The sequence below is a fragment of the Chenopodium quinoa genome, unplaced genomic scaffold, assembly GCF_001683475.1.
Source record: "Chenopodium quinoa cultivar QQ74 unplaced genomic scaffold, ASM168347v1, whole genome shotgun sequence".
In the NCBI taxonomy this organism is placed as follows: domain Eukaryota; kingdom Viridiplantae; phylum Streptophyta; class Magnoliopsida; order Caryophyllales; family Amaranthaceae; genus Chenopodium; species Chenopodium quinoa.
The window spans coordinates 3,326,564-3,470,742 of NW_018743331.1; the positions used below are offsets into that span (position 1 = coordinate 3,326,564).

The 144,179-nt window shown below is 36.9% G+C and overlaps 7 protein-coding genes, 1 long non-coding RNA gene and 1 pseudogene across 31 annotated transcripts; 4 read left to right on the plus strand and 5 right to left on the minus strand.

The window, feature by feature from the left end:
- Positions 1-19,155: 19,155 nt before the first annotated feature.
- On the plus strand, positions 19,156-30,229 carry LOC110737766. Of its 21 annotated transcripts, XR_002514464.1 has the most exons (13): positions 19,159-20,941; positions 21,017-21,125; positions 21,841-21,984; positions 22,152-23,309; positions 23,496-23,731; positions 24,253-24,335; positions 24,633-24,746; positions 24,871-24,975; positions 25,057-27,350; positions 27,744-27,809; positions 28,268-28,298; positions 29,546-29,614; positions 29,776-30,229. It is a non-coding gene; the product is annotated as an uncharacterized LOC110737766 (long non-coding RNA). The 21 variants fall into 21 exon arrangements; XR_002514467.1 differs by lacking the exon at positions 27,744-27,809 and having other exon boundaries at positions 19,160-20,941; XR_002514456.1 differs by having other exon boundaries at positions 19,161-20,941; positions 25,057-27,809.
- A 4,666-nt stretch (positions 30,230-34,895) lies between these two features.
- LOC110737502 (riboflavin synthase-like) lies at positions 34,896-37,223 on the minus strand. Of its 2 annotated transcripts, none has more exons than XM_021917856.1 (3): positions 37,055-37,223; positions 36,034-36,588; positions 34,896-35,409 (listed from the first exon to the last, which is right to left on the minus strand). In XM_021917856.1, the coding sequence occupies exons 2-3, from the start codon at positions 36,550-36,552 to the stop codon at positions 35,089-35,091; spliced, it is 840 nt and encodes a 279-aa protein (XP_021773548.1). In that variant the 5' UTR covers positions 36,553-36,588; positions 37,055-37,223; the 3' UTR covers positions 34,896-35,088. The 2 variants fall into 2 exon arrangements, with proteins under 2 accessions (XP_021773548.1, XP_021773549.1); XM_021917857.1 differs by having other exon boundaries at positions 37,043-37,223.
- Positions 37,224-53,458: 16,235 nt separating this feature from the next.
- LOC110737768 lies at positions 53,459-59,950 on the plus strand (annotated as a pseudogene).
- On the minus strand, positions 57,722-58,447 carry LOC110737545 (uncharacterized mitochondrial protein AtMg00810-like). The gene has a single exon (XM_021917889.1). It carries the CDS (start codon positions 58,445-58,447, stop codon positions 57,722-57,724), a length of 726 nt encoding a protein of 241 aa, XP_021773581.1.
- A 12,816-nt stretch (positions 59,951-72,766) lies between the features above and the next one.
- On the minus strand, positions 72,767-75,634 carry LOC110737769 (40S ribosomal protein S8). The gene is made up of 5 exons (XM_021918115.1): positions 75,517-75,634; positions 75,308-75,380; positions 74,113-74,446; positions 73,433-73,599; positions 72,767-73,057 (listed from the first exon to the last, which is right to left on the minus strand). The coding sequence occupies exons 1-5, from the start codon at positions 75,518-75,520 to the stop codon at positions 72,982-72,984; spliced, it is 654 nt and encodes a 217-aa protein (XP_021773807.1). The 5' UTR covers positions 75,521-75,634; the 3' UTR covers positions 72,767-72,981.
- Positions 75,635-82,436: 6,802 nt separating this feature from the next.
- Positions 82,437-83,688, plus strand: LOC110737503. Of its 2 annotated transcripts, XM_021917858.1 has the most exons (5): positions 82,437-82,617; positions 82,976-83,026; positions 83,116-83,151; positions 83,228-83,281; positions 83,366-83,688. In XM_021917858.1, exons 1-5 carry the CDS (start codon positions 82,564-82,566, stop codon positions 83,510-83,512), a joined length of 342 nt encoding a protein of 113 aa, XP_021773550.1. In that variant the 5' UTR covers positions 82,437-82,563; the 3' UTR covers positions 83,513-83,688. The 2 variants fall into 2 exon arrangements, with proteins under 2 accessions (XP_021773550.1, XP_021773551.1); XM_021917859.1 differs by lacking the exon at positions 82,976-83,026.
- A 15,822-nt stretch (positions 83,689-99,510) lies between these two features.
- LOC110737546 lies at positions 99,511-99,894 on the minus strand. The gene has a single exon (XM_021917890.1). The coding sequence runs from the start codon at positions 99,892-99,894 to the stop codon at positions 99,511-99,513; it is 384 nt and encodes a 127-aa protein (XP_021773582.1).
- A 7,771-nt stretch (positions 99,895-107,665) lies between these two features.
- On the plus strand, positions 107,666-110,741 carry LOC110737504. The gene is made up of 3 exons (XM_021917860.1): positions 107,666-108,512; positions 109,301-109,707; positions 110,087-110,741. The coding sequence occupies exons 1-3, from the start codon at positions 108,065-108,067 to the stop codon at positions 110,090-110,092; spliced, it is 861 nt and encodes a 286-aa protein (XP_021773552.1). The 5' UTR covers positions 107,666-108,064; the 3' UTR covers positions 110,093-110,741.
- Positions 110,742-120,847: 10,106 nt separating this feature from the next.
- On the minus strand, positions 120,848-129,550 carry LOC110737770 (transcription activator GLK1-like). Of its 2 annotated transcripts, none has more exons than XM_021918116.1 (5): positions 128,403-129,550; positions 127,988-128,128; positions 126,456-126,824; positions 122,013-122,135; positions 120,848-121,348 (listed from the first exon to the last, which is right to left on the minus strand). In XM_021918116.1, the coding sequence occupies exons 1-5, from the start codon at positions 128,991-128,993 to the stop codon at positions 121,166-121,168; spliced, it is 1,407 nt and encodes a 468-aa protein (XP_021773808.1). In that variant the 5' UTR covers positions 128,994-129,550; the 3' UTR covers positions 120,848-121,165. The 2 variants fall into 2 exon arrangements, with proteins under 2 accessions (XP_021773808.1, XP_021773809.1); XM_021918117.1 differs by having other exon boundaries at positions 126,456-126,806; positions 128,403-129,543.
- Between the last annotated feature and the right edge of the window lie 14,629 nt (positions 129,551-144,179).

Sequence of the window (144,179 nt, forward strand, 5' to 3'; positions counted from 1 at the left end):
AAGTTGGGGATAACTAAATGAAGGGGGTATATCTTGGGATTTCATTCTTTTAGACATAGCTTGTCGAAGATCGAGTTGTGACATGTCCCGATTAAATTGGAAAAAATAAACTAATTAATCAATTATTCAATTACCATAACTATTAAACTACAATTATTCAACCAAGTAATCAAATTGATAGTTCATGAACTCATTTATCATTCCGACCCATTCAAGAGTCAAGAGTCATACACAATAAACTTTAAATATCAAGATTTTTCACGAAAGAACTAAACAATAGAACAAGACAACTTAATAAGATAAACAATCAAACAAATATAATGACCAAAAAATTCTGATTTTAATAAAGTTAGGGACTTAAAGTTAGAGCTTACTTTGAAATTGGAGATTTAGGGAAAGTGAAGGAAGGACTTAGAAGTTAGAATCGCCGCTCGCTGGCTCGTAGCAGTTGTCGGAGGTCTGGTCGTGTTCAATTTAGGTGGTTGTCGCTCGACGAAGGATGGAAAGTGGGGTATGGGCTTTAGGGGACAAGCGGCCGACAACTTTCTACCTCTCACAGCCTCACTCACGGGTTTAATTGCTTTTGGTTGTTGAGGAAATATGAAATATTTTCTCATGGGTTTTTCTTTAACGTTACTTTTTTTTTTTATGAAGCTGAATTTTTTTTCGAATTGGGGGGACAATTGTCCCCCTATGTTCTATCGTGACTCCGCCACTGTCATCATTGGGTTGGTAATGGCCCTTTGTATACTCTTATGGATGAACATGGGCCTAACTCGAAAAGCCATAAGAATGTAGCTAATATTATTAGGAATGGAAAATGGTATTTGAATGATGTTGTAGATTTTTATTCCTTCTAAAATTATAAAGCTAATTTGTCCATCCCTCTCGCTAAGTATATTGATATGGAGGATTTCACAATTTGGGATCTTTCTAATCATGATAATTTCACAATTATTTCAGCATACCATTTCTTGATTAGCTAGGAAGCCCTATTCTTTTTTTAGCAAACTATCTTCTTGGAAATCTTTGTGAAAACTTCATGATCCTTTCAAGTATAAATTTTGTATGTGGAATTATTCTTTCCACTCGGTTTTCGAACCCTTATCTTTTCTTATGCCTCTTATTTCACCAATTTGTACTAGATGTAGCCTATATGATGAATCTCATATCCATATTTTTAGAGATTGTTCTTCTTCTTCCATTTTATGGAATGGTATCTTTGCCAAACTCCCTTTCCCAAAAGGATTTGATTTTGTCAAGTTCAAAAATTCCACTTGGTTGAGTTGGATCAATTATAACTTGAGTTTGAATTCTAATTGGAAGGTTATCTTTGTTACGGCAATGTGCGTGGCATATTTGGAATCATAGGAAATTTAATATTTTTGAAAATAAATGATATGTCGTGTATTTTACGTGTTTTTATATTCCTATTAGTTAGTTTTTGAGTCTAGATTAGTTAATTATAGTTCATTTTGGCTTGATTTGGTTTATTTGTGATAATATGGTGCGTTTATGGGTAGTTTCGTTGTTTTTGATGTATTTTAGGATTAATAAGGCATGGACGAACCTTGTTACGGCAGTGTGGCAATATGCACGAACCTTCACAAAGCTCAACCATTGAAGCTTATGTCATTTGTAGCAATCTTCGAGCCAAGCACGTCCATTTAACGCAAGGCATGGACATGCCAAATCGAGAAAAGGAGTTCAAAAGCTAAGGAAAAAAGGAAATTTCCCAAGCAGCATTCGTGCCCAAGCGAGCGTGTCAATGCCTTGTGCGGACATGGGTGTACCGAAGCGAGTGATGCACAAATATGGACTGGCATGTCCGTGCCCTATATATGAAAAAAATTGGAAAAATTTCTGCTTAAATTTCCTGAAGACACGTGTCTGTGCTTTGCCAGACACGTTCGTGTGTGAGCGGAGCCTAGATTGGCACATCTGTGTTAGGGGATGTGCATGTCCGTGCCTATGCGAAAGAAGGCTTAGTTCCTGCGGGTAGGTACGTCCGTGCATGGGCGCATGTTTTGGGCGGTTTACCTAAACTATATCCTTTTTTTAGTTTAGCCTCTTATTTAATTATAAATACTTATTTAGTTTATGTATATTATTTCATGAACTTTAATTTCAGACCAAGTTCTCTCTCTAGCACTTATTTTCATTGTATTTCAAGATTTATGCACTCGTTTAATATATTCTCGTAATTCAAGATTCGATATTTTCTTATTCTCTTTAATTCCTTAAATTGTTTAATATGTTTTCTTTAATTCTTTTTAATGTTTTTTATTGTGTGAGCAGGTTTCTTATTCTAAGATCTAGCAGAACCCGAAAATGATAAATGAATGAATTAATTCTTCGAAAAATTGCCAAGAATGGAATGACCTTTCAGCGGTCTTCCAAAATGGAACGACCTTTGGATTATTTCAAAATGGAACGACCTTTGACACAAATCTGCTAAGAATGGAATGTGACCTGTTGGTAATCTGTTTAAAAGGTTCCTCACACGTGTCACAATGTCATTAGTCAATTTTTTATTACAATTTTGTTTTTAAAAAACCTTAAAATTAAAAAGAAAAAGAAAAAGAAAAAAAGAAATCCCCCCTAACCAAGCCCCCCCGGAAACCACCGCTAAACAACCCCCCCCCCACCAGACTACCTCCCCCACCAGATTCCACCCCCTCCCCAGCCCCCATCCCTGTTTCCAACCCCCACTCCCCTCCTCGTCCCCGTTTCCGGCCCCCCTCCCCTTCTTGTCCCCGATTCCAACCGCCCTCCCTTCCCCATCTTAGATTCCGGCACCCCCTCCCTTTCACGCAAGATGAGTTTCGTTTTCTGGCATATGGGGGTTTGGTTTCGGGTTTGGGTTTGGATGCTTTGGGTGTGGGTTTTAGGTATGTGGGGCGCCGGATCGCAATGGAAAAAGGGGTGGGTGGGTCGTTTTCGGGAAGGGGAAGGGGAAGGGAGTCGTTCAAGGGTGGTGGGTAGGTGTTAGGGTGGCGGAAGGGAAGGGTGGGGGTACAAGATGGGCTAGGTGGGCAGGGTGGGTTGGCCGGCGTGAGGGAGGGGCATGGGGCGGCGGCAGGGGGTGGTGGCTGGGTTGGGTAGTCGGAGTGGGGAGGGCTGGCAGGGTGGCTGGGTAGGGGAGAGGATTTTCTTTAAAAATTAAGATTTTTCTTTAAATCATTATTATTAAAGAAAAATGTTAAAATTAAAAAATAATCTTAACCGATCACAATGTGATATGTGTCCAATGTAACCTACAAAATAGGTTACCGATTTTTGTTCCATTCTTGACAAATTTGTGTCAAAGGTCGTTCCATTTTGAAATAAGGAATTGTCAAAAATAAAATGACCTTTAGGCGGTCTTCCAAAATAAAGCGACATTTTAATTATTCCAAAATAAAACGACTTTTGATAGACAGCTGCTCAAAATAGAACGTAACCGGTTGGTAACCTGTTAAATAGGTTATAGTGACACGTGTCACGATGCGATTGGTAGCTTTTTAAAAAATTTACATTTGTCTTTTTTATAAAAATGAAATAAACAGAAAACAAAAAGCCCCCAACCACCAGGCCCCCACCCCTACTGTCGCCGCCGGAGCCAACTTAATCCCCACCGTTGTCCATGTCGGCAAACCCCTATTCCACCCTTCACCTTCACCTTGCCGCCGTATTATTTCCCCTCGTTGTCCGAAATCCACCTAGAAACTCAATCCTTTAATCTATGTCCCGTAAACCGCCTAAAGCCAAACTAAAAACCCTTGAAACCCCTCAAAATCACGGCCACCCCACCCTTTTTCGCGAGGGGTTCAACGATTTGTGGTTTATGGGCTTGGTTAAAGGGGTTATTTCAAGGTGTGTAGGGGTAGGTGAGAGGAGTTTTGAGGTTGTTTCAGGATGTATGGTATGGATGAGGGGGGTTTGTGGTGGTTTCAAGGGGTTGGATTTCGTGGTGGCGGGTGGTCGAGGGGTGGCTGGGGGAAAGACATTTTTGTGATGGGGTCGACGTTATGGTGGTTGCGGTGGGTTACGGGAGGAAGATGACTGACAGTGAGAGGGAGGGGAGGAGGGAGAAAGAATTTGTTTTTTTTTAAAATTAAAAATCAGTTTTTTAAAAAAAGAAAAATGTAAAAATAATCCTAACCTATCACAGTATGACACGTGTCCAGATGTACCTTTAAAACAGGTTACCGGTTTTTTATTCCATTTTGGGAAGATGTCTATCAAAAGTCATTTTATTTTGGAATAATCAAGAGGTCGTTTTATTTTTGGAAGACCGCCCAAAGGTCGTTTTATTTTTGACAAATTTTTGGAAGACCGCTAAAGGTCGTTCCATTCTTGGAAAATTTTCCTTAATTCATTAAATACTCTAATAGTAATTGCAATTGACATGCTGAATTGACTGTGCTTATGTTGATATTAGATTAAAGATAATTAGTATTGTTATTAATCCATTATTTCAATCACAATGAGTGTTGGGTTTTAATGGATTTGGATAGATTAATTAAGGGTTTGAACTTCATCATAAGAGTAGTTGAATGAATAATTAGGAAGCCAAGTAACGTGCGTAATATCTCTAATTTGCTTGATTTCACAAGAGTAGGCTTGATTGTGATCAGGGAAGCCATTGATAATTCGAGAGAGACCTTTGGTATTATCTAGGGATTACTTTTCCTCTTGTATATTGAATTATATGTTAGAGGTAGAACAACTCTTGCATTGATTATATTTGTGGTGATGCTTGATTTTCGATGTCTTTTAGTATTGAATTTTCTTAATATTTAGTTTAATTGCATTAATTAGTTTAGACTTCCCATTAATTGAATTGGTTACTTGCCTAGTAATTACTTGAGTCTAATAATTGGTTCTACTATAATCTCTTGAGATCTGACCCTTACTTGCTTGTCTACATAGCAAGTGGTTTAGTTAGGTTTATTTTTTTATAGGTATGCAACTCATATCCTTGTCCCTGATTGTGTTAAGACTCATTTCCTGGTCCCTGATTGTGTTAAGGACCTCTATGAAGTTGAATTGGTTGTTGTTGCTGCTTCTTTTAAAGCTTAGTTATTGCGTGCTTCCTGCGTGTAAATGAACATGCAGTGCTTGGAATTACTTATGCTGTAATATAAGTTCTGGAAGGTTTTCCTCTTAGTTGTTTATTTTAGGGGAACCACTACTTCAAAGTGGATTGTATTATATTTGGTTGGTTGCTGATCTTATGTACTTGGCTCTGATCTTTTGATATTTTAATCTAATCTTCGCAGTTGTGTTAAAAAACATATCATCACCATCCAATGTATATCATTAATCCTTTCATTATCTAGATCGATAAACAATCTTGTTCGTCCAACTATGGAAAGATACAGACTGTCAAATCAAAAAAAGATGTAAAGTATAGATTTTTACAACTTTTAGTCTTAAGATAACCGTAGTAGATATAACTTCGTTATGTCTTACCATTATTATCTTTAATTGTCAAAAGGGACACAACCAAAACATGATCTTAGTTCAGTTCATCAGCTAATAAAATACCTTGATCAGTGGCAAAGCTATCCCGTAAAGTTAGTTTGGTTGTTTGCATCCTGCATGATAGAGTAGGAGGTTTAAATAAAAATATGTGTACTTAATGATTTTCTATTTTGAATGAATTAGAAAAAGTAAAAGATATCTATTATTAATGTAAAGCTAATATTTTAAGCTTGTGTTGCACAGTAATAGATTTCTCATAAGTACTTACTACTTTATAATTTACTTCTTCTATTTTTTTTTACTTGCAATAGTTTGAGTTTTACACTATTCATATGTTCCACTTTGACTAATTTGGTGATTTACACGTAAGCAAAAATATTCTTTTGTGGGATCTTGTAAGATACATCTCTAGTTATACTTTTATAATATCAAATAATGTTTACAATTTTCACATATTGGTAATTAAAGATATTATTGATTAAAATAATGCATCGGCAAGCATGAAAAGAGAATTATTGTAAGTAAAAAAAATAGAGGAAGTATTAAAGTAGTAAGAATAATGTCTGGATGTAGTATTAACTTTTACCTAGTTGCTGAATCCGCTAGTGTGTGAACTGCGAAGACAGGAAGTTCTGATTCAAAGACAATGGAAGTTTGTGTGCGATTATTACAGTAATTTTCTTGTTAAGCTACTAAATTTTGGAGATTGTAATTTTGCATTCTACATTTTTGTTAATTTTTCAAGATATTATTTTGTTGATTTTATTGGCTATTTGTAGTATAAAAAGCTTTGGTTAATTATTTGCCTAATTTATGTTGAATTTTTTAATTTCATTTTAATTTTTAATTTTTTTCAATATAGTTAGCTTAATATTGAAATCATTGAATGATGATTAACTATTTGCGTGATTACAGTGTGATTGTGATAGAAATATATTATTAAAAACAATACATGTGAATCGGGTTTCCGTCCAAACCAAAAAGATCCAGTTTTTAGACTTTTTACTCTAAACGAAACGAAAACCTAAAATCTCTTATTTTTCAAGGACCGAGGACCGGAAATGAATTTATTGGTCTGGTTTCAGGTCTGGTATGATTTAGTACATCCCTAACTATCACAATTTTTCAAAACTAAGAAAATAAGATAAATATTGCAAAATGAGGATGAAAAATGGATTAATATTAGAGGAATTAGGTGGTTTATATTATATGCCAAAATACCACTTATTAGTGTGAGAAGCAAGGGAAACTTTGAGGGCTTTTTAATGGGGTTTTCTATTGGTTTAAATGTTAAAAATTTAAGGTGAGGTTAGCAATTTAATTATTGTATGATTGAAAATATATTTATTCTTGAATTATTTATAGATAATTGAGGGTTCAAATCAAATCAACAAAAGCTTGGATTGATTGATAATGGAGATATATAAATGCGAAGATTGAGTAGATATGGAGGTGCAAATTTGTGGTAACACCAATCGTCAGCATAATTCAGTCCAACACATGAAAAGATAGAGAAATTTGAATCAATTGCCTAAGTAAATTCGCCAAAATTAATTGTGAAAATGCATGGTCGTGTTCAGTTAGATTATGAATTAATCACTTGTAATTAACAGTTGTACTCAGAGATTTAAGATACAATTCTGAACATAATGAGGAGGACGATGAATTTTACTTTATGTTCTAAAAGAGACATTTTGAGTGACGCATATGGAGGGGAAACACACATGCACTTGTCAAAATGACAAGAAGGAGATTGAAGGAATAGTGTCCTTTCAGCCAAGTGGTTCAAATATATATGGAGTTAGTTTCTATTTAATAGATCAAGTGATTGGAATGCCTAACTAGAGGCAGCTTGCGATCAGTAAAAATAATATTTAATAAATACCCTTAACTTAACCTATTAGGTCACACCCTAATTAAGCACGAAATAAAATCAATAGAAGGATTGGGCCAAAGGACGAAACACGTCGAATAAATATAATTTGAATCAAAGCATTCGATGTTTGGCTTAGACACGCCAAGGTTAAAAGTGTGTCGTTAAAGGAGTAAAAAGATCGCTAAGTGTGATGACTCAAATCAAGTGAGAACGAGCGAGGGCCCAAGGCTAGGCATGGTCGCAAGGCCCATCTGAGGCTAACATGCCAAGGCTAGGCATAAGGGCCCAATAGAGCCTATGCGTGTGCTCAAGATGTTGGTTGTGAGGCCCTCGAGCCTTATGGCTAGAGACCACACACGGTGAATAGAAGTGGCTAACAGTGACATGACCCATAGCGTGGGCATGTCTGTTGGCCGACAATGCATTATAGTTGAGGGGCAAGTCATGTCCTATTTATCGACTTTTCTTATTCTATTAGATTTATAATGGAGGTGTATTTATTATGAATACCCCTTGTCAATTAGATTGACACATATAAGAATTAATAGTCATCAGCCTCTATTAAAATATGAACCTAAGATTTAAACACACAATTAACCTTTAGCTCGAGGGATATTTTCCTGTATTTTAAGTTAATATATTCAATAGCTAGAGGAATTGCGATTGCAATTTTGATTCTTGGCTCCATTTACACTTTAGAAGTATAATCTTTTATCATCCACATAGGGTTTTTTATTGCACACTCTAACTAGATTAGTGTAAAACTAAGCAAGTAATTATTGGTATTATAAATAATGTTATAACCTAGATTATTTACAATACATTATATATTCATAATACCAACTTTTTATGTAGTTTTACTAATACATAAGAAAAGGTATTAATGGTTAAAGATGCTCATTGGCATGTATATTTGTATATATATTTGAAAAATATCAATGGCGTGGTTATATATGATCCACTTATTTAAGATGAAAGGAGTAGGATGTTCATAAAAAAATCTTGGGAGATATATATTTGTATATATCAATGGCATGATTGTAATTTAGTGTGAACTTTCCATTTTTTTTATAAGGTCAAAAAAAGGAGACTAGCTCCCAACCGACACCAGATTATAGTTAACACAAGGAGATAGTTTAACTCTCTTACCCATATTAACACAAGACCAAAACTGGGGTTTGGGGATACAACATTCATGACCTGCTAGGCAATAAAAATAAGGTGATTGACAAATTCCATCGCGGACACTAGCCCTAAGATGCTCTGAGCTTGTTCATTTACGCTTCTTAGACCTGCAAAATGATACCTGGAATACATTTTACCTTTTTTGTTCTTTAACCTAGACGTGTGCGGCTTTCCATGCTTCCTTGTCGTGGCATACATGAAGGTAAAGGGTGAGGGAAAAGATTGCACCTGGCCGGGTTCAAAAACCACGGGGTCATATTCATTAGAACCTATGGATTCAACTTCAGCAATATTAGTGGTAGGATAGTCTCTCATAGGAACTTCACTCCCCTCCTCGCTGCTTGAACCTTTGTCACTATTATCAGTAAGAGCAATCACAACAATGAGGAAATAAATGCTCATGAGAAAAATTGATGAGCAAAAATAAGAAAAAGCCTCCTACAACAATGAGGAAATTAAAATGTGCTCATGAGCATAATAAAAAATGCTCATAGGATGAGTCGAAATTTCGGATGAACAGTGCAACGTGGGCCCCACCTATCAAGCTAAAGCAATTTTTTTTTTTGCTTTCCCCATCCCCAAAACGATGCGTTTTGGGAAGCTGGAAGAAGACGCAGCCATCAAAGCGTGTCGTTTTGATGGTGGGTGAGCAAAAAAAATTAAATCCCACTTGCTGACAGGGGCGCGTCAGGTCAGCCATTAGGGCGCTGACACGCGTCCCTGTCAGCTGAACTAGCCAATCAGAAAATTTTTACCGTTTTACAACGGTTATAGTTTTAAACGACTCTTATTTTTCAAAAAAAAGTTACCAACGATTATAAAAAAAATTTCTCTACAAAATAGAGATCCATTTTGACATATTTTGGTGTACTTTCAAAAATCACAAAAATTCTATATATTTATTTTTCTCCCAATTCTACTAACATCTAAATGTTTATTTATAATATAAAGTTCAAAAAACTTATTTTTTGAGTTAAGAGAATAATTTTTTTTATTACTCTAATATTTTTTTTCTACGTTATCATTATTTTAATTATAATTTCGGAGCATTTTTTTTTATTAAGTAATTATTATTGTTGTTATTTTATTATACAATCTAATGGATCCCAACAACCCTAATTACTATTAACTTTCTCAACATTTTTCTGATTTAGGTGAAGAAGCTGTTGCGGAGACACCTCAATACCCTCCACCACCTCCTAGAAATCCGATCAACCAACCACTCGGTAAAGCGAGTCGCATTTGGTCAGCTGCTTAGGATGAAGCTCTAATTAAGTGAAGATGCGCTTGTTGGTACGAACCAAAAAGCATCTGAGCTTTGGCGAAAAGTATATAGAGCTTATAATATAGTTCAAGCAGAGAAGCCGCATATACTATCGCCAAGACCTATGAAGAGTTTGGAGACACATTGGAGAAGAATGGCAGCTGATTTGCTACAGTGGACTAGTTGCTATGAGGAAGCGGGTAAACTTCCAGAAAGTTGAAGTGGTTACAACGAAGCTGATCGAATTAAAAATGCATCCAAGTTGTTTTATATCTCCACTAATCCACAACATAATTTTGCTTTTCCCCACACAGCGAAAATGGTTAAGCAAGACCCGAAGTGCAGGACAAAGTTTAGATGGGGTATGTCGAAGGAGGAAAGAAAGGCTTGTGGTGGTGATGACGAGGAAGTTAGTAGTGGAAGTGCGAAGAGGTCTAGGGCTGAGGGGTGAGAGCGACATCCCAACTGATGGATTTTCGTCCGGATGTCTATGATGACCATATGGTGTTAAAAAAGCGAAGGCTAAGCGTAAGGGCAAAGCAGTGGCTTCTGAGAGTGCATTTTTTAGCATTGGTGAACATATGAAGGCGTGTACTGAGGTTAGAGAAAGGGAGGCAAATCTACGACAACAAAGGTTGGAACTTGATAGGGAAAAGGAAAAGAGGAAGCAAAAACAAGTTGAATTAGCAGAGAAGAAGATGAATTTTGATATGCTGCAATCTCTTTTAGGAAAGACAACACCACTCAATCCTGCTGAAGAGGCCCACAAGGAGAAGTTACTTCAACTAGTCTATGGTCGAAGATGATTGTTAGTTTTTAAGTATTGTGATTGTATTTTAAATTAAGTATTATCTAAAGCTCAAGTTGTATTTTATTGGTGTGTGAAGTTTAGTTTTAATTTGTTGCATTGTTAGGTTAGAGTTTTAATTTGTATTTTAGTAATGAGCAAAATATGTAATCAAATTTAGTAATGAGCAAAATATGTAATCAAGTTGATTTGTTGTAAGCAACGACTAGTCATAATTAGGGGTGGTTATTGGGTGGGTCAGTGTGGGTCGGTGCGGGTCATTAGCAGGGCGGGTCGGTTGCGAGTCATGATGAATATTTAGTAGGTTAGGGTCGGGTCAGGGTTAATGCGGGTCAGGGTCGGGTCAGGGTCGAGGTAAAAGTGAAATGGGCCATTAACAGGCCAATATGAAAGTCTGAGGTGATGATCGCATAAAATTAACTCACAATAACAAGCAATAAAATTAAACATTTAATTAACACAACATATAAATTAAAAAAAATTAATTCGATTGGAACTATGCCGACAATAAATATCAAGGATATATGAAAATCATATTGCAACGAAAATCGCAGCAAACATAAAAATAATTACAGAAATTTCACCTAGCTAACCCACAAAAATTAAATTAAAAATCCCTCTTGTTTTCCAGATCTGTTGAAAAATAAAACTAATAAATACCTTATAAACTTGAAGGTAAATTGCAGAAGAAAATGAAGATTAATGAACCAAAAAGTCAACGAACTAACACAAACGATTGAAAAGTAAAATGACAAACTTCAGCTCAATCAAAGAACTCTAGATCCATATATATGATATTGATTAAGAGTAATGAAATCGAGTAAGAAAAGAATAAAAGTGAAGATGATTACGCAGATCCTTCGTTGTAGATATCGATGGAAACAAGAACGCGTTCGGCACCATATTTGAGGCGCTTGAGAGTGGCCTTTTTGTGAGCGACGATGAAGGGAGCATCAGAGGAGGCGACGGCAGAGGATACAGCGAGGAGGAGGAGGAGAGAGAAAGAGACGAAGAGTGAATCGTAGAGAACTCGGTTCGTCATTGATGAAGCCCATTATTGACCCTTTAATTTTTCTTTGATATTAATCGGTTGTCAATAAAAGCCCATTATTAACCCTATATATTAAAACCCTTTAGTGACCCTGTCCACTAAAATATGAAAGGGTCAAGACCCTTTAAATTTTGGCCCGACCCTATTATCAATGGACAGCCCTGTCCATTAACCACCCCTAGTCATAATCACTGGCTTGTATTATATGCACTAAATAGTCATGTCCCATTTCTGTAATACTTGGAAAAGTGGTCATGTCTCATTTATGTCACTGATCTTACTGTATTTTGAGTAGTCATGTTTCATTTGTGTCACTTGTCTTATTGTATTTTGAGTAGTCATGTCTGATTTCTGTCAAAATGTTTGTTTAATCACTCAACGAATTGTCATTCATTTTTCCGAACTCTACATTGAGTTCATGCTTATAAATACTATTGAAACCGTCTATACACAACCACACCAACATAATCCAAATACTCAAAATATCAAAATTATCATACAAACACAATGTTTTCCATTAGCTCAACCTCGAGCTCATCTGATTCTGATCAATATAAGGAATTTGATCAATTAGTTGATGAATTTATTATAACCCACCTACCAACTATGTTGCTTAGCCAAACACAAGCCCAATCCGTATCTGAAATTGATTGTGTTCCAGAGCCTAGAGGGGATACAGATAGGAGAGATAGGGAAAGGGGCATGTGCAGTTGTTTAATGATTACTTTGCGCATAATCCAGTTTATAGCAACAAACAATTTCGGCGTAGATTTCGAATGCAACGACCTTTGTTTTGTAGGATTAGGAACAAGGTGGTTGAGGGGGATCAATTCTTCCAGCAGCGTAGGAATGCAGCTGGAAATCTTGGGTTATCACCGTTGCAAAAATGCAGCGCTGAAATTAGAATGTTGGCATATGGTACCTCTCCGGATGCCGTGGATGAATATCTACGCATTGGTCAAACAACCTCTCGGACGACATTGCAAAATTTTTGTCAAGGGGTTATTACACATTTTGAAGCTAACTACCTCAGAAGTCCCACGGACGAAGATTTAAGGAGAATCTTGCATCAAAATAAAATGTGTGGTTTCCCCGATAAGATAAGTAGCATTGACTGCATGCATTGGGAGTGGAAGAATTGTCCTATGGCTTAGAAAGCGCAATATGCATGCCGATGTAAAAATGCAACCCTCATTCTGGAAGCCGTTGCAGATCAAGATTTATGGATTTGGCATGCATTCTTTGGAATCCCTGGAGCTTGTAATTATCTTAATGTCCTTTACCGTTCTCCGGTATTTGATGATGTTCCGCATGGCCGGGCACCTCAAATTAATTTTTCAGTGAACGACCATGAATACAACTTAGGTTATTACTTAGCAGACGACATTTACCCAAAATGGGCTACTTTTATTCAAGGTATAACACTTCCTCAACTTCAGAAGGATAAATTATTAGTTGATAAACAAGCTGCGGCTCGGAAGGACGTTGAACGAGATTTTGGGGTTTTACAGGCTAGGTTTGCCATACTACGACAACCCTCGCTTGCGTTTAACGAAGACATTTTGTGTGACATAATGAAAGCTTGTATCATTATGCGTGCACAACATGATTGCCGAAGATGAATGACAAAACTATACTCGGGCCGAAGTTTTGAGAGGGTACTACAAAGAAGATCGCCCACAATTTACAACACCAACTTCAAGTGCTATATAGTGTTGGGTTTCGTGATGTTCGACATCACGCAGAACAAAACCCATCCCAAGACCCGCACACAAATTAAAGTAACTAACATACATCACATGCTTGATTAATACAAAGAGAGAGAGAAAGGGAGAGAAAACATTCATGCCCTCGACGCGTGAATTTCACTAGCACGAACACGGACTCAAGAACGGCAAAAGGGCCCCAAGCGTGACCCCTCCAATGAAGTCCACCCGCGCGCCCAAACTTGGCTAATATTACCGGCTAGGGTAATATTAACACTACTAACAAGATGATCTCTTTATAAGGTTTTCTCAATGGAGATGCCTTTTATAGAGTTTAACTCTTGCAAAGAATTCCCAAGGGAGGTCTTGGGTATTTATAGGAGAAGCATCTCTATCCCCTTGATTTCCAATCAATGTGGGACTTTTGCAAAGTTGAGAAAAGCTAGTATTTAATTTAATTCTAAAATAAATTAAATAGCAAGAACAAATAGTCAAGCAACAAGTGGCAATCACATGGGAGTGGTTAGGTGAGGACCACAAGGAAGAGCCACATGGCCTCCTTGTTCCCCTAGCCACCAAACCCACCAATTATAATAGCCTATGACCGGTCAACACCCTTGGGTACCAAGGTATGGCCGGTCAAGGCCATTTTGACTTGGCTTGGGCTTGCTAGCCATATCGCAAGCCCACACAAGAGGCATGGCTGCTTACAATGCTCGGCTTGGGCCTGCTAGCACGCACCGCAAGCCCACGCGAGCTGCTGGGATGTTGTGCGTTACTCGGCTGCCAAGTCGGGCTTGCTAGCATGCCTAAAAGCCATGCTTGCTGAGCGCGGCACTTGCTAGCGAGGCCTAGCACGCTGCGCTAGCTGCTAGCCTTGCTAGCTTGTGCCAGCGATGCCCGCACTCGGCAAGCACGCCTAGCTCGCCCATGCTTGCGGCTTGTTGGGCTTGCGGCTAGTGCTTGCAAGCTGCGCACACTCGATCAGCAGGCCTAGCTAGTGCATGCACGCACCAAGCTAGGCTTGCAGCCAGCGCATGCTTGCGGTTGCTAGTGCTAGCCTAGCCCTCGCGTGGATAAGCCATTTTCCGAGGCTAAGACTATGCACTTTGACTTTCTTATTTTTCGTTTGACTTATTTGTACGTCTCGTTAATTCCTCGAATTTAACTTGACGTCCAACGTTCGGCTACGATGCTCTAAGCTCAGAATCCAACGTCGAAGTACGTATTGACGTATTAATGCCTTCGACTTAATTCGTCACCTTAGTTTGGTTGCACGCTTTGGTGTGACCCGAAGGGTTCAGTTAGGTAAAGCTGTGAGATTAATATAATCTTACTGATCATAGATGGCCTCTAGCCCGACTTTTTGATCACTTGACTTCACTGAATAATTAACTCCGTAATTGATTCCAAACCCTCTATCGGAATAATACACTTATTCGAAGGACAACAATCCTTTCATAGTGAACAACTACGAGCCTTTTGAATTTAATGTTGGTTGACCGCCTAACGTTGATTTTGACATGTATGTTCAGAGAAGAATGTTTGTACGTGATAGAGACACTTATGTTAATTTAAAAGCGGATTTAGTGGAACACATCGAGCAAAAATATGGTTCTACTGATGAGTAAACAATTCAAGTGTCGTACGATAACTATTTATTATATTCTAATATAGTCGTACGATAATAATTTCATGTCATTAATTATTTTGGTTTGTAGAATAATTAAATGTAATCGTACGCTAAAAATTTAATGCAGTCGTACGATAATAATTTTGTCGGCTATTCATTTTTTTATGTAATATTACTAATTAATAATTAATAATGTTATTAATATAATTAGATTTTAAAAAACCAAAAACCGTAATTTGTAGAACTATAACTTCATTAAACATAATATAACTAATAATAATATGGTGATGTGTAAGAGAGAGAAATATTGGCAGGGTATTGAAAAAAGCAGTAGAGAGAATGGTGAGGAAATTTTTTTTATCAGTGGTGGGATAAAATACGCTCACCAAAAATACTCATCAAAATGCTCATGAGCAAAATTAGGTAGGAGGAGAGAGAAAGTTGGTAGAGAGAAAATGAGCAAAAGGTTTTTTGCTCATTATTGGCAATGCTTTTATAGGCTCATCTTTCTTCTCAACAGCAGTAGTGTTGGAATTACCAAACTCAATAATATGGTTGATCACTTCAGAATTAGGAGAGATCTTCACCTTTTTCTTTCGGTTCTTTTTGTCACATCTCCTCTCATCCGGACTCACCATCTTATTAGGCATGGATAAGGCCTTTGTGGAATACCCCGTATTTTTTAGGAATATTTTCTAACTAATTAATTATTAATTATTTTCTAGAAAGGGTATTTTAGTAATTTAATTGTTTATTTGAATTTTGGAGCCAAAATGATATTTGAATTTTGGTGCCAAAATTATTTTAAACTAAGTTCTTATTATGTATTTTGGATAAGATTAACCATCCATTTAATTATTTTAATAAAAACCGAAATATAAATGTTTTTTGGATATTTTAATTATTTTAGAAAAAATACATTTCCTATTATATTTATATGGTCCAAAATTAATAAGCTAGTTAGCCTAATGATTTTCGAATTTTCTAGCATTAGAATATCTGATTTTTGTTAAGCTAATTAGGTTAGAATAATTAAGATTTTCCTATTTTAATAAAAACTAAAAATTAATTAAGCGATTTTTGGATTTTTCTAAAGCTAAAGAATATCTGATTAATTAGCTAAATGGTCTGTAAATTATTAGGCAGTATTGTTCGAAGATTTTCGGCCAATTAGAAATAATTAAATAGATTATTGTTTAGATTTTAGTAGACAAATATTTCTTAAATCTTCATATTTTCCTATATTTCCGACTTAAATCTAAACTATATTTGATCATGGATATTTTGATCTCAAATCTCTTAAACTTATTCCCCAAGTATTGCATTCTTACCTTACTTTATTTCATCAACTTAAATTTTCATACTTTCCATAAATCGAATTATTTACTTGCTCATCAAATAATTAATTTCCATAATTTCTTATACTCTTCTCCAAGTAATTTCTTATTCCATAAATTTCGTTGCTCTTCCCTAAATTTATTTTCCATAATTCTTACACTTCTAAACCTATAAATACCCCCTCATTCTAATGCAAAAATTCACACAAGAATTCACAAATTCTATTTCTTTTTCTCTTATTTTCTCACGGTTTTTTCTCCTCTCATCCTCTCGGTTTCTTGCTCCGACCACCGTCAGCACCACCTTGCACCTGCGCCGACACCAGCCCCGGCCAGCAGCCACGCCAGCTAGAGCTGTTGCCACCGCCATACCTCCTCCACTTCTTCTTCTTTCTTTCGGCTTTCTTTCTTTTCTTTTATTCTTAAATTATTTTAATTATTAATATTAATATTCTAATTTTATAAATAATTATTCTTAATGATTTAATCAAGTAAAAACAGAAAATTAATTTTAAAATTTTGAAAAGAATTTAATTAGTTCATGTACATAGCGTTGGGATTTTTATTTAGTATTGTTGTGATTATGTGATGATCTTATTTAATTAATTTCATATTTAATTGTAGGGTGTTCTTGGTGAAAGTCCTTGAGTTCTTTTGTGTTGAGTTTGCTAAACAAGGAGGCAAGGTACGTTTAGGTGGCTAGATACTTTATTAAAGTGTTTTTTCGATGATCAACATGTTTTATGTGAATTGAATTTGATATTTGAATTAAATTGAATACTATGTTTTATGAATTTAATATGTTTGAAGGACTAATTATCATGTTTGAATGTTTTTGCAATATGTTTAAAAGAATTAATTTCAAAAAGTATGTTGAATTAAATAAAGGATTTTGAGTTGGAATTTTCATTATATATTGGAATTGGATTTTAAATAATTAAAAGATTGAATTAGAATTTCTTAAAGGTTGATTTCATGAGGTATTATTGAATTATTCATTAAAGCTTTACAAGCATGATTAAGTAATCCCACTATGCGGATTTGGTTGATAAGACTATGGACTTTGTATAACCTAGTCTTTCCTCAAGGATAGCCTTTATACATAAAGATACTAACTTGAGGGGTGTGCACACTTAGGAGAGGAATTATATTAAAAGAAATTGATTTTATGGAATATAATTGGTTTGAATTGAGTATTTGATGAGAATTGAGAATTAGTTTGAAATTATGAGGATTGAATTATTGGAATTTTTATTGAGTTTTCATGATTGAGTTTAAAAAGCATGTTTACGAACAATTGAATTTACATATCTTGCACTTAAGTGTATTTAGCATATTTTGCTAATCTGTGCTTTCTATTTTGTTTTGGTTTGCCTTGTTTACCGTAATGGTAAGAAGTTGTGAATTTTTAGGTGGAGTCAACGTGCACATTGGGAATCCCGGGAATGATTTCACCTAGATTAGGGTTTAAACGTTTTTGCATTTAATTTTGAATACTCTGGTTTGGTTATTTTGAAGTATTAATAAAGTTAAAGGTTTTCCGTTGCAAGTTTAGTGAGTTAATAATTTCGAAAATAGCCTTGCGTAATCACGCGGCGGTAATACGCCTAAGTCTACCTCTACTGTATAAATATACATATTATACTAGTATTCTCGTAGAGGGAGATTTGGGGGTCTTACACTTTGGACCTTTAGAGCCCATCGCCTTGTAAATATTAGAATGCTTACCGGTGTAGTCCTTTCTTTCATTCGTTCTATCATCCATGGATCAGCAGAACGGTTGAAGAAACTAAAAGTCTTCCCTTGCATGCATGTGTTTCGAGGAAGACAATTCGAAAATCTTTAGGGACTGGTTTCTTTTCATTCCATCAGAGAAAACATGGGTTTTTCGTTGTCCGTTATCCTAAACAAGTCTTGATAATTGTTTAAAGAATTTTTTTATCCTTCTTCCTCATTTTCCAAATAAGCATAAGCATTGTGAGTAGGGATAATGCTCTTTACTACCATATCTCTAGCATAATCCGTGACGGGCAAGCTCGTAAAACCACTATGATCGTGGCTACAAGACAATCAGTTACACATTAGGCTAATTGATGACTAAATGGTTTTCCCCTTTTCATTGTAGTTGGAGTAAGTCAGGACGGAATCCTCAATACCCTTCTTACCATTAAGCTTACTTCCCTTGCAACTTAGGCCCTTCACTTTCTCTAGCTCAAGAAGAATGTATTAATTATTAGGCTCAACCTTGGCTGCCTTGCTAAGGTCCTCATAAGCCTCTTCTAGTTGGTGAAGCTTGATTTCAGCTAAGGCCCTTCTGTAAAGAGCTTTGACATTGCTACTATCAATCATGATGACTAAGTAGTTTGTTCATAATCACGGACCTTTAGAGCACTAGCTGCAAGATTTAACTCCAGTGCAATAGCAAGATTCCATAGCATTACACTATCATCCTTATTCCTTGGGAAAACCAAAACAAAGAAATTTCATCCCTCTATCATACTTAGCCCCAACACAAACAAAATCACCTTCTTTAAACCAGGTATTACCCTCCTCTTTTAAGATTTTAGCTTGATTATAGATGTTCAGGGGGCAATTGTTAGTACAACCTCAATATCTTTGATCCACAACTCATCATTTCCTTCAAATATTTTGCACACAGCAAAAGTACAAAGGAATTCCTTAGCGATATTTATGGATGTAATGAACCGTACCGTGTGTTTCACTCTTTCTTGGATAAGTATGTGGTTGTGTTTATTGATGATATTGCATTAATGTATAATTACCACATTAAATTATATTCACCTTTAAGTAAAATGTATTATGTGTCATTGTTAATGTAGTCACTTTAATACATATTATGTGTCACTTTTATGCAATATTATCACATTAATCATACTATATTTACTATAATGTTAATATAAGCTTGGTTAATGTTAATATAAGTTTGATTGTGGTGATATTTGTGAGTGAGAGGTAAAATAGGATTAACATTGACTATATTAGCATAATACATTACTTAAAAGTATTATATTAATACAGCACCTGTTCTCATTGGGTCGAAGAAGTTGTCCGTAAGAATATCAAAGCCTGAAAAACTTATCAACATTACTCACACTTCTGTTGGCCTTAATGGTATCCATCTTTCTTTCTCTTAGGTCACATGATCTAGTTCTTTGTTCTTATTTATGATGTGGGTTATTGCTTATTTTGCTGGAATTGGTTCTCATGTAAAAATCCCATTTTGACTATTTTTCCAATGATTTTTGCTTTGTCTGTGAAGCGAGTAACAGGGGAAGATGGAAAACTTGAATGGGAACTGAAGTGGAAACTGGAAAGGTTAACGTCCAGCGAAAGAGCAGCATTAAGTGAGTTTCACAATTCTCCAAGGCCTTCAGTTTTCGGTATCCTTTAATTCTTTGGCTGGTATCTTTCTTTGTTTATTTATGTTTAGTCCATTTCTCATGTTTATTTTTTTAGGTGTTTATTATGGTGCATTTGAATTTTGGGATTTGGGTTTTGTTTATTTATGCAATTAGACTGAAATTGTGTTGATGGGTATTGTTGGATTTCCGTTTAGAGGGGAAAAAAATGGAATTTATTTGTGCACTTTGATCCAAAAGTGGTCACTATACTCAGATAGTTGAATCTGGTTCCCTGTTGGATTTCTTGATTATCCATGTTTAATATAGTGCAATTATGATGTATGAGAGGTTAAGGTGAATGAATATTCTTTGTGCCCTATCTCTCAATCTCTCGTCCATTGAAGCATACTCTGAATTCTTTTTTGAAATGGCTTGTGACTTTGTGAGCTTTCTCTCCTCTATTAAAGGAGCTTTTGAGGCGAAATTTCTTTCTTAATCAGCAAATTAGTTTCATAATCTAGGGTTTATTGTTGGTTAATACCAAGAATGAGGCAGGGAGAGGTCATGTGAGTTTCTCGAGGATTGTTTTTCCCCTCTCCTTAGATGACCATTGGTTATGGTGGTTTGTCCAGACACTATTAAAATGGTCCTCAAACCATCGGATGCCAGAACCTTTGCTCCTTAGCTGCTTTATCTGTCTCTGTGAGCTGTGACTGTAACTTTGCTGACTGCATGCTCCTTGATCTTCTAACGACAAAATCACCAGCCGTTAAAAGATGTGATGAGTGTACACCATTCAAAGCAGTCAAATTTAATCTGGGTTTGGAGAATTTTTTGAGGTTTTGGGTAATTTTTTCCATTTGGCTTGGCAGAAAGATCAACTTTTGTTTTCTTTTATACAAAGTATTATTTTTATTTTGTGATTTGGTTCGGTTGGAATTTGGAAATTATTTGGCCTATTTTGATTGATTGCTGCCATGGTTGATTTTACCACCTCGAAATTCTCCACCAGATTGTTTGATGAAATGTGGATCTAAGCCTATTGTTAAAAAAAAAAAAAAAGGAAGTTGCATTGTTGAATTTTAGTCTAATATATATAGGAATAATTTCTACATTTTTTTAAATGTGTGTTCGTTTAGAAGGTTCCTGGAACTTGGCGTTGGCTGCTTGGAGTATCAAGAGTCCCTGTTGTCTTGCAGTTTCTCTTTATGCTTCTTTTTCCAGAATCCCCCTGCTGGCTATATATGAAGGTCAGAAGCCTATACAAATCTCCTATAATTATCTTACACCTTATCTTTGCTCTGCTTTAATTTGTCGAATTTCAGGGCGAAAGAGGAAGAAACCGAGAAGAATAAATGAAGGGTTGTGACTTGTGAGCAAGCTCAACTCCGTCGATTCAAGGAGGAGACTAAACGTTGTGCTTTGATTCATAAGGTTTTGCTTTCTCCTCTTTCTAATTTTTCCTAGCTGAAATTTTATAGTATATAGAATTTGTGATTGATCCTTTTAATAAACAAAATGAAAGCAGAAATTCTTTATTTTGGATTTAATTTCTATGTTCATTATGTCTGATTGTATAGTAAAAGGATGGGAATTTCTGTTTAAACTCACTGAAATCTAATAGCATTGAGAATTTGTGAATGAGGGGTTTATTTTCATTTACACCTCCACCATTGGAAAGTTTTTGGAGGCTTCTCAATCTATCCTCTGTCTTAGGCTATTCATCTTTGTTTAAGTTTAAGTTTAGGGCTATTCAAATTGATATACTAGGAATTTGTCTGGTCTTGTAGAGCAGCAAGTACTAGCATAATTTTTATTTGTGTCTCTTTATAAGATTTGTTACTGTTTTCTTAATTTCTATATTCCGTGGGGTATGTAGCCTCTAATATATTATGTGATTATTTCGGTTTATTTATGAGGAAAATTCATTCATTTGTTTTTTTATTCATTCCTAAGTGTGTTCATATTGATACATGATATTAACATGCAAGTAGGAAAGACGAGTTTATAATCTATAATTTCTCGGTTGATTTTTTCTTATTTTCTGAAATTCGTTTTTTTTTTTTCAATTTGATTGTTGGAATTGTTTTTCACTTTTTTGTTATTGGTTTTCTTGTCATTAGCAAGTGAATTTTCTTATGCACGTTAGGGTTTCCGCAGTCCAATTCTGGAATTTCGGATTTCGAGGGTGGAATTTCCTACTCTGAGTTCTCCATTGAAGCAATTGATTAGCGAAAAAAATGGGTCAGATCCAGTACTATGAGAAACACTTTGATGATACTTTTGATATCAGGTATGAATATATGATGATACTTATGAATCCATAGTTTTCAGCTTACATGTATTCACCATACAAATTTTACCCACTTCCTGAAAACCCTATTTGAAAGCTCTATTTCCTTAATTGCCCAGATTATTGCGCATAAACCCTTTTTTTTGTTTTATTTTATGGGTTTTAAGATTTGAGTTACAAGGATGATGGACAAGAAATCATCGAAATTGCCATCAGCATCAGAATGGTCACTCTTCTCCTTTTAAATTGGCAAGTTGTTTGATCCTGATGTTTCTTGGGATAAGGTTAACTTTCTTGTCTTTGAGATTATTTCTCCTTTTAAATTTCTTTTATCCTTAGAAAAAATATTATTGAATTCATATTGATGCTCTACAACTGGGTTTGTTAGTTAAGTTTGAGATCAATATGATTGATTTAGGATTATGTAGAAGATTGTAGTCCATCTTTATTAGTGGGATTATTGAAGTTTTCGCCAATTTTCCACATTAATGAGATTTATTGCAAGGTATAATTGATTTTAACTGGTGAGGGAATGACTTCAACTAGAGGGGGTGAACTAATGTTAGGGTGAAAGGGCAAGATAGAGGATAACATGTAGAGAGGAGGGAGAAAATATGTAGAGTACTTCAAAAGACCATTATAGTGTGAGGTAAAGATATGCACTTTCACCGGTCCATAGGCTCCATACTTATGTTGGAAGCTTGGAATGTCGAGTGTTACATGGATACTCAAGTAGGGGTGAAAGTTCGGTTTGCGGTTTGTATTATGGCCAAAACCGAATCCAATTCGAATTAATTCGGTTTTGGATTTCTCTAACCGAATCTAAACCAAATTAAGATTTGGTCCAATCCAAACCGAACCTAACCAAATTAATTCGGTTTTTATAATTAGATTCCAATCCAAACCGAAATTTGTTCCCTCCTTTTGCAACATTCGATCTCGAAACCCGAACTTCACCCAGAAAATTCCTGCAATTATTTAACTTTTTCTCGTTGAGTACATTTGTATGACTCCATTTCCCATTTCCACCACCACTCAATCTTTCATCAACCTTCCTTTATCTCTCATCAATGGCAATTGATCTGATCACAACATGTTTCTCTCTCCTAAATTTGGGTTTCTTTTCATTTTTGCTTGGTTTGAAATCAACAATTCGATGTCTACATGTATTTTCTCTTTGGCTATCTTTTGATTATTTCTTGGTTAATAATCTTTAATTTCTGGGTTGGATTTTTCTTATTTTCTGGAATTTTAATTAGATTAACGAAGAAAATGTGTCAGATCCAGTACTCTGAGAAGCACTTTGATGATACTTATGAATTCAGGTATGAATATATGATTTTGAATTTAAATTAATATGGGGATTTTTCTGCAACTTTTTAGGTGAATTTTTGTTGTTTGATATCGATGGATTAAGCTTCGTGTTGTTTATAGTGTATACTTGCTGTTGCTTGCTTTCCATGACCCTCTTTTTGTTGATCCTTATTTTCCTTTTGCTTGTCACATAACAGCCATTGTTCCCCGGTGAGAATGCATTTGGATCAACTTGCGGTGATTATCAAGGCCAGAATCTAGCATTCATGTTGAAATTGCCACAAACTCAAGTTATGCAATGATTACAAAATTAATTGATTATGTCCATATATTTTCAGGTTCTTGGTACTCCTACTAGAGAGGAAATTCGATGATGAATCCAAACTATACTGATTTTAGGTTTCCACAGATTAAAGCTCACCCTTGGCACAAGGTATTATGGCTGTTTCCCCCCCTCTACTTTTTCACTCGATTTTTTTTAAGTGTATCATAGCATCATACTATAATGTGTATCACTTGGGCCAATTTCTTCATATGATGAATTTATGAAAGGGGATGAGTACTGCTGCAATGTTGATTACATTGTTCATTTAATAAGATTGAGGTGAGGTGGTCAAGTGGCCTGTACTTTGAGAGAATTGAGCCATTGAAGTGTTAAGCATTAGTACCTAAACCCTTGTGGCCTTGTGAAACTTATATGGCATCTCATATGGCCGTCTCTGTGTGATTTTTTTTTTTTTTGAGAGAATTGAGAGAATATTTTTTTTTTTTTTTTTTCTTGGGAACAAGATGGTGTGTTGTTGGAAGTCCTTACATGCATCTGATTCCCTAAACATTTTTGTGTAAATCTGCAATGTCGTATACAAGTATCTATAGATCTATGTAATTTTCAATCAATGAACAATTTGATGCTTGAAAGAATTTGTATACTGATAATGATGTTCGCTGATGCAGGTTATTCCTAAATGAATGCCTCCTGAAGCCATCAATCTTGCTTCAGGACACTTCAGTATTCACCCAATCTTTGTTGCACTGCAGTAAGTAACCATCCTCACCCATCACCCTTTTCTCCCCACATTTTTGCACAATCTCTTTCGGCACAATCTCATTCTTATTTTCTTATTTGACCTTGCCTTCATGTAAAAGCCTCCCTCCCCTTCCAAGGAAAAAAAGTTACAGGAAATGATGGAATGGGTTGCATTCAAGGAAACATGAGAACATCTAGATTTATATTTCCTATAAATAATCTTGTTAAATTATATTGTACGGTATTACCTGTTCGTAACTTTTTGCAAGTTTTAGAATCTGAACTTATCTCTTTGCCTTACTATTAGCTTGCAGTTGGAGGCATGTGTTCATCCTTTTTTTGATGAGCTTCTTGATCCCAATACTTGCCTTCCAAACGGTCGCCCACTGCCACCTCTTTTCAATTTCAAGCAAGAAGTAAGGTAGGTAATCAGTAAAGCAAATTTATGATCTTTCTGATCTGTGAAATTACTGAGCTATTTTCTATGGTTTTATGTTCTACCTTTTCCTAGCTATAAACAAGTTACTTTGTTCTTTTCCTAACAGATGTATATACTAAGGAGGGTTTCAATGGTAGCTATCAGGGCCGCTTTGAAGCTCCAACATGGCGGTGTCAAGGTCTATTAGTGGGACCTTGACAATGAATGAAAGGTTTATGAGCTACATGGCCCTGATAATTATATTTTCTATTCATTTGCATCTTCGTCTGCTAACTTATATCCTAACAACCAGAAGCATGGGAACTACGGGTAACTGACGAGGTGCAAGGTTGTGGAATGACTTCTGAGGCATTGAAGTATGAATGATCTCTTAGGTTCTTACACTCCTTGATTATTCTATGTATTTGGATGGCCGATTGGATGCGTTGGAAGGAACTCATTAAATCATCTTTGCAGAATTTGGTGCTGTCGCTCTCTATGATGTTCTTTAGAAAAGGGCAGGGATTGGCAAGTAGTACAAGGAAAAATATATTTTTGAAAGCCTTACAAAGAAGAGTGGGTTGAAGAAAGAAAGAAGGGGGGAAGTAACAAGAGGGGGATGAATGAAAGATGGGATAGTGGTAGAGACCAATTTTAACACCTTTAGGATACTTTTAACATTCGCAAAGCCTGAAAAGACGAGTTTGAGGATGATGGAGGAAGAAGAGGGCGAGCATATAAGGTCACCGTTTTTAAAGTGTAGTCGAGGAAGAGATAGGGAGCATTTTTAGAGAGAGAGAGAGTGAAAGGGAGGGGAGTAAGTACAACCTATAATTTTCAAAGCCATTTAAAGGAGGGAACATGGAGAAGAAGGATTTGGCATTTTATTGGGTAACATGGTACAAATCAAAGTTGGGTTGAGTATAATTCGTGTTGAGATCAATTAGAATTTTCAGAAATTAGTTTAGATCGATGAAGTCGATTGGAACAACCAAATTTACTTTAAATTGCTAAAGATTAGTTATGATCAATTGAATTTAGTTTTACAGTTTGGTACGAATCAGAGTTGGCTTGAGTAAAAGTATGTAGAAGAGAACAAGACCTATTGTGTGAAGCTGATGCTGCCCCGTTGCTTCTGTTTTGATTTAATTCTGCATATTATGCATGCCCCATCAAGTCAGCCAACTTCATTTTAATAATCACGTTAACAACAGTAACCTGTTAGGGTTACCTTTGGGCTCTTGTAATTTGTCCTTGTTAGTTTGGTCTAGGGCGGTGTTGTGGGTTGGTGTTTTGGGTAAACAGCCGCATAAGAACAGGGATTCAGTGGGCTAAATGTAAGATCTTTGAGAAGTCTCAAACAAATAATTATGAAACTACCCATTTTGCTTTTAAATTTGCGATTTATACTGGTTGGATTATAAATGCACTCTTTTTACCAAAAAAAAAAAAAAAAAAAAACTTCATACTCTTTGTGATGCTGAAATTGGCCTTATTGTCTTTTCGTCTACTGGGAAGCTCTTTGAATAATCCAATTCAAGGTCCCTCTTTCTTTCTGTCTTCTTATTTAAACATTATTCTTGGTTTTTTTGCTCCTTTAGGTCTTGATCTTATGAATAGTGACTAAGATTGAGTGATTACCTTGTGATTTTTTATACTATATCTTAGAATTAAGTATTTTGAAGTTATTTTTCTGATAGATCCAATCTTTGGTTAGTAAATTTGTTGGTGTTTGCTAATTGATTTCAGAGATCTTGCTTGCTACACCTGCAATTAGGCCTAAAAAAATATAGCTTATGAAACAGTTGTGTCTGAACCACCAAGATAATAATCATAAATTATTAGAGGGGGGAAGCTTTTTCAGCTTATTGATATTCTTCTGAGAAGTTAAATTGGCGGATATGATCAACATGGAGCAGTGTATGTATTTGTTTAATAATTAGAAGAGTTGACCTTTAAAGTGGTTGTTAGCTCTTTGTTTACCTTTCCAGTGTGATTCCTTTTACCGGTCCTTGGATTTGCTCTTGATTTGCATTTGCTTGCCATGTTATTCAAAATTCCTGTAGCTGCATTTGCTGTCAGTTTAGCTTGCAAATGTTTGTTGAAGCCGAATGTTCAACTAATGCCTGTATGTTAGCTGATTGAAATTATATATACCTGCATGACCTATGAAGATTAATTGATAAATTCTATATTAATTATGGGCTAAATATCTGTGCAATTTTGAGGTCATTAAGGAACTTCAATGATGTTAACATCGATTCGTTGTGGAAGTTGATTTTCCGCTCTGTACATCTTCATTCTGTAGTACTTTTATTTCAGTTTTAATATAAAGATACCATGTCATGTTACATTGATATGCTTTCCTTGTGATACTTTCATCAAGTGGGATTGTGGGTTTTCGGAGGAGCTTTGCAAATTGATGCAGTCACTGCTGCAATTCTTGGATTATGTTTGCAGCTCATTACTGGTGTTGTCACCTAGAAAGAATGCTTATTTGAGTCAGTTGCTTGGGATACCCTTACATAGTTTGCTGCACTTATTGCCATGGCTGGTTATCTCAACAAGTATGGGCTCATTTCCTGGTTCAGGGAAACCATGGTCAAGGTCTGTGTTCTTTCCTCTTCCCCTGAATATTTTTCCTCTTTTTCCTTTTGATGGTAAAAAATATGTAAGTAATAACCATCCTTAATTAGCAGAATTTAAAGTGTCTACATTCCTAGTAAGTTCATCATTATTTACCAACTGGATTTTGTGATATGTATTGCACATGAGTTTGGAATCATTGTCTTTAACTTTACTAAGTTCAGAAAAATATATGCTTGGTAAGTTAATCATTCTTTATATGATTCTGCCAATCCTTTTACTAAGTTCAGCAAAATATATGTTGATTAGCATTAACTTAACTAAGCCATTTGGAAATGACATTTGTCTGCAATATGTTTTTACAACTGACTGCCTTCCTTTAAGCCCGTTTTTGTTTCCTTTCTGTTTGGGAAGTTACTAGGAATGGATTCAATTGGAGGAGAGGCGGTAGCAGTAGGTCCTGGATTAACTAGTAGAAAGGTGGGTGATCTTGTTGCTTATGCTGGTAGCCCGATGGGTTCTATGCAGAGGAGCAAATCTAAATCTGGACTCAGTATTTATGTCAGAAAATTAAAGCTAATTTAAACAGATATTTTGAATTAATTTTAACTGTTATAATTAGTTCCTGAATTTCCCTGATGCAATTTGAGTATGTTGGTTTTGCTCAATTCTCATCTCTCTTCCTTTTTTTTTTCCTGTTTGGATTTGTAAGTGCAGCGGAGCAGATTGAATATCTTTGGCTCTTAGTTTACCACTTAGAATCAATGATCTCGCTTCAACTTTAGATCATCACTTGTGTCTTTTTTTCTTTCTTCTTTTTTTTTTTTTTTTTTTTTTTTTTTTTTTTTTTTTTTTTTTTTTTGTGCCTGAAGTCAATTAGTATCATAATTTTCTTCATACACATAGTGATTTCATTTCTGCCATTCTCCCTGTTTCAGATGTGCATATCCAGAGCTCAGCCATATATTGGTATGTAATATCAAAATTTTCTGTCAGTAATACTTGTATTCTTTTACCTATAAATTTTGGCCAACTTGGGGGACCACATGTATACTCTTAGGCTGAAGCCAATGTTCTTAGATGATGTGCGGATAGCCGGTTCCAATTATATTTGTTGCAGACTGAAATGCTATAAAAATTGTCAGAACGTTTAAAGATCGGCATGTAAAACTCAAAAGTAAATTTGAAACCATAAAAAAAAAAAAAAAAAAAAAAAAAAAGTGATTGGCAATGAAGACTAATTAAGGGTGAGGGAGCCAGTAATATAAGACTTATTATTAATTTTAAAATCCATAAAACAAGTGTGAGTTGGAGTGAAGAATAAGTATCCAAAGGAGGGAAGGAAGAGGATGAGGGACAGATTGTTTATTTAATTTGCTATAAATTGTACATTTGTAATGTATAAGTGAAGAAAGACATAGCAAGGGGGAGGAAGAAAGAAGGTGAGGTTGAAGATGAGAAAGAAAGAGAGATACAAGACAAAAATGAGAAAGAATCAAGAACTTTTAAAAGACGGTTTTCAAAATGTATTTTGTTTAATAATAAGACATAAATATAATAAGTTAGGAATAGACTTTAAATTTCACATAAATATATGGAAAATGGAAGGGTAGGAGAAGGAGGAAGTAGCAGATGGGACTACGGTTACTATATTTTATAACCAGATTAAAAGAGGAATCTGGAACAAGAGTAAGAAGTTGGAAGATGAGATGATAAAGAAAAAGACAGGATGAAGCCAAAGAAGAGGGAGCAAAGATACAGCATTTCTAAAAGACTATTATAGATTATAATTGTCTAATACTACTACTACAACAAAGTCTCGGTTGACGGTTGGTATTTTCTTTATCCAAAAAATACTCAAAGAATGAAACCACATATTCGAAAATCAAACAATAAGCCAAAATAAAGGGGCAAACAAACAGTCCCAGGAAAAAAAATACCTAACAATAAGTAAATGCTATGATCTTGATTCTTTTTATAGCTTCTTTATGTGTATTTTTGGAAAATGGCAATGAACCTAAAAACTCTTTTTTATAATCCTTTTGGAAATTAGGTTTTATCTTAACTTTCAAATAAACCTTTTGGGAGTTGAGTAATATTCCATATCCACTCTTTCCAAGCTGTCCAAGCATATCCTTTTGGAAATTAGTTGTTTCAATTACTTGTTGACAAGTCGTGTAAATTGAGTAATGTAAACTATTTATCTATCCAATCAGAACTTATATTTACTCCAGTAGAAAGTGCAAAGGACAAAGGGCAAAGATCAAGTCCAAGATCAGTAAAAGGTTTGATAATAAATCTCTGTTGAAACTTGTGATCTAGAAAGTGCAGATAAATTTTTATTGCAATGTGGTAACTAGAGTAGCTATTGGATATTGGTTTCATTTAGTTTATGTACTCATCCTTGTATTTCTTGTTTCAAAAGTGATTTTGTATCGTGATGCAGATTACAACAGAACGAATGAAGGAAGTATAAGTATTGCTTGACAACGGAAATGTTTTCTTGAAATGCGGAAGCAAATAGTTCTTCAGAAGGCTAATACTTTTCTTTATCTTAAAATCAGAAAATTTGTATTAACTTTGAATTCTACTTGTAAAGGCCCTCTTAGTTACATTAAATGTAACAAGCAAGATAAATCTTACAGGCATAGGTTGGGTTCAATTTTATAAATTTTGGGTCGGGTTAATTTTGGCTTAAACTTATGTCGAGTCAGGTTTTGAGCAGGTGTATGACGGGTTGGGTTCGGGTTATTTTTGGGTTATATTTGATTAATATCAGGTTAGATAAAGTTGGACCTAAATAATTACGCTTTTCATAATATGGCCAAACATCATTAAGAATACCTTCTACCTGTAAACTTATACTCTGTATGAATTTATTCTCTTGCCTTCTACCTTCATCATCAATTTTGGAATGGTTGTAAATAAAGTATGAACTTATTTAATGCTTGTGTATGATTTTAACAAAGAAAGATCACAAAAGAAGAGTATGTCTAAGGAATACCAAGACGAGCCATGAGATCTAATTATAAAAAAAATATCACTTATCCATGTCCACAAGATGAAGATAAAATATCTAAGACGGGAAAGCAAGAGGAATATTGGCAACTTGCTCTACCGGTGAGCTCAGAAAAAGAAAGTAAAAAAGAGGGGGGATCCAGCTATTGTGTTTCTGCTTTATTTGATTTCAGCGTACAACTATCGTGTCACACTGAAATGAAGAAGAAACCAGACGTACAACTATCGTGTCTCTATTGGATTTTAAAAGAAACTAGACGTACAAGTTCATACCTACAATCACTACTCGTGAAGAGCTAGCTATTAAACTGGCACAACAAGATATGGTGTGCCCGTTCACGAACCATAGTGGCGAAGGAACGCTTGTAGCAAATTCTTTTGCCAAAAAATAAAAACAAAGAGTAAGAGAGCTCAATTAAGGGAGATTGATGGCATAACACATAACCACATTCTTGTCACCACGTGAATGGTAAAATTTAAAAAAATAAAAAAAAAATGATAGAAAAAAATATTGATTTTTTTTTTTTTAAAAAAAAAAAAACATGGCCACCCTCTCCGGCAGACCCACCATATTAACCACCTCCCCTACCCAGCCCACCTACCGAAACCACCTCGTCATTTGTTGATAAAATGAGCAAATGACCCCGTGGTGTACATAACAAATTCTATTGTTTGGGGGGTAAGGGGTACTTTTTTTTATTATTATTATATTAATTGTTTTTTTTTTTTTTTTTTGACAACAGCTTAACAGACTTAAAATAAAAATTACAAACTATGGAGAATGGACGGAAGAGCATAGAACACACAACTGTTGGTTGTTAACAATAATACGAGCTCAAAAGGACGTTAATAGTCATTTACATTAGGCAACAAGGGTAGGAACAACAGACGACCCTGGCTTGACAACACACTTAGAGTCACTTGAAAAATGACTCGGTACCCTTAACTGTGGGTACCTTTGGCCTCTTCTCTAAGGAAAAAGACCATTTTCATAATAAAATCCTGCAAAAAAAAAAAAACTTAAGGGAGCCCTCATATTGGAGAGCAAGGCTAAGATAAAGTTTTTTCAAAGCAATGAATTGAAAATTCATTGCTAAGCTGAAATAAAGGTTACCAAGGGATAACCTTCGAATACTCTCTTGACAGTAGAGATCAAGAGAGCTAACAACATACAAACAACAAGCCAAGACCAATCCTAAGAACCTAAATACCACAATAAAGGGCAGTCCCCACAATTACCCGTACCCGAGCTAACACATCCCCCTAGCTCCCCTAAAACCATGTTACACCACAAGATAAAATGCAACCAGCCCCAAAGAGTACAACGACAAGAGCATCGAAGAACATCTCACTTATCAAACTTTCAACAAAGAACCAAAAGAGCAAGAAAACCACAACCCGTACTAAAACACGAACCTAACTCCACCAAACTGAAAATAAACAAACTAGACACAAAGGAGATTAACATGAAGAAAGCTTGTAAAGAAGAAATACTAAAATTCCAAACAGGAAACCCTAACTAAGTCTTTACCTTTACCATATACTTCGGTTGATCCGAAACCACACACGACGGCGACAGAGTTAGCTTTGAAATTAAAGCCCCAAAACTGTGACAACCAAATCCTAATTCAAATAAGAAACCCTAACCTAACCTTTACCTTTACCGGTGAAGTTATCAACGGCGGCGGTTGGGAAAGCTTTGAAAGAGGACCCACTAAGGTGATGAAACCCACGAACCTCCTTTGCAACGAAGAACACCGGCGAGAAAGCGGCTGACAAGTGCCACGTTTAAAACTCATCATTGCTGGGAAGAACCAAAAACCTTCTGGTTGCGATCTCTAGGCCTTGGATCTGATGATAATCCTCAATTAGAAGAAATAGAAAATCGCCCCCAAATTAAAACCCTAAACCAAGCTTTACTCTGTAACTGAAGCGTTCGAGATAGCTTTGGGAGACCAGACCTTCACACTTGCGAACTTTAAGGATGCTCGCCGGTGACCTTAGATGAGCAGCGTTGCTCTGGCCGCCGGCAACAGGGGAAAACAGAGGATGAAGGAGTTGTTTGTAGAGAGAAGGAGGAGGTTATTATTTTTTTTTATTATTATTATATTAATTGGAGGAGAGAGAATCTACTAGTTTAGAGAAATAAATTAAAAACTGTAAAAACTTTTCAAATAAGAAAATAGAGTAAGTAATTAAATACAGTCGAAAATGTAAAGTGGAATAAGCAATTAAATTCGGAGGGAGTAATAAAATGTTTGCTAATGCATACTTCTAAATGTAATATCTTTAATTATATATATTAGCAAAAATTAGAAAAAAATGTCATTTGAAAAGTAGACGTTGAGACGAATCTAATAAAACCCCGTATAACTAAGTTTTTTCTCAACACTAATTCAGAATTCACAAAAAGAAGTTAAAATAAGTTATGTAAATAGTGCACAAAGTCAAAACGTGTCAACATAAAAGAATTAAAGGAAGTATATATTGATATTAACAATGTAATTGTTGTCCTTCCTTGCATAGGACATGACTCTTCTAACACCCAACTCACACAATACAACCTTTTACCAACCCAAAAAAATAAATAAAGTTCCTTACAATTTTAGGAAAATCCCAAAGATCTAAGAAGCAAAGCAGAAGAAGCCACAATGAGAGCAGAGAACAAAGTGGGAATGAAAACATCTAACGTAGACCTCTTCAACATGTGGGCAGGCAAGCATACTCTTTCACCTGGCATGTCTAGTGGAATCCTCACATATCCGTCGCTGTCACACGACTGCGTATAGGGGGAGGAACGCGTTATTGCCGCCATGAAGGCTAGTTCCGGGGAGAATGATGCCACCACCACCGTTAAAATCAACATTGTTGTCCATACTCCAGCGTAATAGAGTGTTGGCCGTAGAGTTGCAAGTTGGCGATATGCTGATATGAAGACTAGTGCTAGAGACATTGTTTGATAGTTACTAATATGTACTGTGGAGACTAGTGTAAACTCTGTAAAGGTAGAAGTGTTAAAAATCGATCGATGTAGGATTGGTGACCTACAAGGAAAATAAAGATTTAGTCTCAAGGGTGAGGTTAAAAATATAATAGTTCGAGGTAAACTCCTTCGATGACTAAGTTAGTTAAAATTTAATTGTGAATAAGAGAGAACTATAAAACTATGAGTGATTGAGTGAATGTGTTTGTTGGCTATGTAGGACAGTAGGACATACATACTTCATGTCAATTTCCATATATGTGTGGTACATTATTACTAGTTTAATGACATACAATGTAGTATCAATGTTTTTTGATGCAACAATGTAGTATCAATGTGAATGACTAGCGTGTAAAAGTTCGTATCTATGTCATAATCTAGCTTGGTTTCTCAATAGTTGCATCTTAACACTAACTTAAATCATGTTTATAGACCAAAGTCCTGTTAACTTCACCTTAAAACAATAACATTTAATAAAAATAATTTCAGTTTAGTAAAAATAATTCCTATTCAACATAAATAAGCTCAATTCAACAAGAATAGTTGAATTAAAAAAATATCTACCTTTTTTTATAGGAAAAATTGCAAATAATAATACAATCTTTGGCTAGTTCTTTTTTAATAATACAATCTTTCGATTATTCATTAATATTACAACCTTTGGGGGGTGTTGAATTTAAACAGGCAAAAATCGGTTGGTAACCTGTTTTTACAGTTTACCATGCCGCGTGTCGTTGTTTTATTGGTTTTGTCAATTTAATTTGATTTTTAAAATTTATTTAAAATTTTTAATTTTTAAAATATACAAAATAATAAAATACTTTTATTATTAATATTATAAATAAATAAATAAAAAAAAACCCCACCACCTTCACCACCATTCCCTGTCCCCCTCGCCTTCACGCACGCAGCTCCCCTCTCCCACAGCCCAAAAATCCATTTAACCCAAAAAACCCGAAATCCTAGGAAACGGGTTTTCTGGGTTAAACCCGAAACCCCAAAAAGGGGCTGCAGTGGTGGCGTTAATTACTGCCTGGTGGTGCGTGTGGGAGCAGCGAAAGGAGCAGGATGCGTGGTGCTGGCTGTTGTGGTGGTGCATCTAGGAGCAGCGAAGGTTGATGCGGGGGTGGTCAGTGCTGCTCTTGTTGGTTAGGCGGTGATGGCAGGGGAGTGAAGAAAACAGGGGAGGGGGAAAGGTGGTGGTGGCAGGGTGGTGGGTGGATTTTTTTTTTAATTAAAATTATTTTATTAAAAAAATTAAAAGTTAATTAAACATTAAAAATCTCTGTTTTTTAATTTTAAACTAATTACATGATAGCACGTGTCATGGTAACTTGTTAACAGGTTACAAGATTTTTAGCCTGTTTAAATTTAAAACCCCCAAAGATTATAATATTAATAAATAATCGAAAGGTTGTATTATTAAAAAAGAACCGCCCAAATATTGTATTATTATTTGCAATTTTACGTTTTTTTACAGGAAAAAAATATATATGTACCTCCATTAAGACCATAAATTTTGATTATCAATTGTTGAAAATAAGGTCGCTATTTTGTTAATAACCACTGAGATATAAACAAGTATATCCGTACAATTCTTCTCATTAATATAACTATGAACTTATAATTATTCAAGTTGATCACAAAACAACAAAATACAAAACATAGCATTTAGTAAGTATAATTGTATGTAATACACCGGTTACATACAAGATCTTGCCAATGATAAATAAGCTAATAATCATAATCGTAATCATATTATGATTTGGTAGGATCAAGAAATCCACTGCTTAGGAGTCTTTCCACATATTTTCCTAATATATCAACTTCTAAATTAACTTTTTGACCAACTTTTTTGAGTGGTATCACTACATTTTGTTGAGTGTAGGCAACTAACATGATGTTAAAGCATGCTTCTTTGTCTAACACATCCACCACTGTTAAACTTGTGCCATCGATTGCAATGAACCCTTTTGGTACGATGTACCTTAGTATCTCTGGGCTTGTTTTTATCTTCACCCATAAAGAATCACCTTCTTGATCAAGTGATACAATTTCTCCTGTCCCATCAACATGCCCCTAAATTAAATTGAAAATTTGGAGTTAATACAATATATTTATTAATAATTGAAATTTGAAAGCAAATCACACAATTATGTTTACCAAATCATATATTGTCTAGGCGAGTACCAGTTCGTATTATATATTCATAATCCTTACTTCGTATAAGCTATGTATCATGAAACGAGTTTTAAAAACAAAATGTTTCAATTCAAAATTGGGAGAACTTAGCTTAAGTCCTATTGAATTTAAACTTTTATACTGTATTTCATTGAGGTTATTGGGAAACGCAGTAGTCTCAAATCCCAAAAAAATCCTGCCTCCTAATTTCTCCGTTCGTCAAATACTGAATCATAGAGAGTTTTGCCCTTCTCAACATATAACTTTGATTATTAAGAAGTAATATGTTTAATCCGATCCTCAATAAGTATATATTATAAATACTTGATATCTTAAAAGCAAAAATCGAGACAAATTTGACAGAAATCACATATGACTATTTTTCTTCACATATAAAATCAATAAATAGTCAAAGAGAATTTGTGAAATAGTATAAAAGTCAATATGATGCGATATTGATAAAATGGAGGAAGTATACAGCAAGGATAAAAATAAAAGCTTTTACTGAAAAAAAAAACTGACCTGAACAAAATGACCACCCATCCTTGTAGAAGGCAGAAGGGCTCTTTCCAAATTAACAATCGACCCGGGTTCGAGCTCCATCAACGTCGTCTTCCTAAGCGTCTCAGGCGCCAACCCAAGTGTAAATTCCGAAGCATTAGTATCAAATTCAGTCACAGTTAGACATGTACCATTAACGGCAATACTGTCACCAAGATTAACATCTTGTAGGACAATGTTTCCTTCAACTTTAAGGTGAAATCCACCATCTTCATCATATCCCATATGCTTAACATGGCCAAGCTCTTCAACAATGCCTGTGAACATGGAGTTTATTTGATTCCTTACGTATCGAAATCGTAAGAATTGGGGTTTTTGGATGGTGTTAAAGAGTTTAGAGACTGAGGTTTTGAGATTTGGGTTGAATTTAATGTGCCCATTTGAAGGGCTGTGGTGGTGGTTTTTGAGGGTGTAAAATATAAGATTTTGTTTAGTGACTTTTGGAGATATTAATAATGAAAAAGATGTTGTAATTGCCATGTTTGGTTAACTTTTTGCTACAAATGTTGTTATGAGCTGCAGAGTTTTACAAATTAAACAAATAAATCAGTATATTGTTGCTATTAGATATGAGTACAAACATATATAAATAAATCATGAGTATGTCAGTTACTACTCGTATATACGTATATCAAGCAAGGTTTGACTCATTTGAAAAGACTACTCTTACCTCAGATTTATTTTGAGGTCTCAAACAAAATTAAGGGTTGAGAGTTTTAATCATTTTTTTTACATGACTTGAGCATTTACATGACTTGAGCATAAATTTGATCCAAACAAAGTTTCAAAACCATAATTTATCAATCAAAGTCATCACATGCTGCTTATTTGCGTAAATGAGAGAATTGGGATATTGAAAACATATGTGGCAACAAATTCAACCAAGATGAACATCGATGGCAAATAAGAGAAATGAATATTAAAGAATAAAGACAATACTTTTATGAATAAAAATAAGGAACGAACGTACAAAGATTCAAACCTTAGGTTGTTGAGAAAAGTGCGTTGGACTGTTGGAGTGGGACAGATTGAGAAGGGTAGAGTCACGAAAATGAAGATTAAGAAAGGTGACAATTATGCGAATCTTATACTTAGTACTTCATGTTTTTAGGAGAGTGGCATGATTTGTAACGCTCTCAATAAACGACTGTAAAAGCATGTTTCATACTTTCATGCCTTGATTTCATATTTATTTTAAGGAAATTTTGGATAAAACCACTTTTTTAAAACTTGTTTTTGTAAAAAACCACCTTTTAAAAAAAATGTTGTGAAAGACCACCTTGTTTAAAAATTTTGTTGCAAAATAACACCACTTGCCGGAAAGTTGCCGTTGACCATTAAATTCCGGCGTTGACCCTTACCCAATTTTATTTTTTTTTTCATTTAAAATAAAAAAAAAATTGGGTATAAAAAAAAAAAAAATTGGGTATTTATTTATTTATTTTTATTTATTTTATTTATTTTATTTTATTTTATTTTATTTATTTATTTTTTTATTTTATTATTTAAAAAAAATAAATAAAAAAAAATTGGGTATTTAAAATAAAATAAAAAAAAATTGGGTAAAAAAAAAATAAAAAAAAAAATTGGGTAATTAAAAGTCAAGTGCGAAGCACGTGACTGGGTCAACGCCGGAATTTAATGGTCAACGGCAACTTTCCGGCAAGTGGTGTTATTTTGCAACAAAATTTTTAAACAAGGTGGTCTTTCACAACATTTTTTTTAAAAAAGGTGGTTTTTTACAAAAACAAGTTTTAAAAAGGTGGTTTTATACAAAATTTCCTTATTTTAATTGCGAAAGAAAACAATACAAAATACGAAATATAAAATAATAAAAAATTTCGAAAGTTAGTGGGATAATTTTTGGTAGGAATTTTTTTTTTTTTTTTAATTTTTTAAATGAAATGCATAGAATTTGAATATTGAGATTTTGAAAGATTGTGGTTAAGTTTTGTCAAAATTAATTATTTTGTGAAAAGAGTTATTATGTTGATTTGATGATTTTTTATACTGGTTGTTTGAATGTGACTACTGTAGCCATCTAAAAATGTCTTCTCAAAATCAAATCCGATGATGAACAACCTTTCACCGCCATTATTGGTCGGGTCGAGTATTTAATCTCGGAAGTGCTTAAAATTCTTTTTCCACTACAAGAAATAGGCCTATTTCCGACGGACATCTTCCAACGGACAAGATATTCCGTCGGAAATCCTGTATATTCCGACGGATTTATATTCCGTCGGAATTTTCCAACGGATTTTCTACGGAATTAAAATCCGTTGGAATTTATGGGCTTTCCGACGGAATATTCCGTCAGAATATTCATTTTCCGGCGGAAATAAAATCCGTCGGAAATTTTCGACGGAATTAAAATCTGTCGGAAATTCCGACGGAATGTTCTGTCGGAAATTCCGACGGAATGTTCCGTCGGAAAATTAATATTCCGACGGAATATTCCGTCGGAAAGTAATTAAATAAAATTAAAAAAAAAAACCCTAAAAAACCCGGATACCCCCTCCCCTTTTATTTCTCATTTCTCTTTCCTCTCCTCTTCTCTGCGCCTCTCTGCTCCTTCTTTCTCCTCTCTTCTCCTTCTTCTTTTCCGTTTCTCTTTCCTTTCTCCATCTCCTTTCTCCTTCTTTTCTTTACTTTCTCTTTCCTTTCTCCTTCTTCTCTTTCCTTTCTCCTTCATCTCTTTCCTCTTTATTTCGGTTGTCTGTTTCTTCTTGGTTTTTTTTTTCCAGAAATTTTCGAGAACAATTACTATGGGGTTTCGGGTTTTCGTCAACAAGCAAATAATTATGGTGTTTATGATCAAATTCGATCATGAAAACTCTAGATCTAGAGGTTTCATGATCGAATTTGGCCGTATTAAACCAAATTCGATCAGAAATTAACATCCAATTTCGGTGTTAAGGTATGTTTTCTTGATTTTAATTTTCTCTCTCTTTTTTTTTTTTTGCTTTTTTATGGTAATTGTTGGGTTGTAATTGTGGTTTTCGTAGTAGTGGTGGTTGTGGATGTGGTTGTGATTTTTTTTTTTTTTGTTAATTTTCGGCGATAGTGGTGGTTGTGGTTTCGCTATTTGTTTTTTTTTTTTTTTTTTTGGTTAATTTCCAGCAATAGTGGTGGTTGTGGTTTGGGGGTGTTTGGGTGGTAGATCTAGATTTAGGTTGGTTAGGGTTAAGTGGGGGGGTTAAGGTGGTGGGTGTGGTTCGGTTAGGCTGGGTGGTTGGCTGGTTCGGTTAGGGTGGAGGTACTGGTTTGTGGTGGTGGGTTAAGTGAGGTAGGTTAAGGTGGGGGTATTGGGTGGGTACGGTGTTAGGTGGGGTGGTGGTAGGTGGGTACGGTTGGTGGGTGGAGATGGGGTTTGTTGTGGTGGTGGGTGGGTACGGTTGGTAGGGTTTGGGTGGGGTGGTCTAGCTGGGTGGGTTGGTCTGGGTGGGTTTGAGGTGGCTAGGGCTAGTGGTGGGTTCAGGTAATGTGGGTGGGTGGGTTCAGGCTAGGGCTGGTAGTGTGGGCTGGTGGTGGGGGTAGTGGGTGGGGCTGTTTTTTTTTTTATTATTAAAAATTCCGACGGAATATTCCGTCGGAAGAGGTAAATGTCGACGGAAGATTCCGTCGGAAGAGGTATTGCGACGGACTGCCGATTAAAGTCAAAAACAGCACCGACAGAAATGATTCCGTCGGAATTTCCGTCGGAAACTAGCCTTCCGACAGAAATTTCGTCGGAAATGGTCGAATTTCCGACAAAGTGTTTTACGACAGACTCATTCCGACGGAATTCTGTCAGAAGGCTAGTTTTCGACGAAATTTCCGATGATTCCGACGGATTTTTTCCGTCGGAATCAAGCTGTTTTCTTGTAGTGTTCAAGCAAACACAGTTTACAAATCAGTCCATATTTCAGTCCAAGTATTTAGTCGAGCCTTGTCCAATTCTCATTTTAACCCAAACCATTACTAATCCATTTTAGTTATTTAATAATTGAGCCCGATTGTCACATGCTTATAAGGAAAATAAGATAAAATTGGATTTTAAAGAAGTTTCCAGATAAACCATCTACCGTGGCACATCAATGTCTACCGTGGCACGCAGTTTTTCTTTACCCGGTTTTATCTTTTCACGCGTCTTTGACTTTTAAACTGATAGAATTAGGTCCCATTCACCGTGTCACGACAATTTATCGTGCCACGGTGCATTATTCTTTTGCAGCGCCTCATTTCTAGGTTCCCGGAGTGTATCCCTCGCATTTCCTCTATAAATATATGAGGCTGATTTCACAGTCACAGGGCACCAATTAATTCCCTCTTTCTCTCTTATGCTCTAGCCTAAATAATTGTCTTCCCTATTCTCACAATTCACCCCTTAAGCACTCCCCGGAGTCCGTACGTCACCCAAAGTTTTGTACTTAAGCCAAGGCGTGAAAGGTAGAACTGTTTGGGGGTTTGGTCCCAAATCAACTTTACTTTAATTTGATTTATTTTTCGTTTATTTATATATTTTAATTTCCTTGAAGTTACTAATGTGTTTATTATTTTATAGTTGCAAGCAAGCACAATCAAAGTAAGGAATCATGTTCCTTTTGTTCCTATTATAAATCTAACGGTTTTTGTTATGTTTGTCATATATTAATCGTTGTTATTATGGTTAATTGCTTCCAATGTTAATGTTCATTCAATTTATTGTTGATCACCATATTGCATGTTTAAAGGGAATATGTAATTGAATGTAACGCTTAATAAGATAATTTGGACGATCGGTTTAGGTTCCTTTTTAATCTTATTGTTTAATCAAGTGGTCACAATACAAATATTTTAGAATTATGTGTTGCATTAATATTCAACCAATTTAGCCTAATCTAGTTTGGAGCAAATAAATTAAATCTTTGTTTATATGTCTTTGAGATCGCAGGAAATACTTTTCACAATAAGAATCGAGTAGATGTCAATACGGGCGAATGTGACTCCATGAATCACTTCGTACCATCATCCCCAATCCTCCATAAATTCGTGGTTCTGAACCATATGAAGTTAGTAATCTAATGGATTATGAATGGGGTATAATCTGATCTTCATGGGTCAATCGTTGTTGCCTATAGTTGTCCCTTTATCGTGGTTGTCTTATAATGATCCATGAACGGTTTATAAGTTCCTTCAAAACTTGTTGGCGGCTCCCTACTTTCCTTGTCCCTAATCGTGTAATGTCAATTCTTGCTTCCTATGATTGTCAAGCATATTCACAACATGCTTAGGCATGCTTCAATCGCCGCCGCCTACAACTACCATAGTATTTTAATGATAATATAATATGATCAATTCATTTTGCACATTATAATAGTCTTTTAAATATCTATAATCAATATAATTTTTGAAAATTTTAACCCAAAAAAAATATTTTTCGAAAAATTATAAATAAATATAAAAATTACATAAATGAAACTAAAAAATTGGATAAATATAAAAGTGATGATGATATTATTATAAAAAATAAAGAAATATACTTTATTACTTGAAGAAAAATAAGTCAATCATGAATTATATTTGGTATATAATATTTCAATTGACCACTATAAAACCTTTATTTATTATATAGTGTTCATCTGTTTCAAAATGTCATGTACAGTCACTTTGGTTATGGAGAGTTATACTCCCCCCCCCCCCCCCGCCGCCCATTCTTGAATAATTGACATAGTCAAACTTGACACACATGCCAAGGCACTAGTTTGACATTTGATATATATGATTAAATATTAGTAAAAAATATTAAAAACTTGATTTTTGAAACTTTACATCAATTCATATTTAACAATATATTTCATAATTAATTTTTTGTAAGAAAAATTACAAAAAAACGATGGACAAAGTTAATATATGAAAAGTGAAAAAAAAAAAAAATCAATTGTGTCAATTATTTAGAAATGAAGGGAATAAATTATAAGAATGTCAGTAGTAAGGGTGACTAAAAGATCAGGATATCTTGAATTGGAATCAGAATCTGTTCGGAACCGTATGCCGAACAAGAGGTCTAGGTAGTAAAATTGAAAATCTGTATAGGTTCTGGTTCTCAATATTTCTCAATATTTTAAAACCACTAGTAATCGGAAGGTGTCTATGGCACTCCTACATTGGAAGTTGAGGAGAACGAAACCTTTCTTATATGGGGTTGATACCTCAACCTAATAAAGGCTTTTTGGGTAGGATTTATTATCCTGCACCAAAGCAAATCCTTGCGGAGTAAGACCCAGTGAGGATAATGTCTTCTAGTGGGCTTCCATTGACATGGGGTGTTACAATTTATTCATCAACCCATTTGAAAAATTTGCATTCCCTTCTACTAGATACAACATCAAGAATTTACAAGTTAAAAACTTTATGCATGGGTAACTGGGTTTGTTGTATTCCATGATGTCTTTAGTTTTATGGAATGCCACAATTACATTTGCTTGGAAATTGCAGCATATTGGTAGGTGAATTAAACATTTTACAATACAAATAAATATGAACAAAATTAGCCTAAAAACAAATTAAATTAAAAATTGAATTGAAACCCTAATTCCCCAAAAATGCAAAACCCCTAATTCAAATGAAACCCTAAACCCAAGATTTAAATCCCCTATTGAACTGAAGACATAAACCCTAAATTGATCTCTATTTATGATAATTGAAGTAAATTAAAACCCCTAAACAATTAAATTTCCCACAAATTACAACAACAACTTAAAACCTTACATGATTTGGTGTGTAATTGTCTTCAATTGCTCAAATTTTTTTGTTATAAGATTTTTGGTTGTGTTTGGGGGGAAAAGAACAATAGTACAAGTTAAAATAGATGAGAGAGGGAAACGTAATTGTGGGCCCCACAAATAGCTAAATTGGACAAAAACTATTACCTATAGTGTTGGACAAAAAAGTTTTAACATCTTATGGATAGTTGTTTACCAAAAAAAATAAAATAACATATATTTATTCATAAAATTGGTCAACATTTATAGGGTAATTCCTTAGTAATTAATAAAGTTCTTGTTTACAATAATTAATTAATCACTGATTCAGAACAACATAAGTAATCATTAAAGATGACATTGGAGCTGAACCCGCCCGACCCCTCACAGGAAAAGCACAACATGGACAAATTGTTTTTTAAATGTTGTATGGTTAACTAAAAAAGTCCAAAATGGAGGAAATAGAAATTTCTAGGAATTTCAATTTCTCACATAATGTGGGAATTCATCTACCCACCTCCCCCTAGGTCATTCAAATTTAGGAATTGTAATTTTCCATAATGCCAACCAAATAAACTAAAGCTCCTTAAATAAAAAAATAAAAAATAATAAAAAAAACCAAATAAACTAAAGGAATTTCCTAGAAATTTGATGAGGGAAATAAATTACCATGAATTGTAAATTACTATTGGAAGTTAATTCGAATTGCAACCAAACTAGTCCTATGTTTCCAAAGGTATCATAAGTCCTTTCTAAACCTCTTCCAATATATATATATATATATATAATGTGTGACAAGTAAAAAGGAGTAAGTGCCTTTCAAAAAAAAAAAAGTAAAAAGGAGTAAGTTGTATAAAAGTAGATAAATTATTTTGTATGACCTTTTATCAACCATGACACCCGACCGATCAACTTGACCCAAAAGCTTTTGTGCTTTGTGTATGTGATAGGAATTGACATTCACAGTGTATTTGGCTAAATAATGGGGAAGGAAATGAAGGGGACTGAGGAGAATGAACAATGATGACTTTTTTTTTTCAAATCTGTCAATAATTAGAGGGTTCAATTTTTTATAATTAAATCTCTCTATTTTTCTCATCTTTAATTCCTTTTCTTCCTCAATTTTTATTTAAATAAAGATAGTGTATTTATCTATATCCATGTCCTTCTTTCATTTTAAACCGAGTGTTAAGCTAAGAAAACTTTATTTTAAAACTATATGAATAATCCGAGCACAAAACTAGTAAAAAACAGTTTGTTTGTGTCTTTTTTTTTTTTTTTTTTTGTCATAAACTATCTAATAAAAAATAAATTTTGTGAGAAGCTACTTAATTAAAAAAATGTTGTAAGAAACTACCTAATAAATGATAAAATGTTGTCAGGTACTACCTTTGGTCGAATTTCCACTGTTAACCTAATTTTATGGCGTTGACTCACCTCAAAACACCCCCGAAACCACCACGGGGGATGGTTTTCAAGGTGATAAGGTAATTTGGGAGTTGTTAAAAATCGCCCACAAATCTCTACATAAAACCCACAATTATTTTTACTTTTACGCTTTTGCCCTTTTTCTAATTTTTACCCAAAACGTAATTCTCTCTCACGAAAAATGTGGAGCAGCATTGGATCACCGAGGGACACCGGAGAGCCGTCATCGTCGCCGGAGAACGAGGTATTTTGCGTTAAAATTTTTCGAAATGCTGGCCAGCGTCCCGCCTGACCGCCGACACCATGGTGACGGCGTCTTTCCGGGACACCGCTACCGTGGCTATGGCATCTAGCCAGGAAGCCGCCACTATGGTAGTGGCGTCTGGATGGGGCACCATATCCATGTCAGCGGCGTCCTGGCCAGACGCCACCGCTTTTTTTTTTTTTTTTAATTTAAAGTTTTTTTTTTGATAAATTTGAAATTAAATATGTATTAATAATTTTAAAAAAAATGTGTTAACAATTTGAAATTATGTCCTAAATATGTGATAATAAAATAATGTTTAAATTTTGTATGTGTAAATTAAATATGTTATAATAATTTAAAAAAAAACCTTATGTTTTAATTTTGTATGTGTATAAATACTTTTATACATAATATGTGTTAATTTTGTGTTAATTATGTGTAAATTTAGAAATTAAATGTAAATGAAATTTACAAATAAAAAAAATTAGAAATTATTTATGTATTAATTTTGTGTTAAAGGTATTAATTTAATCTTTATATAATTATATGTATTTAAAAATAATACTAGTATGTCATTGTTGCAGGATTATGGTGGAGACGGAAATTATTATGGTGGGGTTTTTGTGCATGATGGTCCTTTCGAAGATGCTCAACAAGTGATTGATTGGGCAAAACAGGTTGCAATTAGATCTGGTTTTTGTTTAGTAGTAACAACTCATAAATCTCAACGGGATGGTAGAATGGATCGCATTTTGAGATGTGACCGTTATCGCAAAAGGGAGGAACGAGATTTCAGTACAGGGATTCGGTTTGATACAAAGCGGAAAGGTTGTGGGTGTGAGTTCAGAGTAAAGGTTCGACAATACCAAAGTCGTGACGGTTGGGAAGTGAAGGGTTACTCTAAATGGGGGTATCACAACCATGAGATGATAGTATATGAAGTGGGTCATCGACAGTTAAGCGGCCTAAGTCCTGCTGCAAAACTAGTTGTGAAAGAAATGAGTGATGCTCAAGTGAAGCCTGCTAAGATATTAGCATCTGTGTTAGAGAAATTTCCTGAAGACCAGCCAAACCAAAGACACATCTACAATGTCAGCCAGAAACTGAGATTTGAACGGTGAGAGGGAAGGAACCCCATACAACAGCTTCTACACCAGGCACAAGCACGTGGTTACCTATTCTGGTTTGATTCTGATGAAGAGACATTAGAGGTGACTTGTTTATTTCTTGTGCATCCTGATTGTGCTGATATGATCCAGTCTTGGCCATTTGTGATTTTGATCGATTCAACATACAAGACAAACAAGTACAAGTTCCCACTTGTTGAGATGATTGGGATGACTCCAATGAACCAGAACTTTCTGATTGGTTATGCAGTCATGAAGGATGAGACGGCTACAAGTTATTATTGGGTGTTGGAGAAGTTGAGAAACTACATCGGCCCTAATGTTCAGCCATCAGCCATCGTCAGTGACTGTGAGGGAGGTCTCTTTGCCCCTATAGCGGAGCTGTTTCCAGAATCGAAGCATTTACTGTGCACATGGCACATCAACAACTGTGTAAAAGTCAAAGCCTACAACCTTTTCAACAAGAATTTAGGCAGAGAGATTGGTAAATGGTAAGTGGCGGAAGATCTTGCAAGCTACCACAGAGGCGGAGTACGATCGAGCCTTGGATAACTTCAAGGATGCGTACCAATGGTGTCCGGCAATGGTAAACTATGTGATGCAGCAGTGGATACCTCACAGGGAAAAGTTTGTCAAATATTGGACAAACCAAGTTCTTCATTTTGGAAACACTACAACATGTAGAGTTGAGAGCGCTCATAGAGCTTTGAAGGACTGGATTGATTCTTCCACCTCTGCTCTGGATACACTGTTCGAGAGAATAAACAAGGCTATTGATACTCAGAAGAACAACATCAAGAACTCTCTCGAGGACTCTAGACGGCGACATGGTATGATGTACTGCCACTTCATATTTAAGATTCTCCATGGTCGTGTGTCACACTACTGCTTGGGGTTGATTCTGAGCGAGCACAACAGGATGAAGGAGTTGGGTGATGAAGTGGCTATTCGGTGCGGATGTGCTATATAAGTGGCTCATGGACCACCTTGTGCATGCACCATTCACCGCGTAATTACCCAAGATAGGGCGTCGTTACATGTTGATCAGGTTCATCCATTCTGGCGGACGCTCGTTATTGGAGAGCATGCTGCTCCACAGACAGTCAACCGTGAACAGGAGGAGTTGGAGCAGTTTCGTTCGATGTTTGACCGAGTGTCCTCAAGTCACCCTTCAATCATTCGTGATGCTACCCACGTACATCATGACATGTTCAACACGTCATGCTTGGATCACGAGGAACCTGAAGGGGTCGAGCGACCTAGAGGTCGAAAACCACGGCGGAACAGGAGTGCGTTTGAGTACATTCGTGGTCGCGGTCGTAGGCGTGGTGGTTCATCGTCATCCATTCTTAGCCAATCTTCTTCGTCGGTGAATATGCCTAGAACTGGTACAATACTTTACTTTAATTTATTTTTTAGAATATTTGTTTAGTTTACTGCTGACTTGTTAATTGTGTTTATTGATATGTGTAACAGAATAATGGATATTGATCAGTTTCCATATAAGAACAGGATCCCTAACATCATCATGGAATACTTGGACGGGTGGAATGATGTGGTTGCAGATGGTAATCGCGGATTTTGGGTCGTGGCTGATGTGTTTCAGATGGGTGAAGACAACTACGCTTTAGTGCGTCAGTTGATGTACAGTGAAATTGACTCAAACCGAGATGTTAATCGTCATGTGTAAGTCGAAGACTTGGATAGTTCTCTGTGGCGTATCCGGTGGGGAGGAGGACCTCGGTCAAAATCATTGGTTCGACGCACCACTTGATCTCTTTGCCGTTGCAAACGTCTACAAGTGTGTAGTCATGCATTTCGGGCTTGGTTTGCATAGTCGAGCTTATTATCCATGTACCATGGTTCTCCCTTGGCATTCGCATGCGACCGTCACCAGACCGCTAAGAGAGTTAGCTATTGCATTTCTGGGGTCGTCATTCAAACATTTCATCCGGTTGGACCTGTCATCCGATTTTCCGGTGCCACCGATCATACCTCGGTGGTACACCATTTGCAGACCAAGCGTAGAGGGTTGGGATGTGCTGTATCATGACCGGATGCGTCATTGGAACAACCTAGCTGCCTTTTAGGTTTTCATGCGTATACCTTTTCTATGTAACCTTGTATTTGTATTGCTATTTTTATACAGACATTTATTTTTTGTATTCTAATTTTGACTAAATTTATATCTTGCATGCAAACTAATTAGTATTTGCGCGTTACAAACTACAAAGATGATGTCAAAATTTAAAAACTTAAAATGATAATGTCAAATGTTACAAACTTAAACGATAATGTCAAATTTTACAAACTACTATGATAATGTACAAAATGTTGTATACATAAACTGTCAACAGATCAGTAATCCTTCTTTGACGCCCACTGCCACTGCGCAAGGGCCCGTTCCAAATCATTAATAGCAGCTCTACCTGATGCAATCGTCATGTTGTCCCTCTCCTGAGAGAGTCTTTGTCCCACCAGCATCATCTTTCCCATCCACTCCACAAAAAAAAAAAAAAAAAAAAAAAAAAAAAAAAAAAAAAACCATGAATGTTTATGAGACATACCGCATCCACGGCAGTGGGCGGTGGCACATCATGATCATCACCGTCGTCGCCATGGTCAAGATCTCTGATCAACCTCGGGTGCGAATACCGGCTGTACCATTCCATGTAGTGCTGGTCACACATGAAAGTACCCCAGTTGGCGGCGTCTGCAGCTCCGTAGTCCATAGGCGGGCAACCATCGGAAACTGCTCCCACGTGGCAATCATGCTTTCCGGCCATTGGACGACGTACTCCTTCGACGACGCAGATCGGACCGCCTTACTAAGCCACGCTGGTGGAGGACAGAGGGACAACTTGGACAAATCCAAGCTGGCGAAGACAGCGCTGGGGCATGTACGCCTCTACGATCTCACGGTACTGAATCAGTCCCGTGTAGAGGGTCCTGGGTACCCTATTACTAGGGTTCTGGCCGAAAGGCATCCAGTTCACCTGCACATTTTTTCAAATTAGTAAGATTCATATAATAAATGCATCACAATATAAAATTCAAAATAATTTATGCACTTTACCTCTAGGGGGACATCCTGTCAAGCAATAACCGTATCGATCTGAGGCGGTCAACGGACTTCTTCTCGAACCGCGATCTCCACGCATAGGCACGTGGCATCCCTTTCCCAATAGGAACCAGGTCGCGGTGTGGTCGAAATGCAGGAAAATACTCGTATATCCAGGTCTATAATAAAGTCAGACATCCAGTGATACCTGCCGCGTCAGCCCGACTCGAGAATCCTAATTGGCGATACAGATACGCCAACGTAGGCGACCCCCAAGAAAACTAGCCTACTCTGTCGGGCTCACACGCGTCAACTATGTCGCGTGGCTTGAGCTTGTTTCCGCTCTTATCCGGAAACAAGGTACACCCGAGGAGAAGAAAAACATATGCAGCCAGTTGTGTGTCAAGCGTCCTACGTGCAGTGGGGTGCAAACAACGCTGCAAAATGGATGCGATCTTCACACCACCGTGATCCCAAACACCAAGCGCCCCGGTGTACAACGCAGCCCTGTCCACCGCCAACAGCTCCGCTAGTAAATCTGTTTGATCCTCATCAGTCACAATAGAAAGTCGTTTTCCCTCTACGCGAATCCCAAGGATGGCCTCGACGTCATGCAACATGATCGTCATCTCACTGAACGGAAGGTGGAAAGAGTTCGTATCCGGCTGCCATCGCTCAACGAAAGCCGTGATCAGCGTTGAATCAATCTTATCGTGCATGGTGGCAGGAAGGTGACTCACTCTAGTGCCCTGCAATCGGCCGAACATGTCGCTCTCCTCCGGCCAAGCCTCAGCCCATCTACACAAAAAGTTACAAGTCTTTTCCCGGGTTTGACATTTCAAAATGCCCGTCTCCAAAGCCCTCTCTTGGTCCTCCCAGATACGGGTATCTATGTGTCCTAGAAAGCTAAGAATCACACTCCCGTCTACAGGTCCCCCAGCCACCTCACCCCTCACCACCCAAGAATCATTAACGGTCCTCGACCGTTTTCTGCTTACCGCAGACACAGTGGACGCAGATGATGTGCCATATCTACTAACAAATCTACCATCTATACCCTTACGCACATCTACCCTATGGGTCTCATACATATCATCAAGTCTCTAGATGAATGGACCATAATCATCATATAGTCCACTCTGATCGTCCATCCCAAGCACCACATCGTCATCTGTGTCCTCCTCCTCTTCCTCATCACCATCATCATCTTCATCCTCCTCATGATAGTCAACCCGTTTTCTGAGAGCCGAGGCTGAAATACCACGGGATCTAACATGTCTGGGCCCCGAGCTCTCCATAGACTAGTTTCTACTTCTAATAACATCGATACTCTTCCCCGCACCAGGTCGAAAATGCGATACCTAACTCCATTTAAATAACGAAAAATAATATCAATTGTTATTATTATTATTATTATTTATATTGATAATCTATCTTTTTAAGTACCAACAACAAAAATTAGAAATAACCAACCAAAAAAAATATCAAATAAACAAAAAAAATACTAACAAATTGACATAAAACAAAAAATTACAAAACACTGAAAAAAATATAAACAAAAAAAAACACACAAAAAGAAAAAAAAAATACCAAAGCATACAAAATAAATACACATAAAAAAATACAAAAAAAAAAGTAAATAAAATACAACATAATTGGAAAAAAAATTCTAAAAATAAACGAAAACATATACAAATATTTGAAAAATATAAACATAAAAAAAAATACAACAAATTTGAAAAAAATATATAAAAAATTGAAAAAAAAAAATTAAACATAAGCAAAAAAAAAAAAATTCTGAAAAAAAATACAGAAAACTGAAAAAAAAATAGATATAAAAAAAACATATAGCCGGCGTCCTAGTCAAACGCCAGCTCCAGGTGGCGGCGGCTGGGCAGGACGCCAAGGCCATGGTGGCGGCGCCCACGCTAGACGCCACCACCGTGGCTCTGGCGTCCCGCCCAGACGCCGCTTCCGTGGTGCTGGTGTCTTGCTAGGGCGCCGCCACCGTGGCCAAGGCGTCCTGCCTGGCCGCCCCGCCTCTTTCGAGGTTTTTTTTTAAATAAAATTACTTTGCCACCGCGAGGCCGCTTTCCCTCCGCCTCTGCTGCCGCCAATTCCTTGCCTTGTCCCCTCAACATTGTAGTTTGAAATTTTTTTTAAAAGAGAGGTTATGAGAGTAGAGAGTAGAGAGAAGATGAGAGTGTGTGTGTTTTTTTTTAAATATATAAGGGCGAAAGTGTCAATTCACCTAAAATTTGTGGGCTTTATGTAGAGATTTGCGAGCGATGTTTTGTTAGGTTTTCAGCAATTCTACACAATTGGAATTACTTAAAATTGGTGGAACAAAACCTAAGTAGTGTATAATTCAATCAAATTATACAATAATCAATACTAGTCAAAGTATTACAATCCAAGCACCAAAATATCAAAGTAATCAGAAAATTACAAAGAAAACTCTAATGTGAAAGATACTAAAAACTTGCCTCTACTTCAAGCCAATGAAATCACCAAGAACATGAGAATACTATGGACCACGTGAGTCTTCAATACCGGATACTTGTTTAAGGCGTGTAAACACTTTCCTAAAGTGATTATTTCCCCCACCACGGTGCTTGGGTTGAACTGGAAAGCCACTTTGAGATACAATAGACAACACTACAATCTTTGCACTAAGATTTGTAGCAAGATGATCAAATTCTCAAAAAATAACTTAATTGATAGAGTTTTCTATAAGAGATTGCAAGTTTCTTAGAGAAAAGTGTGAAAAAGAGTGAAAAACATGGAGAGGAATGACAGAGAGAGCAAAAGCATCTCCCGTTATTCTTTTAATTCGCAATTAAAAGAACAATCGAAACCGCAACTGCCAGTAGGAGCGGGCGCTCCACCAGAGGAGCGGGCGCTCCTCACAACCCCGCGGGCGCGGACAGGGAAATCACAGATTTCACCCAACTTTCTGGAGATGCCTGGCCGAGCCCATGCCGCTGGCGCGACCACCATGCCGCGAGCGCGGCTCATAAGGCCGCGGGCGCGGCTTTCCGTGGCTTCCCAGCCGCGGCCTCTCCACACCAAGGAGAGGGAGTGGGCTCTCTTCTACCACACTCTAAATTCCCAACATGTTTTAGCAGTTCACGTAATTTTTGGGGGTGGTTAGAGGATATTCCGAGTTGGTGAGGGTAGTTTCGTGATTCGGGATGTTGGTTTTTGGGCTTAGAGGTGGTGGTTTTGGGGGTTGGAGGGCGGTTTCAGCGTGGTGGAGGCAATTTCAAGTACGTTGTGTTGGTTTTGGGGGTGTTTTGAGGTGGGTCAATGGTGGATTTCTTGCAGAGGTAGTATTATACAATATTTTACATTTTGTTACGTATTCTCTTACAATATTTTAACTTTTATATTTCTTACAACATTTTTTTAGTAGGTAGTTTTTCACAAAATTTGGGCTTTATTATGTAGTGATTGACAAAAAAATCAAAAAAAATATTATACTCCCTTCGTTTTTAAATACTTGCTCCACTTTCTTTTTCCGGCCGTTTTTAAATACTATTCCATTTTCTTATTTGGAAATCTCTTACAATATTTAATTCATTTCTCTCACTTAGTGGACCCGACATATATCATATTTTATTAATTTCATATTCTCTCTCTTCCAATTCTCTCAACTACTTTTGCCTTTTACAATTTTTTATTCTTCCCCCCACCCTACTACCTAGACCTGGAAAACGGGTCGTTCGGGTCGGGTCAGTTCGGGTCGGGTCAATTTCGGGGCAATCAATATTCGGGTTGGGTTGGGTCAATTCGGGTTTTGGGTCAATGGTAATTCGGGTCGGGTATCGGGTCAACACTTCGGGTCGGGTTGAGTTTGGGTCGGGTCAATTCAGGTCGGTCAGTCTTCGGGTTCAATTATCGGGTCAAGTTCGGGTCAGGTTAATCTTCGTCTATGTCGATGTAGAAATTTGACCAATAATATATTATAATTATCAATAAGTATAAAGCATAACAATTGAATATTAATAATATATTCATTAGACAATTCCAACATACTATATACATAGGACTGTATTGTTTCATATGTATGATCACTATCATTAAATTGGTCAAAATTCAAATTAGATAAAGTGAATAGTGGAAAAAAAAAATTCAACGTAACACTTAAAAGAAGAAGCTAAGAGTAATAGTAGATAATAACAATGACAATAACTAGTGTTCTTTATCAAATGGAACTCTTCATGAATTACGTGTACTAAATTACACGCACATTTCAACAGTATTATACACACAATACTATACTGTTTAATTAAGGTTAATTTCGATTGGTGTTTATTTGGGTAAAGTAATTAAGCCCTAAATCAATTAGGTCATTTTGAGTATTTGTTAATTTTGGATCGGGTCATTTCGGGTATAGTTCGGGTCGCTTCGGGTTTCGGGTCCGTTCGTGGTCAATCAATTCGGTCAAAATCGGGTCGGGTCACTTCGGGTATCGGGTCAATTTCGGGTATCGGGTCAACTTCGGGTCGGGTTAATTTGGGTCGGGTCAATTCAGGTAACGGGTCAAGTTCGGGTCAACTCTATTTCGGATCGGGTATGGGTCGGGTCGGGTCAGCTTTGTGTTCAGGTCAATTTTTGGTCTACTTTTTCTTGTCAATTTCGGGTCACGGGTCGGGTCAGGATTGCCAGCTCTACTACTACCTCCATATTTTATTATTTTCTTCAAATTTTCCTAAAACTCCACGAATGGAGAAATGAAGCAAATATTTTAAAATGGAGGGAGTACTACACAAATTGCATACTTCACTAATAATAATAAATAAATAATAAATTTGGGGAAAAAGGAAAACACTATTCTACATTTCTACTTACCACATGGCCAGACCGGAATTACGAGGAAGGAAAGTTAACTTTAATTTTGAAACATCACTGCTCATTCCAACTAGTCCTCTCTATTCAATTCTCTCAGTCTGCCAATTGTGACGGCCCGATCTGCTACCTCATCTAGCTTATTGAGCTCTTCAATTTACAAGGTATACTGCTTACTTATATTCTGACTTGATTTATTTCTGATTTAAGTTATTTGATAGTTCTTCTGACTGTGTTTATTTTATATTATATTATTGTAAATTTCATGTGCCTTATGTATTATATAATGAAAAGTGAGATAAAGAAATTGTTACTTGATGGTGTTTTGTTTACAGAAGAAGTTTTGCCTTTTTGGGTAAATATAGAGTGTTAATGGGTAGTTGTTTGGTTGAGAGAAGATTGGAAGTGAGATTTGAGTCCAAAAGGTTGATTTTTTAGAAACTAGACAAATAGTTGTAGGATTTTTGTAGATGTGAGGTACTGAGGTGTATAAAACTGCAAATTGACTGTTTATATGCAATTTGAACTACAAAATTCTCTCAACCAAACACCTCCTTAGGTTTTGAATCAATGTTAAATTAATGTGTTAACAAATGTGTTTAGTCATTCTACTCCAACTAAAAAACTAAAAATTAGATCAGCAGTGTTGCCAAAAGCTCAATTAATTCATATATAATATGAATATTAACTGCATAGTACAAATTCTACATAACCCACTTAATGCAAAATTCATAGGTAGTATTGTTTTTGCTCATAAAAGCAAATGAGTATCATTTAATGAGGATTGTTATTCCTTATATCATTATTGGGTTGTATAATTTATCTGAGAATGTAAGAATCCTTATTTTGTGGGTTGATCTAACCTGTCCAGTCCCCAAAACTTCAACAAATAATGGCCGAAAGTGTGGTGTGCCTTGCCCTGGAAAAGCTAGCAGCATTGTTAACAGCCGAAGCAGAGCTGCTAGGAAGTCTCCCAAGAGATGTTAGAGACTTGCAAATGGAACTAGGAACCATCAAAGTTGTTCTCAACAATGCTGAAGAGAAAGCGGAAGAAGATGACACCATTAATGAGTGGCTGATGCAAGTACAAACAGTTGCTTACGACATTGAGGATGTCATAGATGAATTCCTTCTACTCAAACAGCAGCAGAAACTGCCACTGCGACAATCCTACCAGATGATAAGCAGAATCAGGAGGTGGCTGGGTAAAGCAGTTGTTTGTGTATCACAGCTGAGACCCAAGCATGAGTTATCCTCCAAAATTAAAGACACTAAGACAGACATAATTGCGATCAGCAGCAGAAGGGAACGATATCAATTCAGCACCACAACGGAGGACTCTCATCAAGAGCGTTATGAATAATTGCAAGATCCTCGAGTTTCCTCCCTCTTCATGGATGACTCCGAGGTTGTTGGAATTGAAAATCGTAAGGAAAAATTTGAAGCTGCAAGATCACTTTGTGATTGCAGTGGTGGCTATGGGAGGAATAGGGAAGACAACCCTTGTCCGCAAAGTGTATGAAGAGGTCATTGAGAATACCTGTTTTGACGTCTATGCTTGGGTCACTGTCTCGCAATCCTACAAACGGAGGGATCTACTGATGACCCTATTCAACCAAGTGCACAATGAGCCATTGGTAGAAGTTGATGCTTCTGATGAAGTAACCATCTGTAAATTAAGGAACCACCTTAAAAAAATGAGGTACTTTACATGATTTAATATCCACAACCTAAATCTTACTCCGTATTATTTTATTACATACTTCGTATTTCTTTTGTTTCAATATAACTACACCATTTCTAGATGGCGCATTATTTAAGAAAGAGAGGAAGTGTTAATTTATGAGATTATGAGTATGCTATTCTGTATTTCTTATATTTTAACACCACAATTCTTTATTTTAGGCAGTACTAATTTATTTCAATCCTCCTATAATTTGCAGTTATATAATTGTGTTTGACGATGTTTGGGACACAGAGCTGTGGAGATTGCTAAAAGCTGTTCTGCCCTCTAATAATAAGGATAGTAGAATACTTATGACAACACGAGAAAACAATATTGCTCAGGAATGGGAAGTATCATTAGGAGGGGGTTGTGTCTATGATCTAGAACCTTTGCCTAAAAAAGAAGCATGGGATCTTTTTACTTATAAAGTCTTTGGTAAAGGACGTTGTCCTCAAGATCTTGAAGAGTCAGCGCGTTACATGGTGGAGAAATGCAAGGGATGGCCACTAGCAATAGTAGCTATAGCAGGGCTTTTGTCCACCAAGAAGAAGAATCTATCTGAATGGAACAAAGTGCATAATGGCATTGGGGCCGAGCTTGGAAGCAATCCTCGCTTCTCAAGCACTAAAAGAATGCTGCTTTTAAGCTATCATGAATTGCCATATCATCTTAAACCTTGTATTTTGTACTTCAGCATGTTCCCTGAAGATTCCCCTGTAAGTGAAAACAGATTAGTTCGGCTTTGGATTGCAGAGGGTTTCGTTCAAAATCAAAAAGGCAAAACACTTGAAGAGGTAGCAGAAGATTATTTGAACGAACTTGTGAATAGGAATTTGGTTGAAGTTGATGTGGAGGATGAAAGACTACTTCCCATTGGTACTAAAAGAATTAAATCATACAAGGTCCATGATATCCTACGGGAGATGATAATCATTCCAAAATCGGAGAACTTGGGTTTCTGTCTACATTTAACCAAGGAAAGTAATTTCTCATCAACCAAGCTTTTCCGACGATTCAGTATTAATCAAGATTTTGCTAACAAGAGTGTGTTAGAGGTCCTTAATAGCTCTAGTACTCGTTCGCTGCTTTCACTTTCGAACCTGAAAATAGCTTCAGAATCTTACTTCAACCCGCTCCTAAGAGTTGCAAGACTCTTAAAAGTATCAGACCTTGAAAATGCTCACATTGACCATGCCCCTGAAGAGTTGGGAATTCTGCAGCACTTGCAATATTTGTGCTTGAGACTCACAAACATCCAAGTCCTTCCAAAGTCTGTTGGAAAGCTTAGGAATTTGCAAACTCTGGATCTCAAGTTACCTTTTATAGTCGAGCTTCCCAAAGAACTAGCTCACTGCCACAAGCTACGCCATCTTCTTGCTTATCCTAGGGAGTTCAACTTTGGTAATCACAAAGTTGTTAGACAAGGGCTGTGAAGATACAAGATGGACTGTTAGAGAATTTCAAAGAGCTGCAAACATTAGTATGTGTGGAAGCCAATACAACCAGTACAGTGGATGGATTGTGGCATCTGAAGCAGTTAAGAAGCCTGCGAATCACAAAGCTCAGAAAAGAACATGGGAGGCCACTGTGTTGTGCAATGGAGGAAATGAAACATATTCGATCACTTAGCATAGGATCAATGAGCTACGATGAGGTTCTTGATATACAATATATAACAACACCACCTCCTCTACTCGAACGTCTCTACTTGCATGGTTTATTGGAGAAGTTACCAGAATGGATTGGAAAGCTTAACAGCTTGACCTCATTACACTTGTACTATTCACGACTTAAAGAAGACCCACTACCCATTCTTCAAGGGCTCCGTTATCTAGTGGAACTAACTCTAGAAGACGCTTATGTTGGTGAAAAGTTAGATTTTGGGCTTACAAGCTTCTCCAAACTTGTAAGGTTGAATCTCTATAAGCTGAACAACCTGGAATCTATAGTCGGGCCCCTTCCATCCCTTCAATATGGAGATGTTGATGTATGTCCAAAGTTACAGAATCATTCAGAGAGTATTAGGGCGTTGATGATGCCCAACAGACTAAGAAGAATTCGAGCTCATGCCCAAGTCACGAGGGCAAAAATCCTTTTTGAAGCTGCCAACGATAGGAAGCTGCCAACGATAGGATAAATGCCTTATTAGCTGAAATGTGCATTGGTAGTGGCCTAGTATGAAGATAAAACTTGCTGAAGACAAATATGCCTTGATAGTGGAAGCAAATAGCAAGAGTAATGAGGAAGAAAGCTTATGGCGGCTCAATGAATATGTGTTTGTTATTACAGCACTATTTACACCCTTTGTACATATACATATTCCTAGGAATCAATCCCTAGAATGATCTGACCTAGTGACTCAGCATACAAGTTGTACTACAGGACAAAGGACATTACAGGACAAAATACAGCTAATACACTAGGAATACACTATATAGGACAGCAGCTAATATAATCAGATAATAATCTTCATCACTCCCCCTCAAACTAGGAATGGTTTGATTTGATTCCTAGTTTGGAAAAGAGCTGCTGTTTTTGCAATATGCTCATGGGTTTTGTCAAGATATCAGTTGGCTGCTGCGATGATGGAATGTACTCTGGCTTTATTTCAACCGTAATTACTTTATCTTGAACAAAATGGCAGTCCATTTCAACATGTTTTGTTCTTTCATGTTGAACCGGGTTTGCTGCTATGGACAGGGCTGCTTTGTTGTCCACTTTCAAGATTGCAGCACCTATTTTCTTCATTCCCAGGTCTTTGAGTAACTGTGTTAGCCAAGTGACTTCACAGGTTGCCAGAGCCATGGCTCTATACTCTGCTTCTGCTGAAGATTTTGCAACAACATGCTGCTTTTTGGATTTCCAAGACACTGGTGATGCACCCAACAAGATATAATAACCGGTGGTTGACCTCCTAGTAATAGGGCATCCTCCCCAATCACTGTCTGCATATGCAGTCAAGACTGCTGCTGAGTTCGAGGCTAATGATATTCCTTGATTGCGAGCCAGCTTCAAGTATCTGAGAATTCTTTTGGCAGCCTGCATGTGCACTGATGTGGGCTGTTGCATGAACTGACTTAGGGAGTTTATAGCATAAGTGATATCAGGCCTTGTCAGTCCCAAGTATATCAATTTTCCAATTAGTCTTTGATATTCTGTTGCATTGGGCAAGAGGACACCACTCTCAACTGTCAATTTCAGATGAGGGTCCATTGATATTTTTACAGGCTTTGCCTTTTGCATACCAACTATTTGATGGGATCAAGAGTATATTTTTTCTGAGACAAGAATATGCCTTGTTGTGACCTATCAACTTCTAATCCCAAGAAGTATCTGATGTTTCCCAAGTCTTTCATGTGAAATTGGGAAGCCATGTATTGTTTCACCACAGTGAGAAGAGACTGATCATTTCCTGCTAGCAGCAAATCATCAATATACACCAACACAGCAGCAAATGATTGATTGTGCTCTTTGGTGAACAAGGAATAATCAGCCTTGGATTGAGTGAAACCAAACTGTTTGAGGGCTGTAGATAATTTCGAAAACCACTATCTTGGAGCCTGTTTCAAGCCATATAAAGACTTCCTAAGTTTACATACTTTGGAAGGTTTGGAGCCTATTGTTTCTCCTTGAGTGTTGACTTGAATTCTGCTGTTCCACCCTATGTATCCAGTTGGCATGGTCATGTACACATCTTCCTCCAAATCTCCATGTAGGAAAGCATTTTTTACATCCATTTGCCATACCACCCAATCTTCAATGGCAGCTACAGCTAAGAGTTACTGTTTCATAATCAATTCCATATCTCTGCCTGCACCCTAGGACTACCACTCTTGCTTTGTGTCTTTCTATATAGTTCCATGTGGGTTAAGCTTGGTTTTGTACAACCATTTACTGCCAATAGCCATTTTTCGTGTTGGCAAGTCAGTAATTTTCCAAGTGCCATTGTTTTCTAGAGTTGTGATCTCTTCATTCATAGCTATCACCCATTTTTCTTCTTTCACTGCTTCTTTGAAGTGAGTGGGGTCAGATTGGTTGACAACTTGACTCAAGAAGGCTGCAAACTGGCTTTACTATAGCTGGAACTGATCTAAAAACACAAGGGGCATGAGCCTGTTTCATTCCCATATCATAATCTACAGACCAAGATGGTGCTCTCCTTTCTCTAGTTGATCTTCTCAGATCAATCTGTACAGGTGGTGGCTCAACTTCTTGAGCTGATTGATGATCATCATGATCACCCATTGCATTCTGCTGTGCATCTGGATCAGATCCTCCATTCTCTTCTGAATTTGAACTTTCCAAGTTTTCTGCATTAGTCTCATGTTGATCATCCTGCTCCCCCTGAACTTCTGCATTCTTATTCTCAGATTCTTCATTCTTTCTTCTTCAGTAACTAGGACGTCTGATGGGAACTGAATATGTGCAGGAATGTTGTACTTCTGAATTGAGGACTTCTTACTGTAGGGAAATATCTTCTCATAGAATTTGACATCTCTCGACACAAACAGCTGTTGATTTGTGAGGTTCATCAGTTTGTACCCTTTCTGGTTATGAGCATAACTTAGAAACACACAAGGCACACCCCTTGCAGCAAACTTGTCTTTGTTTAGAGCTGGGTTGTAGGCCATAGCTGACAACCAAACACTTTCATATGAGAGTAGTCTGGTTTCTTACCAAACAATTTCTCATAAGGTGACTGTTTTTTATCAATTCTATTTGGGATTCGATTGATAATGTATGTTGTTAACACACAATCTCCCCAAAAATGGAGTGCCAACCCTGCGTGGAATCTCAGGGCTCTGGCCATCTCTAAGATGTTTCTATGTTTTCTCTCAACCCTTTCGTTTTGCTGTGGTCTATCCACACAAGATGTTTGATGAATTGCCCCAAGATCACTGAAATACTCCCTGCACTTACTATCTTTGAATTCCAGGGCATTATCAGATCTCACTATTTTCATAGATGCCTGAAATTGATTTTTTGCAAATTGTATGAAAGTTCTAATAGCATTATATGCTTCTGACTTCAGTTTCAGCAACTGAACCCAAGTAGCTCTAAAGCAATCAACTATAGTTAGGAAATATCTATAATTTCCTTTTGTCTTCACCATGTATGGGCCCCAAGTATCAATGTGAATCAATTCAAACAAGTTCTGAGAATGAGATTCACCGGTAGTATAAGGTGACTTTGTAAATTTAGCCATAGGGAAAACCAAACACACAACATCAGCAGAAAATTTAGAGTTAGATACACAACAAATTTCAAGAATCTTGCTCATAGGAGCATGTCCTAGCCTACTTTGCCACAAATTACACATTTCTAGACTAGTTTTATTACATTCTGGCTTCATTGCATCTCCCTGCAACTTCTTTCCATCCACTCCTTTCTTCTGCTGCTTATTCTTTTCAGCATCTTCTGAATAGAATAGCCCTCCAGCAGCTCTACTCGCTGCTCTTACTTTCTGAGTTGCACAGTCCTGAATAGTGCACATTTAGAGTAAAATTTTACTTCACAATCCTTATCTTTCATCAATCTTCCCACAGACATCAAGGTGATGTCTGAATTCAGGCACACACAACACATTTAACAATTTTAACCCATTTTTCAATACAACATCACCTTTACAAGTTATTGCTGCAGTATTGCCAGTTTGGAAGATTTATTTTAGCCTTTCCAGTTATAGGTATGCAAGTATTCAAGAGTTTAGCATCACCAATCATATGATATGTTGCCCCAAAATCAATTATCCATTCATTTTAAGTGCTGATAACATTATAGCAAGTGATCATACCTGCAAAGTTCGCACTTATTTCATCCTCTGTGTCATATCCAATTTTGATGTTCTTTGAGCACGAGGGAACAAGTTTCAGCAGCTGTTCAAGTTGTTGTGCAGTAATGGACACTAAACCTTGCACAATCTCAGCAAACTTTCCTTCTTTTTGCTTGCTCCACTTCCCTTTGGCTCCAACCTCTCCTCTCCTTTCTCTGCTGTTTCTTATACATATGATGCCATTTTGGATATCCAACAACCTTCCAGCATTGGTCTTCGGAGTGAGTTTTCCTTCCACAAACTGAGCAACCTTCTCCATGATGCTCCTGATCTCTCTCTCTATTGTTTGACCTGCGAGGTCCACGAGGCTCTTGACCTCTGTTGTTGGCTCCCCCTCACCCTTAACTTCATTAAGAGTTTTTCTCTGAGACTCTTCCTGCTGCAAGGTTGCACAGGCTGTCTCTACACTTGGTAGAGGGGATTGCATCAGAATGTGACTTGTGACCTCTCTTAGCAGCATAGGAGTTGTCAAACCATTCAGAAACTGAAAGAGTTGTTCCTCCATTTGCACATTCAATGCTCCTATGAATGTACTGATTTCAGGTGTCATGGTGGTGATAGGAGGTAACATGTTCATACCCTCAATTTCACCCCACGATGACTTGATTCTGGTGTAGTAGTCATTGATAGACTCACCATTCTGCTGGATCTCATAAACATTCTTGTTCGCTTGTATTTCCTTGCACCATTTGTCTGAAAAAATCTAGTCTCTAGTTGCTTCCAGATCCCAACAGCTGTGCTGTTCTTTTAACAAAGTTAGTCATGTTACAGGTTAGCCAAGCTATCACCATGCTGTTACATGTGTCCCATTCATCATCAGAGGCATCTTTCTTCACCATTCCTTTAACAAATCCTAGTTTCCTCTTGGATGCTAGGTTAATCTCCATCGATCTTCTCCATTCTCTATAGTTGCTTTCACCGGTCAGTTTCTTAACAGAGACTGAATGCTGCCCATCTTCGACATTTTTAGTATAAAGATTCAACTTTTAAGAGAGGAAAAGAAGGAAAAATAGGTAACAAAAGCAGAAAAGATTCAATCTTTATGCTGAACAGAATAAGAAAAAGAAATTTTGAGCACGATCTTTCACTTTTATCTTGCTAAATCGCAACCTGGCTCTGATACCATGAAGACAAATATGCCTTAATATTGGAAGCAAATAGCAAGAGTCTTGAGGAAGAAAGCTTATGGCGGCTCAATGATTATGTGTTTGTTATTACAACACTATTTACACCCTTTGTACATATATATACTCCTAGGAATCAATCCCTAGAATGATCTGACCTAGTGACTCAGCATGTCAAGCTGTACTACAGGACAAAGGACATTACAGGACAAAATACAGCTAATACACTAGGAATACACTATATAGGACAACAGCTAATATAATCATATATTAATCTTCATCACTTGCATCTATATCATTCGTCTTCATGACTCTCTTTAAGGTAGTTACAATACCTTGTGTTATATGAAGTACATCATTACGCACTATGGAATATGATTCTCTATTTTTTTTTAAGTGCATTGTTTGACCGTCCAAAGTTTTAGAAGAGTGAGTTGAATAGAGAAAAAAATATTGAGCAAGTTGATGAATAAGGTGATGTTTGGTTGACATAGGAATTAATTTCCTATGGGAATTTATATTTTATGGGTATTAAAATCCCACATCAAATTTCCTATCAATTAACTAAACTTGTTTGGCTGTTATATAGATATTTTCTAACCATGAGAATTTTGAGTTACCAAGGGAGAGCTTTAATTCTCGTGTTTTTGTGGGAATTGAAAATTGTCATGATTTTACACTTCCCACATTCTCAACGCGATTTCTTTTGTGCTCATGGAGTGTTATGGTTTTACACTTCCCACATTCTCAACTCCAAGTTGTTATAATTTCATGTACTTTCAAGTATTTATTATATTATTCAATTACGTATGTCATGTTATATTATAATACAGTAATTTTATTACATCAATTTCATTATTAATTATTTTACTACACGGTAATAGATGGATGTTACTTTTTTTAGCGGCAAATACAAGTTTATCTGCCACATAAACGAATTTTTGTTAATCTGGTGGCATTTCTGTAAATATACTGAAAAAACTTAGTCATATATTCAGTACTTTTGGTGAGCTATCCAATTACTGTTTGCAACTTGCATTTACTGTTTGGTGAGGAAATTACACATGTACCCCTCAACTAGTATATGAAAAGACGCATGTACCCCTCCACTGGTACTTGAAAAGATGATTATACCCAAGATAAATTTTGTTTATCTGGGGAATTAACTGGGCATAACTCTTTATTTAGTGCATTATGCTATTTTGTATTATCAAACTCTATGTTATTAGGTAGAAAACTTTTTTGTAATATATTATTATATATTATGTTTACCATATTCATCTCTACTAAAATTTGGGATCTATTTCTTTTCTTTTTTTCCTGCCTTCATTAATTCTTTTACTTTTCTTCTTGGTAATTATTCAGATATTTCCTTTAAAATATGTTTTAAACAAATTTATACAAGTTTTTAGCAAAATAATACTACGTACAATGTTTAAACAATATAATGAAAGGATTTAAATTTAAAAAAATGATACAAGATTTAGGCAAAATAACATTATAGTTTAGCAAAATAATACAAGGTTCGATAAAAAAAAATAACACTATTTATACAAGATAACAAAAAGGGATAAAAAAAATAACACAAGTTTAAGCAAAATAATATTAGAATTGAAATAATAATGTAAAGTTAAATTTCAAAATAACACCAATATATATCTAAAGAAATTTACAGAAAGAGATAATAAAAAAATAACAAAATGTTTGTGTAAAAATTAAAAAAATAAAAAAAAAATTAAAAAATTAGCAATAAACACAATTCAAAACTAGAAAAATAGAACGATTTTTGTAACATAATATAAGGTTTTGTCAAAATAAATATAATGTCTTTGTAAAATAACACATGGTTTTAACATAATAACATATGGAGCATGGAATGAGTACCATACACTTATGGTACTCTATGAGTACAAAACAAGCTCTCTATTTAATTTCCAAATTCACGGGAATACTCAACCTAACAACACCTAAATAATAACACCTAATTGTAAAGAGTCTCCCTCTGGAGACACTGTGCCCTAGCTCGGAGGTCGGAGTTTTGTTCTTGTGTGTTCCAGCGGTACTCCTCCCCGATGGATGTAGCCGTTCAATTCGTTTCTGATGGCCGAGGAAATTGTAGGGAAGTGGTCAAAACTATGCATTACGGAAGAGAGAATGATACATCCGATCTGGAGGATTCGAATATTGAAGTACAACATGACAAATTAGCGATTTCTCTAGTTGGGTAATTGTTGACAACTAGCATAGTGCCCGTGCGATGCACGGTTTATAAATTAAATTACTAATCCCGTAGGAAAAAAAAAACAAATATAATTCAATCAATCAATAACATAATACTAAAACAGACACCAGAAATGACACGTGTTTATTCCTGTTATAGTTTTTTCCCTCTAAAAAACACCTTTCCTTTTTGCTAAAATCTTCTTTGGGAATTTTTGTATAATATAACTATTATAATATTATTCCAAATCTTTTATACGTATTTTACAATACATATATATTTCTTTATAACCATTATTACTCCATTTTCCATATCTTTTAATAATAGGACAATAAACCATAACAAATACTTCGTACTACTATGTATGTCACATCTTTAAAACATCATATTTTATTCCTCCAAATGATGAATATATTTTAAATTACGTAATTTTGTAACAATATTTAAAATGATGAATCTATTACATAATAGATTCGTACTACACAATTTTTTATTTTATTTTTTTTATTAAAAAACGAGAATTTTGATTTTTTTTTTTAAATACTTTAATCTCGCCTATATCTAATATGAATAACATACCAAAATGAAGAGAATTTAACAACATAATAACATTATAAACACTTTATCTATGCATGTAATCATGTAAGAAATTTTAATTAATTAAAATTTTATTCTTTTTTATTTCTATATCTAATACTTTCATATATTATCATATTTTAGGAAAAATTTACCAAATATCATTAAATTGGGGCTATTATTCCTGGACATTAGGTGTAATAAATAATTTTAAATACTTGTATGGTTAATAATAATTTAAAAAACAAAAATGATACTAATTTATCATTGAGTTTTTACAGTATTCATATGGTCTAACATGTAGTTTTAATATATTTCATGTTTTATTTCATTATATACGCAAAATAGGATTATAATACATATGTTATAGTTGTATTTTATCTATGTGTTATTTTTAATAAAAACAAAAATTTATTGTTTAATTGTAGTGAAATTGTTGTGTATGGAATGGGACCTAATCTAGTTAGTAATAAAGGGGCTCATTTACTAATGATCGATACAAAAATAAAGGAAAATTTGAATAGTATTTTAAGTTATTTGTAATTTTTTTTATAAAATCATTTTATTAATTGAAAAATAAATGAATATTGCTCCACATAACTATGTAAGAGAAGTTGACTCATTCATTTCCTATCCCTCGTACTGAAAAAAAAAAAAAAAAAAAAAACACTAAAATTTTCTTGTCATACCTTCCGCTTCAGTAGCTACAACCTAATACGAACTACATGTTTGACCCATCAATCTTTAATTATTATTATTATTATAATAAATTTAGCATAAATTTTCCTTGGAAAATATTTTTTAAACTTTTAGATGTATATTTTTTTGATCTCGTTAATTTAATTTTACGTTAGGTTTGCATAGTAAAAATTTGGAAACTCTATATTTATTTAATATTACATTAGATAAGTAGTCTAAAATTACATAGAATGGAAAATATTAATTATAGAAACGGAAAGTATATGAATCAATATAATAACAAATATATTATATGATTTGGTGAATATTTTGTGTATAACTTATAGTAGGTAATTAATGTCATTGGCTAAAAAGAGAGGAAAAAAAAAAAGGATAAAAAGGGGAGGGAATTTTGGAGGGAAAAAACATCACTAGGAAATGACATGTGTCATTCTTGGTGTCTGTTTTAGTATTATATATTGATATTGATTGATAATATCGTTGACATCATTCTATTATTAAGCTTGCCAGTACACAATTTTAACGTTAATATCTCTAATTATAAACATTGTAAAATTAAAAAATGTGGATATTAATATCTAAGTAGTCCATTTTCAATTGTCTTGGCTATCAAAAGAACAACACTACTTGTTTATTAGAGTAACCCCATATTTTCATTAGAGTAACCCACATCCATTAGGGTAACCCCATTTAATCATTGTCGTAACCCTATTACTTAATTAATTGTCTTGTCTATAATACTATACTAAAGCGATAGATTCTCTTTTTTCCCTCCACAGACCTTAAAATCCCACCCATTTCCTTGTAGTATTTTTTTTTTTTTTTAATTTTTTTTAACATTTATCACCTATTTAATTTTTTGGTTAAGACACATTTATTGTTTTTTGGCTAAAGTACAATATGATAATACGTTAGGATACATTAAATATTTTTTTTCTTTACCTTTATCACCTACCTATTTTTTTGGTTAAGAGATATTTATTGTTGTTTGGCTTATAATATAATGCTATAAATATTACTATATTGTACCAGCCAAAGCTACAATGTTCTGTCTTCAAGTAGGTTTTTTTTTCTTTTCTAATAACAACTAATTTGAATATTTTAACACTAACTTTTTTTTTTACATAGATGTACTAAGTCAACATTCCGAACATTGCACGGGTACTACCTTGTATCATTTATAAGTAAAGTACTCATGCTACTCTGTATGTCCCTATAATATTGCTCCATTTGACTTTTCACAGTCACTAAGATGCGTCTTAAAACATATATATATCCATTTTCATACGTGTAAAAGTTATAAAAACAATTAAACGAATACAACAAGATCTCACATGATTATATTATCTTTAATAGATACACGCGAGTATTTATTGTCAAAATTTTCAGAGTTTGACCCAAATATTAGCTTTGGAGCAAAAAATAAGGGACGAAGGGAGTATCAATTTATGTTGTGGCTAGCTATATACGAAGTAAGAAATTGTCATGTACATAACTCAAAATATGTTAAAAAAAAAACTAATGTTCTATTTTTGCACCAAAATAAAAATGTTCAATTTGCATAAACACTATGCTAATAAAAAAAAAAAAACTAATGAACAACCTTAAAGGGTAACATATACATTCAATTCATCACATACATTGAAGGGGGTACATTTGTGCATGCATGAAGCATGATAGAACAATACAATTCTATAAAATAGTAACGATCATTTCATATCCCTTAAATAAGTTTTTTTCTTAAAGAAAAAAATTGAAAATAAGAGGATTAATGATCATTAAAACATTAATCATGAATTTCCAGCATCAATGAGCTACTAAGTTGTTTTCTAAAAAAACAGAACAGCTTGTAGCCCCCCCCCCCCCTCCCCTTTTCTCCCTTGTATGTTGAAGGAAAAAAATTGGAAAAAATATATATTGGCCACAATTTCAATTTCGAGATTTCCAAAAATAGTCTTTGAACTCTTTTGGAAGCCGCAAATTTGAAGAGAAGAGGACTATTTCTTTATCTCAACATAAACGTCTCGTACAACTATTATTTTCAGATGGAGGGACTATTTCCTTATCTCAATATAAACGTCTCGTTTGTAAGAAAGTAGATTTTCAAATCGAAACACTTTTTAGGTTATTTGAAAAACCATTTGAGACGTTTATACCGAAATAAAGACATTAGTAAATACCTTACTAATTAGTGATGTTGAGCAGCTGGACCTCCAGGTGCAACTCTGTCTCTTTGATCCTCTACCATGGATCTTCTACGAAAATATTCAAGCTTAGACTCATCATAACCAAGTTCCTTAAACACACGGTAGATATCAATCGTATCTAGTTTCGTAGGCAAATAATCACGATAAACACGAGCATTAGCACTCGTTATCATCGATCCTAGAACAAACACTAGCAAAAGAACAATGATGCATACAACTCTTTGCTTAGCCATTGTCGATCTTAACTCGAATAAGCTAAACACAAATGATAGTAACTAATTAATTAAATTATGTTAATTAATCAATAGATGGAAGACAAGAATAAAGTATATACACCTATGTTTTAGCATGGTATGTAAAACATTATATATATACACACACATAAACTAAATCCGACCGTGTAGCATGAAGATACGATGATTATAATACATTATGTTTAGTGCAAATAATTAGTGATAATTATTATAATATAAGATGCAAATTGCTGCGTAGTTTTAAGTACTTTTGACATTATAATAAATCTAAACACTGGATATTAACATGTATGATGATATAATATAAGGTTTGACATGTATAATTCTATAAATAACAAGGATTAGGATTAGATTAGACGGTCAAATGAGTTGTCATTTTCGTCATACTTTCCATAGTTGAGCATAAACGTAATCAATGATGAAGGGGACCATTAATCCATTAATTAATGATTGAATTAGCCCTTAATTAAGTTGTGACTCGATACTTGGTAAAAATGCTGCAGCAACACGGAGAGAATTAAGTGGTCCAAAATCAAAGGTCCATTAATTGACAACTTAAGTGCAAGTGCAACCTTTTTTTTTTAATTACCAACTAATTAAGAATATTTACTTCTTTTGCTTTGCCGACTAATTTTGTTTGAATCATATATAAGTAGGATCACATATCTAACTAATCTAACCAACCTTTGTGTCCCTTTAATAATAGGGTAAAAGCATAACAACTTTTGGAAAGTATATGTTAAACTTGTTGGCCCCGTTCATCCAACTTGTTGGGTCGCACGCTCACTTTACTCCAAATTAGAATGATACTATCTATTTTGAGCCTAATTCGCATAGAATTGTTTTTCAATATCCTCTCAAAATGTGTCATAGTAATGGAGAAAGATGGACATTTAGAGCATGTTTTGTTAGGGAGATTTTTTAGTTGGAAACATATTCTATTAAGCCTAGAGTTACCGAGTGTTTGGTAAGAATGTTTTGGGTAACAATTACCATTACTTAGGGGTATGTATTGGTTCCACCATTCACCTATTTGTTATCTCTATAAAATTTAAGGTAACAATTACCCTTATCTCTTTAGACTAAAAGAAATGGAGTTAAAATCAAGTGATTTATTTTCATATATGGTTAAATTAAGCAAATGAAAAGGTAAAAGCTAAATGATTCCTTCCCTTTTATTTGTTTCATTTCCACAAGATTTCAATGTTTATACCAGATGCCCCTTATAAGGAATGCAACTCTTTCTAACTATTTCCATGTATGACTTGGGTTGACACCCCCAACAAAATGTACATTATTGTACATACCCTAAATAAGGTTGTGCAGGAGAAATTAAAAGTTGATGTATCAAACACATATTAAAATTGAATAGTGTGACATTACACATGATGTCGAGAACTCTCAATCTAGCATCATCGTGATGATGGAATATACTTATATGTACATGTGAATAGATCGAGTTTGGACATGAGTCATACCTACAATCACGACTTGTGAAGAGCTAGCTATAAGATATGGTGTGCCCGTTCACGAACCATAGTGGCGAAGGAAAGCTTGTGGCAAACTCTTGCAAAAAAAAATAAAAATAAATAAATAAATATATATATATATATATATATATATAGAGTAAGAGAGCTCAATTAAGGGAGATCGATGGCATAACGCATAAACCACATTCTTGAAAATTCCAACCAGGCCCCTAGGTACCCTTAGCTCTCTAGGCTCTTGCAATCTAGGTTATGCTTTACAAAAACCCTACTCACTTATTTTATAACACTTTGAATATAAAGTTGAATCTTTAACAATATGAAAAAAAAAAAAAAAAAAAAAAAAGTAAAGTAAAGAGGATAGGATAAATATGCAAGTAGGTCAAGGTGTCATATGGCTTCTAATTAGCTAGATCCTAACCTACTACGTACTCTATTAATTGTTAATTAATAATTAAGTTGTAGACCAATATACTAATATGTAGTTGCTAAGACGGCGATGGAAGCGCACAAACAGTTCATATATGAATGTCAGCAGCTCCAACTGAGATGTCACTACAAATTTAATTTCCAAAGCCATAACCATCCATTTTTTTTTTAACATGCTTTTACATATTTTATGAGATTTTGCTAATTTGTTTCGTTAAGCTGACATGCGTACATGTCAACTAGAATCATGAGCTAGTGGTGTATGATTTCATACGGCCGCATATGTTTGTTTAATTAAGTGGGGCTAAATGGCTAACTGTTAGTGTAGGTATGCACGTATTGATATTCTTTCATTCTAAATTGACGTTATAGAGTTATATAGCTAAGGGCTTTGGTCATGAGGAGTAAAAAGGGTTTTTCTACATTATAACCCTCTAACTTTCCGTTTTCTACGATATGTCCTCCTTTTTGAGAAATCCACACTATAACCTCAAAATACATATAATTTCTATACGGTAACCTTGTCGTTATCCCGCCGTTAACAAATTCTGTTAGTGAGGCCCACTTTCCACTTAATAATATTTTTTTATCGATTTGCGTGTTGGAAATTGTTTTGTTAAAGGTTTTGGGGGTTATTTTGGCCTTTAAGGATCCAAATCGAGTTCAGATTTGGCAAAAAAATAACTTAAATGCCTCGTTTTACGTATTAAATACGTAAACACGCAAATCGAGACATTTTTAAATACGCAAAAAGAGGCGTTTACGTGGTTTTTTTTCCAAAATTTGAGCTCAATTTGGACCCTTAAGGGCCAAAATAGCCCCCAAAACCTGTAAGTCTTTAACGAAACAATTTCCAACACGTAAATCGATGAAAAAAAATATTATTAAGTGTTGAGTAGGCCCCACTAACGGAATTTGTTACGGCGAGATAACGACAAGGTTACCGTATAGAATTAAATATATTTTGGGTTATATTGTGGATTTCTCAAAAAGGGGGCCCATCATAGAAAACGAAAAGTTAGAGAGTTACTATATAGAAAACCCCCTTTTTTTATTTTACTTATAATTTGATGGCTCTTAAGAAGATTGAGAAAAAAAATAAGGGTAGAGGTAGTGAACTAGTGATAGCAACTAGCTATTTAGCTATTCCTACTAAGAGTACATGAAAAATGAGAATCTCTATATCCGAGTTTAGGTTGCCAAAATTTTGAAATACTCCCCTCGTTTTTAAATACTTGTTCCGTTTCTTCATGCGCGGAGTTTTAAGAGAAATTGAAAAATGTAATAAAATATAGAGATAGTGGGGTTAGTGGAAGGTAAATAGGAGGAGAGAGAATCTAAAAGTTATTAAATTGGGTCTCACTAGTTGAAAGAAATGAATTAAATATTATAAAAGCTTTCCAAATAAGGAAATGGAGCAAGTATTTAAAAACGGCCGCAAAAGAAAAGTAGAGCAAGTATTTAAAAACGGAGGGAGTAATAGCTTAGCTATTGATGCTAAGAGCTAGTGATGAGTCATAATAGCAATGTATTTGTGGGTTGTGAGAGGTGTGACACATGTCTAATCGTTCGGAACTTAAAATTAGTTTTATAAGAGAAAAAAATATTCAAAGACGTTGGATAAGAGATATATGTATTTACACATATGTAGTCAAATGCTCTTATAATTGGAGGGAGCTGATGATGCGGAATATGTAATTTCGACTGATTTCCTTTAGTTGTATTTCTTGTTTATTTGTCAGTTTGTTGTAATGGACTAAAATGAATACATGTAAGAAATACAAAACAAAAGCTGATAATTTAAGAAACGTATAACAACAAAACCAAAATAGCCAACGTATATGTGGAGAGAAATTCTTGAAGGAAGTTTTCAATGAAAAAGTTACGAGTATTATTTTCTTGGATCTTTAATGCCCTTAAATTTTAATTTTCAATTTAATTAGCCAGTTTTGGGAGCTTAGAATCCTTTTTAATACGGAGTAACTTGTAACAAAGGAAATAATTTTTCTAATAATTTTCTTTTACAAAGCCTTTTGTAAAACATTTATTACAATTTACTTAGCCTTGCGTTAGTACTTCGTATTATGATACCTGATACAAAGTAACATGAAAATCTTCAAAATAAATTGCACTCTAGCTTACCAGCCAACGCAGTATCACCTCAACATGGAACAAAATTTAATGATCAAACCCCTTATATCAACAAGATTTTACTCGTCGAACCAATCAAGTGCCACATTGACTCGCTGATAGTATAACTGAACAAACTAGCTGAGGGAGAGCACAAACTTTGTACAACCACTTCAGTCTATCAAAGTGACGCCTAGACAAACTAGCTGAGGACTGAGGAGAGCACAAACTTTATGTACCACCACTTCATTCTTTCAAAGTTGTTTTAAAGCATCACTAACCATATTAGCCATCAAAATATCACTTCCAAGTTCCAACTTCAATACAAATCCGTCCGAAAAGCCTAAACAATTAAAGATATTAATCTACTTAATGCAATTGTCATTCTATCCTGAATAAACAAATCCTTTAAATTTGCCGCCAACCCACCCCTCCCAATCGAGGTTTGGGGTAAGACGGCAACTTTTGCTTAATAGTACTTGCCAATATCGTGTAATAGCTCCCTCTTTTGCTCATGATATACAATGATTTCTTACGAAATACTAGTAATCTCTAAAAAATGAGGCAGGATGTCGCAAAAAAAAATCCATAGATGACAGATTCATAGCAGTATATAGATTATAGCTCAACCATTGAAACAGAACATAGGAGTCAAAAATGTGAGCCAGAGTTTAGCTAGAGGCGATTTAAATATGAAAGTATCACACTAAAAATTCCAAAACGTTTGGGGGCTAAACCATCAAAATGTAAAAATAAACTCTCAACTCTGACATTCTACAGCTAACACTTAAGCAGCTGACTTGCCCTTCTTCTTCTGGATTTTCTTCATGTAGAATTCCAGTTCCTTTCCTTCCAAAATATATCTGCCATAGACAAAAGATATGCTCTATTCATGAGTTTCCAAGAAAAGGTAAATTGCCTATATAAAATATACAGCTAGAATAAAGATTAGTTATATATGCAAATTCAGATCAAATATGACACAAGAACATGGTTAAAGCATTTTCTAAGGGAGTCTTTTCGATCACAGGATCAGACGGTAATCTAGCTAGACCTTGCAGAATAGAAATAATATGCCTCAGATCAGACTCTCAAAGTATTTTCTAAGGGAGTTAACAAATCTAGGCTTGATCCTAGCAAAATAGAGATATCCCTATTATCTCTTACGTCTATCCCTACTGATTGGCAGGTGGTTTGAATGCTTCTACATATAATGAAACAATGGTTTAGTAGATTACCCATCAGCACGACCACATTGACCAGGGCGGGAAGAAATGCAGGCCAACAAACGACCACCACCGAATTGTTCTTCGATGTGAGAGTCTAATGTGCGAGTCTGCTGACGCTTCTCAAGCTTTCTCGCAACGTGGTTGCTCTTTTTTGTTTCTTCTGTGGTCTCACCCTCCTATAAACAGGAAAAGAAAAACATTAAACACACGTACAAAATTTATCACCAAATTAACCAGGTAATCATTACTACTATATACACTTGCAAAGACAAAGAGCTTCAACTCTCAAACAAGGAAAAAATACACTCATGCTAGAATAGAAATTAAAAAGAAAAATAAAAAGCATCTAAATCAAGTGATAAATAAATTTCAAAAAAATGATATATATCACATGAAAGTGGAAACAAGGATTATATACATTCGGTGCAAAACAGACTTGGCAAATCCTTGGAAAATCACCAAAACTTTACTACCAACAATAAATCACACAATGTCAGAATAAGTTCTCACAGAAAGATCAAAGGCTGATAAAATTCAACCGGGGATCAAAACAGAAAAAAAAAAAAAAATGTAGCCTTCACTAGGCAAAAAGATCATAAAATGAGTCTAGAATAAACATGGGACTTGGTTTATCAGTATAGCAGATGAGACCAGGTAATAATCTACTAGGAAAGGGAAAATAGATATACCTCTGTTTCTTTCTTGGCAGCAGCAGCAGCCTTCTTCTTACGTCCAATTTCAACTCCGTAATGCTGGAGATACCACTGCTTAAATGGTGCAGCATCAACCTGGACAATGGCACTCTTCACCAAAGTCTGTGTCCTAACCAACTCATTGTTGGATGCATTGTAAACGACATCCAGAAGACGGGTCTTACGAGTGACAGCCTCACTACCCCACGAAAAGTTACCAGTATCCAACCTCAGTGCACGCCACTTGACATTACCACCACGAACCCTAACCCTCCTAACAGTCTTGTTGCTTGACAGCTTAGTGTTAGCTGGCTGTCTACCGAGCTCATACCTTTTACACGACAAGACAAAATCCAATTAATCATGGATTCATGGGTAGAAGACATATATGGGATGCATTTAGCAAATACAAATAAATCGCAATCAACAAACAAATAAAGTAAAAAATTCCACAACAAAGTATCAATTGCCAAGACTATGATGCACAAACATAAACATTTAAACAAAATTGGCAATGCAATGATAAATCTTATAATCATATAGAGTAAAGTATGGAGACATGACAACACAATTACATAAGCACACCAAATTTTTAAAATCAAATACATAGGCTAAGAGAATAGGAGAGCCATTCAAGAAAGCAGTCACCAAAGTAATCACCGAAGCAATCACCTAATGCAATAGCCAACCAAATAATTTTGACTAAGTGGAAGACAGTTGGTGTGCAAAAGGACCTTCTAATCAGCACATTTGGGATTTGGCCATTTAGGTAGCTTATGATTATATTGTGAGCTAAGGGAATGACTGATCAGCAATGGATATATTCATAAGCAGAGTAACATCGCAGAATTCGAATCGATAAACTACTAATCAATATATGACAAGCATGACAAACATTTTTATTACAGAAATTCAAAGCTTTGAAGCACCCTAAATTAATTTTCCCAAAACTTAACAAGCTTTATTTCAATCAAAGCAAGTTTTAACTCCCTATGTCAAAGCAATTCAAGCACACTACATAATTTTCATTTCATCAACATTAATATTACAATCACATAATCAATCTACCAATCCAAACAATAAACAACATTCAAATGCACATAAAAATAATCTATCCCGGAATTTCAAACTTGAAAATTTACAGGTTCATATCAAAACCCAGAAAAAAAACGAGAAAAAGTAGAAAGCTTACTTTCGCTTCTTTCTCCAAGCCTTCTTCTTGCCACCAGTGGCACGCCTCTTGTGCATAGAATCACGAGAAATACCTAAAACAAAAACCCCAAATCAATAAAACCCAACAATTATTTGAATCAAATTGAACCGCCATTAAAGCAAAACTTGAAGAAAATCGATGAATCGAAATGGATGATAATGGAGAAGAGAGAAAGTGAGAATAATTACCCATATTTTCGGTGATGAGAGGACAGAGAAACTAGGGTTTCTGCACTTTCGCCTGAAGAGGTTGGGGGGAAGGGGTAAGGGGGAGGGGGCAGTGAGAGTGTAAAGAAGAAAAGAGTTCGATAAACCCTACTTACAACGTTTTAATGGGCTACATTTTGGGTTTTTGTTTGGGCTTTAGTTTTAGATGCTAGTAAAATTTGTTATGAACGGATCCGACCCGAAAATCATATCGAAATTTTTTGGAGTAGATTAGCATAATTTTTCAGGCCTTACTCGAATATCCCGAAGGTAAATGGGTAAGAGTTAATAACTACTCCCTCCGTGTTTAAATAAATGAAATGTTGTGACTTTTTACACTATTTATCTAATTCACTTTTACTCATTTTGTGATTTATGGATAAGAATAATACATGTATAATTTCGTGGGAACTTATTGAAATCGTCTCAATTAATAGTTTATTATATTAATGTTCAACCGTTATAATTTTTACTTATTGATAATTAAAGATATTATCAGTTAAAGTGTTGCGTTGGCATACGTGCACAAGGGAAACGTTTCACTTATTTAAACACGGAGTGAGTAATTTTTATCATGTATTTTTTACTTGCAACATACTCTTTTGACACGTAATTTAAAGATATAAACTAATCTTTCCATTTTTAATAAATGAATCACTTTGACTTTTACACTATTTACATACCATGTTTGACTTAATTATTTTATTATTATAGAATAAATAAATGTTATTTCATATATACCAATCTATACCTAATGGATAGTGTTTTGGGTAAAAATTATGCATGCCACATGGCCTTATCATAAGGTGACACTTGTCACCCTAGGAGAGGTTCAAAATGGACCTATCTTCATTCGACATGTGTCGCTTCCAAATATTTGGGAAAAAAGGCGGCGTTCATGGCCCAAGTCCCGAGAAAGCCGTAAAATGGCGCAGCCCAATCATTCCTATAAATAGGAAGATTCCCCCCATTTAGGGGGCACGTTCATTTATTACACACAATTAATTTTCTCACATCAGAGAAATCACCTGATCTCGGAATCCGAGAAGATCTCACTTTACCTTTTCCGCACCTTTTTACATTCTCTAAACCCATTCTAACTTGATTGTCGAAGGCGGAACTCCAACCACCCGGAGTTTCCGTTTTCTCGTAGGTACATGCGCCCAAAATCCAGTCTTGGTGACGTAACTCTCCCAAGAGACCAGAAAAACCCCGAAACATTTGGCGCCGTCTATGGGGAGAGTACCTCTAAGATGGTTTCTCAAGAACCTGTATTGTCGGTTAATGATAAACAACCTCGGGTTAAGGTAGAGGTCTAGTCGGATCATGATACTAATAACGACTTTGAGGTCGACTCTTATGTGGCCCTTGATGGGTCACTCAAGACTAGACACATCCGTCCCAAGGATAAATTGGAACGGGGCAATGGTTAATCAGGCCCAAGCAAGTCATCCGGCCAGCCATCTGGTCAGCCCCAGGCGGCAGGAGGGATTGATCCTATCACCCGAGACGAGCTCATGAAATGCATGGCAAGTTTCAAGGGTAAGATCAAGGACCTGATCACCAAAAGGATGGCAGGCTCCAGCAAGGGTCAGTCGGCTAAAAAACCTTCTCATGTTGAGAAGAACAAGTCTATCAGGGACCGAGAGCCCACTCCACACCCCAGTTCCAGGGAGAAGGCTCGGACCTTGATAGATTGGACCAAATTTTGCTTGCCCGAGACGGGAAAGAGGAAGGCCATTTGGAAAGTTCAACCGGATGGCAGCAAGAAGACATTTTCTGATGCTCGCCTTTACATCGAGCAGAAGAAAAATCAGCAACTGTCTGACTCGGCTTCCACGTCGAGTTTCCTAGACAGCTTCAAGAATACCTCGCCGAGGTATTCTCAATCTGTTCATGAGAGCAAGTCAGGCGGCCAGTTCGTCCGTACAGGCCCTCATGTTATTGGCTCAGCCCAGTACATGCCCCAGATGCCGTAAAGGCCGTCTGCCCAGCCTTACATGCAGGCGACTCTCTTTGGGGGTCAGGCGGCATATAGCGTCCAGCTTCTAGACTGGTAGCTCCGTCTGCTGAAACTTGGGGAACAATCTTCTGCTTTCACCAAAGAGATAACCGAGGTGGCACAGCCGGCCAAGGTTAAAAATGTTTTGGTAGGTACCTATGATGGTGTACCACCAACCTTGAAGACCACCTCATGGCCTACACCAACCTCATGTACTTGCAGGGGTTGGATGATGCCACCTGGTGTCAATGCTTCCCGGCTACATTGAAGGACATTACCCAACAATGGTTCGGCAATTTGCTGGCTGGCTGTATCAATAGCTTCAAGAACCTTGTGTTCTTGTTTGCTTCTAACTTCTCTATGACTTTCTGTGCCAAGCTAAGAAAACAAGCTTCGATTTGAGTGCGGTACAGCAGGGGGATAGAGAAGGGCTTCGGTCATACGTCAGGCGGTTCAATCTGATGAGAATCCAGATTCAAGGGCTGTCCGACGATGTGGCTTATACAGACTTTTTCAAAGGTTTAAAGGACGGGTCAACTTTTAAGTTTGACCTCGTGAGGAAGAGGGTTGCCACCCTCCAAGAGGCGCTGATGGAGACGGAAGCCTATATACAGGTGATCGAGCTCTGCTCCACCAGCAAGCAGTCAGACTCAAAGAAGTCTGACCAACAAAAAGAGAGTCGGCAAGCTCAAACGGCTTAGAATGCTGAAGAGCAGCAAGAAAAGAAGAGATCTGGGGGGTTGACAATTCTGATCAGCCGTCCTAGAAGAAAAAAAAGAGTTTAAACTGTACGTTCCAAGGTACGAGTTTAACAATGACCGCTACTCCATCCTCATGGAGATAAAAGACCGGGTGACCATAGAGAAGCCCGCTGCAATGAAAGGTTCCGCCCAAAACCGGAACAAAAACAAGTATTGCCACTTCCATGAGGATATTGGCCACGACACTAACGACTACAATAGCCTCAAGCGGCTGTTGGACCGTCTGACTGATAAAGGGGTGTTGAAGTCTTACATACTCAAGTCCAAGGTGACCCTGAAGACAAACCTAGGGCAGTCGTCTAAAAAGGCTGCCCAGCCTACTAGTAGTTCGGACACTAACAAAGAGCCGAACTACACAATAGCAGGCAGCTTTGCCGGAAGGGGCCCAACCATCCGGGGCACCAAGGACCATGTGAGACGGCTGGATGTCAGTTCAGTTGATGAGGGCCAGGCGTCCACTGACACATTCCCTGAGGTCATCATCACTGAAAAGGACAGGGGCAAGGTCTGTCAGCCGCATGAAGACCCCATTGTCATTGAGTGCAAGGTGGCCAACCAGAAGGTCAGCCATATCCTCATTGACATCGGAAGCTCGTTAGACATCATCGGCTATAAGTGCTTGTCCAAGCTGAAGTACAATCCCGGCAGCATGCACAAGGTTACTCACCCCTTGGCTTGTTTTGGGGGTGGGGTTGTGCACCCAGTCGGTCGGATTGACCTACCTATTCGGCCGGGGGAGAAAGGATAGGGACGCCATATGGTAGTCCAGTTCTTGGTTGTGGAGGAGCTGACCGCCTATAATCTCATCTTGGGTCGTCCGACTCTAAACGAATCCAAGGCTGTCATTATCCCATCCCTCATGCTGCTAAAGTTCGAAAGGGATGACGGTTATGTTGTCTCCCTAAACGGAGATCAGAAGACGGCTAGAGAGTGCTACCTCTCAGACGTTAAGCCCACGGTGGCCGCAGCCGGCCAGGGTGAGGAGCCAATAGACCTTGACGATGTCAAGGAAGCCGAGCCTGCTCCACCAGCAGCCGGCAAAAAGAGAAAGGCCGACCAGTTGGTGGCCGTGAAGAAGGAAAAACAATATCAATCACTGACCGAGGAACGGTCAGATAAACTCCATCCCCAGCCTGCTGGTGAACACATTGATATTGCTCTGGACGATGCACGTCCGGAGTGTACTGTTAAGGTGGGGACGTTTGCTTTTGCGAAGCTGGGTATAAACTTGCACAACCTCCCGAAGGAGTTCAAAGACATCTTTGCCTTTGAAGTGGAAGAGATGCTAGGCATTAGCCCGGATTTAGCTGTCCACAAACTCACCATGGGTCCTAAAAGAAGCCTGTCAGGCAAAAGAAAAGAAATCACGGCATGGAGAGGAGTCAGGCAGCAGCCGCCGAAGTAAAAAAGTTGTTAGACGCCAGGTTCATTTGACAATGTCACTTCCCAGATTGGGTTGCGAATGTTGTGCTTGTAAAGAAGCCGAATGGTACCTGGCGCATGTTCCATCTCTTGCTCATCCAGCATATCAAACTCCCCAGCCGGTGTGACCTCATCAGATGGCACTTCTAAAGTGCCCCTTCTACATCTTGGCTTTGTAGCCGTCTGTTTGACCCTCGCCATTGTGTCCTGCACAGACACAAAGAGGTCGGATTTTAGGATGAACAAGGTGGCCTAGACACCTAGAGTAGGCAACCCCAGTCCTATACTCAGCCGTACCAGGAGAACGGCTGACTATTGACCTAGGCTGTGCCGTGTGTGCTGATGGTGAATCCATTTATTGAACGAAATATGCACAAACGGAAAAAATATGAAAGAGCTAAGAGGGGAAGAGACGGTACCTTAAGATTTGTTTCTTGAAAAGGTGTCAAGTGTTGGCCCGCTGTAACAGACGGGCAGAAGATCAGACAGCTATTTGTGAATGATACAGACGGTTGTCAGACTTTCTCTCTCTAGAACTTCTTAACTTTCTCTCTCTAGACTTTTTTGGAAACGTCCAAAATAGGGGGGGTAAAAGTCATATTTATAGAGGGGTAAATTCAGGGGCAACTTTGTAATTTCCCCTAAAGGTGAACAATTAAAACTGAGTGGCTGAGTGACAAGTGTCACAGATGCCACGTGGCACGCCACGTCACACCTGCGAGGGGCAAATGTTTAAGGTAAAATTACCCAGGCCACGTGGCCCTATCAGAAGGTGACACGTGTCACCCTAGGAGAGGTTCAAAGTGGACCTATCTTCATTTGACACGTGTCGCTCCCAAATATATGGGAAAAAGGCGGCCTTCATGGCACAAGTCCCGAGAAAGCCGTAAAACAGCGTAGCCCAATCATTCCTAGGTTTCCGTAACCTAGGAAAAGGGCACAAATCCCGGTGACCCTATAAATAGGGAGATTCCCCCCATTTAGAGGGCACGTTCGTTTATTACACACAATCAATTCTCTCACATCAGAGAAATCACCTGATCTCGAAATCCGAGAAGATCTCACTTTACCTTTTCAGCACCTTTTTACATTCTGCGAACCCATTCTAACTTGATCGTCGTCGGCAGAACTCCAACCACCCGGAGTTTTCGTTGTTTTGCAGGTACAGGCGCCTAGAATCCAGTCTTGGTGACGTAACTCTCCCAAGGGACCAGAAAAACCCCAAAACAGATAGGATTAAATGTTATTATATCATCAGATTATTAACAATGTCTATTTTCATAATTTAATTTTGTTACAATCTTTAATGAACAATAAAAATTAATGGCCAAAGTTCGTTGCGTCTCAGTAAATGTACCGGTCAAATTGATACCATTAAAAAAACAGAAGGAGTAAAAGAATAGGTAAACCGTAAACAGACAAATTAATTGAAATAATGTAACTACCAATAAGAAAAAAGTGTTAAATTGTATTGTTAAATTTATGGCTTAATAAGTCTATTTATCTTTTCTATTCACTTTCTCAATAGCATGGCAAGGTGTGATGCAAGTATATAACAAATTATTATTATTTTTTTCTTTAAAGCTCTAGCCACTAGCATAATTTGTTACATTCTCTTTTCAGGCAATTGTTAAGGGGTATTTAAGAAACAGAGTGGAGATCTATTGTCAATATTTCCTTTTGATGTTTGTTATACCATTAGTCATTTCCTTTGCCCTTTCTAATCCTCCACTTTCTTTTATCATGATTCCTCAACCCTTCCCTCCAAAGGAATCATCAAGAATTTCAAGCATCTTCCTACAAGTTTTGAGACATGCGTATTTTTTAGATTTTGAATGAGTCTCCACCATGATTTTATGTATATTTCATAAACCACAATAATGACTCCTTTTGAATATATATAAGACCACATCAGCATGCGTGGGTCTTTGAAACCACGAGTTTGAATCCAGAGCGATTGACTACTTTTGAACGATTTAGTGTACTTTGCAAAGTATTTCAATAAGCATATAAACGTTTTTGTACATACATGAAAATTGGTGATCTTTTGAATTATCAAATTGAAGGTAGTCGCATAGAATTAGTTAAGTTACATTACGCAAGGGTCACTACCAAAAAAAAAAGTGCATTTTAACGACAACCAGGTTATACCGTTGGTAATTTAATAGCCGTCAGAAATTAATGACTGATCATACTAACTGCCAAACTATTTGTAAAAAAAACTACCGATGGTTTCAGTGAAATTTTACTTATGGTCGGTCAAACCATTGTTATCTTAGTACCGACGGTTTAAATTTGAACTTAACAACAAATGTTATATATTATGACGGCCATTTACCAATAGTACGTATTTCATACAATTATTGACAATTCATTAGAGCCGTGGATAAATGCTTGTTTTCTTGTTGTGGTTTAGTCCAACCAAGTAGAGAGTGTTTAGGAGGGAGAGATGCCTAATTACTATTACAAGGTTTTGAGATTAAGTCACAACCCCTTGAAATAATAATAAAAACTTGAATAAAACAAGGGGAAATTCCCTATTGCTCATATGGAGAAACAAAGTTTGTTTCTCATGGGGGCAAAATTGTAAATCCACCAGTTATAAGTCATATGCTGGAATGTGAGGTGTCTTAATTGGTTTGCCAGCTGTACCTGGCTACATCTCACAATTAACGGCGTTAAATTTCCACGTTTATGTAATTTTAAAGTTTAAAAAAACGAAATAGAGGAACTCAACTTGTTTTCTAGGAGAAACTCAAGTAGAAGGTCCAACTGAATTTCTGGAGGTCTAAAGAAGGTAATTAAACTTGATCTAGCGGAGGGGTGTGATTTGAACTTGAACCAATGGAGGCCTGTGATTCAACTCGAAGAAGAGTGTTCCATTTCGATCCAACGGAGGTAAGTGATTTCCTTTAGTTTGTCATCGTACAAACAAGTAGTTCAATTGATTGGCCTTGTTGGGACGAATTTAGGTATTCTTGACTGGGGTTGGTGTTGAATTTTTATGTGACATTATGTGTCATCGGTAATTCGTGAAATCCCAATAGAATTGTTTTGTTTGTACTCAACTCTGTTGTAATTTGGCTTTTTTGAGTAATTGATTTGAATTTTATTATTTGGATTAATGACAAATCGATTTTAGGGTAAATTGTTGTCTGGTATTGAATGATAGTTATTGTAAAACCTTAGTTGTGTTTTTTTCTGCTGTTTTGGGGAGACCCTACTCATGTAATTGGTTGTCAATTTGCCTATATAGGTAGTAGTACCAATGTCAATCAAGCGTAGACGTTTAGTTGATGAAAATGCGGTGAGCAGTTGTCCATCATCGATATTTAATGGTTGAATAAATTGAGATGTTTATGCATTTGAGTGATTAATGGCTGTTAAACCTTGTAGGTTGGACAGGAGGATGGATATATATTGAAGAATAAGGTATTATGTAATAATCAGGTTTTAGTTTCATTATGTGCGATTCTGTGCTCAACATATTGTTGTTGAATGAGCGCAGGAAGTTGCCAAAGCCATGGAAAAAACAAATGATTTGTATCCTGCAATGTTTAAGGTAGTAATTAAAGTGTTTAGCAATAAATTATGTTTCCCAGTGAACACGAGTATTGCTAAATTGTTGTAATCTTATTTATTGTAGGATGATAGATTAACTTATGGTGAAGTTGTGAAAGGCAAATCAGAGGTCTTGATGGAACATTCCAAGGGTAGTAGGAGGGTAACTTTCATTGTAGCGCCTTTGGTAGAAATGTTTTTGTTTCTAGATTATTGTTACCATGCTTTGTAGTTATTGGTATGTAATGAGACAGCCTCCGAACACGAGTTGCCGGATTGAGTCATTTAGGCGCAGTTGTCGAAAATTTGATGACCGGCGAAAATGTTGGGTGGTTGAGATGGGTTTTGGTGGTCTATTACATGTTTCTTTTGATATGCAATTACCTAGACAGTTGGCTTATTGGATAATGACTCGTATAGATCCGATAAGTAAAATGTGCGTTTCCTGTACCAATAAAAATATTTGCAATACGAATTTTTGTAAATCAAGTTAAATGGGGAAAAAAAAAAAATATTGTAATACATGTAAATTAAATTATTTGTTGCATTTCACAAATTAAAAAAAATTGCAATACATGACCTTGATGTTGGGTTGAAAAGAACAAAATTTGTCATTCGTTATTTTGAAAGTGGGCCGGCCCACTTAACACTAAAAAGGAAGCCTGCGGTTTTTGCTTGTAGTAAAGTTGTTATCTTAATTTGAGTAAATATTTTCTCGTTTTTGGACTTTTAATTTTTCATTTTTTTTAATTTTTAATATTATTTAAGTCAATTTCTAATTTATATGTTGAGTATTTAGTGCGTTACCAACAATAAAAATATTTGCAATACGAATATTTGTAAAATGTGTAAAATGGGCAATAAATAAAATTGCAATTTCATTACATTTAATTATTTAATGCCTTTACCAATTTAAAAAACAAAATTAACTGTGTTTGAAATATTGAATTTAAAGTGGGCCGGCCCAGTTTACACGAGAAAGGAAAGCCTACAGTTTTTGCTTATAAAAAAGCTGAGACCTTTATGTGGGTAAATATTTTCCCGTTTCCGTGTTTTGGTTTGTCCATTGGATATAAGGGTGTAAGTGAATAGCTGGCGATTTGTTTAAATTGCTATTTCGTCTTATGTGGCGGGGCTCTATGAAGAGAAAATCAAGTAGTATCCCTTAAATTAATGAAAGTATATGATTCTTTTCAATTCTTATCCCTAAAGATGGTTAAATTGCAGCGTGCTTTTACTCTCTTGGCATTCTTTTGGCGTAGGAGCAATCACAAACCATAAAAATCTCTGTAAAAAGGAAATTTGGAAAACACTTTAACTGATAATCTGCAAAAAGGATAAGTTCGAATCATAGTAACTGAATACCCCCTACAACTCTATCGTTACCCCCTAACTAATATATCACTTACAACATTTGTAATATCACATCTGTAGGTGATTCCATGCAATTCATTCTATGAATATTAAGTTTGAATAACTTCACATAAATTTGATAACTTTTAACTATTTGAATTTATAAAAATAAGATCATCAACACTTTTGGACTTTATAGATATTTGAACATATATAACAATAACATTAGGTAAAGTCATACTACCATATAATTTTTCGTTGTTGTCCACTTCACATACATATAACAACAAATAAACTTAATAAACCAAATAAAATTCATACACGAAATAAACTTAATAGTAGAATGTAATTAGAAATTCGGGCCAACACAAGCCGACCTTTAGGACTACAATAACACATCTCACGTTAAGTAACACATAAATTTAATTTGGTTTAGTGGTACGGAAAATGTCTACATTCGTACTAATCAGTCATTGTATGTAGGGTCTTCTTCTTCGAGGTTCTGATTGGTAAACCATATAGTTCGTTCTCGTCCTCGTCACTTCTTGCATCTTCAGGTACATAAATTGATTCTGAAACTAGTTCGGGGTACATGGACAAAGTAACCTTTGGTTGTGTTACACATTTGCATTTCAAAAAAAATATTACATTCATTAGACAAAGGCATGAGAATTATTCTAGAATGTTAATGCGTAATGTTACTATTGGACAAGGAAGAAAAAATACGAAATAACATTAAAGGCAAATAACAATTTGCTGAGGTAACTAACATAATAACAACGTTTTTTTAATGAAATGGTTTTAAAATTTGCTGTCATACTTGCTTCCATAGGTCGTTCCGTACTCGGGACTAGAGCACAATTCATCATGAAGACGACCCAGACTAAGTTGATTAATCTCTGTCAAATCCTAATCATTGTAGTAGTAAAGATTATCGTTGAAGTCCATTTCCGGTTCATTTTGTGATTTGACCCAATTAAATTACATAATCGGTCTATTAGGGTGGTACCAAGGTTGAATATTAGAAGGTAAAATTTGTAACTTAGCAATTTGTTTGGTGATGTTCATTAGGGTTCGGTTTCTAGAATTCATGGAAGATATGGAGTTGTTTGAAGGTAGTGTTCTTGGAGGCTGTATGAGTTACAGTAATAGTAAAAGTGGTATAACTGTAAAAGAAAAATACAATTAAATACGAATGATAAATGGAGAAAAAGAAACTGTAAATGAATATGGATGATAAATGGAGTAACAAGATAATTCAGTATGGTAACGGTAAAACATCAATTATTGTGGTAAAAAATTTGGGATATATAAAAAAAATTATAAAACAAAAAATTTGGGATGTATAAAAAAAAATATAAAACAAAAAAACAATTCTAAGCACTCAATGGGGTATTAAAGATAAAACATCAATTACTGTGGTAAAAAACTAAATTGCTAATGTGGTTGTTAAATAAGAAGATGATAATGTAACAATCCCAAATCTCCCTCTACGTAAATACCATAATTATACGTATACAAATACCGTAGAGATAAATTTGGGCATATTACCGCCACGTGAAAACGTAAGGCTTATTTAGTTACTCAAAAATAGCAACGGAAAATAACAGACTTTTTTTTAATAAAATGAATAACCACAATAACTATTTCAAAATACTCCAATTAAACTTGTCCACTCATAAATAAAATCCTAACTATGTGATCCCAGTCCCGACTCAAGCATGCTCACGAACAACTACACACCTGATGTTTCGGGGTTTTCAGATGTCCTGCGGGAGAGTTACAATTCCGAGACTGGAACCGGACGCCTATACTTGCAAAACAAACGGAGACTCCGGGTGGTTGGAGCTCTGCCTCCGACGGTCAAGTTAGTACTTGTTTAAGGAGTAATTAATGCGGAAAGGTAAAGTGTTTTTCTCTAGGTGAGAGTAATTAATGATCGTAATCCCCTTTAATGAGGATTAATGAACATATTTATATGCCTTGGGATGCGTGCCAAATCCTAGGTTTAGGGTAAACCTAAGGCTGACTGGGCTTTTTCCAAGGATTGGGCCTAGGTGGCCGGTTTTCCCATGTGTCATGGGAAAGACACGTGTCTGTCGCAACTGGTCCATGGTGGACGAATCTATGATTGACACATGGCAGGCTCCTATAGGCCCATGTGGCGGACACATGGTGGAACCTGATTGGTCCACTTGTCAGATGGTGATTGGTAGGGAAAAATCCCCTAATCATTTGCCCCTCACAGGTGGCACGTGACTGTTCACATGTCACCTGTGACAGGTGTCGGCCTGTAACAGGCGACGGCTTGCTACAGGTGTCGCTTGGTGGATGGCCGAAGGTTTTTCCCGCTCAATTTTGAATTTTTGGAGACGACCCGTCGACTTCTCTTTTGCCCTATATAAAGGGATGTTGACCAAGTCATTTGTTCACATTTGCGAACTTTTTCAAGAGAACTCTCGGACCCCTGAACTTGAGCTCTGACACTTTGCAACTTCTGACCTGCCAGGACGACTGTTTTACTAGGCGCCTACTTCGATCAAGCTTTTTTCAGAACTTAAGTTTCAGGTAATCGTCTGTTCCTTTATTCTTCTTTGCTTTTGTACTTTTTCTTTCTTTTTTGAAAATGAGACCTCAAAAGCATCCGGCACGACCCTAGGTTAGCAATCAGCCGGTCACCGGGGATGGCTGAGTCTAGGACTAGGGGTGCCGACTGCCCTGCGATAATTCAAACTTTACACAAGTCCCGGAATCCAACTGTCTTTGTATCTATGCAGGACAGTATGGCAAGAACAAAGAAAACCAAGAGAATAGAAAACTCTGATGGCTCCTCTTTCTGGGTTCCGATTAGTGAAACATCGGACCAGCCGCCTGATACTGCAGGGACCCAAGGCGACCCTTCTGCCGAGAGCTCTGAGGAGGGAGCTAAGGTAGTTCCTTCCCATTTCACTGTTGACCTGGCCAATCGGCAGGTGACCCCCGAAGAACAAGAGGTGTCGGCCCCTTCAGGAAATGGGGAAGAGTCGGACTCCTCTGATAGTGAGTCCGGCTCTAGTTCGTCGAGCCGCCTCTCTATAAGCTCAGAAGAGAGGCACAATTGATTGCATGAGGCGAGAGACTCTCATGCGGCTGAAAAGGGGGAAGGCTGGTCGGAGCCATCCGCCTCTCATAGGGAGTTGAACACTCCATATTATTGCCACGTTCCCAAGGGCCTAATCAAGGCCATGAAGGAGCGAAAGAGACTTTCCTTTCGGACCACACAATGGGTCCGAATTATCAAATATTTGTGCCGGATGGTGAGGACACCGTCGTCTGGCCTGAGGGCTCCAGTTATGGGGATGCCTGTTTTGGCTGTTACGAGGCGGTCATCAAGGCTGGATTGCGATTTCGTTTGCATCCGGCTGTTCATCAAATCCTTGATGGGTTCGAGGTGGGGCTTTGGCAATTGGCCCCTAACTCCTGGTTCAACATCCTGGGCTATGTAGCCGGATGTGAAATGCACGGGGTAGAGCCGAACTTTAAGGCGTTCGCTCACATGAACTACCTCAGCCGGACCCCCAAAGCAAGCGGTACCGGCTGGTACCAAATAACGAGCCACAAGGGCTACCTTATGACCAAGGGCAAAGAGAACAAATGGAAGGATTGGAGAAACACCTTCCTCATTATTTCCAGTCCCGACCATCTGTTGAACAAACGCTACAATAGGTGGAACAAAGACCCACCTCTTCTAGCAGGCAGTCGCAGCATGCCGCTTGTTCCCCTCAAGGCCAGGGAAGAGATCCTGGACCAAGGGTTGTTCAAGGTAGAGATTAGGGCAAACTCTACCACTGGGTTACGAGAGCAGGTGCCCTTAAAATGCATCCCAGAGTTTCAATGGCTCTATGACAAGTTTTTCCTGGCCGCTTGTGGCCTTAGCAGTCGGTCCTCCAGAGGTAGTCGGCCACTTGAAAATATATACCCTTCATTTTGATTTGTTTGAAAATTTTTCTAACTTTTGTGGTTCTTATTTGTAGCTGAAGCCATGGACCAAATCACTGCTTCCAAGAAGGCGGCCGCTATGCTGCGAGCCTCCATAATGCAACAGAAGCGGACTGCTTTTGACAAATATTGACACCCTTGACTTAGATGGCATTATGGGTCTCCTTTCTGAGGTAGACTTAGAAAATTTTTCAACTTTATTTCTTTGCTTGCCGCCTGCTTCTTCTGACGCCTGTTTTCCCTGTTTTCAGACCATGTTGAGAGTACACGACCTTCGTAGGCCAATCAACGCCAAAAATAAAGAGGTAAAGGCTGCTAAGGCTATGGCCGCCTCTAACGTAGATAAGGCAATGTTTCAAATTGCCCAAAATGAATTTTTGACAACTGATATTCTTTATTATCAGGCGCAGGCCACTGCCAACATTCGTACTGAGTTGGAGGCGGCCAAAAAGAAGAACAACGAGCTGGAGGCAACGGTCAAGAGCCTCAAAGATGAGCTGAGGCCGCTTAAGCAGAAAATGACTCAGGTCGAGACCTTGGAGAAATCCTTGGCTTCTGTCAAAGAGCGCCTGGTCCAGCAGGAGAAGAGCCTTACTAATGAGCTCTCGGCCAAGGCCGAAAAAGAGAAGATGGAACTGGCCTAGGCCATGATGGAGGATTCTGCTCAAATCATGCGGATGACCTGGATGTGTCTATTTCCAAAAGCTCATTATGCCGCCTGGGAGAAGAAGTTCGCTGCTTGTACTGAAAAGTACAACCAGCAAATCATGAAGCAGGCGGCTGAAGAGGACCAGGAGGCCGAGTCCAGCTCAGAAAAAAGAGGAAGAGGTGGTGGTGGCCCTGCAACCGATTGGGGTGGGTACGTCTACAGAAGCGGCCCCTGATGCCGAAACAAGTAAGAAGGAGGCCTCTCAGAACCAGGCGCCTCTTGTTGGTCAGGCGGCAGGCAATACTGAAACCTTACCTCAACCCTAAAGCTTTTTGTACTCAACTTTTCTCCGGCCTGCGTGCCGTTTGTTTTTGTATTTCTCTTACCCGGCCGAGGGGCCGGGGTCTTGAATATTTTTGCCGGTCTATATGGCCGACTGTTTATATGATTTCGGCGGCCATCTTTTTGGTTGTCTTAGCTCATCAAGATTTCGAATTTTGCTTTTTAATTTTTGCTAAGTGTTGAAGAGCTTTGATATCTGCTTGCGTGTTATACCGACTGTTTTGTATGGCCGATAGTTGCAAACAGGTACAATATATAGGCTGCCTATGCCCCTGGTCGACTGGTTGTCTTAGTTCCAGGTTAGGCGATCAGTCGGCCATTTATGCAGTCGGACCCCAACATATTTTGGTGAATACGTTAGATTTGGCAAATTAACTTAAGTAGAAAAAGTTCTTGTGTTCTGGTTTGCTAAAAAAAACCGTTCTGCGAACCAACTCTTCAAATATGTCTGGTTTGAAGAGAAAACATCTTAACAGTGTTATGGGTACGAGAGCTCTAGTTCACCTTTAGGCAGGCGGTCCCGTCATACCTTTTGAATCCTGGCTAAGTATGTGAGCGATTATGGGTAATCTTGTAGGTTGCTCACCCGCCATGTTTATGCTCGAGTTGTAGAGGCACCAAGCGGCATAGGCCGGCTAGTCCCCTTGATTCACCCAAATTTTGTTGGTTATTTACTCAAGATGCGATAACTTAGTAAGGACAGGGGTTTGAATTCTCCTGTTCAAGAAACAGGCGGTCTATTGAAAAACCTTCTAGATTTCGAACCAAGTTTTAGGGAGTGACTATAAGTTTACATTGATGTTACTTAGTCGCCATCACTTTTGTTTGAGTAGTAGAGGTACCAGACGGCGGAGGCCGGCTGGACCCCTTTATTCGCCAATGTTTGTTGGCTATTAACTCAAAAGGTACGGGCTGTACCTATCCCAAGTAATACAATCGGTTATCTGACGCGGATGTTAACTGCTAACACTCGTTGGATCAGTGATAGAGTTATCCTTGTCTCATAAATGGCTACGTGGTTGTCTTAGTGGACAGTCATATAGGTTCCGTGTAATTAGTTTATAGAACAATGTTCCACCCAAAAGGGAGCTGCTCTCTGCGACGAATTTCATCCGAATGGATGCCGCCGGACGCCTGCTATGATTTTGGGACAGGTCGGATTAGTTTTTAAAAGTTGGATCAGTTGGCTGGGCGCCTGGTCTGATCCTCTCGGTCATAGACCGTAGGTAGTTCTTGGTGAACTAAGTGTGGGAGAGTAGCCGGTTGTATAGAACAGGCGGCATGCCCCTCATGCGTATTAAAAAAGTATGGAGAGTAGCCGACTATTTTACCAGTAGGCATGCCCCTCTTAGTACAAAATAAGTGAAGTGAAACATCAAACTTTTATTAGTAGCTCTCGGCTATTTACATTATTCAAAAATAATACTTTTTGAGATTATCTACATTCCAGGTTCGAGGCAAGGGCTGGCCGTCTGGTGTTTCCAGGCGGTAGGTACCATCTCGAACCTCTTCATAAATTCGGTAGGGTCCTTCCCAGTTGGGAGTTAATTTGCCTGACTCATTAGCCCTACCAACTGCTTCCATTTTTCTTAGCACAAAGTCACCCACTTTGAGTGGACGCCTATGTACTCTTTTGTTATATGATCTTGTCATTCTCAGACGGTAAATTTCATGGCGCAAGGCTGCATTGCACCTTATTTCTGGGAGTGAGTCCAAAGCCAGGCGCATGGATTCCCAGTTTGTCTCTTTGTCATACAACATTATTCAAAGAGTCGGCTCGTAGTGTTCAATTGGAAGAACAACTTCTGCACCATAGGTTAGGAGGAATGGAGTCCCTCCAGTCGACCCTTTTTTAGTCGTCCTAATGGCCCAGAGAACATATGGTAGTTCATCTGCCCATGGGCCGCCTGCTCGTTCAATCTTCTTCTTAAGACCGTCTGAGATGATTTTATTGAAAGCTTCTACTTGGCCGTTCGCTTGAGGACGGCCGACTGATGCAAAGCAATGCGAGATGCCTTGGTCTCCCAGCCAGTTTTTGAGAACAGGCGTCTCAAATTGGGGACCATTATCAAAAACCATAGACATGGGCACCCCAAACCGAGTGATGACATTTCTCTAGATGAATGAAATCACATCCTTCGTCTTGATTCCTTTGACAGCCTCTGCCTCTACCCATTTAGTAAAGTAGTCGACTACAACATGTATTTCCTGCCGCCTGCAGCAGGCGTATAGGGACCCAGGATGTCCATGCCCCACTTAGCAAACGGTAGTGGGCTATGGATGGTAGTGAGATCAGTAGCCGGACGGTGAATTAATTTGCCAAACCTTTGACACTTGTCACATTTTTTCACCATTTCCATTGCATCTGCTTCTAAAGTAGGCCAAAAGTAACCCTGCCGCCTTGCCCGTTGGGCAAGCAACCTGCCGCCTACATGGGAAGCGCAGTAACCAGAGTGAAGATCTTCTAGGACCTCTCGTCCTTTTTCTGGAGTAACACACTTCAAGAAGGGTTGGAGGTACCCTCTCTTGTGAAGTTCTCCCTTTATCATTTCGAAACTGGACGCTCATTTTTTTAGGGCGGCCGCCTGGTGATGATCATTCGACAAGGTGCCGTCCGTTAAGTATGCCCTGATTGGGTCCATCCAGGTTGAACTTCGATCTAAAATTCCTACAGGGTCTTCCTCAATGCTTCTTCTCTCCATAACCTCCCAGAAAACAGTTCTTGGAGTATCACAGGAGGCTGAGGATGCTAACTTTGAAAGAGCATCCGCCTGGTTGTTTTCAGATCTTGGTACTTGAGTCAGATGAGAATCTTCAAGGGATCCGACTGCTTTTCGTACCGCCTGTAAATACTTGATCATGGTCGGATGAGTTGCTTCGTATTCGCCATTGTACTGACTCACTATCAATTGTGAATCAGAACAGGCGTCTATCTTTCTTGCCCCAGCAGCCTTGCACATGCGGATTCCGGCTAGTAAAGCTTCATATTCTGCCTCATTGTTTGAGGCTTGAAAGTTAAAACGTAGAGCGTACTCATACTTGTCGCCTTCTGGCGACTGACATATGACGCCTGCTCCACATCCACTTGAGGTAGAGCTCCCGTCCAAATAGACCTTCCAGACTTGGTCTGGAACCTGAGAATCAGAGGGCCGAGTCATTTCTACAATAAAATCAGCAAAGGCTTGCCCCTTTACTGCTTTCTTGGGCTCGAATGTGATTTCGAGGCTCTGAATTTCTATTGCCCATTTGATCATCCGGCCTAACGACTCCATGGTTGTTAACGACCGCTTGATCGGTTGATCTGTGTACACGACGACTGCATGCGCCAAGAAATAGGGCTTCAATTTTTTATCGGCCATGAAAAGAGCAAGGCCGAACTTTTCCACCAAGGGATACCTCAACTCGGCATTTTTCAACACGTGGCTGACAAAGTAGACCGGGAGCTGGCAGCTGTCTCTTTCAGCAAGGAGGACGGCACTTAGAGCATGGTCAGAGACTGCCAGATACATGTAAAGCGCTTCTTTGGGCAAGGGACTGACCAGTCTTGGCAAGGAATGCAAGTGAACTTTCAGTTTTTGGAAAGTCGCCTCAGCATCCGGCCCCAATTCAAACCTTGCCTTCTTCTTTATTGCTTGAAAAAAGTAAAGGCACTTGTCACCTGACCGGCTGAGAAATCTTCCCAGAGCCGCCAGACAACCTGTTAACTTCTGAACCTCTCGGACGGTGCGAGGCGACTGCATGTCAATGATCGCCTGCACTTTCTCAGGGTTCGCCTCTATTCCTCTCTGATTGATGAGGAATCCGAGAAACTTCCCAGACTCAACCCCAAAAACACATTTCTTGGGATTGAGCATGACATGGTGCCGTCTGAGTGTGGTGAAAGTTTCTCGGAGGTCCGCCAGATGATCTGTCTGAAGCTTGGACTTAACAATCATATCATCAATGTATGCCTCGACGTTCCTCCCAATTTGGTCAAAGAAGACCGTATTTATCATTCTTTGGAAGGTTGCCGAGGCGTTCTTCAAACCAAACGGCATGACCGTGTAACAATATATCCCTTGATCAGTGACGAAGGCCGTCTTCTCCTGATCTCTCTTCCACAAAGGAATCTGATGGAAGCCAGAGTAGGCGTCCATAAAGCTCATTAATGCATGGTCGGCTGTTGAGTCGACCAGACTATCAATTTTGGGCAGAGGATATCTGTCCTTGGGGCACGCCTTGTTTAAATCAGTGTAGTCCACACACATTCGCCAGGTACCATTCGGCTTTTTGACAAGTACAACATTTGCAACCCAGTCTGGGAAGTAACATTGCCGAATGAATCCTGCATCAAGAAGCTTTTTAACTTCGGCGGCTGCCGCCTGACTCCTCTCTTCGCCATGGTTCCGCTTCTTTTGCCTGACAGGCTTCTTTTTTGGATCCACAACCAGTTTATGTACCGACAGGTCAGGACTGATGCCTGGCATTTCATGAACCTCGAATGCAAAGATGTCTTTGAATTCCTTCAAAAGTTGGTGAAAATCTTCACCCAGAATTTTAAGAGAAGTCGTCCCAACCTTGACTGTTCGGTCAGGACGCGAGTCGTCTAGGACAAGGTCCGTATGCTCACCAGCCGGCTGAGGGCGGAATTCATCTGACCGCTCCTCTGCCAGTGATTTCTATCTTCTTTCTTTTATTTCGGCCCCCAATTGGGCAGCCTTTCTTTTCTTGCCGCCTGCTTTTTGAGCAGGCGCATCCTCCTTGACAATTTTAAGGTCCACTTTTTCATCACTTGGCCCGGCGGCCACCACAGTGGGTTTGATATCCGAGAGGTAGCACTCCCGAGCCATCTTCTGATCTCCCCTTAGGGAGCCGACTGTTCCATCATCTTTCTCAAATTTGAGCAGCATAAGAGATGGGATAATGACAGCCTTTGAATTATTCAGGGTGGGTCGTCCGAGTATCATGTTGTAGGCCGAGAGTTCCTCAACCACTAAGAACCGAACCACCATGTGACGACCCTCCCCTTTCTCACCCAGGAGGATGGGTAAATCCACTCGCCCTACTGGGTGTACGACTCCTCCTCCAAACCCTACTAGAGGGTGGGACACCGGATGTATGCAGTCAGTATTGTACTTGAGCTTTGCCAAGCACTTGCTGCTGATAAGATCAGAGGAGCTACCTGTATCAATGAGGATCCGGCCAACTTTTTGGTTGGCCACCTTGCACTCAATAACATTAGGGTCATCATGCGGCCCCTTAATCCCTCCTAGATCTTCTTCTGTAATGACAATCTCTGGGAATGATCTTTTGGCGGTCCGTTCTTGATGAACGGAATTAACATCTAGCCGCCTGATATTGTCTTTATTGCCCCTGATAGTGGGACCGCCTCCTGAGAAGCCGCCTGCAATTGTGTAGACGACTGCATCATCTGTATCAGAACTGTCGGTCTGTTGATGATTCTTTTTAGCCGACTGCTTGTTCTTTGAGGAAGTGTTCCCCTTAGACTTCTTGACATAGGAGTCAAGGTCGCCTTGTTCAGCCAGGCGGTCTAGATAGCGCATGAGGCTGATGCATTCGTTTGTTTCATGACTAACGTCTTCATGATAATGACATAATTTGTCTTGGTTCCGATTGTTGGCAGAACCCTTCATGGGGGCCGGCTTCTCGATTGAGATCCGGCTCTTGATTTCTTTGAGGATAGCTTGGCTATCCTTGTTGAACGCATACTTCGGAGAGTACGGTTTGAACTCTTTTTTCTTTTTCTAGGCCGGCTGTTTAGAGGAATCGGCCGCCCAGACCTCTTTTCGCTTTTTCTCATCTTTATTAGCCGGCTGCTTTGGTCGACTGTCTTTTTTGTCGGATCTCCGTCCGTCCGACTGCTTCCCAATATTGCAGAGGCCAGTCGCCTGCATATAGGCTTCTGGTTCAATCAAAGCTTCGTGGAGAGTCGCAACCCTTTTTCGAACCAGGTCAAACTTGAAGGTCGACCCATCCTTAAGACCTCTGAAAAAATCAGTGTAGGCTACCTCATCCGGCAGCTCTTGAATTTGGATCCTCATCAGGTTGAACCGCCTGATGTATGAACGGAGCCCCTCATTTTCACCCTGCTGAATTGTCCCTAAATCAAGGGTCGTCTTCTTTGCAGCTATGTTCATGGCAAAGTTGGAGGTGAATAAGTAAGCAAGCGTCCTGAAATTATTCACACAACCAATCGGCAGGTTGCCGAACCATTATTGTGCGATTCCTTTGAGAGTAGCTGGGAAACACTTGCAGCAAGTGGGATCATTGAACCCTTGGAGGTACATTAGGTTGGTGAACGCCATCAAATGGTCTTCAGGGTTAGTAGTGCCATCATAGGCGCCTACTAGCATATTTTTAACTTTGGCCGGCTGAGCGGCCTCAGTAATTTCCTTGGAGAAGGCGGATGGCTGTTCTCCAAGTCTTAGCAACCGTAGTTGCCAGTCCAAAGGCTGGACATTTTTTGCCGCCTGTCCCCCAAACAGAGGTGACTGCAAGAAATATTGTTGTTGCGGTACGTATGGCATGTTTGGTACCGTCTGCTCTGTATGAAATCCAGACCGACGGGAGGTACCGCCTGTCTGACTTTCATGGTTTGATTGAGTATACCTCATAGAGGTATTGTGCAGACTATCTTGGAAATCTGAAGTGGAGGCCGACTCTGACAGTCGGTCATTCCGCTTCTGCTCTAACAGTAGCCAAGCATCTGATTATGTTTTCTTTGACCCATCCGCTTGTATATGACAAATGGGCTTCCTCTTCCCTAGTGAGGGAAAACGATACTTTGTTAAGTCAATCATAGGCGGCTCCCACTTCCTAAAGTTAGGGTGGGGGGGTCGCCTCTCGACCTTGAACAGGCTTCCTTCTTCCTGAATGAGAAGGCTTTCTGGCCGACTGCTCCTTAGAGAGAGCAGGCGTCTTCTTATTAATTAACTCTTGGATCTCCCCCTTGAACCCCCTCATGAAGGTCATGAGTTCGTTTCTTGTAATGGGAGCAGACCCTTCAGCCGCCTGTTGCTGATTAGGCGGTGTGCCGGCTGGATTACTGGGTCCAGCTTGGTAATCCACCCGTTCCTTCCTTTCGGTGTGACGGGTGCGTCGGGCCCTTAGGGTCCCGTCTGAGGCCGTGTGTGTTTCAACCTCAACTTCATTCTCAGTATCATGGTCTGAGTATACTTGAGGGTCGTCCTCTGGACGCCTCTCTTTTGGATTCGGTACAGACTTTGTGGCCATCTCGAAAGTACTCTCCCCACAGACGGCGCCAAAATGTTTTGGGGTTTTCTGATGTCCTGCGGGAGAGTTATAATTCCGAGACTGGAACCGGACGCCTGTACCTGCAAAACAAACGGAGACTCCGGGTGGTTTGAGCTCCGCCTCCGACGGTCAAGTTAGTACTTGTTTAAGGAGTAATTAATGCGGAAAGGTAAAATGTTTTTCTCTAGGTGAGAGTAATTAATGATCGTAATCCCTTTTAATGAGGATTAATGAACATATTTATATGCCTTGGGATGCGTGCCAAATCCTAGGTTTAGGGTAAACCTAAGGCTGACTGGGCTTTTTCCAAGGATTGGGCCTAGGTGGCCGGTCGTGTTGCAACTGGTCCATGGTGGACGAATCTATGATTGACACATGGCAGACTCCTATTGGCCCATATGGCGGACACATGGTGGAACCTGATTGGTCCACTTGTCAGATGGTGATTGGTAGGGAAAAATCCCCTAATCACCTGAAATCAAGACTGCTTACCAATAATGGTAAACAGGGCTAACCAAAAACAAAAAGGAAACAGATTAGAAAAAACGCTAAGTACGTATAAATGCAAGACATGTAAATACTTTTATTAGGCAACCATGCTTTCGAATTAATCACTTTAATTTAAACTCGCCACAAGCCACTTTCCAAAATTAGACTTTCTAAAATTAAACCTTCCAAGGGTAGTAATGTCCATCAACAGAAGATTTCCAAACCATAGATTTCCAATTTATAAACTTTTCAGTTTTTAAGATATATTTCCAAACAAATTTTCCTCACCTAAGTGTGCACGCCCCCCAAGCAAGTTAAACTATACTCGAGGAAAGACCAGATCAAACAAAGCTCATATTCTTACTTAACCAGTTTCGGGTAAAGGGACAATTAAAATAACAAATACTCATGCTCATAATGAGCTGCAAAATTTTAAATTAATTTAATCAAGTGATTATGAATTAAACAACTTTTATTAAATCAATCAAACACTTTTTAAAGATCAAACCTTTCATCGTAAAGTTATATATTTTAACTCATCATGAAAATCATTAACATAAATATTCATACGCAACATTTATCCAAACAATCATTAAAATAAACATTTACCAAAACACGCATTCAAAAATTGAATCAAGGACCTAGCCACCTATACGTACCTTGGTCACAAGGAAAGTTAAGGTACGACTACTACATTTGACCACGATCAAGGGAAACCTGCTACACAAATAAAATAACCTTAATTAATATAAGGTTACAAAATAACACAAAACCATAAACACCATTCTACTTGTGCATGAATTACCTAAATTTTAACCTTTATTAAGCAAATTATGTTAGTATCAAATTAGTGCTATTAGTATCAAAGTAGTAACATTAGTGTCAAAATAATAATAGCTTCTTAAAAGAATAGTATTAGTATGATAATATAAGTAATAATAATCATAGTATAGTAATCATCATTTTGTTTATAGACTTGTGGCAAAAAGGAGGGTGAAGGAAGGAACGTGGCACTACACCTCCTTGGCAGCAAGTCACGGCAGAAGGTTGGCAGCAGACTGGCGGCAGTTGGTTGGTCGTTGGTGGCAGGGATGGTGGCGGAAGTGGTGGTTGTTCGGTGGCAACAACTTGGTTGCGGGTTGCAGAGTTTATGTAAGCTAGAAGGAGGAAGGAAATATAGGAAGAAGAGGGCGTGATGAGATAGAAAGTAGAGAAGAGAATTTCTGATTTTTGGTGTGAATAAGTGGGGGGACTTAAGAGTCTATTTATAGTGTTTAGAGTGTAGAAAAGATAGAGCTTAAGGTGTGATATGATTACTAGAAAATATGATAAGTTTTTGGGATTGTTAAGGTAATTGAATCAAATTAAGTCTAGATTAGTAGTTGGGTTAAAAGATGAGAAAAAAATTTTAAATGGATACACATATGGTTGGGAGAAGGAAAATAGCAACAAAAAAAATGAGATAATGAAGAAGAAAATTAGAGGTTAAGTTAAAATATAATTATTAACAAAGTAAAGTGATAAAATCATTCTTAAAACCATGAATGTTTTTACCAGCTTCTCATTTCACAAAAATCTTTTTTTCTTTTATTATTTTATTTTAATATAAAAACGAAAATCTCATTAAATAAAATAATTTAATTTTGTAATCAAACCAAGTTATTATACAAATATTTTAATATTTTAGATAATATCAATACTACAAATAGTTGTAAATCATAATGTATATTATCTTTAAAACTCTTGAAATTGCTAATATAATAGCATACATATCGAATAAAATATGGACCGACCTATAAAAGATAATTAAACCTGTATTATTAATTTAGAAATCCGAAAATAATTAATTATTCAAATGATTAAATACTTATATTTGGCTCCAAAATTTAAAATTCATTTTGGCTCCAAATTTTAACAACTTTCCAAAATACTTTTCTAAAATTCGGGGTATTACAGTCTACCCCCCTTAAAAGAAGTTTCGTCCGAAACTTACAAACATTTAATACCTCAAATTAATATTATGAATTATCTTGGTTAGTTAGAATTTATTAAGTTCATGCACAACCTAAGGACTTGACTCAAAAGGCTCACTTAAAGACATAAAATAAAAGCGCGAAACTGTATTGCATTCTACCCCACTTAAAAGGAAGTTACGTTCCCGTAACTTAACCACTCACCATGAAATGGTTAGGGTACTTTTTACGCATTTCTGCCTCAGCCTCCCAAGTTGCTTCCTCAACCTTATGGTTCGAACATAAAACCTTGATTATCTTCACATCCTTGTTTCTGGTGCATCTAACTTTACTATCTAAAATTCTCACCGGTCTTTCTTCATAGGTCAAGCTTTCATCTAGCTCAATTGTCTCTGGTTTTAGCACATGTGCAACATCAGGAACATACCTGCGAATCTGGCTTACATGAAAAACATTGTGCACCCTTTCTAATTCGTTGGGTAAGACCAACTTATATGCCACTTTCCTAACTTTCTGGAGAATCTCATATGGCCCAATGTACTTTGGGCTCAGCTTCCCCTTCTTACCAAATCTCATTATCCCCTACTAAAAAGATATTTTCAACAACACCTTTTCTCCTACTTGGAACTCTACATCTCTGCGCTTCTCATCAGCATAACTTTTCTGTCTATCTTGGGTTGCTTTGATTTTCTCCTAGATCAACTTCACTTGCTTAACAGTTTCCTCGATCATTTTAGGCCCAAGTAAAACAGTTTCACTTATGTCACTCCAACAAACTGGGCTCCTACATTTCCTTCCATACAGTGCCTCAAATGGGGCCATTTCAATGCTTGCATGATGACTATTATTATATTAAAACTCAATCAAGTCTAAGTGATCTTCCCATGAACCTTGATACTCCAATACACATTCTCTCAACATGTCCTCCAAGGTTTGTATGGTCCTTTCAGTCTGACCATTAGTTGCAGGGTGAAAATTTATACTCATCAATAACTTAGTTCCCATGGCCTTTTGTAAGCTTTGCCAGAAGTTAGATAGGAACCTCGAATCACGATTGGAAATGCATGATATCTATAAGCACTCCATGGTATTTCACCACAAACTTCACATATGCCCTTCCCAACTGATCTATAGACCGAGTGCTTTTCATAGGTATAAAGGTTGCAGACTTAGTCAATCGATCCACAATGACCCAAATAGTGTCATTCCCCTCCGGGATGCATTGAACAAGGAGAGCTACATGCCTCTTCCATCAGTCTCTGTTTGATGTCCCCACGATGTTGTGGAACACACCATCTCCCTTTAAATCGAATACTCCCCTCATCTGCAATAGTAAAGTCCAAAACCTGCCCTTTCCCAATCTTCTCTTTTATTGCCTTCAACTTCGAGTCTCCCAATTGACTTTCCCTAATTTCATCATGAATAGAAGGTTGCACTGCCAAGGCATTCAACATCTTACTAACCTCTCCGTGCTCCACCACTTCTAAATTAAACTTCTGAAATTCCACACAGAGCCGGTCTGGCAAAATCATCATACTCATCAAATGACTGATTTTCCTACTTAAAGCATCAGCTACCACATTGGCTTTCCCTTCATGATATTGGATATTTACATTATAATCCGTCATAAACTCCAACCATCGTCTCTACCTCGAGTTTAAATACTGCTGAGTGTAAATGTACTTTAGACTCTGATGATCTGTGAAGATTATACAAGTTACCCCATATAGATAATGTCTCCAAATTTTCAAGGCAAACACAATCGCAGGTAACTCCAAGTCATGGGTTGAATAGTTCACCTCATGCTGTTTTAACTGTCTCGAAGCATATGCAATGACCCTCCGATTTTGCATTAAAACACAACCCAACCCAAACTTCGATGCATCACTTTACTCCTCATATTGCCCACTTTCATCTGGCAAAGCCAACATTGGTGCCGAGGTTAACTTGTCTTTCAAGGTTTGGAACGCATGTTCACACTCTTGGGTCCAAACAAACTTACATTCCTTCTTCATCAAATTCGTCATGGGCCTTGCAATCCTCGAAAAATCCTTCACAAATCTCCGATAATAGCCTGCCAATCCCAAGAAACTTCGAACATCTGACACATTCTTAGGTGTCGGCCATTCACTCACTACATTGATCTTCGCAGGATCTACTGAAACTCCCTCCTTAAAAATCACATGACCTAAAAAGGCTACATTTTCCAACCAAAACTCACACTTCGATAGCATAGCATACAACTGGTTTTCCTTCAAGGTACACAATACTTTCCTCAAATGGTCCTCATGCTCCTCCCTATTCTTGGAGTAGATCAAAACATCATCAATGAAAACCACCACAAACTTATCCAAATATGGCCTTAAGATTCGGTTCATCAAATCCATGAACACTGCAGGTGCATTAGTTAACCCAAATGGCATTACTGTGAACTCATAATGACCATAACACGTCTTGAAGGCACTCTTGGGAATGTCTTGCTCTACAATTCTCAACTGATGGTACCCTGACCTCAAATCTATCTTGGAAAATATTCCAGCCCCTTTCAACTGATCAAACAAATCATCAATTTCCAATTTATAAACTTTTCAATTTTTAAGATATATTTCCAAACAAATTTTCCTCACCTAAGTGTGCACGCCCCCCAAGCAAGTTAAACTATACTCAAGGAAAGACCAGATCATACAAAGCTCATAGTCTTACTTAACTAGTCCCGGGTAGAGGGACAATTAAAATATTAAATACTCAGGCTCATAATGAGTTGCAAAATTTTAAATTAACTCAATCAAGTGATTTATGAATTAAACAACTTTTATTAAATCAATCAACACTTTTTAAAGATCAAACCTTTAAATCGTAAAGTTATATATTTTAACTCATCATGAAAATCGTTAACTAAAATATTCATACGCAACATTTATTCAAACAATCATTAAAATAAACATTTACCAAAACACACATTCAAAAATTGCATCAAGGACCTAACCACCTATACGTACCTTGGTCACGAGGAAAGTTAAGGTAAGAGTACTACACTTGACCACGATCAAGGAAACCTCCTACACAAATAAAATAAACATTAATTAATATAAGATTAACAAAATAACACAAAACCATAAACATCATTCTACTTGTGCATGAACTACCTAAATATTAACCTTTATATAACAAATTATGTTAGTATCAAAATAGTGCTATTAGTATCAAAGTTGTAACGTTAGTGTCAAAATAATACATTAGCTTCTTAAAAGAATGGTATTAGTATGATAATATAAGTAATACTAATCATAGTATAGTAATCATCGTTTTTTTTTAGACTTGTTGCAAAAAGGAGGGTGAAGGAAGGAACGTGACACTGCACCTCCTTAGCAGCAAGTCACGGCAGAAGGTTGGCACGCTGGCGGCAGTTGGGTGGTCGTTGGTGGTAGGGATGGTGGCAGAAGTGGTGGTTGTTCGGTGGCAGCAACTTGGTTGCGGGTTGCGGAGTTTATTTAAGCTAGAAGGAGGAAGGATATAGAGGAAGAATATAGAGGAAGAAGAGGGCGTGATGAGATAGAGAGTAGAGAATAGAATTTCTGATTTTTGGTGTGAATAAGTGGGGAGAATTAAGAGTCTATTTAGAGTGTTTAGAGTGTAGAAAAGATAGAGCTTAAGGTGTGATATGATTACTAGAAAATATGATAATTTTTGGGATTGTTAAGGTACTTGAATCAAATTAAGTCTAGATTAGTAGTTGGGTTAGAAGATGTGAAAAAAATTTAAGTGGATACACATATGGTTGGGAGAAGGAAGATAGGAACAAAAAAAAAAAAAATGAGATAATGAAGAAGAAAATTAGAGGTTAAGTTAAAATATAATTATTAACAAAGTAAAGTGATAAAATCATTCTTAAAACCATGAATGTTTTTACCAGCTTCACGTTTCACAAAAATCTCTCTTTTTTTCCTTTTTATTATTTTTTTTTTAATATTAAAGCAAAAATTATCATTAAATAAAATAATTGAATTTGGTAATTAAACCAAGTTATTAGACAAATATTTTAATATTTAGATAATATCAATACTACAAATAGTTGTAAATCATAATATATATTAGGTATTATCTTTAAAACTCTTGAAATTGCTATTATAATAGCATACATATCGAATAAAATATGGACCGACCTATAAAAAATAATTAAACCTATATTATTAATCTAGATATCCGAAAATAATAATTATTCAAATGATTAAATATTTAAAATTCATAAAATTAAATAATTTAAAATTCATTTTGACTCCAAATTAAATAATTTAATAACTTTCCAATTTTTTTTTTTCTAAAATTCGGGGTATTACAGATAATTATAGTAAAAAGATAGAAAACAATAATGGATTTAGTTAAATAGGTGTTGAATAGTTATAATTGGAGTAATTTTATAAAGTATACAAACACTGAAATGCGTGCCATGACTAGTAAAATACAAATAAGTGAAGATGTCATTGATCAAAGATGAATCATAAAATTAGTTGAAGTGCTTGAACATCTGGAATTAGTTGTATTATACTAAGTTAACCAAATTCGACTTAATATTCACTAACTTTTATTATATTATTAGTTCAATAATCAGTCAATCATTAATTAAATGGTTATATTAATGTATTAATGAATGAATAAATTTATTACGAATGTTTTAAACTAATGAAATGACTAAACATGAATAAATTGTACACTTAAATGAACTAAATATAATTAGTAGAGTTTCTAATGAATGAGCTATCACTTATAATGACTAAGTAACACACCATCTTTAAAGTTTTATTATACCTTATTGTATAATTTATATGTTTTACTAATTACTAACTCTTAGACTATAATATATTAAATTATACAATTAACCGAACTTAGTAGAATGACGATTAACTATAAAAAAAAAGTGGACTAACTATAATTAATAAGTTCTACTAATGAATAACTATAATTAATAAGTTCTACTAATGAATAACTAATAGAATAACTATTAGACAATAATATATTGCATACAGTGAATAACTTGTACGCTTTATCAAACTTAATTAGTAGAATGACTATGTAACACATCACCTCTGAAGAATAAGTGGAACTAACTATAATTAAGAAGTTGTACTAATGAATACCCTTAGACAATAATATATTTCATATAGTGAATAAATTTAACACTAAATCGAGCTTAGTATAACGAGTTCGTAACACATCACCCTCTAAAGAATAAGTGGAACTACATATAATTAATAAGTTTTACTAATGATTATCTAGTATACAATAATACATTTTAAACTTAACCGAACTTAATATAATGACTAAGTAACACATCATCTTTAATGAATAAGTGTACTTAAATATAATTACTAAGTTTTACTGATGAATAGCTAATAGACAATAAGGTATCACATTCAGTGGCTAAATTTTACACTTAACCGAACATAGTAATATAAGGTGTCACATATATTTAATAAGTGTTACTAAGACTATAAAACATCAATATGATACATTTATAATAAAGCACTATGTTAGACTAAACAAATTTAATGCAATGACTACACTTTACATTTAACTAAACTTAGTTATACTAAGACGATAACACATCGCCCGGAAAGAATCATTTGAATTAAATCTTGAAAATTAAGTGTTACTAAGATTCACTAAATTAGACAATAATATACGTAATAAGTTGACAATAATAATTATTATTATTCAAAAATTGGAGATAATCAGAATTAATCTTACAAAAATTATATATTCATGCAATTATAAAGTAAATCATTACCACTAAAGAAGATTAATAAAAATTAACCATAATCAGTTAATCACAATAATTATAAGGGTTAGAAGGGTTTGGCATTTAGGGGTATTAGGGTTAGAAGGGTTTGGCGTTTAGGGTTATAAGGGTTAGAAGGGTTTGGAAGGTTTTGGATGTACACGTAATAAAATTTGGGATGTACTATTTGGCATGTTGGGTACACATCCCATCTTTTAGTACTTTTTGGCGTGTTGTAGTCAATATCATTTGATTGAACATGATACAATAGGGCAGAAGAATCACAATGAGCAATAAACAATAACAATTTTGTCTTTCCTCTTTTGTCGTGGCTTGTTTAGCCACTACCAAAACACTTCGTCTATAAATACTTAGTTGTATTTATCAAACCATACTCTGTAATCCCCATATTTTTAAATATTTATAAATAAAATAAAATTTTATTTATAATATTTATTGTATTTTTCTGGAATTTATTCTACAAGTTTTAAACTATTTTTGGGTTGATAAACAATTTTATTACAAGGAAATTTTTATGAACATATCTCTTACAATTCATGATCATAAAAACAAATCCTAACTCATTTGTTTATTTAATTGACTCATTATTTTCATGAGGCCTAATTTTACCCTACAACTCTCTGCTATAAATACCCCATAAATTCCCAAATTTTCCCAACACAAAATGTTAGTCTTATTTTCTCTCTCCTTTATTTTTATTTTTATTTTAATTTTCTTTTCCTTTTTTTTTCTTTTCTTTCTTTTTCTTTCTTTTCTTTTTCCCCTTATATCATATGTGAGCATTGTTCACCAAAACTGCCGCCCAACCACATTCGGCTGGCGTGCCGCCCTGCCGCTGCCGCCACCTAGTCGCCGCCGACCACCCAGTCGACCCAGCCAGGCTTCCTCCCCTAATTCCCCCTTTGTTTTCTTTTTATTTTGCTTAAAACTTGATTTAATTGTTTTAGGTTTTGATTTTTAATTTTATTGTTTTAAGTATGATTAATTGATTATACAATCATGATTTTGATGTTTTAAACTTATGATTTCAAATTTATAATTGTGTTTTAATTTTCAGATTTTATAATTTTAAAACCTAGGTTTTAATTTATTGAAATTGGGATTTTAGGGTTTTAATGAATAATTAAATTGGGGCTTTTGTTCCTATTGTATTTCTAATGATTAATTAATCATAAAAACATGTTTTAAAGGAAGTTTGAATGAGTTTTAAATCAAGTTATATTGCTGGAAGTTAGTTTTTGGGTATTAATTTTTGATTGTTGGTTGTTTCCTAGTAAGTGATTATTTCCTAGGAGATTTTTAATTGATTAAAAGTGGCACAAAGGATTGTTTATACGAGGTACGTACATGTCAAATTCGTTATAAGTAGTATCATGTTTAGGTACCAAAAGGAAAGAACTTAGTTTCATGATTAGAGAACTCTTGGATGGAAATTGTTTGGTTAAACATTGAATTAATTCATGTGCTTATGTTTATGAGACATGTTTTGGTGAATTGATTATGTTTCTATGGAATTATGGATACGATCATGTTGAATTATATTGAATTAATTGTTTGTATGGAATATTGATACAAGCATATTTTATTGGTTTGGTTTGTTAACCACATTTGGATTATTGAAGGATTGGAATTGAATGGTTTAAGTGGAATGAATTTATTAATTATTCCATAAGGTTATTATTATTTTATTTATTACTCAAGCATGACTTGTTAGTATGTTGAGTAAAGGTGAATTAAGCCGAAATGGCTAAGTGGGTTGACTATATTTAACAATTTTGGATATTTTGGAATTTAATGGAATTAAAGGCCAATTTGTGATGTGATCATCATTGTTCTAAATAAGATTAAAAGTGAATTTTATGTATGATTATTGTGTAAGGTCACTTGAATGAGTCGGCTATTATTATTAAAACTTTTAATCATGTAAAGTGAAACATGGATGAGCAATAAAACTTTGGAAAGCGTGCACTTCTAGAATATTGACAATTATCGGTTGGGGTACACGATGGTAGCCCGTGGCTTTTCGAGGCTTGTTTGATTAACATGTCCTGTTTTCTTTTAGTATTTATATTTTTATTTTATAATGAAAGTTAGATGAGATCCTAGACTAACTTTGTGAGAATGGAGTCGTGCCCATTCTTGCATCGCGCTATACTTTTATTTTAAATTGTCAGTTGGAACCAAAATGATTTGGTGGATTGGACAACCTCGTCTATTGTTTACTCCAAATTAAATTAATTAAATTAAATATAAAGAGTCAAGTGGATTGGAATTGGTTAGTGAGTATGTTGAGTTGATTAAACTATTTTGGTGTGGAGTCTTGGTTAATGAATTTATGTTGAATGTTTGTTTACTTTAATTAGTTGAGCATGTTAGGTTTGTTGCGTTGTAGCTTGTATGTACTCTGCTTTGCTGATTGCGTGATTTTGTGTGTGTTTTCGTTTGGTCATGACCTTCAGCTTTCAATGACCCTGTGATGATCCAATTATTACACTTGTATTATTGGGAGCTGTATAGCACATGTTATCTTGATGATGTGAAGTTCGGGGATTTGACATACGCATTGTCAAGGGATTGGTGTGATTGAGAGTATTCGTTCTTTGTGTTGAACTTATTTATGTTTTTATATTCGTTTATGATTTGGGTTTTAAATATTGGTTTGGTTTTAAATAAGGGCTTTTATGGTTCCAGTTTGTAAGCTTTGACTTATTGGTTTTCTTTAGTATATTATTTTAAGATTTAAGTTGGATTTTCTGCTGCGATACTTTGATAAAACCTTAACGTTTTAACACGTGGCGGTAACATGCCAATGGTTCTTCTCTATTTTATATAAAGTAAGTGGTTTGGAAAAGGGGGAACTATTGGGGTGTTACATACTCAGAAACACACTATCCCCAAAATACTATCCTCGTATCTTCCCAAGAACATTGTCCTCTTTACTTCCCCACCATGGATCCTAACCAAGACGTACCTTACCCACCTGGGTTCTTTGCTGCTCCAGTAGCGGAGAACGCCAAACATTGTTTCGACTACAATAAGAACCCTGAACAAAAAATGAACTTCAATGACTATGTCTATTTTCGTAGTCGAAGTGGTAATCAGACATTGCATGTCCTTGAATGGGATATCTTGAGGAAAATTGTCGCCAAGCCCAAGGAAGAGCAACACCGCATGGACAAATTGATGATAGTGAATGAGGCTGGTGAAATCTTTTCGGCTCACTTACCCAATATTGTTGATGTCGTTGGTAAGCCGGAGGTGCAAGCTACCATTCGTGAGCTGGAAAAGGAGGATGTTGTCAAGTACGAGGGTACAACTAAAGTCATCCCCAAAACAAGTGGCCCTATATACTACCTTGGAGAGGCTGGATTTAGCACGGAATTTGGCAGCTACACCGGTGATGTTCTGTTTCTGCAGGAAAAATAAGTAGCTTTGTTAAAAAATAAGTAGCTTTGTTGAACATTAGAATAATTTTGCTACATAATTGGTTAATGGGATTTTTTTTATTTGTGATTCTGGTTGGAATTAGAGTAATTTAAGTAATATGATTGAATTTTTATTTGGAGTTGAAGTACTTTAGTATGTCATTAGAGTAATGTTGTCAGATATTATGGTAATTACATCAGTACTTAAGTAGTTATGTTTGTAATTAGATAACTTTAACTACTTTTGTGTCATAAAAGCCTGTGATGTTAGTTGGGAACTTGGAAGTAGAATTATTTAACCAATTATATATAATAATGGGGTTACTTTTGTTGCTGGAGTCTTTTTGTAATATAATCAGTAATTATTATGACATCTAAGATAATAAATTTTATTAAGTGGTGGCAAGTAAGATGTTTGTTGTGCTGAATTTTGTGTGATTTCAACTATATTCGTATGATGGAAAGCAATGGCGAGCGAACATGATGATAATTGGTGATAATACATGATAATTGATAATTGATTATTGAAGATAAATTTCTGAGATTGATGATAATTGGTGAAAATGATAATAAGTGATTATTATTAAGTGATTATTGGTGATAAATGATAATATCTGATAATAAGTGATTATTAATAAGTTATTTTACCACATGGTTGATTCGAGGTCTCAAGATTAGGCTGCAGATTTGTTGATTAATGGTGATAAAAGATGATAATGTATGATTAAATATTTTGCTCATGTGAGATATGCCATCACAGAGATCAATTACGGGTTCATTAAGGACGATCTGACTAGTTGTTACCAAGCTGTCAGGATTTGTACGGAGTTGGAAGCTGACAAGAAAAAATTGGACATTGAAGCTGCTGTTGTGCTGTGGAATGGTCGTAGGATTACTCGGCCTTCCTTTGTCAACTACTTTGAAGATATTGTTGCAACCCATAAGCCAATTTTGATGATTGTGACTGAGGTGGGAGCAACATCCACCAACCTTGAAAGGATTCTGGCCAAGCTAGGCACAATTATGTCTTGGAGGTTTGATTCGGGAGAAGGTTTGCTTGGAGGGACCGTGGTTTTTTGGGATCCTCATAGGGTGGATTCAATCATGCTGATAGCTGACTCTGATGAGATTGATCTGCGTGTTGTGGGATCAGTGAATGCAATTCAGGTTTAAGTCCCTCATTGTGCTCTTCAAATTTAATATTAATTAAATTATTACTCTCTCTATTCCATAATACTTGGGACGTTGGGGTGGACACTAGTTTAAGAAAACTACAAGTGGTTTTATTTAAAACATTTGTTTATTATATAAAAGATTCTCTTTTGTATTATTATATTGTAAGAAAAGAACAAGTAGAGTGGAAGTGGGGTAGTTGAGGTGAGAAAAAATGTAGAAAAATATTTGTTATTTAAATGCCATATTTAGTAACGTGTCAAGTATTGTGGGACTGACGAAAATGAGAAGTTTGTCAAGTATTATGGGACGGAGGGGGTATTAATTATGTTATTTAAATGCCATTAACATTTACAATTGATGGTCAAAACAGGAGTAGTACCTGCTGCTGACGAAGTGTGCTGGAGGGTGATGGTGAAGGCTCTTGTGCTAATATGGAAGGCTACTGTGTTGAATTCTAGTTAAAAGTACTCTATTACTACTCGTATTCTGTCTAAGAAATATTTGTGTAATAATGTGTGTAATCGGACTATTTGGCTCATGGATAGGCCTATGGTTTCATGTAGTGGACTATATATTAGGAAGTAATTATGCGATGTTGGTAATAGTGCTATTGTGATGAAATTGTAGTGTACTAAGTTGTAGGAACTAATCATCATGTGTTGTTCTGTTAGTTTGGAAACTTATGTGATATTGAAATTATGTGTTCTGTGATATAAGTTTGGGAATTATGTGTTCTTTGATAACCCAAGTGTGGAGTAAAGTAGGTAACTAATCAGTAACTAACCCAATTATAAAGATAAACTCAGTATTTGGACTCGATGATGAAGTTGTTGGCCCCCTTGAAATAGAAATTTGGGAATGCTATCCTGCAGTCCATATTTCATATAATTCCCCCCCACCCTCCAAACAGGAAAAAAATTAAATAAAACCTTTGACAATTCATATAATAAATCTCATATGCACACATAATAAAAATAAAATAAACTGGATAAATCTCAAACTGGACATTGAAGAACGCAGTAGTAGTCTCCATCTATAAAAATTAAAAGTAGCAAAACAACCATGGTCTATGACTGATCATATAGTAGTTGAAGACAAACGATTAAGTCCAAGTGGCTCATCATATAGTAGCTGAACTAAAACAAACAAGGCCTGACACATAACAAAACACAAAACAAACAAGGCTTGGATAAGTGTTGATCCATGACCAAGGTAATAAATTGTTTTCATTTTTTGCTAGATACGAGTTAAATTAATTTTATGGCATTGATACAAGTAGATCACAAAAGCAAAATTAGATGATTTAAAACAAACTTACTTATAACGAAGTAAGGTTAAGTCACATAAACCAATTGCGCATCCAAAGTTACAATTGGATGAATTCTTATTCTTATTTGATTATGAATCGCTTGAGAATTAAAAGTCATGCTTGATAAGGTAAGATGACCAAGTCACCTTTTAGTTGAAAGGGTGAAAGAGCTAAAATGACCTTTACCAATAAGTTCAAAGCTAGCAAGAGATTTAACTATTTCATTGCTTTTACTAACGATTTAAGCAAATATGTCCATAATTACTTAATGAAGTAAAGCTTGGAATCATTGAAATGTTCAAGAATTCCACAATGAAATGTAAAATTAGTTTGAGATAAACGATTTAACACTACAATATGATTGTTGTGATAAATATTTAACTCAAAATTAATGATCATCTAAAGGGAATTGTGGAATTAATTCACAATCTAGGAACACAACAATTAAAAATGTGTTAGAAAGCAGGAATCAAACTTTTCTTGCCATGGTTCAATCCAAGATTAGCTTTAATGATTTACAAATATCATTTTGAGGATATGCATTAGAACAACAATTGCGAATGCACTAAACAGAAACTCAACCAAAGCAGTTGAAAAGCGTCATAAGAGTTATGGATCGGAAATGTTCCAAGAGTCGTCTTTTATAAGCATGATTAAGGATTATGAAATCTATGTAAAATGTTTACAAAGGTGACGTAATAGACCCTAAATAAGATAAATAGTTCTTCGTGGGTTATCCCATGGAAACTAAAAGGTATTTTTTCTACAATTGCGTAGATAACAAAGCGTTTGTTGCTCGCGATAGTGTCTTTATAGAAATAAATTTCTTCCTACAAAGCCAAGTGGGAGTAAAGTTAGATCTCGAAAAGGTTCGAGACGAGCAACTAATGGATGTGAATAACACCACATCAGAAACGAAGGCGCATGAAGTCACCTAATTTGATAAATCATGTGTCGAAGCAAGCTAATTCAACTAGCAAGGCTCCTGTCGTCCCACTTGGATGAAAAGCTCCAAAGAGTTGAAGAGAATAATTGTATTGTTGCTCATACCTATCGTAGGTTACTTAGGATTTAAACAAACAGTTTTTTGAAATTCTGGTAAAAGGTGGATTTTAAAAATTTTCTTATTGGAATGGTTAGAACCCACAACCTACAAGCAAGCTTTGGTAAGTACCAACTCAAGAAATGGCTTAAGGCCATGAAATCCCAGATGGACTCCATGTCTGAAAAGATGTGTTAGTTCTTGATAGACTTACAAATGGGGTCAAACCTATTAGCTACGTAAGCCAATTCAGATTCTTCTAGTGATTGCTGATTTTCAATTATGAAATTTGGCAGCTGGACAGCAAAACCGTCTTCTTGAAATGTTCATGATGGAGGATGTGTATATTACACAACCTAAAGGGTTTTGAAGATCCAGAAAATCCTAGAAAGTTTTGCAAACTTTAGAAAATCTATTTGTGGATTGAAGTAAGCATTAGTGAGTTAGAACATTTATTACGATTAGGCAATCAAACAGTTTGTTCCTTGAAGAACGAAAAAGGAATATTGTAGATACAAGAAGTTTAGTGGGAGCAATATGATTTTCTTAGTCTTGTATGTAGATGAGATACAACTCATAGGGAACAACACGCCAGTGCTTAAGTAAGTCAAGCAATGGTTTAGGAGTTGTTTCTATATGAAAGACTTAGGAGATGTTGAGTACATGTTGGGAATCAAGATCCACAAAATGAATCTTGAAGAATGATTGGACTTAATCAAGAGACTTATGTTGATAAGGTTCTTGACAAGTTCAAGATGCAAGACTCTAAGAGAGGATATCTTCCCATGTCTCACGGTTTTACGCTCAGTAAAACTCAGTGCCTTCAAAAGCTAGTAGAGTTGATTCGTATGGATAATGTACCTTATGCTTTTGCAAAATGGTCCATTATATATGCCATGATATTTACAAAGCAAGATATTGCATATGCCTTGTGCATGTGTAGCAAGTTTCAAGCAAATTCAGGATAAGTATGCTGAAAGTTGCTAAGAACAAATCCTTGAGTACTTGAGAAGGACTAAAGGAATGTTTCTAGTTTATGGTGGCAAAAGTGAATTAGTTTTCAAAAGGTTATACGGATGCAAGTTTCCAAACAGACAAGATGACTTTAGATGTTGATCTGGATACATTTTGTGTCTAAATGGAGAAGGTTCCTAGTTCGAAATCATTAAAGTGGACATAAATGATTTCAATAAATGGACTAGCATGTAAGATTGATTGGATAGTGCAGTTTCATGAGCTATAGGGGCATAGAGATGCTCGGTCAATCACATGGATATGCATGAATGATGCATGATCGAACTATTGACCTACTTTGAAGTTCAAGTATAGAACTTCCGGATATACTAGTGGATTCCTTTGACATGAGTGGAACATTGATTCCATTCAATGATTAATTTAACTGTGGTACATTCAAACGTCTTCCCGTAGCTGGAGATTATAAAGGGTGTTTCCTAGTTACTTCAAAAGTTAAGTGGGAGCCTTGGTTGCCACAAGATTCGATTGAGTCTACCTATTAACTTAGGGAATGTGTCATGGCCACTTGAAGAGGGAGAATTCAGAAAATACGTGGCCGCGTTCAAATGCATTACTCAGTAATCATTTGGTTTTGTAATTCTAACTCAGATTTCAAGAAACGATTTGTAGATTAATATGATCTCGACATGGGATGCAATCATACTGTCAAATCGACACATATTGACTTAAGGAATTTGAATATTGCACACTTGTCTCAGACAAGTGGGAGATTGTAGAATTTATGTCTTCGTCAAGTGCAATTACTAGATGTATAAATGGATCAAATTATGGAGATAAACAAGTTCGTACTTTTGGGTCATCCTTATATCATAGTTAGAGGTACTAACGATCTTTGGGCAAGTAAAATAGGCCAAAGCCCAATTGGACGGATCCTATAAGGTCACACAAAGGGCTTAAATCGAGCATTAGAGGACGAGGCCCATGATGGGCCTCATCCCCTAGGTGGCCGGCCACATGGAGGAGTATGGAAGGTTTTGGGCTTCGTAACCTAGTCTAATTATAATAGGATTATAAATAGACTAGGTGCCTAGGGTTGAACATAGTGTGATCAAACCCTAATTAGCAAACACAAGCTAATCCCTCTCATACTCTCTCACACTCTTGTCTGTCTCTTGCCCCTTGCGCCGGTGCTGTGTGCGGTGGTGGTGGTGGTTCGAGGTGGTGGCTGGTTGTTCGCAAAGGTGGTGATCGTGGTTTTCCCCTTCACTTAACCAATCTAGTATTGGTGGATGGCTCGTTCGAATCCCGTGGACTAAGTAGAGGAGTCACGCTTGGGGCTCTATTCTCTCCCTGATTTGCCGATCGAATAGCTATGTGGAGATCACGCCTTAAAGGTATGATTATGTGATTCTTGTGTGTTATGCATGTGATCTTGGTTTAGGTGCTTATGAATATGATTCATGAAATTCCGCATATAGTACCTATAAACTCCTACATCACGGACCTTTAATTCCTTTAATACTCGGGTTCTGCATACACCGGCGAATAGTTAAGCAACCATAATGAATTAATATGCAATTAACCATATGAATGAATTAATATGCAATTAACCATATGAATGAATTAATATGTTGTAAGTAGGCATCAGAATGTGAAGAAAGTAGCTTTGACCTTGGCGCTTCAATATGAAATGGTCACCCATCATCCATTAGTTCATCTAGACGTTTCCGCTTAACTTGTGAGTGGTTATGTGCTAACTGTGAAAAAACATGTAAATGATATATAAAGCAGTATACAAGAACGCTGTAATGTATTATTCATACTTACATGTAGCTTATGACAAGACATATTGGCCTTTCCCTTTGATGTAATAGCCTTCCCCCTAGCTGTATTGGTGTTCCCCTGAGATGTATGGCAACTCCCTTCCCTGTGCCGGCCTTTCCCTTAGCATTAGATGGAATTAAATTGACTTTTCCCATGACCACTTTGCCCTTATCATCCTTGACCGCTTTCCCCTTATCCTTGACTGCTTTCCCCTTATCAGGTGTAGCTTCCTATTTGATTTAAAATAGCATTCCCAGACAGAAAAGAAAAACGATCAAAGAGGATCAGAGAGTAGGCAAAATAGATGAGGCTTTTATATTGATGCATAAAACTTACAGGAGTTGTGTTCTTATTATCCTTGACTACTTTCCTTTTATCCTTGACTGCTTTTGCCTTATCAGCCTCTCCAAGTTCCCATTTATATCAAATTAGCATTCCTAGAGAGACAAAAAAAAAAAAAGGATCAGAGAGTAGGCAAAATAGATGAGGCTTTTTTATTGATGCATAAAACTTCCAGGAGTTGTGTTCTTCTTCTTGTTACTTTGCTTGTACCCTGTTTCAGCCAACGTTTTGTGCCTTAAACCCTTTGGCCTTCCCCTTTTCTTTTTCTTAAATATAGGGTCCATTAAAGGTGGACAAGGCCAGGGTCTTCAGGCTCTGCAATAGGGTTCCGAACGAAGGACAACGTTCTATCATCGCTTGTTGATGAAAGCGTACTAATGACAAGAACATTTTCTTGATGCTTTTTTTCCCTACACTCATTGACAGATAGTTGAAGGTTTGATAGTGCTTCAAGCACCATATTACCGTTTGCTCGTTCACCATCCGCAGCGGTCTCACATAAAGGCTCGAATTTACCCATCATTTTGTTGAATCTCTTCACATGGTCCGTGTCGCCGGGATCGTGGTAGGAATCCTTTACCCTTGACCCTGCTTTCGTGGTATGTCCTTCCGCCAACGTGCGAGTATGTACTTCTCTAGGAGATTTTCCACCAAGTTTACATCGAGGACCCTAATGGAGTGTTTTCAAAGTATGTCATGTGTCTCGAACTTTCTACAATCACATTGCACTTCTTTGTGATTGGAAAGAACGTAACATTGTATAGTCTTTGGCGATCTATAATGACCTCCTCACTAGCACCGGGAGGTACAATCCATACACGATCCACCACCAAATAATGAATAAGGTTTTCTGACAACACCCTCTCTTCTCGAACATTGCAATACATCATTCTAGAACACTCTGTCTGAACTTACTGAAACTTGTTGTCTGTGTACAACTTTTGGAAAAAAAGTTTCAACTTTGAATCCGTTAACCAACCTCCTCAGGTACTTTGAGCAACAGTCATCTACACTCACCTCATCTCGAACTCGTTGATCCAATGCCATACAATACTTCTGAGGAAACACATGAAGTTTAGTTTTGCGGTCAACATAGCCATCATAAAACCGATTAATGCTCTCCACCCTTTGTGTGGTCTTTATATCGGCCCAGAAAAATTCATTCATGTACGTCGGCACCCATATATGACTCTCTTTGTGGAGGCTTTGAAGCCATTGATTGTCCTCCAACTTATACTCATATATAAGTTCTACCCATCGCTAATGGAACTCCTCGGGTCAAAACTCTCATACACAACCGCTTTTAGAGGGTTGATGAATTTTTGGTAACTATAAACAAAACAATATTGACAATCATAAAGCATATAATGGTAGTCAGATTACATAAAATTCCTCCCTATCCCACATACCAGGGGGAGGAACACATTAGAGTGGAGATTTTCTGAGGGGAGGGGAGGAACACATTAGAGGGAGGTTGAAAAAACAATCAAAACAAGCAAGACAATCATAGTATAAATTACAACATTATATTGCAAATGGGAGTCAAGAGGAAAATAATTAGAACAAGCAAAACAATGAGAGAGGCAAACAATCATAACAAAAAAGAGAACATAGCAGATCAGCAACAGAACAACAACAAAACAACAACAGAATAGCAGAACAGCAACAGATTAGTTAATAAACAGCAACTGAACACAGCAACAGAACAACAAAATAGCAACAGAATAGCAGAACAGCAGCAGAACAATTACAAAACAACAATAGAACACCAATAAAACAGCAACAAATAAGCAACTACACAGCAACATCAAGTTCAAAAATCACACACATGAATCCATTAGCATCTTTATTGGGTTAAGACATGAACCGCGTACACTTTCCAAGTTTCCTAGGGAACTTGCTCATGATATGCCATATGCACCAACGATGCATCGTGTTGACATGACTTCAGCTAGGGTCCTCCGCATAGTTGCCGCTTGGTCGGTCAAAATGGCATTAGGAGCCCAGTTGTTCATGCAAGCTAGCCAATGTCGACATATCCAAGCAAATGTATTGCAGTCTTCATGTGAAACAAGAGCACAACCCAACAACAACAATTGCCCATGGTGGTTCACACCAACAAAGTTTGCAAACGGGAGCTCGTACTAATTTGTTAGGTAGGTTGCGTCGAAGAAAACCGCATCATCAAAGTCCTCATAAGCTACCTTACTTCTTGCATCCACCCACAACACATCCTTAAGTCTCCCATCTTCATTCAAACGTTGAGCATGGAAAAAATTTTGGTTGCCGGATTGCATTTTTTAAAGTACTCCATCATTGCCACCGAGTCCCCTGCCAACCATCTTCAACCGCCTAGCCTTGTACACCTCATGCTGTAAATCTTTGACAGTGAGCGGCATTCGTTCCGTTCGGTCGCCATGCTATTTGAGAAATGGGTACACCCTGCTCATAATAATCCATCAACGTCTTCCTCACTTTTGAGGTCATGTGCTTCATGCGATACTCCTTGACAAGCTTATCTTGAGCCGGAGCAATCTTGTGATTATGCTTTAAGTGCACGGTCTTCAAAACCCAACAACCATCTTCATTAACTTTAGCATAAGTCCGGACCTCACATTCACACTTTATTGAAGTCCTCTTCCCACGACTTAACTCATCCTCACATACGACCCCATCTACTAATCCGCCTGAACCTCCAACACCCATTGCCTTTGCCCTCTTCTTCGCTTCCCTCCTAGCCCTCATGTTGGGTTTTCCCTAACACTCACACTTCCACGTGTTTGCAATTATATGCCTCTTGTCCGTCTTAGAATTTACACCTTGAACCCTTGACACTCCAAACCCCATCTGCTCAGCATACTCCTTATAGTAGGCTTTAACTTCTTGCCAAGAGCGGAAAATCATCCCAATCTTAGGCTCCTCAATAGTGACTACATTCATTTTGTTGCTACCAACCACAGTGTGTGTCGTATGAATTGCTTTTAAAGGGGATAAATGCCTAACATTCATGTCAAATGCACCTTCACCAATCTTAGCACAACTATCTGCAACAACTATGTCTTCTATACCCTCCTCCTCCATATCTGCAACAACTATGTCTTCTATACCCTCATCCTCCATATCGACGTTACTCCTAAACTTAACTCCACGACCCCTATCACCAACACCAACCTCATTGCCCCTTATAACGCTTAATTTTCCATGTCCAAATTATCAGTCTCCATTATCATACCCTCTAATTCCATCACAAACAATTCCCCCTTCATATACAAAACATAACAACAACATAATTATGATACATATTAACACAATCAGCTTAGTAACAAGGCATAATGAATACAACACATGAACATTTTTAGCACAGAAATTATTTCACCCTTGATCGCACAAACCAATTGAACAACCAACAAAGTAGTACAACCAATTTTCTAATATTAAGAGAAATCAATCAACACGTTAGCACAAGACTACAAACCATTTTCACAATTTATAAATTGCATTTTAAACAAAATGAATACAGAAGGATTGAACCTCATAATCCCATTACGTACAAAATTATTTTGATTTCTATCGCAATTATGATTTCAATTTCATGAAATGTTTTTTGCATCACACATAAATAAGAACAAATCAAAACCCTAGAACAGAAATTACGAATGGAATGAAGCGACGAACAAACAAATTAGACAACTTAACTAACCTGTTACTTCAATGGAATTAGACAACTTCACTAACCGATTATTTCATCTAGTCTGGAATCTCTACAAGTTTCAGAGAGAGCGCCATTGATACAGAGGAAAAAGACCAGAACCTTTTGATAAAGAGGAGAGAGATTGTGTGAAATATTTACCATCTGCTTAAACAGGAAATTGTTTACTAAGCTAACGCCATCCCACATTACTCAAACAACTTGACACATAAGTTGTCCCCATGAAATCCCAATCAGCAACACAGGAAGGTAAAAACATGAAATTAATTTCCAAAATGTCATTATGAGAAACACAAAACGTTTCTCACAATGAGGAACTGGGGTGCCTTCTAAAACAAGTGCATAAAAGCAAATAAGCATGGCAAAATATAGCAAGTAGTAGCAATATTTGACAATGTTAAAGCAAGCATAATAAGCAATAATGTGGTTAATGTTAGAATATTGCTATCAAGATAATCAAGGATGGAGTCCTTCATCAGGCCACCATCAAAGAAAAGGGCATTCAAGCATGATGCCTCTACTTTGACTTTTACTCTCAAGGCATTAGAAAATTCTAGCCTTGAGGGAGAGGAAGATTTGGACATTAATATGTGCACATATATATTCAAGCATGATATAATTGCATAATGATTGCTTAAATTAGCTTCTAAAATACAAGATCCTAGCTCTTCAAAGGATTGCCTTTGTTGATAGCTGCTCTTTGGATAAAAGAATTGAAAATTTTAAATGATAGATTATGAAAAACAAATATTTGTTGAGAGCAGCTTAGCAAATTTTTCAACCCTTTAAAATAAGGCAAATTAGTGGGTATCTATAGAAAAATAGGGCTACAACTAAGCACGCCAGGTTGTGCACACGGGATGCAAGTGACTCCAACTATCACATGGCTTTTGCATGGTGCGTTGAAAGTACTTGCACCTACAACTTGCAGGGACTTACGGCACATGCCACATGCATGGCCGTGTACCGGGCGCACAGACATGCTCTAGGAGCACCATAGGTGTGTCTGGAACACACACATAAGTGGCAGCTCCTTATTCTCTTTAGGCCTGCTTGGAGGCTAAGGGAAGGGGTATCTAAGAAGGTTCCGAACGTTGCTTTGGGTTTGGGTTAAGACAACTTATTTTGTGTTTCCAAAGTGTGAATGGTTGTTTATTGTTTGACTTTGGGGTTTGCAGGTTTGACTTAAGTTTATGGGCTTCAAACTAAATTAAGGCTTTCGGTGATTTTAGCAGAGCACGCAGCTACTCAAAAGAACAGAGCCTAAAAATTAGGAGATCAATTTAGGCACGCATTAGAAACTTAACATCGTATGTAATTGGTCGCTGAGCCCACTTGTTTAGCAAGTGGTGATTTCGTCATCAGGCGCTAAAGGGGAATAATACACCTTTTAGATGTCTACACTAAGTCAAATCTGCAAATTCTTACGTGCTCTCAAGCATATTCACAAAAGTTAATTAAGATAGTAGATAGCACAACACTCAATATCAATCTAAGAGCATGCATGCGTACATTATTGTCCTTTTTTAAATCCCTCAGCTAAGGAAGCAAGGATGTCGGAGAAGTGTTGGCGCATAGACCCTATGCGATTTGTATGCAAATAGGATGACATTTTTGTAAATAATGGGAACCTGAGAAAAAACCACTGGTGGAAAATATGATGGCAAAGATTATCACTACATGCATAGTAGTACATAAAAAGTACTATTCAGACAACGAACTTATACTTTAATGGTACATTATATGTGCATCATAATGTACCACTAGTTGTATCATTAAGAGAGAAAAAATGTACCACCAAACCCCAAATCGCCCTCCTATGTGCATGCGAAATACATAGACCATGTGCGCTTAGATACACTCAAGGATGCCCGTCAATACATTGTCCTTATATTTAGAGAGAGAAAGATAGAGCAAAGAAATTTACAAATTAGAAGAACAAAGATAATCCATTGAGATATGCAAATGCCTCATAATATTACAAAATTTATTCACAAATAATAAAACTCATACAATGGAGAGTCCACTAGACAATTTGTTGTAACACACAAACCATTTTATCAGTTGTTGCACGGACGAACCAAAGATGCTGCCTACGTAGAAAGTGACAACTGATCGAGGGTAATGCATGTAATAAAAAGAGGAACATGTGCTAATAGATGGAGATCATCTATCTACACGCATGATATGTCGTCAAATTGGGGGTATTTTTGTTGTGTTTCTTTTGCGCACCTTCGTACGTATATTATTATTGAACCAAAAAGTAAGGTGTTGCGATATTTGATGCACAAGAAGGTGGTATCTTTGGAATGCCTTGACGCTGAAGTTCCACCATAACACTGTCCATGGATGGAGGTTTTAAGCCTATGGGAAGCGGCAGCCACGGTTTTGCTAAAACGTCTCCAATGGCTGAATCTATACTCTCCTTCGACTGTTTAATTTTATCATGTAAACCAGAACACTTGTTAGAGTGATCAAACATGATAAATTGATGTAAAGACTCGTAGGCAAAATCAGCAAACAATTTAATAATTAATGATTTACATAATTTAGTTTATACATAGAAATAGAGATGCAAACATTTATTAGTACAAGTACGTTAGTATTGTTTAGTCAATAAGTTGATCGAGCATAAAATAACTTAAAACTTTGGGTTGAAAAGAATGAGACTTTTTTTTAAAAGGTTAAAGAGAAGGATCGTGACCAAACTTTAACATCGTACTAGTAGATAATTTATCAATCATTTAGAGTTATATCTATTGAACTAAACATACAAGTGGTATATAGTATCATGACTACATACACTAACACCAATTAAAATTATCCTACTATTACGGGTATGCTTGTCGGAATATTTTGATTCATTTAAACACATTTTTCTTGTTTTCTGTTTTTTGTTTTAAAAAAAACAAAAAATTGAAAACAAAACACGATGGCAAACAAGCAATAAATTATTGGTTTTATGTTGTTAAAATATGCCAATTTTTTGCTTATTTGGACCGCGTTATTAAGAAATTTTGATATATATCTTTCAACATTTAACGTGACATCGTACTATTTAAGAGTAAGCAAAAAACAATGATATAGATGCACACCGGATGAAGGTCAAATGAAGAGTGGGGCCCAGACTGCGTCGCTGGCGGTGACCGGAGGCCTTGTTGATCTGATCTGTACATTGTGTGTGATGGAATCCCTTGAACTGGTGCTACTCCGACTCTCTGCGTACAAAAAAGGGTTAATTATTTCTTTCAAATATTAACATCATACAAATTACATTGCCTATATATATTCCAGCTTGTACGAGAATAATCCATAGAATGATGTTGAATATTCAAACAATATGCTAAATCTATTTTTTTTTTTTTTAAAAAAAAAAAAAAATCTTATAACTTGTGGTTGAAAAATCGGGACCATTAAGTTAAAATTGACTTTTTGTTCGTATATATTAAGCCTGCATGTAAACAAAATTTGAAAATAACCATTTAGTTTTTATTTATTTATTTATTTTTACATTTTTTTTATTTTATTTTTATTTTTATGCACAACATAATTTATCATATTTCTCGTTATCACATCTCGTCTAAAGGTAAGTAGGTGTAAATATTATAGAGTAAAGCCCTGTTCACTTCACCTTACAAAAATAATATTCATTAAAAATAATTTTAGTTTAATAGAAATAAGTTCAATGCTGAAAATTTTACAGTAGTCATTTGAAATATGACTACCATAATGTTTTCATGATTATATAGTTCATAATTGACATAATTTTTTCCAAGTAATTAATTATATTACTTTATTTTAGGTATAAAATAGTATTATCAATTTTTTTTTTATTTATCAAATTTTTAGTTTCATTTATGTAATTTATTCTTATTTTATAGTTTCTTGTAAAAATATTTATTTTATGTTGGAAAAAAAAATTCAAAAAGTATATTTTCATTGTAGATATAAGAAGACTAATTGTGACTATTTTATAAGGTGAAAAAAATGAACCAATCATATTGTATATCATTAAAATAATACGGAAGTCATTTTTCAAATGAATACTGTAAAAACATCCGTTCAGTTCACTAAAAATGAGTAATTGTAACGAAGAAATATAATAGACAATCAGTAAAATTAATAAAATTAATTTCAGTTCTGTAAAAATAATTTCACTTCAGCAAAAATAAGGTGAAGTGAACGGAGCTCAAGAGGGGTAAGTTAATGTTAGTACAAAAAAAAGTTTGTTGTACAAAGTATATGCTTAAAACGTTAAGCGATGACAAAAAAATAATAAATATATTAAAAACATTATGAAGCAAAGGTAATATAAATGAGAAAATTTTTAATTATTTTTTTTTTTACAAAAATAAAAGACTTATTTATATTAACAGGCTATAGCCAAACTATTTACATCTTATGTGCATTTATTTTTATATTAACAGTGCATATTTTTCATACTTTTTTCTTAATATTTTAAAACTACAAAATGTGAAACTTTTTTCTAAATCTCAAATAAGACTTGCATATATTCAAACAAAATATACAAATTTTTATATTTTCTAGAAAATCAGAATATTAATTTAGCCCGAATTTTTTTTACATTTATATACTTCCTCCATATTTTTTATACTTACAAGTTACAACACTTTCCTAAAATGAAAATATCACAACATTTACAACAAACTATTATTGATTTTTTTTTTTGGTTGAAATTTGTAATATTATCCTTATTTTAAGCTCACAGCCCACTAAATTATTCTTCTAACAATCTCTCACCTCCATTTTAAGAGAATTATATCATGTGAGACCCACTTTTCTTAAATGCTGTGAAAAAGTATGTGTTGTAAGTATTAAAAAACGGATGAAGTATTTTATTTTAAAAAAAAAGGCGGTATGCTCATGCATTTTTCTCAATTTAAGAATCTTCTAATTGGATATATAAAAGAGTGAAATAATTATAAGGAGAAAGAGAAGGAAGTACATGCTATTTCCTATTTTTTTTGTTAGGCTTATTTTACTTTCTTTAATCTTGGCTTATCTCTATTATCTCATCCTCTATAACTTAGTTCAACTTTTTTTATCACACAATCTCATCTGTTTACATTCCGCATTCTTACTTTATTCTATTTCTTAAACCTAACTTATAATTTTACCAGTCGCTAAAATTAAGAATTGATGTAAAATAAACATATTGGCAAGCACATTTATATGCCCGTTGTATACAAAACCATCAATAAAAAAACAACAATAAAATTGGTTATTTACTGATGGCTAAAATTAAAAGTTTCGGTAAATAAATAAAAAAAATAAATAAATGTAGACAAGCACACAAGGTAACAAGGGTAGAAAAAAAAGTAGTTGATGAGGTGTTAGTCCTGTTACTGTTGGTGGCGTGGATAGCAGGGCGGTGATGGGGTCACCAGACTCACCACACACATCAACTCAATATGCCGTTTTAGGGTGAGGGACAATGATAGAGACTCCCACACGAGACTTGGATTTATTCTAACACATTATTGGAACTGGATATTGTTCCACTTTCTTCTTATTCCTAGAAAGGCATATAAAGTTAGGAAGATTATTTATTTTCTTTTAAGACTCTACCTTAACTTGTTAAAAAAAAAAATAATCTTGATTGTCTATAAATAGATTTATATCTCGGCGAGATTGCATTATAAAAAATAATAACCTAGTGAAACAACATAATGATGCTCGATTGACTTCTCATTAGTCCTTTTGTGTTATTTTTGAAACTAGATAAACTGTGTGTGTTGTTAAATGTCTTCATTCTATTTATATAACTAGGGTGGCTAACGCACGCATTCCACGTGCCATATGTAGCCTTGTTCGAGGAGCTTTTTTAGTTATTGGTTAATAAGGAAAAATATTTAAACAAATATTTTAGGGGTATAAATGTTTGCACATTATTTTAAATAGTTAAAAAAAAACATAATTAACATTAATAAAGGCAAATACAAAAAAAAAAAAAAAAAAATTAATGAAGGCAAAATTGAAACTTGTATATATTAACTGAGGGTAAACATGCATTTAAATACAAGGATATAATTGACAACACATTATTCATAAGAGTAATCTTTTACTTTTTATAAGGTAGAGAAGGACTTACATAAAACATGCTTGATATAGATTCTTCACATATAAAACCTTTGGATGATATGCACCGAGTATGTAGATAATATAACTTTGTACATGTGAGTTAGTACTTAGTACTAATTGTTGTATAAAATTCCTAAAAACTTTATTGTACTAATACACTCTTCCATTATGAACTTGTGGAGTTGTGCTTAGCCAAATTTTTTTCTTTTATATCTTAATTTTTACTTTTTCTGTTTCTTTTTAGTTGACACGTTTCTTTAGTCATGTTTGTCAATGCATAAATTCAACCGTCCATATCTTTAATTATCGATAAGTAAAAATTATAAAAAGTTAATATTTTAAAAATAAATATCGTGACGAATCTAATAAGATCCCACATGACTATATTTTTTATTACGTATAAATCACAAAACACGGTTAAAAGGAAGTGTGTGAATAGTGTTAAAGTCAAAACGTGTCAACTAAAAAAAAACAGGGGTAGTATAACATTAATAATAACAATGATAATTATTATATATCCGGTGATTAATTCTAAATTATGTACATCAAAATTTAATAATGAATCATAGTCTATAATATATAAGTCTTTTAATTCAATATAAAGCAAATTTGTTCAAATCAAGTAACATATTCTCTCTAATTTAATTTTACCTTACTTTATCGAACATGAATTTAGAAAATTCTTTTAGCTTATACCCCATGATTGGTAAAAGTTCCTCTAGTCCTTGGGATAAATTAAATATAAAATTATAAATTCGTGGGCTCAACAATTTGCATTAGAAAACGAGTTTAAACTTTAACTTATAAATACAAATATTAGAGTATTTTTAAAATATCTTTTTCTTAAAATATTTTAAAGATTTTCTAACAGTTAAAACCATTTGGGTATGCACATATGAGCTGGCCACATACATTGGTGAAAAAAGAGTAAATACCACCTTATAACCTAGAGGAATAATTACTCTTATTATTATCAATTGATATTCATATGATACCCCTCTAGGCTTTTAAGCAGATTATAGAATTTTTATAATTATTTTTTTTGTAATAAGTAGCTTAAATATTTAAATAACTTTATGAAAATCAAACTTTACTCCTTTTTTTTTTTTTGTTCTATCTAAAGAATATTTTTAACATCAAATTCTATATATTCTTTGCATTATAATTAATTTAATTTTTAGATAATGTTGTGTAATATGACATGCCCATATAGGCATGTAGCCCTCTCCACGCTCTTAAAATTTACTCATATTTTTTGTTTTTTAAAAGCGAATTTATTCTTATATAGATAGTTTGAATCCTCCGTTTTTTCCATTAAATTGTTTTATATAAAAAAAAAAAATTATTTTAATTTATGGGGTACAATCTAAACAAATGAGGTCTATGCATGTATCAAGAAAAAAAAAAATTAAAACAAAAAAAAAAAAATAGCTTACACGTTGGTGAGCTGAATGCCAAAATGATGGATCCGCTGGCGGTGGTGGATGTGGAGGAGGTGCCCATGTTGGTGGTAGCGGCGTAGTTGAAGGAGCAACTTGTTTAGGCCACAAATGCAACCTTGCTTGAGGATTCATAGTTGGATGACCCCATACATGTAGTGGCCTAAAAGGCGAGTGCATAGTCGTTGTCATTGGAGGAAAACCCATTGTTGGTGGATACCATGGGCTTATGTTTGCACCACCTTTGCCGGCACCTCCCATCGCGACGCCATACATTTGTCGCTTTTGGGTCCAACTCGCTGCCTCGGCCTCCCTTGCTAGCAAATGCTTCCGATGTGATCGATATTTCTGAGAATCATGCATACACTGATTTATTTTTTAGAATGTTACAAATAGATAATTAGAATAATACAAATGGATAAATAAAGATGTGAGATAGTTGTAATATAATTATATAAATATTGGCTTTGTTATAGTAATATAACTAAGTTAGTTCCCGTGCCATGCACGGTAATTTTCAATAATCATTATTAAACTACGATTATAATTAGTTTTTTTTATAAACATTCTATATATATAGTTGACAAATTTTGATTATAATAAAGGATTACAAAAGATATGTTAGATATAAAATGATGTAGAATGATTAAAATTATGATAATAACTTTTTTATAGCTATATAAATATTTGTGTTAAACATATGTCAAATCTTTTTTTATTTTAAGTAATTATATTGTATAAGATTAGGGAATTATTTTTTATAAGATTTGTTTCTTTAATTGAATTTCATTCAGCAAAAAAAAAAAAAAAAAAAAAAAAAAAAATTAAGGACATACCGGAAGATGACATGTGTCATTACTTGTGTGTCTTTTAGTATATTGTTATTGATTTCATAGTTTCTTTGTAAAAATAAAAGTGATTGATTATAGAATTTTGTGAATATTGATGTTTAACTAAGATACGAATAAAATAATAACAACCCAAAACTAATGGAACCCTAATAATCATATTATTGCTAGTTAGGTTTTATATAAAATTCACTACATAATCTTGTATATAGCCATGTGTATGAATAGATTATTTCATTTACAACAAGGTCAAGTGTATCCTATAAAGTACAAATTGAATTGAAATTGTTCATCAACAATTAAAATTTTGCACAAATATCAAGAACAAAAATGGAAGTATATGAGCAATATGACAATACAATAATTGCCAAGATTTTGTTCCATTCATCAAAAGTAAAATCACCCAGACACCCATATAGGATACTAAGAAAATTCCAGTCACATCTATCACATAATCTTACAAATGTTAGCATTTAATAATACAGTAAAAAAAAAGGAAAAAAAAACACACACACACAAAAAATTGGTTTTAAAAATCCCAACTTTAGACCCATTTGCTCTTATTAACAGTTTGTTGACATATTAGGATCGATAAAAGAAAATACTCTCTAAGGTTAGATTATTAAAATTTATTGCGAAGTTGAAATTTATAAAATATACGGAGTACAGAAAAATAAGAACCTGTAAATGGCTGGCTATGTTATGGCGAGTAAGACAGTCAATTCCCATAAGCTCTAAAATCCTCGAAGGGACTGCCTTATCAACTCCTAGTTGCTCCACCGCTTGCACGAATCTTCTATGAAGTTCCGGTGTCCAATCCACCTAGTAACAATCACTGATTTATGCAATGCTTCTAGTTTGTGATTAATTAAGAGTTCTGGTTCATTACTTCCAAAATAATCTCAACTATCAATTATTTCAGAATAATCCAAACTAGCTATGAGTCCGACTTTTCAAAATAATAGTCCCGTGAACTATTATTTTGAAAAGATCGACAATAGTCTGTGTAATAAATTTAAGATAAGTTATGTTGGCTGTTTTGTACTAATACATACATACATATTTATTACACATATACTCATTTATAATTTAGTACCTTTGTTTTTCGCTTCCCTTGATGATTGTTGTTATTATTAACCCCGGATTTGGAGCTCGAGGATGATGATTTCTTCATGTTATTACTCTCTTTCGAGGATGAAATCGTTGTTGTTGTAGACTCCGACTTAACATCCTTCTTGCCCTCGATCCCCTCCTTTTCCGATGTCCTCAATCCACGACCATCATGGTCTTTTTCCATAACCTCCATCGACGTCTCAAGTACTTCACTAACATCATTGTTACCATAGTTACCTTCATAACTAGCCTCAAATGAAGCTATGTTACCATCATCATTAGGACTAATAATGTTCTCAACAGACATAGCTGACGACGAGTTATTAAACTCGGATGATTCGTCTTCCCCGGTACTAATGGAGAAGTCTGCCAATAACTCCGGATCCATTTCAAGATCTGGCAGCACATCACCATCGTGCATGCCCATAAACAACTCATCGAAATCGATGCTATCGAGCAGATTTGTACCGGAGAAGTCCGGGAAATCGTCCGTTCCCATCGAGAAATTCGCCTCCATCGTACCTCCTTTGTTGTTGCCATCTTTGTTACTCCTTAGGGGTGATATTGCAAGCATTACAAAGCCTCCCTAGGCCACTTACTTACCCTCGAATATTAATAATTAATCTAGATAAGGCTAATTAATAATAAACTATATAATAATAATAATAATAATAATAATATAATCGAAGATATAATAAAATATGTGTAGGGTTATAATTTAATTATATGTGACAGTTTAATTTATGTATAGCAATAGTATTAGTACGAAGTATATTTAATGAACATTGACGACTTGATTATAAGGTTTTCGATTTAAGGGAGGACGAAGAAGGAGATGAAGAAATCGACCGAGTGTCAATTGGTAGTGATGGTGAGATGAAGGAGAGTAGACAAAGAAGGGGAGTGTGTTTGTGCGAAGGAAAATGGATGATGGTCACAACTTGTGAGTTAGAGGTTTATTCAAAATCTCTATTTAAGATTTTGTATTTATGTTTTTGTTTTGGCATTGATATATATCAGTGTTTATTTTGGTACTATTAGACTTGTGGACTGCTATTTCTTGCATTTATTTAAAATCTTCAAGTGGCCCTTCAAAGTTTAGAGTAACGTCACACACTCACACCTGTTTTTACATGTTAAAGAATGTGTGTAGTACGAAGAAGATTTATACAAGTAAAAGGTATGGTAAAAAAAGAAAAATCATACCATATATGTTTCAAAATCTGCAACTCTCTCTTTAAATATAAGGATTTTTTTGTCTGAAATTACATAATAAAATCCAAATTTTGTGAGAAACTACCTTATAAAAAAATGCTGTAAGAAACTACCTAATTAAGGTAAAATGTTGTAAAAAAAATACCTAAGAAAAGGTAAAATGTTGTAGAATATTACCTATACCAGATTTCCATTGTTGACCGACCTCAAAACACAGTCGAAACCGCCGCTTTCATTCCCAAAACCAACACAACTTGCTTAAAATCGCCTTCACCACGCCTAAACCACCTTCCAACCCCAAAACTACCACCTCTAACTCCCAAAACCACCATCACGAAGCACTAATTTACCCTCACCAACTCTGAATATCCTCCAACCACCCCGAAAATAACCTTACCACCTTGAAAACCAACCCTCACGATGGTTTCAGGTGTGTTTTGAGGTGGATCAACGTCGTGAAATTAAGTCAACGGTGTGAATTTGGTCAAAGGTAATATCTTACAACATTTTACCTTTTATTAGATAGTTTCTTACAACATTTTTTTTATTATGCAGTTTCTCGCATAATTTAGGTTTTATTAGGTAGTTTCTCACAAAAATTCCTAAAAATAATGTCCCAATTTGTCGATCACTTGCACTATTTCTATATACCACTTTAATTAATGTTTATGCTTATAAAATTGGAAAAACTCATTTTAATAATCCCAAATTTGCCCAATTTACTTTAAATAATCTCAACTTTAATTTATTCTTTATCCCAACTTTCACTTATGTTTTCTTTCTTCAATCCCGATTATCGGTAAACTGAAGAAAAGGTTAAATTTTTTAAAGACACATTATTTGCCACGTGCTGCATGTTAATTAGTTGGGGAAGGGGTGGTTTTGGTGGTGGGACCATGGGGCTGGGGAAGGGGTGACCACAAACGGTGGTTGGTGGCTTGAATTTTAGTTATTTATTTTTTGGACCAATCACGACCTCACATGTGTCACACAACCTAGAATAACAGGCTGTTGACTTTAGTTGATCGATTTGAGATTGTTAAAAGAAAATGCAACTGAAAGTTAAGATTATTACAGAATAATTGAAAGTTGGAATTATTTAAAATAAATTGGGCAAAGTTGAAATTATAAAAATAAAGTCAAACATAATCATATGCATGCATGGATGCTAGTTAGAATTTGTTTTTTTTTTTCCCTTTTTTTTTAACTTGTATATTATATAACTTTTATCATTTATACTTATTTATAGTTAAAGGTACTATTGATTACACTTATAATTTGTACCTAAAGGCCAGAAGGTTGAGGTCGAACTAGAAATCCTACCTTAGCTCCTAGTTCCGTATAGATAGGAAGTCGACCCACTGGGTTAGCTCAACGTAAAGAAAGCTCTTGACATATGTACTAAATAAAAGGAAAATTTAACAGGAATAATCCAACCTTTTGTCCGTTCTCCCATATTAATCCCACATTTTGATTATTCCTCATTAATCCAACATTTGCCCCCCTTCTTCCCATATCACACCTTGCAGGTCACCTTACCCTTTCAATCGGTTATCCATCCACGTGGCACTTCCTAATTGGTTAATTTTTTATTTTTAATTTAAAAAAATATATTTAATTAAAAATAATAAAAAATGAAAAAAAAAAAAATCTCTGAACTCCTTCCCCTTTTTCCTTCCCTAACCTTTCTCACTCTTTCTCCCTCTTCATTCGCCCTTCCTGATTACAACCACCGTCACCCCGCCCCCACGCCGCCCCGCCGTTAACCCTCCCATTACCTCGCGGCTACACCCAACCCACCCCTTCTCGTTATTGTCGCTGCTACGTCCTCTCTTTTTTCTTCTCTTTTTGTTTCAATTCACCACCACCATTAAAGTTTTCAAGTGTGAGGTTTTGATGGTTAAATTTAACCATGATAACTCTAGATCTAGTGTTTTCAAGGTTAAATTTAACTAAATAAAACCATAATAGAAGTTTTGAAAGGTAAGTGTGGCGTTTTTCGGGGTGGTTTGGGGTTTTAAATTTGTGTGTGATTTGGAGTTTGCAGTGGTTGTGTTGTGGTTCGTGCCTTCGTGGTTAGTGAGGTGGTGAGGTTCGTGGTGTTGATAGGTTTTGGTGGGTGTGGGTTATAGCTTGTGGTGGTTGTGGTTCGTGGCGGCAAGGAATGGTGAATCTGGTGATGGTGTGTTGAGGTTGGTGGGTAAGGAAGGGGAAGGGAGGTGAGGTGTTAAACTGGTAATGGAGAGGAGAGGAGAGAGAATGAAGCTAAAGAGAAGGGTTGGTGGAGGTGGGTTGGTGGGTTTCGGCTAGGTCAGGTTAGTGGTTTTGAGCCTAGGTAGGAGTGCGGGAAGGGTTTCGGGTCTGGGTTTGGGTAAGTGGGTTAAGTGGTGGCGGAGGTGGTGGTGGTGGCTAAGTTGCGGGTGATTGCAAGAAGGTGGCACGTGGCTGGCTAGTTGGTTGATAGGGAAATGAGGGAGTAGTGGGACGGCTTGTTTGACGGGGAAATAGGGTAGGTAGACGGTGAAGTGAGGTGGTGGCGGGAAGGTGTAGTTGTGGCTGTTTTGGTGCTAGTGGTGGCCAAAGGTGTAGTGGTGGTTGTTTTTGGTGTAAGGTGGTCAAGGGTGGTGAACGGAGGTGGAGCTTTGGGTGGTGGTAATGGAGGAGGATGATGGCAAATAGTAAGAGGAAGGAGAGGGAAAGGGATGACCCATTGTTTAGGTAACCGGTCATTTGGTTTCATTTTGGGAAGAAGGGGGGCAAAGGTTGGATTAATGAGGAATAATTAAAAGGTGGGATTAATATGGGAGAGCGGACAAAAGGTTGGATTATTCCTGTTAAATTTTCCTAAATAAAATGAGCCATTTAATTTAACACCGATGAAGTTGGCTTTTCAAAAATTAAAATCATATATATAAATAAATAAATATAAAGATGCATACAAGTTAAATGGGATTCTTTCAAAAACTAAAATATTAGAATATTACTAGTAAATAAGAAAATAAAAATGGATAAAAATATGGAAAAATTGCCCACAATAATCCGACCTTTGTTTCATCCGCCCAAAATAATCTCGATTACCTTTCAATTAATTTTTAATAATCCGACTTTTAATGTCAATCTTCTTAAAATGGTCCCAAGTGACCTATAATCGGTTGAGGAGGTAATTTTTTTTTTTTAAGTTTAATTTTCACGTGTCACCACTTGATTGGTAAAAAAAAAAAATATCAATCAAAATTTAAAAAAAAAAGGTAAAATCTAATTTTTACAAAAAACCCACCACCTAAGCCACACCACTTGAGCCACCACCATCCTTACCTAACCGTACCCCACTCCCACTTGACCGTACCTAACCGGAACTCCACCCCAAGCCCGAAACCGACTGCGTCGACTGGTCCCAAGGCAAGAAGGCACCAACCCTAAGCCCATTCGAAACCCCACCAACATAGATTTCAAGAAACGGGGTGGTTGAAGGAAAGAGGGGGTAGGGGTGCACCGCGCTGGGGTCTGGCAGCCGGAGATACGACGCAGGGGAGCCGGGAAACCGGCGGCGGAGATGGGGCGGCAGGGAAGGTAGCTTGGGCTGGTGGAGTGGTTTTTCAAATAATTAATTTTTGTTTAAATTTCTGTATAAAAAAATTAAACTTTTTTTATCTTTTTATTTTATTTTTTTAACCAATCACACCGACAAGTGTCATCTAACTTATATAACAAGTTAGATAACCGGTTGGTACCATTTAAAGCGGATTGACATTAAAGGTCGGATTATTAAAAAATAATTGAAAGATGAAATTATTTTGGACGGATGAGGGAAAGGTCGAATTATTCTGAACAATTTTATCTAAAAATATACTCGTGTACTTATGTACTTTAGTGGATACAAATTTATTGACATTAATAGCCGGCAACAATAATAACGATGCTACAGGATCGTGAAGCTGCTTTCATAGTACTTATTTGTATTACATTTATTTTATTTTATTTATTGTTGCTGTTAATTTACTCTCATTTTTTCAAAGAATTTGAACTTGTATTATCATTTTCTTCTACAAAAATTAAGATTCATATGAAGAACCTTTGAATCAAGTTGACTGGCAGAATGATATGGAGGGGAAAAACTGGGGAAGTAAGAAGCCTATTTCAAAGGCTGTCGTTAAATATAAGGGGATGATATGAACATAAGTATACAACTTAGAACTTATTTTAACAACTTATTTTGGGTAATTTCAAACAAAAAAAGTTCAGATCCATATAAAAATAACTCAAATAAATTCAAATAGATTAAAACCTTTACACCAAAGTAAATTTAAATAAGTTCAAACAAAATAATTGAAATATAAATAAAATATCTTAATAGCCTTAAGATGAGCCTTGTTGCCTAAAAGCTTTTTCTTATCTTTAATAATTTTAAGTAGTGAATGGAATAGCGTAGACCTGATCAAGTATGGCCCGGCCCAGCCCGGCCCGATTTTGGGCGAGCTTTGGGCAAAAATTTTCGGCCCGAAATCGGGTTGGGCCCGGCCCGATTTTTTTTTTGGGCGGGTTTGGGAATGCGTTTTAAAGCATATTTAGTTGATTTTTTAGGCCCGGCCCGAAAAGCCAGCACGGCCCGACCACTTTGGGCGTGTTTGGGCACAAAAAAATTGGCCCGAAGCTTGGCCCGGTCCGGCCCGAGAAGTGGGCAAATTTTTTTAGCTTCGGCCCGGCCCGCCCAATGATTACCTCTAGAATAGCGTAATTAACCTGCAAAGTAGCTCAAAGTGGTCATTAAGGGAATTTCTAGGGACTTATCCCATAAAAAGCTAGCGTTTGAGTCCAATTCAGTCATTTAATTGGACCGGTTCAAAGGATTTAATTACAAAAGCGCAAAGAGGTTCAACTCTCTAATACATGCCAAGTCAGTCAAGCCCAATCAGCATGGCAAACCCATCTGACTTGCGGCCCAGTTCACCCATTGAGCAAGGTATAAAAGCCTTCAATTGTCTCTTCTTACATTCATTCAAGACAAGCCTCAAGCAATTAACTCTCTTGCATAGTCTTCTCTCTCAAGACACTGAACTGACTTTAGCATCAGAGGGGCATTCCTCGGCACAACCCCCGAGGCTAGTTTACGAGTATTTGCTGTGCAGGAAATCCTCGGCCCAGTCTCCACTTGGACTGAGAACAATCTTCTCCCACCAAAAATGGACTGCCAAAGGTCCTATAGTTTTCATACCGAAACAATTTGGCGTCGTCTATGGGGAAGATACATCTAGGGGTGGCAAACGGATCAGGTCGGGTCGGGTTCGTGTTCGGGTCACCTAGTTTCGGGTCAGGTGACCCCCAACCCGAACCTGATCCATTTAAGTTTTCGGGTTGAAAATCCCAACCCGAACCTGATATTTTCAGGTTCGGGTCAACCCGAAAATGACCTGATTCGACTTTTTTTTTTTTTTTTTTTTTCCGTTCGAATTTTTTTAACATATTATACACAACATTCCTTGAATCCTTCTAGATCTATCAAACATTAAACCCAGAAAAATATTCAAACAAAAAACCCAGAAAACAATACAAACAAATCGCAAAAAAAAAAAAAGCAAAAAAAACCAGAAAAAAATATGTAAAAAATCAGAATAACTAGATCGATGAAGAATAGGCGATTATCAGTAACAAAATGTATATACTTACATTATAATTTCATCAAAAAATAATTATAATCAGAAATTTGAGAAAAATAAAACTAGATCTACAATCTAACCTAAATTTAAACTAGATCTAAAGTACAACAAACACAACAATAGATGGTGACAGTGACGGTGGTCGGTCGGGCTTGCTGTGACAGTGATGGTGTCGGTGGCTAGCTTACTCACGTGACATTGTTGACTTGCTCGCGTGAAGAGAGAGAGAAATAGGAGCTTTTAAGGATTATTCGAATATAAAGAACAAAATTCACAAAAATCAGAGAAGAGAAGTTCAAATTCGGATTTTCTTGATGAATTGAAGCATTCTAGAGGAAGATAGAGAAGGAGAAGAGAATGGATGAAGAGAGATATAGAAGGAGAAGAGAACGAATGAGAAGAGATAAGGAGAAGAAAGAAAGAGAAAATATAGGTGACGGCTTGTGAGAGTGAAAATGAGTTAGGGTTTATGCTTAAAGATTTGGGCTTGGGTAGGTAGTAGTCTTTTTTTTTTTTTTTTTTTTGTTTTTGTTTTTAATTTTCGGGTTGAAATTTTCAACCTTAACCTAACCCATTTAATTTCGGGTCGGGTTCGTGTCAACCCATTTAAGTTTTCGGGTCAAAAATCTCAACCCAAACCCGCTATTTTCAGGTCGGGTTCGGGTCGGGTTTTCGGGTCGAGTCAGTTTTTGCCACCCCTAGATACATCAAAACAAGCCAAAAATCAACCAATCTTAGCAAGAAAATGACTAAGAGTGATAAAAGTGCCAAGAGTACTAAGAAGAACGATCCTTCCTCTTCGAGAAGAGATCTAATCACGGTGAGAAGGAATCCGTCTATTCCACCATCATCGGAACCTTCTTCCTCTTCTTCGAAAGTTCCCTATTCCCCGGAAAAGGTAGCATCAGAGAAGACACCATCCCATCATACTCGCACGCCGACAAGCACGTCTCGGCCGAGTCAATCAAACGCAAAGAGACCTCCTCGTCGAAGCTTACATTCTCGGTCTCAACCGAGAACAACTCCTCAAACGGGACCCTCCACGGAGGAAGTGGAAAGATCCGTCGCGGTCTTCATGGACTTCATGAAGGCCCAAGGAGGCAACTTTTCACCAGCACCCCGTGATCACTCACCTCTTTCGCCAAGAAACCTGAGAAGAAGGACTGGCCAAGAGGAGAGTGGACGGGCTACATCCTTTAAGGAGCTCAGGGATAAGTGGGCGGAGGACACATGGAGAACGGAGCGGGAAAGGAAGAAGAACCCTCAGTTCTTTGACAATTCCAAAACCCGGAACTCCCAAAGCTACAGAAGCAGCAATACCACCTCTGCGTGGCAAGAGCATGCTCGCCTAAACGTTCATGAACGTCTTGGCTCAAGGGAGATGAGCGTGCATAGTCGCGTCACCTACCTAGAGGGAACCGAGCCCTACCCCAAGTCGTGTAAGCCGAGGACGAAAACCACTTCAACCTCTCTAAGAGGGAGGAGCGAGGTCCCGTCGGCTAGACGCAAAGAGAAGGCCGTAATGGTCCCTACCAGCTCACCCTTCCAAAGCCGGATATTGGAAGAGCATGTGCCAACGGTGAAAATCCCAGCGCACGTCACTTACGACGGTACTTCGGACCCGAAGGACCACATTGCCTCTTACGAGGGGCACATGTACCTTAATCCCAGGTCCGAGGCCACCTGGTGTAAGTACTTCCCAACCACTCTCAAGGGGGTTGCGCAAGCATGGATCACCAAGGGCTAGCCGTTTTCGTATTGCGGAACGGCCTGCAAGCTGGAAAGTTCCTGGACTTCATGTTCATGCATCCACTGCTGACCTTGGAGGAAGCTCTAGATGCTTCGGATAAATACATCCAGGCCGAAGAATGGAACAAGACCAAATCCCAGTCCCAATCCGGGACTAGGAAAGCAAAAGGACAACAGTACGAAGGCCAGGGCCGCGAAGAAAGGAAGGCGAAAGCCTCAGAACCGTCCTCGGCACCTGAGCCGAAGAAAGAAAAGACCCCCCATACGGGGAGATATGAATCATACACTCCTCTCGCCCTTCCACGTGCTAAAATTTACAGCATTACTAAGGACAAGGGGAGGTATAAGAAGCCGAGGCCACTCCCACTGTGGCATCAGCAGAAAGGCAAGGACCGATGGTGTGAGTTCCATGAATCTCCTGGACATCATACCGAGAACTGCCTCCTGTTGAAAGATCAGATCGAGGATATGGTCTGAAAGGGCTACTTGAAAAAAAATCTCGCGGATCGTCGCGAAGAGAAAAGAGCCGAAAAAGATCCTCGACAAGATCTAGATTTCCTCCGTAAAAAGGACAAGCCGCAAGGCAAAGAAAATCCGGTTATCCTTGTCATTTTCGGAGGAACCTGCTCTCGGAATGCATTAAAACGCCACTTGAGGGGCTAGACCCATTAAGTGAATCATGCTGACATCCGAGCACCCCAGTCTTCGGTGCCGAACATCCTGTTCACAGCCGAAGACTACCGGGGGGTGGCATACCCCCATGATGACCCTTTGGTAATTGTAACGGGCATCGCAAACCACAACGTTTGGCGAACTCTTGTCGATGGTGGTAGTGGTGCGAATATCCTCTTTCGGGGAACATTCGACCAAATAAGGTTGGAGACCAAGAACTTGACTCTAGTACCTTTCCCGGTATTTGGATTCAATGGTTCTTCAACGTATCCTGATGGGAAAATTTTTCTTCCTGTCACCATCGGCAAGGGCCGAGTAGCCCGGAACATCATGCCGAGTTCTTAGTCGTGGGTGCTCCGTCCATATACAACATGATTGTGGGGAGACCCCACATTCACAAAAATCAAGGAGTTGTCTTGACGTACCATCAGATCATGATCTATGTTTCGGACGAGGGACACTCCGAAAGAATTCAGGGCAGCGAAAAGGAGGCTCAAAGATACAACCACCTCAAACCATTCAAAAGTCGCCGAGGCGACCGGGATGATGAGGAAGAAAGAGAAAAAGATCGATGCACAAAAAAGCCTACAGGCTTAAGTGATTCGGCCCAAGGCACCCCAACAAAAGAAAAATCTTAGGGGAAAGAAAAGGTTGGTTCGTCATCTAAGCTGAAAGACTTAGAATATCAGCCAAAATCTGGGAAGCCTACTAATATTGATAGCAGGCCAGATCGTGAAGATTCTAGCGCCAAAGCCATGGAATTGGACCATCAGACTGAATCAATAGAGTTGACCAAAGAAGATACTGAAAAATGTGTCAGCATCGGGCTCAGACTTGATCCGAGCGTCCGCGTTAAACTTATCTAACTCTTTTGGGACAAAAAAGATGTGTTCGCTTTCTCGGCAGCAGACATGCCCGGGATTGACCCGAACCTCATCTCTTACAAGCTTAATGTCGACCCCACGTATCGACCAGTTAAGCAAACAAAACGGAATTACTCCGCAAATAAGAATCAAGACATCGCAGCTGAGGTCAAAAAACTTCTGGATGCAGGTTTAATTGAACCTTGTTAATATCCAGAATGGTTTTCTAATGTGGTGATGGTTCAGAAGGCAAATATCACTTGGAGAATGTGCGTTGACTTCACGGATCTAAATAGGGCCTGTCCGAAGAACTTTTATCCCTTGCCGAGGATCGATTAGTTAGTCGACTCGACAAGTGGGCATGCCTTGCTTAGTTTCATGGATGCATTATCGGGGTATCATCAGATCTTCATGCATCCCGACGACCGAGCTAAAACGGCCTTCGTTACAAGCGCCGAGGTGTATAACTATAAAATGATGCCCTTCGGATTGAAAAATGCGGGGGCAACATATCAAAGGCTGGTTGATCAGGTCTTCGACGAGAAAAAAGGCCGTAACATGGAAGTCTATGCTGACGATTCTATCGTCAAAAGCTAAAAAGACCAAGACCATGTCACGGACCTGGCCGAAACCTTCGCCAACCTTAGAAAACATCAAATGAAACTGAATCCGAAGAAGTGTGTCTTCGGCGTGAAGTCAGGCAAGTTCCTCAGCTTCATGGTCAACAAAAGGGGGATTGATGCCAATCCTTTCAAAGTTCAGATTCTTTCAAAGTTCAGGCAGCTCTGGATCTTCCCGAGCCGAAAACAAAGAGGGACGTTCAGCGTCTCATTGGTAGAATGGCTGCCCTGTCTAGGTTCATCTCTAGAGCTTCGGAAAAGGGGTTGCCCTTCTTCAAAGCGCTGAAACTCCCAAAATCAAAAGGAGCTCATCTGGGAAGACGAGCAAAAAGAAGCCTTTAAGCAACTTCGTGAACATCTGGCTCAACTCCCAACGCTGGCACGCCTAGCTGAAGGAGAAACTCTGTACTTATATGTGGCAGTTAGCCCGGCCACTATAAGCGCGATTTTGTTAAGGGAAGAAGAAAAAAATCAACGGCCGATCTACTTTGTCGGTCACACTCTGACGGATGCCGAGACTCGCTACCCCCTACTAAAAAAAGTTGCATATGCAGTAGTGGTAGTCGCTCGGAAGCTAAGGACCTATTTTGATTGCCATAAAATAATGGTCTTAACTGATCAGCCATTTGAAAAAATCCTCGTCAAAATTGAAAAACCTGGTAGGCTAGCAAAGTGGGCCTTCGAGCTCACCGAATTTAGCATCAGCTACCAGCCGAGAGCAGCCATCAAGGCCTAGTCCTTGGCAGACTTCCTAGCCGAGTGTTCCTATCAAGAGACAATTGACGACGAAAAGAAAGTGTGGACCGTTTTCATGGATGGATCCTCCACCGTGAATGGTTCGGGGGCAGGGGTAATCATAACCTCACCCGGAGGCAAGTCCTTTTAATATGCACTGAAATTCTCATTCAAAGCTTCAAATAATGAAGTTGAATATGAAGTAGCAATCGCTGGCTTAGAGCTATGCATAGCATTGGAAGCTGAACATGTCTGTTTAGAGACAGACTCTCAGCTTGTCGCAAATCATATCCGAGGCAAATATGAGGCCAAAGAGCCCTCAATGATAGCTTACCTTGCAAAGATCAAAACAATCATTGAGAAGCTGAGAACTTTTAAAGTATCGAGCTGATCCCAAGGGGTCAGAACGCACAAGCCAACGCACTATCCAAACTTGCAAGTTCAACTCTAACTGAGCTGAACCGATCTGTATATATGGAAGTGCGCCGAGAAAGAAGTGTGGACGAAGCACTTAAGATTTTCTGCTTCACACACGAGCCGAGCTGGATGAAACCCATCCTAGCTTACAAACTTCGGGGAGAAATTCTCGAAGACAGGAACTTAGCCTCCAAACTGAAGAGAATCAGCTCAAGGTTCATCATCTTCAGAGGAGAGCTACTGAAAAAGTCCTTCTCAGCCCCACTATTAAAATGTGTGGGACCAATAGATGCTGACTATATCCTTCGGGAAATTCATCTCGGCATCTGTGGAAACCACATCGGAGGAAGAGCCTTAGCCCACAAAGCATTGAGGGCGGGATACTATTGGCCCTCCATGATTTTAGATGCTAAGGAGCTGGTTAGAAAATGCAAAGTGTCAAAAATTCGCACCAATCATCCAACAGCCATCCAGAGATCTTCAGCCAATCCTGAACCCGCTTCCATTTGCTCAATGAGGACTGGATATCTTGGGGCCATTTCCCGATGCTCCATATTAGAGAAGATGGCTGATAGTCGGCATTGACTATTTCAGCAAATGGATCAAGGCCGAAGCAGCCTCGAACATTGGCAAAATATTATCACTCGCTTCGGAATTCCGAAGGTCTTTGTCTTTGATCATGGGAGGCAATTTGATAATTTGCCATTAAGGCGGTACACTGATCATTTCAGCATCAAATTGGCATACTCAGCAGTGTGTCATCTACAGAGTAATGGTCAAGCCGAAGCTGGGAATAAACAGATTCTCAACGCTCTCAAGAAGAGAGTTGAAGATCAAAAGTCTAAGTGGATAGAGGAACTTCCAGGAACCCTCTTGTCACTTCGGACGACTGAAAAAGAGGCAACAGGACATCCACCTTTTGAACTGGTGTATGGATCCGAAGCCGTTCTTCTAGTGGAAATCGACATGGAAAGTCTGCGGGTAAATCTCTTCTCAGCCGAAGAAAACGAGCAACTCATGAAAGAGTCCCTCGATTTTCTGGACGAAGTCAGAGATTCGACTCGAGACATAATGGCTGAATACAAGCAAAGGATCAACAAATTTTACAACCGAAGAGTCCATACAAGACTCCTCAAATTGGGGATCTTGTCCTTCGAAATGCTACAGTTGTGCAAAAAGGCCCCACACTCATGGGAAATTCTCAGCCACTTGGGGGTGACCCTATGAAATTTATGATGAGCTTCAGCCTGGAACATACCGACTTCGGTAGTTGGATGGTACTGAGCTGAAGAATCACTGAAACGCAGATGTGCTTAAGAAATATCATGTGTAAAGCCCCTTGGGGAAGAACAATCAATGTAAGTGCATCTTTCCAATTAATGAAAGGCCCTTGAGCCACCATTTATTCAAATTTAGCAAGTTTCTATTTTTTCTGTCTGCAATGTTTTTTGAAAATTCAAGGTTTTCCTTCGACGCTGCCCGAAGTATTGCCTAATGAGGCATTGTACTTTGGCAAGCCGTTAAACCTGCCGAGACGAGGATAAATGATTGCACCCCCGAAGTATTGCCTAATGAAGCATTGTACTTTGGACGAATCAGTTCTCCCGGGCAAAGAGGCCATAGGCGCATCTGAAACATTGCTTAAAAAATAGGAACTATGATCGCACCCCCGAAGTATTGCCTAGTGAGGCCTTATACTTCAGAGGAATCAGTTCCGGGAACAGCGATTGCACCCCCGAAGTATTGCTTAATGAAGCATTGTACTTCGGATGAATCAGTTCCCCGCCATTGTGTTTCGGATAGTCGTTCCCTCGGATGAATTATACGGATCAAGATAATATTGTTCTTAGAGTCTAAGGCTTCTGAACAACGAAATCAGATCCTTTAAAAACAAAATAGAAGAGAAAAGAAAAATGAGTAGAAACTTCAAAATCTGAATTATTACAAAAATTCTGCCGAGGCAAAAGCCTCGGCTGTACTAAAAAAGTTGAAGCAAGCACCTCAAAAACCTAAAGATTACAACTTCAGATTTCAAAGGGGGGGTAAGAGGCACTTAGCTAGACAGTTCCGAGCTGAAGCTTAGTAAGGCAAAAGCTAAGCTAGAAAATTTTTAAGAAACATCAAAGAAAAAGCTAAGTAGAAAGAGCAAGGCAAAGGGAATGAAAGCAAAGCAATGCACTAATAGTAGATCAAATATGCTCAGCTATGCTAAAAAGGTTGAAGCAAGTACTTTGGTAACCCGAAGATCACAACTTCAAATTTCTAAGAAGCCAAGAAGTCCTAAACTAAAAATGATTCCAAGCCGAAGTTCAACACTTAGAAGAATTTTGGAGAAATTCAAAGGAAAAGCTAAGTAAAGAAAACGAGGCAATGGAAGAGAAAAGCAGAGCAAAGCTTCAATAAATTAAAAACTGAGGGTTTCAAAGTCAAGTACAACGAAATCCTACATCAGCAGCCGCCCACAAGCGGAAAACACAACTGCCGAACCTAGTACAAATACTTAAAGTAAAAAAAAAATAAGTTTGTACAATTCATGGCAAGCTGAAGCAAAAATCAAGGCAAAAGCAGATGCGGCAAAATTAGCGATTAAGCGCAGGTTGATCCGCATGACTTTGAAGATGACTGCCCGAATCCCTATGCTTCAGTATTAGCTGAATCAGGCTGAGTAGTTGGGCCCTTAGAAGTTTCAGCTTCGGCTGAAGAGGAGGCAGGATGAGGTTCTTTCTTTTTAGCTTCTATAGCCTCCCTCTTAGCTTGGGCATCAGCTTCGGCCAGACAGTCATGGAAAGCAACCTCAGCTTCTTGAGCAATGTGCAAATTAGGGTGGTTGGGATCCATTGACCATTCTTCAGCTGCATCCCAGTTGATGCTTGGATCAGCATGAAAAGCTAGCCGCCGAGTCACTTTGAAGCCATTATCAAAACCCCCATCATGCTGATCTTGGGTGTAGATCCTGACTTGTAACAGCTTCTGGGCAGCCTCAAGATCTTCCTTGGCCTTAGCAGCTTCATCCGTCTACACTTCAAGATGGCTCTGGATTCCATCCAGCTCAATCTTGGCCTTTGAAAGCTCTGAATCCTTGGCCTTCAGCTAGTCACTGAGCCACTGAATCTCAACCTCTAGCTTAGACTGCCTCTTTTTCGCTTCAACCTCGGCCAGGGCAGCCCTTTCATTGAATTCCTCGGCCATCTTCTGCCGAGCTTTCACCTCCCACTTCATTTGCTTCTCGATCTGAGCCTTGAAGCTGGGAATATCAGTAGCCCCATACTCCTGGATTAAGGCTTGACCTTCATCAATCAAGGGAAAAATGGACTGTTCGATTTCTCGGCAGAAATTGCGAAGGCTGGCGGCCATTTCTTCCATTTGAGTTCGGCTCGCAGTAGATTCGTCCTCAGCCTTTTGGCTCTTTAATTCAGCGAGCCGAGCTCAGCAATCTGCTTCTTCGGCCTTGCTTTTCAGCTCCTCATTCATTCCCATAGCCATGACATGGTTATAAACGGCCTATAAGGTTCAAAAGTAAGTCAGCCGAAGAAAAGAACTTAAGTGAAAAAACTTGAGTAAAATAACTTAAGCAAAAAAGCTTAAGTAAAAAAGAAGAAGAAAAGAACTTAAGCAAAAAAGTTTAAGTAAACGCAAGATACCTGCATCAGAAGTCTCTAATTCTCAGCAAAAGGGTCTGGAACCCTCACAAAGGGCTCAGACACCCTAGCAGCGGCCCGAATGGACCAGACCTTTGCCTTTTCCAAGTCGGAAAGGCCAGACAGATCACCGAAGAACTCGATAGCCGAGGTTCGGTGAGAGAGGATACTGTTCCTAATAGCATCTGGAACAGTCG

What these genes read in the sequence shown, in the direction of transcription:
- LOC110737502 (XM_021917856.1), bottom strand. Translation starts at nt 36,552, where the DNA reads ATGGCAATTACAACATCTTTTTCATTATTAATATCTCCAAAAGTCACT. An exon ending in TGGGTGGTCATTTTGTTCAG is followed by an intron (nt 35,410 to 36,033) that starts GTCAGTTTTTTT and finishes AATTTAATTTAG; the next exon opens with GGGCATGTTGATGGGACAGG.
- LOC110737545 (XM_021917889.1), bottom strand. Translation starts at nt 58,447, where the DNA reads ATGGACCCTCATCTGAAATTGACAGTTGAGAGTGGTGTCCTCTTGCCC.
- LOC110737769 (XM_021918115.1), bottom strand. An exon ending in CTGCCAAGAAAGAAACAGAG is followed by an intron (nt 73,600 to 74,112) that starts GTATATCTATTT and finishes TCCTGTTTATAG; the next exon opens with GAGGGTGAGACCACAGAAGA. An exon ending in CAATGTGGTCGTGCTGATGG is followed by an intron (nt 73,058 to 73,432) that starts GTAATCTACTAA and finishes TGTCTATGGCAG; the next exon opens with ATATATTTTGGAAGGAAAGG.
- LOC110737503 (XM_021917858.1), top strand. Translation starts at nt 82,564, where the DNA reads ATGGAGGCCTGTGATTCAACTCGAAGAAGAGTGTTCCATTTCGATCCA. An exon ending in GTTTAGTTGATGAAAATGCG is followed by an intron (nt 83,027 to 83,115) that starts GTGAGCAGTTGT and finishes TAAACCTTGTAG; the next exon opens with GTTGGACAGGAGGATGGATA. An exon ending in TGTATCCTGCAATGTTTAAG is followed by an intron (nt 83,282 to 83,365) that starts GTAGTAATTAAA and finishes TATTTATTGTAG; the next exon opens with GATGATAGATTAACTTATGG.
- LOC110737546 (XM_021917890.1), bottom strand. Translation starts at nt 99,894, where the DNA reads ATGAGATTTGGTAAGAAGGGGAAGCTGAGCCCAAAGTACATTGGGCCA.
- LOC110737504 (XM_021917860.1), top strand. Translation starts at nt 108,065, where the DNA reads ATGGATCCTAACCAAGACGTACCTTACCCACCTGGGTTCTTTGCTGCT. An exon ending in GGAATTTGGCAGCTACACCG is followed by an intron (nt 108,513 to 109,300) that starts GTGATGTTCTGT and finishes ATGCCATCACAG; the next exon opens with AGATCAATTACGGGTTCATT.
- LOC110737770 (XM_021918116.1), bottom strand. Translation starts at nt 128,993, where the DNA reads ATGCTTGCAATATCACCCCTAAGGAGTAACAAAGATGGCAACAACAAA. An exon ending in ACATAGCCAGCCATTTACAG is followed by an intron (nt 126,825 to 127,987) that starts GTTCTTATTTTT and finishes AAAATAAATCAG; the next exon opens with TGTATGCATGATTCTCAGAA. An exon ending in GGCATTCAGCTCACCAACGT is followed by an intron (nt 122,136 to 126,455) that starts GTAAGCTATTTT and finishes TTTTGTACGCAG; the next exon opens with AGAGTCGGAGTAGCACCAGT.